General features: G+C 49.1%; 3 protein-coding genes and 1 non-coding gene across 4 annotated transcripts in view; 2 read left to right on the forward strand and 2 right to left on the reverse strand.

Moving 5' to 3' along the window:
• ARK2N (arkadia (RNF111) N-terminal like PKA signaling regulator 2N) overlaps positions 1–14,514 on the reverse strand; it is a 196,356-nt gene extending 181,842 nt beyond the window's left edge. Inside the window, exon 1 of the mRNA XM_060236212.1 lies at positions 14,337–14,514. The gene's annotated coding sequence lies outside the window, so the exon portion shown is untranslated. The remainder of the gene's footprint in view (positions 1–14,336) is intronic.
• Positions 14,515–25,871: 11,357 nt separating this feature from the next.
• On the reverse strand, positions 25,872–47,727 carry HAUS1 (HAUS augmin like complex subunit 1). Its single transcript, XM_060236217.1, is given in 9 exon segments — positions 25,872–26,198; positions 29,118–29,165; positions 30,440–30,511; positions 33,497–33,562; positions 35,758–35,882; positions 37,839–37,984; positions 40,406–40,541; positions 44,359–44,533; positions 47,527–47,727. Coding segments are annotated over 9 exon segments (873 nt in total). The 5' UTR covers positions 47,548–47,727; the 3' UTR covers positions 25,872–26,114.
• Positions 47,728–50,101: 2,374 nt separating this feature from the next.
• Positions 50,102–99,130, forward strand: ATP5F1A (ATP synthase F1 subunit alpha). Its single transcript, XM_060236216.1, has 12 exons — positions 50,102–50,189; positions 68,679–68,757; positions 70,522–70,691; positions 72,789–72,962; positions 73,056–73,222; positions 76,050–76,198; positions 80,962–81,113; positions 81,830–82,054; positions 84,328–84,435; positions 86,252–86,396; positions 93,085–93,235; positions 98,915–99,130. Exons 1-12 carry the CDS (start codon positions 50,121–50,123, stop codon positions 98,994–98,996), a joined length of 1,671 nt encoding a protein of 556 aa, XP_060092199.1. The 5' UTR covers positions 50,102–50,120; the 3' UTR covers positions 98,997–99,130.
• Positions 66,928–67,063, forward strand: LOC132570668 (small nucleolar RNA SNORA2/SNORA34 family). Its single transcript, XR_009555367.1, has one exon. It is a non-coding gene; the product is annotated as a small nucleolar RNA SNORA2/SNORA34 family (small nucleolar RNA).
• Positions 99,131–142,751: the final 43,621 nt, after the last annotated feature.

A 142,751-nucleotide genomic window follows, 5' to 3' on the forward strand; every position in this document is an offset into this window, starting at 1 on the left:
GGATTGGCATTCTCGATGGTGCGGTCTCATTTGGAGTACTGTGTGCAATTCTGGTCACCGCACTTCAAAAAGGATATTATAGCACTGGAAAAAGTTCAGAAAAGGACAACTAGCATGATTAAAGGTTTGGAATACTTTCCCCATGAAGAAATGTTAAAACGCTTGGGGCTCTTTAGCTTGGAGAAACGTCGACTGCAGGGTGACATGATAGAGGTTTACAAGGTTATGCAAGGGATGGAGAAAGCAGAGAAAGAAGTACTTTTCTCCCTTTCTCACAATACAAGAACTCATGGGCATTCAATGAAATTGCTGAGCAGTCAGCGTTAAAACGGATAAAAGGAAGTACTTCTACACCCAAAGGGTGATTAACATGTGGAATTCACTGCCACAGGAGGTGGTGGCGGCTACAATCTTAGCCAGCTTTAAGAGGGGATTGGATAAAAATATGGAACAGAGGTCCATCAGTGGCTATTAGTCACAGTATATATGTGTGTGTGTGTGTGTGTGTGTATACACACACATATATTGGCCACTGTGTGACACAGAGTGCTGGACTGGATGGGCCATTGGCCTGATCCAACATGGCTTCTCTTATGTTCTTATGTTTATTTATTTATTTATTTATTTATTTATTTTATATTAAGATTTATACCCCGCCCTTCTCACCTAAGTGTCTCAGGGCGGCTTACAACATAATAATTCAAACAACTTCAGTTTAAAACATTTAAAAATACAATTAAACCATAAATTAATAAAAACAAGATAGAATAAAACCGGCGGCCTATAGATACATTTTGTTCCATCCAAGATATTTTTCATTGTCAGTTAATGTCATAGGCCTGCCGGAAGAGGACTGTCTTACAGGCCCTGCGGAATTGCCCTAGATCCCGCAGGGCCCGCACCTCTTCCGGCAGCTGGTTCCACCAATGAGGTGCCGTTATTGAGAAGGACCGATCCCTGGTGGATTTTAGACGGGCCTCCTTTGGCCCGGGGACTACCAACAGGTTTTGGTAGTTTGTAGTTTTGTTATGTGACACAGAGTATTGGTTTTGGTAGTTGGTAGTTTTGTTATGTGACACAGAGTATTGGACTGGATGGGCCATTGGCCTGATCCAACATGGCTTCTCTTATGTCCTTATGTGACACAGAGTGCTGGACTGGATGGGCCATTGGACTGATCCAACAGGGCTTCTCTTATGTTCTTATGTGACACAGAGTGCTGGATTGGATGGGCCATTGGCCTGATCCAACAGGGCTTCTCTTATGTCCTTATGTGACACAGAGTGCTAGACTGGATGGGCCATTGGCCTGATCCAACATGGCTTCTCTTATGTTCTTATGTGACACAGAGTGTTGGACTGGATGGGCCATTGGCCTGATCCAACATGGCTTCTCTTATGTTCTTATGTGACACAGAGTGTTGGACTGGATGGGCCATTGGCCTGATCCAACAGGGCTTCTCTTATGTTCTTATGTGACACAGAGTGTTGGACTGGATGGGCCATTGGACTGATCCAACATGGCTTCTCTTATGTTCTTATGTGACACAGAGTGTTGGACTGGATGGGCCATTGGCCTGATCCAACACGGCTTCTCTTATGTTCTTATGTGACACAGAGTGCTGGACTGGATGGGCCACTGGCCTGATCCAACAGGGCTTCTCTTATGTTCTTATGTGACACAGAGTGTTGGACTGGACGGGCCATTGGCCTGATCCAACATGGCTTCTCTTATGTTCTTATGTTCCCAAATGACAGCTGTTAGTATTTACACACACACGAACTTATGCCCTTTCGGGGTTACCACTAAAATTTTATTTTTCATTTCCCTGACTCCCTGACCAACATTTGTCAATTTCCCTGACCACCATTCAAATATAATCGCAAGTTTAAAAAAATGAATAGGTCATGTTGCATCAATGCGGGGCTTAATGGAATGTTCCACTCTACAACTACACAAGTTTTCACTGCAAAAATATTTGTCAAAGTAAGAGATTTAATATCAGCTTCTTTCAACATTAACTGCAGCAACATCTGTTTTGCAATTGCACCAATGATTACACCAAGATACAAACTTCAATTCAAGTAAACTCTGAATGCTGACAAGTAGGAACTTTCTAAAGCTGCGAACCAGAAAGTGTAATGAGCAGATCAGCAGCAAGAAAGGAAATGGAGTTTCTGCAATCTAGAGAAACAGACAACCCTCATTTGCAAACTTTATGCATGGAATAAGTCAGAAGAGCGGATGAGAGGGCTGGTACTGTGTAAACTCAAGGAGGAACAAGCAATCGAGAGTCATGGGGTAAAAGGACAAGTCCTCTTGTGGATCAAAAAATGGCTAATTATTAGGAAACAGAGAGTGAGTATAAACGGGCAATCTTCGCAGTGGAAGACGGTAAGCAGTGGGGTGCCGCAGGGCTCAGTACTGGGTCCCATGCTCTTTAACTTGTTCATAAATGATTTGGAGTTGGGAGTAAGCAGTGAAGTGGCCAAGTTTGCAGATGACACTAAATTGTTCAGGGTGGTGAAAACTAGAGAGGATTGTGAGACACTCCAAAGGGATCTGTTGAGGCTGAGTGAGTGAGTGTCAACATGGCAGATTAGGTTCAACGTGGCCAAGTGCAAAGTAATGCACACTGGGGCCAAGAATCCCAGCTACAAATACAAGTTGATGGGATGTGAACTGGCAGAGACTGACCAAGAGATAGATCTTGGGGTCGTGGTAGATAACTCACTGAAAATGTCAAGACAGTGTGCGACTGCAATAAAAAAGGCCAACGTCATGCTGGGAATTATTAGGAAGGGAATTGAAAACAAATCACCGTTTAAATCGATGGAGTGGCCTCTAGGGCTGCCAAGTCCCCTGCGGCCTCCATAGAGTTTCCCCTCCCAAATTGCCAGAGCGTCCGGGAAAACCATAGTTTCCCCAGAAACGCCTAGAGCGGCAAGTGCGCGGCATTGCTGGTGTGATGATGTCACTTCCAGGTGATGTCATCGCACTGGCAACATCAGGAGAGGTTCCCTCCACCTGCCCAATGTGGGCCGGTGGGTTGGGAATCTCCAGGGCAGGAGAACCCCCGCCCAGCCCGAGGGCTTGACAGTTCTAACAGCCTCATTTGGAGTCCTGTGTACAATTCTGGTCACCCACCTCAAAAAGGATATTAAAGCACAGGGAACATTGCAGAAAAGGGCAACTGGAATTACTAAAGGGTTGGAACACTTTCCCTATGAAGAAAGGTTAAAACGCTTGGGGCTCTTTAGCTTGGAGAAACGTCGACTGCGGGGTGACATGATAGAGGTTTACAAGATTATGCATGGGATGGAGAAAGCAGAGAAAGAAGTCCTTTTCTCCCTTTCTCACAATACCAGAACTCGTGGGCATTCAATGAAATTGCTGAGCAGTCGGGTTAGAATGGATAAAAGGAAGTCCTTCGTCACCCAAAGGGTGATTAACACTTGGAACTCACTGCCACAGGAGGTGGTGGCGGCTACAAGCATAGACAGCTTCAAGAGGGGATTAGATAAGCATACAGAGCAGAGGTCCATCAGTGGCTATTAGCCACAGCACATTGTTGAAACTCTGTCTGGGGCAGTGATGCTCTGTATTCTTGGCACTTGGGGAGGACAACAGTGTGAGAGCTATTCCTGCAATTTATTTCATAACAAACACACAATCCACAGCAACCTGCTCCAATGATGGATCGCCAGTACTCCAATGCCAACATTAATAGCACTAACGATCATTTAAAATCTTACATAACAGCAGAATAACTCCTTTTCTCCCTTTTGAGTTATTTGCAAAAAGAAGTATTCATAATGGCAGTCACAGAGTATCTGTGATTACAGTTTGGTGTGGTGGTGAAGTGTGCGGACTCTTATCTGGGAGAACTGGATTTGATTCCCCACTCCTCCACTTGCAGCTGCTGAAATGGCCTTGTGTCAGCCAGAGCTCTTGTAGGAGTTGTCCTTGAAAGGGCAACTGCTGAAAGAGCTCTCACAACCCCACCTGCCTCATTGCCCCATCTGCCTCACACTGCCTGTTGTGGGGGGGGGGGAGGTAAAGGCGATTGTAAGTCACTCTGAGATTCAGAGTACAGGGCGGGATATACATCCAATATCATCATCTTAAAAATGTGAATATTATTAAAGCAGCAATACTCAGTGACAAGGGGGAACAGTTCTCTGTATTCTTGATGTTTGGGGGGCAACAGCGGGAGGGCTTCTGGAGTCCTGGCACTGCTGGTGGGCCTCCTGATGGCACCTGTTTGTTTGGCCATTGTGTGACACAGAGTGTTGGACTGGATGGTCCGTTGGCCTGATCCAACATGGCTTCTCTTATGTTCTTAGGGAAGGCAGGGGCAAAAATCTCCAACAGAACGCAGACTAGCTGTTCCATCCCTAACAGAAGACGGACACCCGAGGAACTGCCATTAGCCCCAATTAAAGTGAAAATGTGTAACTGAATGTTCAATTACTTTTTCTTTTCTTTGGGACTCCAGCTCTGCACTCAGTGGCAGTGTTCCCTCTAAGCTGAGCTAGTGGGAGCTAGCTCACAGGGTTTTTTTTTTTTTTAGCTTCCAGCTCACACCTTTTTGTCTCAGCTCAGGAAAAATGGCCCCAGAGCAAACGAAGCGATGCAGCAGCTCGCAACTTGAATGCCAGTAGCTCACGAAGTGGAATTTTTGCTCACAAGACTCCGCAGCTTAGAGGAAGCGCCGCTCAGAGGCTAGGATGGAGATGGCTGGGTACTGGGTACAATGTTCTCTGTGTGTACATTCCAGGCCCTGTCTTCCTACTATAGGCCCATGAACCACCACCCCATGAAGCTTAAGAGAATGAGGAAAGGGCTGCTCCTGGAAGCCAAAACATCAGCCACAAATACCCTGTACCAGTCCTTTAAGCTGTGGACTCTTGTGAGCAAAAATTCCACTTTGTGAGCTACTGGCATTCAAGTGGTGAGCTTTGTTGTTGTTCAGTCACACAGTCGGGTCCGACTCTTTGCGACCCCACAGACCAAGTCACGCCAGGCCCTCCTGTCTTCCACCATCCTCCAAAGTATGCTCAAGTTCATGCTTGTTACATCAGTAAAGCTGTCCAGCCATCTCCTCTTTTGCCGTCCCCTTCTTCTTTGGCCTTCTGTCTTTCCCAGCATCAGGGTCTTCTCCAGGGAGTGCTCCCTTCTCATTTGGTGGTCAAAGGATCTGAGCTTCAGCATCTGACCTTCCAGGGAACAGTCAGGGTTGATTTCCCTTAGGACTGACTAATTGGATCTTCTTGCAGTCCAAGGGACTCTTGAGAGTCTTCTCCAGTGAGTGCTCCATTCTCATTGGGTGGCCAAAGGATTTGAGCTTCAGCTTCAGCATCTGACCTTCCAGGGAACAGTCAGGGTTGATTTCCCTTAGGACTGACTAATTGGATCTTCTTGCAGTCCAAGGGACTCTCGAGAGTCTTCTCCAGTGAGTGCTCCCTTCTCATTGGGTGGCCAAAGGATTTCAGCTTCAGCATCTGACCATCCAGGGAACAGTCAGGGTTGATTTCCCTTAGGACTGACTAATTGGATCTTCTTGCAGTCCAAGGGACTCTCGAGAGTCTTCTCCAGTGAGTGCTCCCTTCTCATTGGGTGGCCAAAGGATTTGAGCTTCAGCTTCAGCATCTGACCTTCCAGGGAACAGTCAGGGTTGATTTCCCTTAGGACTGACTAATTAGATCTTCTTGCAGTCCAAGGGACTCTTGAGAGTCTTCTCCAGTGAGTGCTCCCTTCTCATTGGGTGGCCAAAGGATTTGAGCTTCAGCTTCAGCATCTGACCTTCCAGGGAACAGTCTGGGTTGGTTTCCCTGAGGACTGACTGATTTGAACTTCTTGCAGTCCAAGGGACTCTCGAGAGTCTTCTCCAGTGAGTGCTCCCTTCTCATTGGGTGGCCAAAGGATTTGAGCTTCAGCTTCAGCATCTGACCATCCAGGGAACAGTCTGGGTTGGTTTCCCTGAGGACTGACTGATTGGATCTTCTTGCAGTCCAGGGGACTCTCAAGAGTCTCTTGAGAATCTTGAGAGTGGTGAGCTATTGCATCAATTAACTTGCTCAGGGGCCATTTTTCCTGAGCTAAGACAAAAATGTGAGAATCGGAGGCTAAAAAACTGTGAGTTAGTCCCGCTAGCTCAGCTTAGAGGGAACACTGCCCTGTTTGAGTTCAGTGGTGCCCATAAGACCATCAAAGTCAAAGGCAAACCACCCCGAAAAAAGTCTGCTGTGAAAACGTCGTGATGTGGCATCACCCCAGAGTCAGAAAACGACTGGTACTTGCACAGGGGACTACCTTTACCATTAAGCTTGGTAATCCTCTCACTGACGCTGCCCTGCCATGACTGTATTCCTCAAAACCAAGTCTTTACTGGTTCCCTGTCTGGATAAAACTCCTTTGCTCTGAATGACTTGCCAAAGCTGGGGTATGAGCTCATCAACAGTTTTGTATGTTTTGCTCTAAACATCCAAAAAAAGGGACGTCTTCCGTCGTCATGAATGTGCCGGATTCAGGGACCTACAGCAATCGCTGTTCTTGCTCAACGTGCCCGAGAGACTTGTCGAGATAGCTGCTAAACCTACAAATTAAACTTTGTTGAGGCAAGAGTCGAGTAAACAGAAATGCAAAGCAGATATATTTATCACTCCGACTGTCATTAAACCAGCTGAAAGGAATTCTTAACTGGAAAGCCTGGCAGCTATGTTTCAGTTACACCTCTGGCCTATTTCCATCGCCACTAGCACTGGTAGATAAAATATTTAGAAGCAGTGTGGGGGTGAGGAGAGAGAATTCGGCGAGCGTCTAAAACCCTGGCTGACCTGGAGGGAAGAGGTAGCCAGACAGTCTGCATGTTCGTGCCACAGAGGAAAAGGGTACATTCAATCTGCAACAACTTTCAATTGTAGTAGGTGGATTAGAGTGGATTAATAAGAATGTATATGTGAACTTGAATTTGCCCCAGAGAAAAGGCTTTGAGCTCAGGAACAAATAGCCCAGGGGTGTAAAACATGCAGCCTGGGGGCTGAATCAGGCCCCCATAAGGCTCCTATCAGGCCCCCGAGTAAGTGGCCGTCATCTGTTTCCTTTTGCGTCACAGCTTGCTTTGCCAAGCTTGCTCAATTACACAGGGGCTAGAGAGCAAAGCCTCTATTTTCTTCGTTGGCTGAGGTTTCTCCTTTGGAAGGGCGGGGAGAGAGCTTGCTTTGCTAAGCTCTCTCAATATTACAGCAGATCCACTGAGCCAAGCCTCTCTTCCTTCTATTGGCTGAGGCTCCTCCCCCCTCTCGTTCCCTGGGGAAGAAGACAACTGCAGATTTATACCCCACCCTTCTCTCTGAATCAGAGTTTCAGAGTGGCTTACAATCTCCTTTATCTTCTCCCCCACAACAGACACCTTGTGAGGTGGGCGGGGCTAAGAAGGCTCTCACGGCAGCTGCCCTTTCAAGGACAAGTCCTGCAATAGCTATGGCTGACCCAAGGCCATTCCAGCAGCTGCAAGTGGAGGAGTGGGGAATCAAACCCGGTTCTCCCAGATAAGAGTCCACACACTTAACCACTACACCAAACTGGCTCTCTTGCTTTGCTAGACTCTCTCGACATTACAGCAGAGCTACTGAGCCAAGCCTCTCTTCCTTCTACTGGCTGAGGCTCCTCCCTCTTCTGGTTCCCTGGGGAAGGAAGGAAAGAGCCAGAGCTTCCTTTGCCCAGTTCCCTGGATCCCATGGGAGAAATACAAAGAAAGCATCTTTAAGACTAAAGAGTACTAATGTTTTCTTTTAAGTGCTGTTTTTTAAAAAATATATATATTTAATTGTGTTTGTCTGTGTCCTTTATAAAGTTTATATCTCTGCTACCTAATCTTAAATAGGCACACACAAAGCCCGGCTCGACACGGCCCGGCCTGCCAAGGTCTCATTTATGTCTGATCCGGCCCTCATAACAAATGAGTTTGACGCCCCTGAAACTGTCTGTACCAAAGATATGTTCTGCATGATGAACAACCACCCTGTACTTATTAAGACAGCTGAGGTGCCACGTCTCCAGAGTCCTGCTCCTGGCCACTCACAAAGCAAAACAGAATTGAATGGTAAAACTGCATAAGATATCAGCAAGTCATACAAACAAGGCAAAACACAGAACAGCCCCTCCAGGCTGCCGCAGAACTTGAGAATATTTTTTTTAAAAAAAATAAAAGATTGAACCCATCTGTTCAAAACCTTGAGGGCAAAATGAAATATTACAGTCCGGCATTGAAAACAGAAAGGCTGGCACCAGAGGAGCCTGAAAAGGAAGGGTATCCTGCAGGCAAGGAGCCACCACTGAACAAGCCCTGCCATCGGTCGCCACTTTGCAAGCAAGGTCACAGAGGTTACAAAGCCAAGTTACTGACAGCAGAAAGGCTTGGAGAGCACAGAAGAGACGACTGGATTTATACCTTGCCCTTCACTAACCGAAGGAGTCTCAGAACAGCTTACCATCTCCTTTCCCTTCCCCATCCCCACAGCAGACACCCAGTGAGGTTCGTGGCGCTGAGAGAGCTCTGACAGAAACTGCTCTCGAGAGGAACAGCTCTGCGAGAACTTGCGACCGACTCAAGTTCACATCAGCAGATGCACGTGGAGGAATTAACCCCTACACCAAACTGGCTCTCAATAGGAAGAGGAAGCCCTTTAAATGCCCCAGTCCCAAACAATTTCAGGCCTTAAAAAGTAAGAACCAGAGCCAAGAACTGTCTCTGGAAAGAGACGGGCGGTCAATACAGATCTGCCAGAACAGGGGTGATATCGTCCCTGTGTTTACTCTCTCCCGAAACAATAGCCCAACGGGCATATTTTGAAACAAATTAAGTTCATAGAGAGTTTTCAAAATGCAGCCTTAAGTGAGCTGCCTTACAAGATTACAATCTGGGTGCAGTCAGAGCTTCGGTCACTGTGGGCAAACCATGCTTTTCGAGGAATGACCGCAGCTGGAGTTATCAGCTGAAGCTCGATGCCCCAGAGGATAGTCGAGCTTTCAACCGCAGGCCAAGCCGGGCTTCGACATCTCTCCTCTCCCCCCCACCGCAAAAAAAGCTATAAACTTGCTCCTTGGGGAAGAGTGAAACACCCCTCTGGCGCAGGCTGACTCCAAAGCAGCTTAGGGTCCCAGGGGCGTCATTTGTTATGAGGGCTGGAGTTGACCTAAATGAGACCTTGTCGGGCCAAGCTGGGCTGTGTTGGTGCAGACACCCAGTGAGGTTCGTGGCGCTGAGAGAGCTCGGACAGAAACTGCTCTGGAGAGGAACAGCTCTGCGAGAACTCGTGGCCGACTCAAGTTCACATCAGCAGATGCACGTGGAGGAATTAACCCCTACGCCAAACTGGCTCTCAATAGGAGGAAGCCCTTGTGTACCTATTTAATGTGTGTACCTATTTAAGATTAGGGAGCAGAGATATAAAGTTTATAAAGGACACAGACAAACACAACTAAACATGTTTTTTTTTTAAAAAAAACTTAAAATAAAACATGCATAAAACATTAGCACTTGTAAGTCTTAAAAGTGCCTTCTTTGTATTTCTCCCGGGGGGATCCAGGGAGCCGCCCTGAGCCTGCCGTGGCGGGGGAGGGCGGGATACAAATAAAATTTTACTTACTTACTAACTGGGCAAAGGAAGCTCTGGCTCTTTCCCTCCCCCTCTCAGAGGACCAGGAGGCAGAGAAGCCTCAACCAATGGAGAAAATCGAGGCTTTGCTCTGTAGCTCCTGTGCGACTGAGCAAGCTTTGCAAAGCGAGCTGAGATGCAGAAGGAAGCGAGAGAGAGGGAGAAGGAAGCAGACAAGAGCCAGTTGCTCGGGGAGGCTGATAGGAGCCCTCGGGGGGCTTGATTCAGCCCCTGGGCTGTATGTTTGACACCCCTGGCTTAGACACTGGCCAACAGCACCTCAGTCTTGTTTGGAGAGAGCTTCAATTTACTGGCCCCTCATCCATTCCATTATCTCTGGACCAGGGGTGGCCAAAACTTGATTAATGCAAGAGACACGTAGAATAGAAGTCAGATGTTTGAGGGAAGGAGGGAGGAAGGAAATAGATGCGGGAGGGAGAGATAGAAAGAAAGCACCTTTAAATGCATTTTCCAAGTTGCTGGCTGACTTAGCTTAGAGAAGTGATTTAAGGAGAGAAATGCCTTAGGCAAGCCGACCGACAGGGCAGTGGCAGCTTCAAGAGCCACACAACATGTGTTAAAGAACCACATGTGGCTCCCAATCCGCAGTCTGGCCACCCCTGTGCTCAGGGCTTTTTTGTAGCAGAAACTCCTTCGCATATTAGGCCGCAATCCCCTGATGTAGCCAATCCTCCTGGATCTTACGGTAGGCCCTGTAAGAAGAGCCCTGTAAGCTCTTGGAAGATTGGCTACCTCAGAGGTGTGTGGCCTAATATGCAAAGGAGCTCCTGCTACCAAAAAAAAGCCCTACCTGCGTTAGACCATCGTGACACTGTAGCAAAACTCTCAGCAAATTCTAGCTCTCCTCTACCTAGGTACAATCTCTGCTTCCCTTTTCACCCTGGATTGAGAATCCCTAAATTACCCATAGTGGAAAGAAAAGATGACATGCTCCAACCTCCTCTGAATTTCTGGCACCTTGCCTGTCCTTGCAATACCAACCATTCAAGGATATAATGGTGAAACTTAACAAGATGCGAATGCCACTGAGTAGGACTTCTGGGCCAGCGTGCTTAGTATCAGACTGACTGCATATAGCAGGGGAAGAGAGCCAGTCTGGTGTAGTGGTTAAGTGCGCGGACTCTTATCTGGGAGAACCGGGTTTGATTCCCCACTCCTCCACTTGCAGCTGCTGGAATGGCCTCGGGTCAGCCATAGCTCTTGCAGAGGTTGTCCTTGGAAGGGCAGCTTCTGGGAGAGCTCTCTCAGCCCCACCCACCTCACAGGGTGTCTGTTGTGGGGGAAGAGGATGAAGGACGATTGTAAGCTGCTCTGAGTCTCTGTCCTTGAAAGGGCAGCTGCTGTGAGAGCCCTCTCAGCCCCACCCACCTCACAGGGTGTCTGTTGTGGGAGGAGAAGATACCGGAGATTGTGAGCCGCTCTGAGTCTCTGTCCTTGAAAGGGCAGCTGCTGTGAGAGCCCTCTCAGCCTCACCCACCTCACAGGGTGTTGGTTGTGGGGGGAGAAGATATAGGAGATTGTAAGCCACTCTGAGTCTCTGATTCAGAGAGAAGGGCAGGGTATAAATCTGTAGTCGTCATTTTCTTCTACATGACCTCAAATCTAAGGACAAATAAAAGTTCTGGGATGGAACAGAAAGCTATCTCCTCCCCACCATGCCAAATCAAGGAGACCAGTCTCTTACTCTGATGCTGTTAACGTGCCACAAAAACAATGTGAGGGAATGAGAAAAAAGCAAGAGCCCAGTAGCACCTTAAAGACTAACAATATTTACACCAGGGTAAGAGCTTTTGGGAGTCACTGCACACTTCTTCAGAAGTGACTGGGGGAATGAGGGAGAGATGGAGAGACCAACAGGCCTCCCCCGTGAAAGAAGCAACGGAGCCACTTCTAAATATCTTCCCCCTGTGCAAAACAAAACTATTCCAACAGACTGAGTCCAACGCGATATTTCTACATTCAGCAGCACGCAGAACAGACAGAACTTTAGCAGAGGATATGAAGGACATCGAGTTCAGCCTCCTGCTCTGTGCAGGAATACGCGACTACAGCATCCCCAACAGACAGCCGTTCATTCTGCCTCTGATTAAAGACCTCCACGCAAGGAGAGACCTTCCGAGCACCATTCTACCTATTCAAAATCCACCCGTTTTAACAGAGGATGCAGACAAGAGGCCCTCAAGATCAGGGAAGAACCCTCCTTCCATTTTCCTGTCTAGCTCGATAATCTCTTGAACTGTGATGTTATAACCAATGTTCCCTCTAATTTTTGTTTTCTCTATGGAGCAGAGCAGCTCACATCCTCAGCAGAATACAACCGCTGTAATTTTGCAATCGACAGCAGAAGACTCTGTGTGCTTCCAGATGGCTTTTGAGCTGGGCTTTTTGTGTTAATGAGCACCGCTTAGAGCGGGGGTGGCCAAACTGTGGCTTGGGAGCCATATGTGGCGAGTCTTTCACACATATTGCGTGGCTCTCGAAGTTCCCACCGCCCCTTCCGCTGACTTGGAAAAGGCATTTCTCTCTTTTAATCGCTTCTTCAAGTCAAGCCAGCTAGTGGGTTGGAAAAGGCATTTATAATTAAAGTTGCTTCCTTTCCACCTCTCTCTCTCCCCCATCTATTTGCTTTCCTTCCTTGAGGCTCTCAAACATCTGACATTCACATCTCAAACATCTGACCTTTATTCTATGTGGTTCTTACAATTAAGCAAGCTTGGCCACCCCTGGCTTAGAGGAAACACTGATTCATTCTAATTTTCTCCATTTTACCCTCACAACAACCCCCTGAAGTAGGTTAGGCTGAGCAAGGATGCCTGACCCAAGGTCACCCAGCAAGCTTCTATGGCATGATCACGAATTCGAACCTTAGTCTCCCTGGTTAGAGAAAACACCGGTTATAACTCTAAAAATTCTTTTTAAGGCATTATCTGGGGGGTGGGGAGGGGGGGTTAAAAATGGCTCACAGACTTCCAGGAGCCTGAAAACAATGAGGAGCTTGAACCTTGTCTTAAGCAAGCAATAGGCCTGAAGTCTATCCCTGCGAGCTATGCTTCTCTGGGCATAGAGCAGGGATCACTGCGGGGGGGGGGGGGGGGGGCAGTGTTTCCTCTAAACTGAGTTAGTGAGAGCTGTCACACAGTTTTTTAGCCTCTGCGTCACACACTTTTTGGCCTAACTCAGGGAAAATGGCCTAACTCAGGGAAAATTATTCAGTAGCTCACAATTTTATTGGCAGTTGCTCAAAAACAACTTTAATGCCAGTAGCTCACAAAGGAGAAGTTTTGCTTACAAGACTCCACATCTTAGAGGGAACACTGCTGGGGGGTGGAGGCAAAGTAGTTGTGGAGAGGGCTGGACTAGATGACCCCTGAAGGACCCTCGTGGCTCCCCATTTCTGTGCTTCTCTTCCCCCCATCCAACCTCTTCAAGACCCAGGGCATCAGTACCCTTCAGCTGCATCCTCTGTACCTCAGAGAAGGAGTGAGCACAGAAAGGGTAACCAGGAGAGGGGTCTTTTCCTTCCCCACCAGTCTCCTTTTTAGGACTGCCAAGTCCAATTTAAGAAATATCTGGGGAGGTGGAGCCAGGAGACTTTAGGGTGGAGCCAGAAGCAAAGTTGTGACAAACATAACTGAACTGGAAAGGAAGTTCTGGCTGTCACTTTAAAGGAACTACACACTTTAAAACACCTTTCCTCCACTTAAAATAATGAAGGACAAGGGCACCTTCTTTTGGGACTCATAGAATTGGACCCCCTGGTCCCATCTTTTTGAAACTTGGGGGGTATTTTGAGAAGAGTCACCAGATGCTATGCTGAAAATTTGGTGCCTTTACCTCAAAAAACAGGCCTCCCCCCCCACCCCGAGCCCCAGTTCAATTTTCCATTATAGCCTAAGGGAATCTGTCTCCATAGGGATTCATGGAGTGCCCAGCAAGCATTTTCCTCCTTCCTCCACTTTCTGATGACTTAGAAAGTGGAGGGAAGGCCTCCAAACTGGGAGATCCCCTGCCCCCACCTGGGGATTGGCAACCCCACCTCTGCACCTTGGAGAAGCAGGAGCGAATCCAACAAGGGCAACCAGGAGACGGGTTTGCCAAATTCAATTCAAGAAATATCTGGAGACTGGGGGTGGAGCCAGGAAACATTGGGGGTGGATCCAGGAGACATTGGGGGTGGAGCCAAGAGCAAGGGTGGGACAAGCATAATCAAACTCCAAAGGGAGTTCTAGCTATCACGTTTAAAGGGACTGCACGCCTTTTCAATGCCTTCCTTCCATAGGAAATAATGGATTGGGGCACCTTCTTTGGGGGCTCATAGAATTGGACCCCCTGGTTCAACCTTTTTGAAACTTGGAGGCTATTTTGGGGAGAGTCATCAGATGCTATGCTGAAAATTTGGTGCCTCTGCCTCATGAAATAGCCCCCACACAGCGCCAGATACCCATGGATCAATTCTCCATTATACCCTATGGGAACTGGTCTCCATAGGGAATCATGGAGTGCGCAGCAGACATTTCCCTCCCCCATCCCGCCTTCTGATGACCCTGAAGCGGGAGGAGGGCCTCCGAACCGGGGGATCCCCTGCCCCCACCTGGGGATTGGCAACCCTACCTCCCCCTCCCCAGGAAAAAGCGGGGCTGGAGGGTCACTCACCAGCGCCAGAGACGCCGCCTTTCCGGGCCTCGGGCCCAGCGGGGGAGGCCAGAGCGAGCATGGGGGTCCCCCCCACCGACTTCCTCCCTCCCTCCGCCTCACGCCTCCTGGTCTCCGGCCCGGCAGGAGGGAAAATGTCACCACAGGGAGGAGAGGCCGTCGGGCTCGCCTCGGCTTCCGGCTCTCTTTGCGTCACTTCCGGCCGCGGGCGGCGGAAGGGGAGAGAGAGCACGCGAGGGTCGCGGGGAAAGGCCGCGCCGCAGCGCCCCCCGGCGGCTCCCCGAGGACACTGCGCGTCTGAGAGGGAAAAAGGGCGGGGTGAGACCAGGGGGGGAAATCGGGCGTGGAAAAGGGGAGGCGACGCGGACCGAGGCCCCGCCCCCTGCCTCGTTGCCCTCAGAGCGGGAAGGGGAGGGAAAAAAGCCCGCCTTTTTTGCAACGGTTTTTAACGGTCACGTCCAAAGTTCAAGGCGGTCAAGCTGGAGAGAAAGCAGTGGCCCCTTGGAAGCATCGCTGTCCTCACATTAGTTTTCTTTATATTTCAAGTTTTATTTTAAAATCACCAAGCAAAACATTAAAAGATAATAATAATAAATGATAATAATAGCAAGACAAAAAAAAATCAATAAATAGATACAGTAGGGTCATAGGCAATATAGTCAAAAACAAGCAGCGTAGACATAGTAAATCAATAAAAGATAAAGTCTACATATTTCTTCAACAATATGAAGGGGGAAATGTGCTTATTAGGCCGCTGATCAACCTCCTGTCTTAGGGTTGCCAACCTCCAGGGGAGACCTGGGAATCTCCCAGAAACCCAACACATTTTCCAACTATAGATATCGGTGGCCCCGGAAACTGCTTTGGAGAGGGGACTCTGTGGCTTTATACCCTGCTGAGGGCCCTCCTATGGTTGCCAATCCCCAGGTGGGGGCAGGGGATCCCCCGGTTCGGAGGCCCTCCCCCCGCTTCAGGGTCATCAGAAAGCGGGGGGAGGGGAGGGAAATGTCTGCTGGGAACTCTGTTATTCCCTATGGAGATTTATTCCCATAGAAAATCATGGAGAATTGATCTGAGGGTATCTGGGGCTCTAGGGGGGCTGTTTTTTGGGGGTAGAGGCACCAAATCTTCAGTACAGCATCTAGTGCCTCTCCCCAAAATACCCCCCGAGTTTCAAAAAGATTGGACCAGGGGGTCCAATTCTATGAGCCCCCAAAGAAGGTGCCCCTAACCTTCATTGAAAAGTTGTGCCGTCCCTTTAAATGTGATGGCCAGAACTCCCTTTGGTGTTCAATTATGCTTGTCACAGCCTTGATCTTGGCTCCACCCCTAATGTCTCCTGGCTCCACCCACAAAGTCTCCTGGCTCCACCCCCAAAGTCCCCAGATATTTCTTGAATTGCACTTGGCAACCCTAGGCCCTCCCCAGGTGAGACCTGTAAAACTCCAGGAATTTCCAATACCCAGAATTGGCAACCTTGTTTTTGAACTAGCAACTATTCCTGTCTCAAGGTTGCCAGCTCTGGGTTGGGAGGTTTGGGGGCTGGAGCAGATGGAGCCTGCCCTCCAAAGCAACTATTTAGCCCAGGGAAAATTAGGGTTGCCAATCTCCAGCTGGCACCTAGAGATCTCTGACTCTTACAGTTAGGGTTGCCACCAGTCCCCAGGTGGGTAGTTAGTCAAATAGGAAACTGCAGTGTACAGATTAGTAAACAGGGAAAAAAACACCAGGTAACTATATGTTGCAATATGTGTGCAAACACTCTTTACTAGAAGGTTGTTTCTAAAACTGTTTCAAGTGTCTCTTAAAGCAAAATACAGTCTATGGTTCACAGTTTTAGACTGGATATGGTCAGGTACACAATCTGCTGTCAGCATATTATTGGAACTGTCGGGGGCAGTGGTGCTCTATATTCTTGGTGCTTAGGGAGTGGTAAAGTGGAAGGGCTTCTAGCCCCACTTGTGAACCTCCTGATAGCACTTGGGGGGGTTTCTGGCCACTGTGTGACACAAAGTGTTGGACTGGATGGGCCACTGGCCTGATCCAACATGGCTTCTCTTATGTTCTTATGTGACACAGAGTGTTGGACTGGATGGGCCATTGGCCTGATCCAGCGTGGCTTCTCTTATGTTCTTATGTGACTCAGAGTGTTGGACTGGATGGGCCATTGGCCTGATCCAACATGGCTTCTCTTATGTTCTTATGTGACTCAGAGTGTTGGACTGGATGGGCCACTGGCCTGATCCAACAGGGCTTCTCTTATGTTCTTATGTGACTCAGTGTTGGACTGGATGGGCCATTGGCCTGATCCAGCGTGGCTTCTCTTATGTTCTTATGTGACTCAGAGTGTTGGACTGGATGGGCCATTGGCCTGATCCAACATGGCTTCTCTTATGTTCTTATGTGACACAAAGTGTTGGACTGGATGGGCCATTGGCCTGATCCAGCATGGCTTCTCTTATGTTCTTATGTGACACAGAGTGTTGGACTGGATGGGCCATTGGCCTGATCCAACATGGCTTCTCTTATGTTCTTATGTGACACAAAGTGTTGGACTGGATGGGCCATTGGCCTGATCCAGCATGGCTTCTCTTATGTTCTTATGTGACTCAGAGTGTTGGACTGGATGGGCCATTGGCCTGATCCAACATGGCTTCTCTTATGTTCTTATGTGACACAAAGTGTTGGACTGGATGGGCCATTGGCCTGATCCAGCATGGCTTCTCTTATGTTCTTATGTGACACAGAGTGTTGGACTGGATGGGCCACTGGCCTGATCCATTATGGCTTTTCTTATGTTCTTATGTGACACAGAGTGTTGGACTGGATGGGCCATTGGCCTGATCCAGCATGGCTTCTCTTATGTTCTTATGTGACACAAAGTGTTGGACTGGATGGGCCATTGGCCTGATCCAACATGGCTTCTCTTATGTTCTTATGTGACACAGAGTGTTGGACTGGATGGGCCATTGGCCTGATCCAGCGTGGCTTCTCTTATGTTCTTATGTGACTCAGTGTTGGACTGGATGGGCCACTGGCCTGATCCAACATGGCTTCTCTTATGTTCTTATGTGACTCAGTGTTGGACTGGATGGGCCATTGGCCTGATCCAGCGTGGCTTCTCTTATGTTCTTATGTGACTCAGAGTGTTGGACTGGATGGGCCATTGGCCTGATCCAACAGGGCTTCTCTTATGTTCTTATTGCATCCTTCTTGTTGACAGACACAGATCAACCTGGCTGCTCCTTCTTGGGAAGACAGTCATTAATTCAACAGGTGCAGCAGCTACACGAGTCCTAGGTTCAATCCGTGTTTCATTTACACTTCCACTGGCCGCTATCTTTTTATAACCTGGAACGCGTGCTAAGGTGACAGCTCACATAGCTCATTCACACCTCATTAGTATGCACAAACGGTGGAAGTATGAATGAAGCACGGATTGAACGTAGGACAGCCAGGTTGATCTGCGTCTGTCAACAAGAAGGATGTAATGACAGCAGATTGTGTACCTGACGATATCCAAAGTCTAAAACTGAACAGTAGGCTATTTTGCTTTAAGAGACTGGTTGCACCAGTTTTTGTAACAATGTTCTAGTAAAGAGTGTTTGCACACTTATATTGGAACATATACTTAAGCGGTGTTTTTTTCTGTTTACTAAACCCCAGGTGGGGGCAGGGGATCCCCCAGTTTGGGGGCCCTCCCCCCGCTTCAGGGTCATCAGAAAGCGGGAAGTGGGAGGGAAACGTCTGCTGGGAACTCTATTTTTCCCTATAGAGATTTATTCCCATTATTCCCTAATAACGATTCCCTTAGATTTAGGGAACAATGAAGAATCGATCCTCGAGTATCTGGGGCTGGGGGGGGGGGGCTGTTTTTTTCAGGTAGAGGCACCAAATTTACAGCTTAGCATCTGAAGCCTCTCCTCAAAACATCCTCCAAGTTTCAAAAGGATTGGACCAGGTGATCCTATTCTATGAGTCCCAAAAGAAGATGCTCCTAGACTTCATTATTTCCTATGGAAGGAAGGCATTTAAAAGGTGTGCGGTCCCTTTAAATGTGATGGCCAGCACTCCCTTTGGAGCTCAGTTATGCTTGTCACAACCTTGCTGCTGGCTCCACCCCAATGTCTCTGGGCCCCACCCCCAAAATCCCCAGATATTTCTTGAATTGGATTTCACAACCCTGGGTTAGGGTTAGGTTAGGGTTGTCAAGTTCAATTCAAGAAATATCTGGGGACTTTGGGGATGGAGCCAGGAGACATTGGGGGCGGAGCAGGAGCAAGGTTGCACCAAGCATCATTGAACTCCAAAGGGAGTTCTGGCCATCACATTTAAAGGTCTTTTTAAATGCCTTCCTTCCATAGGAAATAATGGATAGAGGCACCATCCTTTGGAGGCTCATAGAATTGGACCCCCTGGTCCAATCATTTTGAAACTTGGAGGGCGCTTTGAGGAGAGGCACTGGATGCTATACTGAAAATTTGGTGCCTCTACCTCAAAACACAGCCCTCCCAGAGCCCCAGATACCCGAGGATCAATTCTCCATTATTTCCTATGGGAATAAGTCTCCATAGGGAATAATGGAGTTCCCAGCAGACATTTCCCTCCCCTCCCCCCGCTTTCTGATGACCCTGAAACGGGGGGGAGGCCCTCCAAACCGGGGGGATCCCCTGCCCCCACCTGGGGATTGGCAACCCTATTTAATATCCGGATGACCAAGATTAGTTTCCCTGGCTGCTTTCGAAGCTATGGTTTTGTACCTTCCCAAGGTCCCCCCTCTTTGCAAACCCAGGCCTTCACAGGCTCCAGCCCCCAAATCTGCAGGTATTTCCCAATCCCAGCCCAGAGCTGAAAACCCTGAGGGGGAAAAGAGATCTGTCATCTGAAGATGAATTGCACTTGGAGGAGGTAGAATTGCCAGGTCTGTGTAGGAAAACACCTGGAGGCTTTGGGGGTGGAGCTGGGAGAGGGCGGGGCCTCAGCATGGTAGAATGAGCCCGCTTCAGTGGGGTAGGGCAGGATATAAATCAAATGAAATAAATAAATAAAAATAAATGAGAATGCCCTACAGCCCACCCTTCAGAGCAGCCATTTTCTCCAGGAGAGCTGATTTCTGCCAGCTGAAGGTCAGTTGTAAAGGCAGGAGATCTCCAGGCCCCACGTGGAGGCTAGGGTTGCCAAGTCCAATTCAAGAAATATCTGGGGACTTTGGGGGTGGAGCCAAGAGACATTAGGGGTGGAGCCAAGATCAAGGCTGTGACAAGCATAATGGAACTCCAAAGGGAGTTCTGGCCATCACATTTAAAGGGACGGCACACCTTTTTAATTCCTTCCTTCCATAGGAAATCATGAAGGATGGGGCACCTTTTTTGGGGCTCATAGAATTGGACCCCCTGGTCCAATCTTTTTGAAACTTGGTAGGTATTTTGGGGAGAGGCACTAGATGCTGTACTGAAAATCTGGTGCCTCTACCCCAAAAAAGAGCCCCCGCAGAGCCCCAGATACCCGCGGATCAATTCTCCATGATTTTCTATGGGAATAAATCTCTGTAGGGAATAACAGAGTTCCCAGCAGACATTTCCCTCCCCTCCCCACGCTTTCTGACGACCCTGAAGCGGGGGGAGGGCCTCCAAACCGGGGGATCCCCTGCCCCCACCTGGGGATTGGCAACCCTGGTGGAGGCTTGCAAATTGTACGCACTCTACTGTTTTAACAGATTCAAGGACTGAACAGGAATAACTAGCTTAGTTTTACATGGTTACCATTTGTTTGGGTTTAATTGGGGGTGGGGACATAGTGAATTGAATAAATATGTCAAAACCAGGACCTTTTTTGAGCAGGAACACTAGGGTTGCCATTCCCCAGGTAGGGAAGCCTAGAGTTCCACAGGACAAAGCGACTTATACAACAACGCAAGAATATGTGGAAAACGACGAATAAATCATGAAAATTACTTAAAAAATCTAATTGATTCATTTTTGAACACCACAACATCACATATTATTGCATATTCTCAAGAATTTGTGAAATACAAGGTATAAAGTGCAGAGAATACACTTTATGTTACTTTAGACCAGGGGTCCTCAACCTACGGCCCGCGGGCCAGATGCGGCCCGCTGAGGACGTTTATGCGGCCCGCCGGGTTATGGCAAAATCAGACCGGAAGTGACGTTCGACCTAAACTCGCGTCAGCAACGCACACTTCCGGCACTGGGCTGAGGTGGCGGAGACAGAGTGTGAGGTGATACCGAGGTGAGGTGAGTTTCCAGGCCAGGGTGTGTGGTGTGGGGAAGGGAGAGAGATGCAGAAGACGGAGAACTAACGGCCCGCGGCCTTGTACAGTAACGGCAGTCCGGCCCTCCAACAGTCTGAGGGACAGTGAACTGGCCCCCTATTTAAAAAGGTTGAGGACCCCTGCTTTAGACTTTCCTCTCCAGAGCTGGTGTCACAGGCATGTGGTGTGCTGGGTGCTGATAAGTGGAAAACGTCTCTCAGATGAAGACGCTTGAAACAGTATTACAGGCTTTACTGTTAGAGGCTGATGATAGGGTTGCCAAGTCCAATGTAAGAAATATCTGGGGACTTTGGGGGTGGAGCCAGGAGACTTTGGGGGTGGAGCCAAGATCAAGGCTGTGACAAGCATAATTGAACTCCAAAGGGAGTTCTGGCCCTCACATTTAAAGGGACGGCACACCTTTTCAATGCCTTCCTTCCATAGGAAATAATGAAGGATAGGGGCACCTTCTTTTGGGGCTCATAGAATTGGACCCCCTGGTTCAATCGTTTTGAAACTTGGGGGATATTTTGGGGAGAGACACTAGATACTGTACTGAAAATTTGGTGCCTCTACCTCAATTCTCCATTATTTTCTATGGGAATAAATCTCCATAGGGAATAACAGAGTTCCCAGCAGACATTTCCCTCCCCTCCCCCCGCTTTCTGACGACCCTGAAGCGGGGGGAGGGCCTCCAAACCGGGGGATCCCCTGCCCCCACCTGGGGATTGGCAACCCTAGCTGATGACTATCCACAATATATCAAACTTCTTTAAAGGATGAAAGTCTAAAGTAACGTCTTAAAATCAAAATTCTGAAAAACAAGAACTATCTGCCTTTGCAACACGGTCGACACTTGCACTTTATCTGTCCCACGGAGACGGGTGAATAGTCTTCAAGCGTCTTAAGTCGGCAATGGACATGATTAACTGCAAGCACTTTTGAAAATTTATTCTCTGCACTTTATACCTTGTATTCATGAATTCTTGATAATATGCAATAATATGTGATGTAGTGTTTAAAAATTAATTAATTAGATTTTTGAAGTAATTTTCATGATTTATTCATTGTTTTTCACAGTTTTTTGTGTTGTTGTATAAATCCCCAGGTAGGGGCAGGGGATCTCCCGGTTTGGAGGCCCTCCCCCCACTTCAGGGTCATCAGAAAGCGGGGAGGGGAGGGAAATGTCCGATAGGCACTCCATTATTCCCTATAGAGACCAATTCCCATCGGGTATAGTGGAGAATTGATCTGCAAGTATCTGGGGCTCTAGGGCAACGGTCCTCAACCTTTTGGGCACCAGGGACTGGTTTTGTGGAAGACAATTTTACCAGACTTGGGTGTGTGTGTGTTGAGCGATGGTTTCGGGATGAAACAACGAATTGTGCACTTTATTTTGGTGTGGTGGTTAAGTGCGCAGACTCTTATGTGGGAGAACCAGGTTTGATTCCCCACTCCTCCACTTGCAGCTGCTGGAATGACCTTGAGTCAGCCATAGCTCTGGCAGAGGTTGTCCTTGAAAGGGCAGCTGCTGGGAGAGCCCTCTCCAGCCCCACCCACCCCACAGGGTGTTTGTTGTGGGGGAGGAAGGGAAAGGAGATTGTGAGCCGCTCTGAGACTCTGTCCTTGAAAGGGCAGCTTCTGGAAGAGTTCTCTCAGCCCCACCCACCTCACAGGGTGTCTGTTGTGGGGCGGGAAAGATAAAGGAGATTGTGAGCCACGCTGAGATTTTGAGTGGAGGGGCAGGATATAAATCCAATGTCTTATTATTACTACTACATTGTAATATATAATGAAATAATTATACAACTCACGGCCTGGTTGCTAACAGGCAACGGATTGGGAGTTGGTGACCCCTGCTTTAGGGGGATTTTTCTTTTCTTTTTTAGGTAGAGTTACCAATTTTTCAGCATAGTATCTGATGCCTCTCCTCAAAACACCCTCCACTTTTCAAAAGGATTGGGCCAGGGGGTTCCCCAAAGAAGGTGCCCCTATCCTTCATTATTTCCAATGGAGGGAAGGCATTTAAAAGGTGTGCGGCCCCTTTAAATGCGACAGCCAGAACTCCCTTGGAGTTGATTTATGCTTGTCACACCCTTGCTCCTGGCTCCACCTCCAAAGTCTCCTGGCTCCACCCCCAAAGCCCCCATATGTTTCTTGAATTGGACCTGGCAACCCTAATGTATTTTGAATATAGTGCGTATACATGCATCATGAACACATTGAGCTAACAAACTGATTGGTCTGGTGGTGTGCAGATAAAAGCACTGGTTTTTCTGGTGCATGCACAGCAAGAATGCATGGAAATGCATTGGCATCTCTGCCAGACAGCCAAGAACACCAATGCAGCCTCTCATTCAGCTTGGTTTATTGGTTACAGTAGCAGCCTCATCTGGAGAACCAGGTTTGATTTCCCACGCCACCTCCACATGCAGCCGGCTGGGTGACCTTGGGCCAGTCACAGCTCTCTCAAAAGTAGAAAAGGAGACTGGATTTATATCCTGCCCCTTCACTTAGAGCGGCTTACAATCCCCTTCTCTTCCTCTCCCCGCAACAATCACCCTGTGAGGTAGGTGGGCCTGAGAGAGCTCTGAGAGAACTGCTCTTGAGAGAACAGCTCTGAGAGAATAGTGACTTGACTCAAGGTCAGCCAGCTGGCTTCATGAGCTCTCTTGGATTTATATCCCGCCTTATACTCTGAATCTCGGAGTCTCAAAGCGATCACGATCTCCTTTACCTTCCCCGCACTACAGAACACCTTGTGAGGTAAGTGGGGTTAAGAGCAATGTTCCCTCCAAGCTGCAGAATCTTGTGGGCAAAAATTCTACTTTGTGAGTTACTGGCATTAAAGTTGTGAGCTGCTGCATACATTATTGTGCTCTGGGGTCAGCCTTCCTGAACTAAGACAAAAATGTGTGAGCTGGAGGCTAAAAATCTGTGAGCTAGCTCACGCTGACTCAGCTTAGAAGGAACACTGGTGGAGAGACCTCTTTCAGCAGCTGCCCTTCCAAAGACAACTCGTACAAGAGTTATGGCTGACCCAAGGCCATTCCAGCAGCTGCAAGTGAGTGGGGAATCAAACCCGGTTCTCCCAGATAAGAGTTCGCACACTTAACCACCGCACCAAATTGGCTTAGAATTTCTTCCACCTCTTCTGCATGTGGGTTTTCAAATGACGGCAGTTTGTGCCGCTTACGTATGAACATGTTTGGCATTGCCCTGTCCTCTTCCAGAAAGTTTTTAGAAGAAGAGTTGTAACAGCCACCCAAAGAGAGCCAGTTTGGTGTAGTGGTAAAGTGTGCGGACTCTTATCTGGGAGAACCGGGCTTGATTCCGCACTCCTCCGCTTGCACCTGCTGGAATGGCCTTGGGTCAGCCGTAGCTCTCATAGGAGTTGTCCTTGAAAGGGCAGCTGCTGGGAGAGTCCTCTCAGCCCCACCCACATCACAGGGTGTCTTGTTGTGGGGGAAGAAGGGAAAGGAGATTGTGACCCTTCTGAGATTCAGAGTATAGGGCGGGATATAAATCCGATTATCTTCTTCTTCTTCTTCAAAACAGGAAGCATGTGAGACAGGGAGCAATCATAAGGAGAGACAAGGTGCCACTGAATTTAAAATTTCTGGAACAGGGGTGGCCCATCTTGCTTACCATAAGAGCCACAGAGAATAAACGTTAGATGTTTGAGAGTCACAACACGTGAGTGTCAGATGCTGGGAGGCAGGAAGGGAGGCAGGAGGAAAATAGATGGGAGGGCAGGGAGAAGAGAGGGAGAGGTGGAAAGAAAGCAACTTTAAATTCTCCAAGCTGCTGGCTGGCTCGGAGAAGCAATTTAAGGAGTGAAATGCCTTCTTCAAGCTGGCTGACGGGGCAGTTGGGGCTTCGAGAGCCACACAATGTGTGTGAAAGAGCCGCATGTGCCTCCTGAGCTAAGGTTGGCCACCTCCATTCTAGAAGATGAACTCTTTGCCTTAAAAAGAGAGAGTGTGGTGTAGTGGTTACGACGGAGAGCCGGGTTCCAATTACCACTCGTGCCATAGAAGCTCACCAAATGGCCCCGGGCCAGTCACACTCTCTTAGCCTAACCTACCTCGCAAGATTGTTGTGAGGATAAACGAGAGGAGAGGTGAATGCTGTAAGCCTCCTTGGCCACTCATGGACCTCTGCTCTTAAGAACATAAGAGAAGCCATGTTGGATCAGGCCAGTGGTCCATCCAGTCCAACACTGAGTCACATAAGGACATAAGAGAAGCCATGTTGGATCAGGCCAATGGCCCATCCAGTCCAACACTCTGTGTCACATAAGAACATAAGAGAAGCCATGTTGGATCAGGCCAATGGCCCCTCCAGTCCAACACTCTGTGTCACATAAGAACATAAGAGAAGTCATGTTGGATCAGGCCAATGGCCCATCCAGTCCAACACTCTGTGTCACATAAGAACATAAGAGAAGCCATGTTGGATCAGGCCAATGGCCCCTCCAGTCCAACACTCTGTGTCACATAAGAACATAAGAGAAGCCATGTTGGATCAGGCCAATGGCCCATCCAGTCCAACACTCTGTGTCACATAAGAACATAAGAGAAGCCCTGTTGGATCAGGCCAATGGCCCATCCAGTCCAACACTCTGTGTCACATAAGAACATAAGAGAAGCCATGTTGGATCAGGCCAATGGCCCATCCAGTCCAACACTCTGTGTCACATAAGAACATAAGAGAAGCCCTGTTGGATCAGGCCAATGGCCCATCCAGTCCAACACTCTGTGTCACATAAGAACATAAGAGAAGCCATGTTGGATCAGGCCAATGGCCCCTCCAGTCCAACACTCTGTGTCACATAAGAACATAAGAGAAGCCCTGTTGGATCAGGCCAGTGGCCCATCCAGTCCAACACTCTGTGTCACATAAGAACATAAGAGAAGCCATGCTGGATCAGGCCAATGGCCCATCCAGTCCAACACTCTGCGTCACATAAGAACATAAGAGAAGCCCTGTTGGATCAGGCCAATGGCCCATCCAGTCCAACACTCTGTGTCACATAAGAGAAGCCACGTTGGATCAGGCCAATGGCCCATCCAGTCCAACACTCTGTGTCACATAAGAGAAGCCACGTTGGATCAGGCCAATGGCCCATCCAGTCCAACACTCTGTGTCACATAAGAACATAAGAGAAGCCCTGTTGGATCAGGCCAATGGCCCATCCAGTCCAACACTCTGTGTCACATAAGAACATAAGAGAAGCCCTGTTGGATCAGGCCAATTGGTACTTTTTCAAAAAGATTGCTTTATTGATCTGGATGAGACTTCTTATAAAATTGCGTATGGTAGATATTAAATAATAGAGGAAGCTATACATTTTTAATAGGGAAAAAATACTTTCCTTGGAAGAAGGAAGATGAGGAAGAGAAGACAATATCAAGGAAAAAGAAGGAAAGCACTCCAGTGCTCAAAACATTAACAAGGAGATACATATTAAACCGGGCCTCTTCCTTTTCATGTCGGTGCCATTACGTAAAGCGACGTTTGATAGATTGAGGCTCCGAAAGTGCTGCTATGTCCACCATCGTAGAAACTTCCGCCTCGAGCGCTTCCTTGGGAGAGAAAGCCAATGCCAGGGCTCAGAACTTGCATTAGAGAGATGCCCGCCCCCCACACACATGGCTTGTATGCAGGGCTTTTTTGGTAGCATGAACTCCTTTGCATATTAGGCCACACACCCCTGATGTAGCCAATCCTCCTGGAGCGTACAGTAGGCCCTGTAATAAAAGCCTTGTAAGCTCTTGGAGGATTGGCTACATCAGGGGTGTGTGGCCTAATATGCAAAGGAGCTCATGCCACAATTCCACCCCTGCTCCTTTGCATATTAGGCCACACACCCCTGATGTAGCCAATCCTCCAAGAGCTTACAAGGCTCTTAGCACAGGGCCTACTGTAAGCTCCAGGGGGATTGGCTACATCAAGAGGTGTGGCCTAATATGCAAAGGAGTCTCTGCGCCAAAAAAAGCCCTGCTTGTATGTACAATAAGTGCACAAAGATGAAAAAACTGCCTTGTGCTGGAAGAAGAAGATGACTGCAGATTTATACTCCGCCCTTCTCTCTGAATCAGAGACTCAGAGCGGCTTACAATCTCCTTTGTTCATCTCCTCTGTTGTGGGGGGAGAAGATATCCCTGTATCTTCTCCCCCCACAACAGAGGAGATGAACAAAGCCACCATAATCATGCCTCCAGTCCAAGGGTTATCACAGCCGTACACCTGCCCGACTCCTACAGGGATCGACTGGAATAGCTGCAAAACAAACAGTGGGAAATTGTGAGTTTCCCGCATTGTGCAGGGGGTTGGACTAGATGACCCTGGAGGCCCCTTCCAACTCTATGATTCTATGAAATAAAAATTTAAGAAGAAGAATTGCAGATTTATACCCCGCCCTTCTCCCTGAATCAGAGACTCAGAGCGGCTTACAATCTCCCATATGTTCTCCCCCCACAACAGACACCCTGTGAGGTGGGTGGGGCTGAGAGGGATCTCACAGCAGCTGCCCTTTCAAGGACAACCTCTGCCAGAGCTATGGCTGACCCAAGGCCATGCTAGAAGGTGCAAGTGGAGGAGTGGGGAATCGAACCCGGTTCTCCCAGATAAGAGAGCTATGGCTGACCCAAGGCCATTCCAGCAGGTGCAAGTGGAGGAGTGGGGCATCAAACCCGGTTCTCCCAGATAAGAGTCCAGCCACTTAACCACTACACCAAACTGGCTCTCTCTCAAAGATGATTTCAAAGATGATCTCAAAGCCAGGGGCGGGGGGAGCTCGTATGGGAAGAGGTGGTCCCGAAGAGGTAAGGTAAGGACCAGCACCTTGAAACTGATCCGGTATTCGATGGGGAGCCAATGCAGTTTGCGCACTACCGGCTGCATTCGTGCCTGTATAGGCCTCAATACTAATAACTGGGCTGCTGCGTTCTGCACCCGTAGAATGCTCCACCCTGGCCGCTCCGATGGGAAGGAAGTGGCCCTTGAGTGTGGGGAGGGGGCGTGAGGGAGGCCACCATGGCTCCTCCTCCAGCAGCTCCCAAGTGTGAGGAAGCAGTGGCGGCAGTGAGCATGAGGCAGCCTGATGGTGAGAGGTCTGGAGACCAAGTCCTATGAGGAAGGGTTGAAGGAGGTAGACATGTTTAGCATGGAGAGGAGACAGCTGAGAGGTGATAGGAGCACCATCTTCTTAGAATCATAGAGTTGGAAGGGACCTCCAGCGTCATCTAGTCCAACCCCCCGCACAATGCAGGAAACTCACAAACACCTCCCCCTGAGTTCACAGGATCAGCATTGCTGTCAGATGGCCATCTAGCCTCTGTTTCAAAACCTCCAAGGAAGGAGAGCTCACCACCTCCCGAGGAAGCCTGTTCCACTGAGGAACTGCTCTAACCAGGGCGGCTGTTTCTCCTCAATGAAGATCTCTGCACTTTTTATGCCTTCTGAAGAGTACATGTTCCTCGACACTTTTTCCCTCTGTGTTTATCTGCTCGAAGCATGTGTCTTCATTTCAGCCAGGAATTTCAGCGCAGTCAAGAGGGCCTTGGGGCGCACACAGGCATATGAAAACAGCAGAGGTAGTCCACTCATACAATTAAGATCGGGGAGCGGGGGGTTGCAGCAGGAACTCCTTTGCATATTAGGCCACACACCCCTGATGTAGCCAGACCTCCTGGAGCTTACAATAGGCCTTGTAAGAAGAGCCCTGTAAGCTCTTGAAGGATTGACTACATCAGGGGTGTGTGGCCTAATATACAAAGGAGCTCATGCCACAATTCCACCCCTGCTCCTTTGCATATTAGGCCACACCCCCTGATGTAGCCAGTCCTCCTGGAGCTTACAGTAAGCCCTGTACGAAGACCCCTGTAAGCTCTTGGAAGATTGGCTGCATCGGGGGGGTGTGGCTGTCAAGCATTGATATTGCTCAATAATCAAGCTTTTGTTCTTTAATCAAAAGTTGCTTTATTGTTAAAACTCCATAGCTTGCCCAAGGACGGACTCCTTGGAAGTAATGACCTACATAGCATTGCATAGTAACTTATAGGCATGCTTCAAAGGGAATGGTTACAGATAACTTCAAAAGGATAACTTAAAGATGCAAATTGAGTTGAGGGTTCACTAGTATCCCTTTATGACTAAGGAATGTCAGCTAATAAAAACCTCTCCCTTTCTCACACATTCTCTGGGAACCAATAAGACCTGGCTGTGTGAATCTGGGGGAGAGGCACTCTACACCGTTAGCACAAGGTTACTCTAAACATCCAGGGTCCAGATGGATTTATTATGCACCCTTTGGTTAGGAGGAGAAAACAGGGGAGGGGGGAGAGCATAAAGAGTGTTCTGCTTTGTATCTGGCTTGTCTGCCGAACACCATTACAAGTAGCATATAGAAATGGCATGCTTGACAGTGGCCTAATATGCAAAAGAGTTCCTGCTACAAGAAAAGCCCTGATTAAGATTGAATATTGGGGATATTCACGTACCAGCTCTCTCTTGGCTTCTTCAATCTTCACTCGAGCAAGAGAAGGACTCTGAAAGAGAACAGAGCACGGCTGTTTCAGAAGGTGCCGAATTCCCACCCTACTTCCCAAGTTTTATGTCCAAACCGATCGTGTTTGGCCAGCACACTAATAATGAAGAGCTAAACTAATCCACTGTGTTTATCGTGCCTGCTTCAGTACCAGCAGAACAGGGCCACGGCTCTTCTTCACATAGAGGATGTCCCAGGTTCAACGTCGGGCCATTTGCAGTTAGATAACCTGAGATACCATCGCTTGGAAAGAAGTCAGACTCAAGCGCAGCTTCCGGTCAGATTCTGTTACCTAGTTCTGGGCCAAATGACTTAACCGTCTCACTCGGTCTACGGCAGTTTCCTATGTCCTCTGTCAAATCTTTCTACGAACAATATCACAACAGAAAAGGACGACCGACGACGACAACACGGAGCAAAATGTTTTCTAAGTCGGGCGCACAAAAATGTGGAATTTGCTTTCAGAGGGTATAATGATGGCCACAGGGATAGACAACTTTGGAAAGGTTACATATAACTCTAACAGTAACTCTTCAACATTTCAGGCGAAGAGGTAGGTGGGGCTGAGAGAGCTCGGACAGAAACTGCTCGAGAGGAACAGCTTTGCAAGAACTTGTGACTGACTCAAGGTCACCATCAGCAGGTGCAGGCGGAGGAGTGGGGAATCAAACCTGGCTCTCCCAGATATGAATCCGTGCACTTAACCACTACACCAAACTGGCTCTCAAATTGGTCCCAATACACTTCTGCCCTCTTGCTTGCCTCCTCTGTTCCACTTAGAAGTGTTTCCAATCATAGAGTTGGAAAGGACCTCCAGGGTCATCTAGTCCAACCCCCCCCTGCACAAAGCAGGAAATTCACAAATACCTCCTCCTAAATTCACAGGATTCGCATTGCGGTCAGATGGCCATCTAGCCTCTGTTTGAAAACCTCCAAAGGAGGAGAGCCCACCACTTCCTGAGGAAGTCTGTTCCACTGAGGAACTGCTCTGTCAGGAAGTTCTTCCTAATGTTGTGTAAAACTACACTCTTGATCACACATGGCTTCCTTTCAGCCACGCAGCACCGTGGTGGCAGCCGCCGCCAAACCCATTTCATTGGCAAAGCTAGTCAGATCTCCAGCGGCCAATCAAAAGCACTGCTGGGCAAAAGTCCCACCTGGCCCCACCCACTTCCTAAAAAACACTCAGAGAGCCCGAGGAAGGGTAGAATGTTGGGGAGCCTGTTTTAAATGTAGCCACATTATAGATGCAAGAATAAGAGAAAAATAGATTACAGGCGTGAGGTCCAAATATGAGTCCAATTTCTTCTTCAGAGGTGCGACTTGCTTCTTTAGTTCTGCAAGTTTCTGTGGGCAGAATACAAAACGTTATACCAAACTGGGTCCAGAACCAAAACGTAATTAAATCTGGCTTCTAGTTATCTATCTAGACCAGGGGTGTCAAACTGGGGGCCGAATTAGGCCCCCAGAGGGCTCCTGTCAAGCCCGAGCAACTGGCTGTCATCTGTTTCCTTCTCCCTCTCTTTTGCTTCCTTCTACGTCACAGCTTGCTTTGCCAGGCTTGCTCAATCGCACAGGAGCAACAGAGCAAAGCCTCTATTTTCTCCATTGGCTGCGGCTCCTCCCTTGGGGAGGAAGGATAGCTTGCTTTGCCGGGCTCTCAATCGCACAGCAGAGCCAGGCTCTCAATCGCACAGCAGAGCCGAGCCTCTCTTCCTTCTGTTGACTGATGCTCCCCCCCCCTCCTGTTCGCCTGGGGAAGGAAGGAAAGAGCCAGAGCTTCCCTTGCCCAGTTCCCTGGATTGCACAGGAGAGATACAAAGAAAGCACCTTTAAGACCAACAAAAGCTAATGTTTTCTTATGGGTTTTTTTTATAACTTTAATTGCCTTTGTCTGTGTGCTTTATAAAGTTTATATCTCTGCTACATTTTATGACACAAATGGCCCGGCCCAAGAAGAAGAAGAAGAAGATGATATTGGATTTATATCCTGCCCTCCACTCCGAAGAGTCTCAGAGTGGCTCACAATCTCCTTTACCTTCCTCCCCCACAACAGACACCCTGTGAGGTGGGTGGGGCTGGAGAGGGCTCTCACAGAAGCTGCCCTTTCAAGGACAACCTCTGCCAGAGCTATGGCTGACCCAAGGCCATTCCAGCAGGTGCAAGTAGAGGAGTGGGGAATCAAACCCGGTTCTCCCAGATAAGAGTCCGCACACTTAACCACTATACCAAACCGGCTCTCCACCAAACCGGCCCAGCAAGACCTCATTTATGTCCGATCCAGCCGTCATAACAAATAATTCTGACACCTCTGATCTAGAAACTTTTCAGTCGCGTTCTCTAGCACACAGGTCATCTGAAGCAATATTTAAAATAATTAGATTATGAGTTAGTTCTCGTGGTCTTTTCTTACAAGCTCAGGGAAATGCTGTTCACCACTTCGGGGTCAGGCCATAATTTTTCTCCAGACCAGTTTGGCCAGGGATCCTGGAGGGGTTTTTGGCAGGAGGCATCTTCGAGACATGGAGCAGATATCACTGGGTGTGTGTGTTTGGGGGGGGGGAGTATCTGTGAATTTCCTGCATTGTGCAAAGGGTTGGAGTAGATGACCCCAGAGGTCCCTTCCAAATCTAATTCTATGAGTTATTTAAATCGCAACTTCCCACAATTTCGCCCTGAATTTGAATGCAAAAATTAAAAAAAAAATCAAGAAAACATATTCGCATTTGGTTCTTGTCACTTATTAAAGGTCAAGGTAGTCCCCTGTGCAAGCACCAGTCGTTTTCGACTCTTGAGGTGATGTTGCTTTCACAACGTTTTCATGGCAGGCTTTTTACGGGGTGGTTTGCCATTACCTTCCCCAGTCATCTACACTTCCCCCCCAGCAGGCTGGGTACTCAATTTACTGACCTCGGAAGGATGGAAGGCTGAGTCAACCTCAAGCCGGCTACCTGAACCCAGCTTCCGCTGGGATCAAACTCAGGTCGTGAGCAGAGCTTAGGACTGCAGTACTGCAGCTTTACCACTCTGCACCACGGGGCTCTTGTTAGATACCTTCTATCCACCCACGCTTTACTCCCTCACTGTATTTTGAGGAGAACTAGGGACCTACCCATTAGATATAAGAACAGAAGAGAAGCCATGTTGGATCAGGCCAGTGGCCCATCCAGTCCAACACTCTGCGTCACATAAGAACATAAGAGAAGCCATGTTGGATCAGGCCAATGGGCCATCCAGTCCAACACTCTGTTTCACATAAGAACATAAGAGAAGCCATGTTGGATCAGGCCAATGGGCCATCCAGTCCAACACTCTGTGTCACATAAGAACATAAGAGAAGTCATGTTGGATCAGGCCAGTGGCCCATCCAGTCCAACACTCTGTGTCACATAAGAACATAAGAGAAGCCATGTTGGATCAGGCCAGTGGCCCATCCAGTCCAACACTCTGTGTCACATAAGAACATAAGAGAAGCCCTGTTGGATCAGGCCAATGGCCCATCCAGTCCAACACTCTGTGTCACATAAGAACATAAGAGAAGCCATGTTGGATCAGGCCAATGGGCCATCCAGTCCAACACTCTGTGTCACACAGGGGCCAAAAAACCCAGGTGCCATCAGGAGGTCCATCAGTAGAGCCAGCACACTAGAAGCCCTCCCACTGTGCCCCCCCAGGTGCTAAGAATACAGGGCATCACTACCCCGGACAGAGAGTTCCAACAATACACTGTGGCTAATAGCCACTGAGGGACCTCTGCTCCATATGCTTATCCAATCCTTGCTTGAAGCTGGCTATCTTTGTGGATCCCTTTGCATTCCGAAATACCAACGACCAGAATCACCTAATATGTACAAATGAATTTGCTGGACAAGAGTATTTGAGTAAACATCATACTTCCAACCCATCAGTTAGAGCAGGGGTGGCCAAACTATGGCTCGGGAGCCACATGCGGCTCTTCCACATGTATCGTGTGGCTCTTGAAGTCCCCGCTGCCTTGACAGCCAGTTTGGAGAAGGAATTTCTCTGTTTAAATCACTTCTCCAAGCCAAGCCGGTCAGTAGCTTGGAGAACACATATAAAGTTAAAGCTGTTTTCTTTCCACCTGTCCTTCCCTTCCCCATCTATTTTTTTTCCTTCCTTCCTTCCTTCCTTCCTTCCTTCCTTCCTTCCTTCCTTCCTTCCTTCCTTCCTTCCTTCCTTCCTTCCTTCCTCCCTCCCTCCCTCCCCTCAAACATCTGACATTTATTCTGTGTGGCTCTTAAGCAAGCGCAGCCACCACTGAGTCAGAGTTTCATTTGCAAATACCGTCAACATTCGTAGCAGAACACCCACCTCTGAGAGACTCACTAGAGACTCATGCGTCAAGGAAGCCTCCATCCCACTAGCGGAGAGTTGTTCCTGGAAAAGGTGAGGTGGGGGGAGAAAAAGAACAGGCAAAGGCAGTGACTACAACTCCACAGCTAAATAATCAGGCAGAACAAAATTACTCAGAAGGAAAAGCGTTCAGGGAAACAGAGGTCTGCAGAGATCCTAACTGCTTTCACGATCATAAACATCTGCCCAATACTCAAACTACTGTTCCATCTAATCCAGTAAAGAACAGGTCCCCAACACCCGGTTCATGGACCGGTACCAGTCCGTGGCTTGTTAGCAACTGGGCCATAAGTTGTATAATTATTTCATTATATATTACAATGTAGTAGTAATAACAACAACAAAAATAACAACAATACTACATAGGATTTATATCCTGCCCTCCACTCAAAATCTCAGAGTGGCTCATAAGAACATCAGAGAAGCCCTGTTGGATCAGGCCAATGGCCCATCCAGTCCAACACTCTGTGTCACATAAGAACATAAGAGAAGCCCTGTTGGATCAGGCCAATGGCCCCTCCAGTCAAACACTCTGTGTCACATAAGAACATAAGAGAAGCCACGTTGGATCAGCCCAATGGCCCATCTAGTCCAACACTCTGTGTCACATAAGAGAAGCCACGTTGGATCAGCCCAATGGCCCATCCAGTCCAACACTCTGTGTCACATAAGAACATAAGAGAAGCCATGTTGGATCAGGCCAATGGCCCATCCAGTCCAACACTCTGTGTCACATAAGAACATAAGAGAAGCCACGTTGGATCAGCTCAATGGCCCATCCAGTCCAACACTCTGTGTCACATAAGAACATAAGAGAAGCCACGTTGGATCAGGCCAATGGCCCATCCAGTCCAACACTCTGTGTCACATAAGAACATAAGAGAAGCCACGTTGGATCAGCCCAATGGCCCATCCAGTCCAACACTCTGTGTCACATAAGAACATAAGAGAAGCCACGTTGGATCAGCCCAATGGCCCATCCAGTCCAACACTCTGTGTCACATAAGAACATAAGAGAAGCCACGCTGGATCAGGCCAATGGCCCCTCCAGTCCAACACTCTGTGTCACACAGTGGCCAATACACACACACACTGTGGATAACAGCCACTTCGGGACCTCTGCTCCATATTATTATCCCCTCTTGAAGCTGGCTATGCTTGTAGCCGCCACCACCGCCTGCGGCAGTGAATTCCACATGTTAATCACCCTTTGGGTGAAGAAGGACTTCACAATCTCCTTTATCTCCCCCCCCCCCCACAACAGACACCCTGTGAGGTGGGTGAGGCTGAGCGAGCTCTCCGCAGAAGCTGCCTTTTCAAGAACTACCCCTGAGAGAGCTATGGCTGACCCAAGGCCATTCCAGCAGCTGCAAGTGGAAGAGTGGGAAATCAAACCCGGTTCTCCCAGATAAGAGTCTGCACACTTGACCACCACACCAAAATAAAGTGCAAAATTGTATCATCCCAAAATTATTGCCCCCCACCACCCTGGTCCGTAGAAAAATTGCCTTCCACAAAACCGGTCCCTGGTGACGAAAAGGTTTGGGACAGCTGCAGTAGAGTCTTAACATTGTCTGCTCGACCACTTCTCAGCAGAACTGGAAAAGACTTGCACCCACTGGATCCACCGTGACCTCTTTTCCGTAAGTGCTGGTCACTATTCTCTCCCTATCATTAAAAATGAAGAAACTCCTGGGCTTCCATTCGGATTGAAAATGGGGCTGACTAAAAATGTACTTAAACCCTGTGAGCTCAGACAGAAGAAGAAGAAGATGATGATATTGGATTTATATCCCGCCCTCCACTCCGAAGAGTCTCGGAGCGGCTCACAATCTCCTTTACCTTCCTCCCCCACAACAGACACCCTGTGAGATGGGTGGGGCTGGAGAGGGCTCTCACAGCAGCTGCCCTTTCAAGGACAACCTCTGCCAGAGTTATGGCTGACCCAAGGCCATGCTAGCAGGTGCAAGTGGAGGAGTGGGGAATCAAACAAGTTCTCCCACTACACCAAACTGGCTCTCCCAGCTAACTCTTTTGAGCAGGAGTCCATCTTTGTCATCATCCCACTCTGGAAAAATGCACATGCATTGACCCCCCCCCCGACACACACGCACCATTTTATTTAAAAAGGAGCAGCAGCTCTAAAATTTTTCATCCCATTCCCAAGACCCAAGTCTTCCCGGTAGTAACCAGGGCAGCAGAAGGCTTTCCGAGCTCACCTCCGCTGCCTTGATTCGGAATTTGAAGTTTTCAGATTTGTCCTTCAAGAACTTCATGTTCTGAGTTCGGCCATCAGCTTTGGCTTTTTCCACCGCCAGAAGCTCTTCCGTTTTTTTTAAGGTCGCTAAAATGAAAGGGGGGGGGGGGGGAAACAACAGAAAAAACTCATACTAAATGCTGTAAGGCAGGGGTGGGGAATCTTTATTCTAACATATGGATATTTATAACACATGGGCCATATGGATATTTATAACATCATTCGCGGGCCATAAAAATTATCAACTTAAAAAACAGTGCTCCGCCGAGGGAGAATGATTCAGGCCAGCAAAATTAATGCAAATAATTGTTTTTCTATTTGAAGTCATGTGGGGAGAGCCTAATCTGGCACACACACACACACACACGGCCCGCCGCCCTAGGCAAATGCATAGATCCAGGGCTTTTTTTAGAAAAAGTCCAGCAGGGACTCAGTAGCATATTAGACCACATCCCCTAATATTAGCATATTTGATCACACACTCATTAGCATATTAGGCCACACCCTCTGGGATAATCAAGTGCAAACTGAACTGTGACGGTAACTTTTCCAGGCCCTGCAGCAATTCTGGCCGGCCAGCCAGGCCCCAGGGAGGCTGCCGCACAGTACATCTGGGCCCTGCGATCCCTGCCTAGCCCTGGGGAGGCTGCTGCACAGCACAGCTGGGCCCCACGATCCTCGCTGGCCAGCCAGGCCCCAGGGAGGCTGCCACATGGCAATCTATGTATCTGTCCAGCAATCCCCGAGGGCCACACCAAGTGACCTTGAGGGCCACTGATGGACCTCTGCTCCATATTTTTATCCAATCCCCTCTTGAAGCTGGCTATGCTTGTAGCCGCCACCACCTCCTGTGGCAGTGAATTCCACATGTTAATCACCCTTTGGGTGAAGAAGGACTTCCTTTTATCCGTTTTAACCCGACTGCTCAGCAATTTCATCGAATGCCCACGAGTTCTTGTATTGTGAGAAAGGGAAAAAAGAACTTCTTTCTCTACCTTCTCCATCCCAGGCATAATCTTGTAAACCTCTATCGTGTCACCCTGCAGTCGACGTCCCCACCCCTGCTGTAAGGAATGGAAGCCAGTCTGCATGGGATGGTTGGGTGTGATTGGCTTCAGCTGCAGGACTCTCCCTTGAACGACGGGAGTGGCTGCAGCTTTAAAAGATTTGTTTTTCCTCCCAAGTGGCAGCTCTCCGAGTCGGAAACAGACACTTTTCCAAAGAAGACTGCTGATAAGACCATCACGGCTCCCAGCCCTTTCTTCGACGCTTCAAGTTTGTACAACCTGATTAGTTTGTTTCGTTGCCTGCCTGCTTGCTTGATGATGCTGAACAAGTATTTTATCGCTTTTGTACAAATTTGGACTGGGGTGTTTATCTGTGTTTACACACTGTGAACAGTTGTCTCTTTTTAATTCAATTAAAAGTGAAAAATCCCTTTTACGCTGGTCAGAGTTCTTTGCCAAACACCTCTTCACACAAACCCAGAGGTCCTTCAGACCTGATAAATGCATACAGCGTTAAGGCAGAAACTGCCCCCAAATAATTCAAGTGTACATATACCAGAACTCTGTGCCACAGGAAATGGTGCCGCATGTCTCCAAATCTGTCCACCGCAAAGTCTTACTAAGAAATTGCGCCTTCGTAACAGCATGTGCCTGACATGTAGACAGTATGGCTGGGGTGTCAAATATGTGGCCCAGAGGCCAAATCAGGCCCCCAGAGGGCGATGAGACCCCTGAGCAACTGCCTGTCATCTGCTTCCTTCTCCATCTCTCTTGCTTCCTTCTGCATAAACAGCTTGCTTTCCCAGGCTTGCTCAATTGTACAGGAGCTATAGAACAAAACCTCAATTTTCTCCATTAGCTGAGCCATCTATGCTTGTAGCCACTGCCACCTCTTGTGGAAGTGAATACCATGTGTTAATCACCCTTTGGGGGAAAAAGTACTTCTTTTTATCCTTCTAGCCTAACTGAAGAAAGAGACTGAATTAAGAGAGAGAGAGAGAGAGAGAGACAGACAGACAGACACAGAGACATCCACTCAGTACTTACTCCTGTAGACGCTTTTCCAGTACCAGTGTCGAAGTGAGCTTTTGTCTCAGGTTGGTCAACTCACATTCCAAGTCTTTGTTTTTTGATTGTGTTGCATGCAGATCTGAAGTCAAGCCATTGATGGCAGGAATGAAACTAAAGACAAAAAGAGAGAGAGAGAGAGAGCAGTAAGTGGATCAAGCTTTTTAATTATTATTTTTTAAAAATATATTTTTAATTATTATAAGTCAGACTAGCAGATTGATGTCTATGCAATGCAGGAAATTCACCAATCCCTCCCCCTAAATTCACAGGATCTTCATCGCTGTCAGATGGCCATCTAGCCTCTGTTTAAAAACCTCCAAAGGAGAGCCCACCAACTCCCGAGGAAGCCTGTTCCACTGAGGAACCGCTCTAACGATCAGGAAGTTCTTCTTAACGTTGAGCCAGAAACTCTTTTGATTTAATTTCAATCCATTGGTTCTGGTCCTACCTTTTGGGGCCACAGAAAAGAATTCCACGCCATCCTCTAGATGACAGCCCTTCAGGTACTGGAAGATGGCGATCATATCACCTCTCAGCCACCTCCTTTCCAGGCTAAACACGCCCAGCTCCTTCAACCTTTCTTCATAGGACTATTCTGACATATTGTCCCTTTGTTGATGCAGCCCCGTTAACATAAACTAACAATCACCAGACCCCAAATTGTGCTTTTTTTTAATCTGCTAACAAACATCTCCATGATTTTGCATACTAACTCGCTGCCCACTTTCTCTACATTTAGGACTGTTTGCCATTCCAGCCTATTGTCTGATGAAGTCTGCTCCCAGCACGCGAAAGCTTCCATTCTGAATAAAACTTGGTTGGTCTTAAAGGTGACACTTGACTCCTGCTTTGTTCTACTGCTTCAGACCAACCCGTCTGCCCACCTGGATCTGTCAACAAGGAAAACGAATATTTGGAGAAATCGCGCGTGGGTATTCCAGAAGAGTATCGCTCTTTAAAGAGGAGAAGAACAGAACCTACAGTGAGAAGAGTGACATGAACAAGCCATTCCAGAATTGTTTCGGAGGGCAGCCCTCTTCGTCTTCAGTAGAAGAGCAAGATTTGAGTCCCGGAGTGCCTGAGAGACCAAAAAAGAGTTTGGGGGTTTGAGCTCCTGAGAGTCAAAACTCCCTGAAAGATTTGATGATCTCTGAGGTGTTACTGGTCTTGAATCCACCTATTCCAGGATTTTCATTTTCTTCCCAGTGGAGACCCAGAGCGACTGACATCGCTCTCCTCGCCTCCATTTTATCCTCACAGCAACCCTCCGAGGTAGGTTAAGCGGAGAGGATGTGACTCGTCCAAGGTCGCCCAGCAAACTTCCACAGCACAAGTGGAGATTCAAATCTGGGTCTCCAAGATCCTAGGCCAATGCTCTTAACCACTACACAGGTGTAGTACTTGCTCCTCTTTGAAAGAACAGTCATCCTGCAGGTTCGCTTTTTCTCAGCAAAAACCGATATAAGCCACAGAAGTTCGAGAAATGGCTCTCGCTGTTCTCATCAGATTTTTTTTGTAGCAGGAACTCCTTTGCATATTAGGCCACACCCCCACGAGCTTACAGGGCTCTTCATACAGGGCCTACTGTAAGCTCCAGGAGGATTGGCTGCATCAGGGGGTGTGGCCTAATAGGCAAAGGAGGTCCTGCTAGAATTCCTTACAGGGCTCTTCTCACAGGGCCTGCTGTAAGCTCCAGGGGGATTGGCTGCATCAGGGGTGTGTGGCCTGATAGGCAAAGGAGGTCCTGCTAGAATTCCTTACAGGGCTCTTCTCACAGGGCCTGCTGGAAGCTCCAGGAGGACTGGCTACATCAGGGTGTGTGGCCTAATATGCAAAGGAGGTCCTGCTAGAATTCCTTACAGGGCTCTTCTCACAGGGCCTACTGTAAGCTCCAGGAGGATTGACTACATCAGGGGTGTGTGGCCTAATATGCAAAGGAGGTCCTGCTAGAATTCCTTACAGGGCTCTTCTCACAGGGCCTGCTGTAAGCTCCAGGAGGATTGGCTACATCAAGGGGTGTGGCCTAATAGGCAAAGGCGGTCCTGCTAGAATTCCTTACAGGGCTCTTCTCACAGGGCCTACTGTAAGCTCCAGGAGGATTGGCTACATCAGGGGTGTGTGGCCTAATAGGCAAAGGCGGTCCTGCTAGAATTCCTTACAGGGCTCTTCTCACAGGGCCTACTGTAAGCTCCAGGAGGATTGGCTGCATCAGGGGCTATGGCCTAATAGGCAAAGGAGGTCCTGCTAGAATTCCTTACAGGGCTCTTCTCACAGGGCCTGCTGTAAGCTCCAGGAGGATTGGCTACATCAGGGGTGTGTGGCCTAATAGGCAAAGGAGGTCCTGCTAGAATTCTTTACAGGGCTCTTCTCACAGGGCCTGCTGTAAGCTCCAGGAGGATTGGCTACATCATGGGGCGGGGAGTGTCACCTAATAGGCAAAGGAGTTCCTGATACAAAATAAGCCCTGGTCCTCATTAACCGTGGCATTTCGAACAAACTTCTACCAGTGAGAAAGCCAAAGGCAGATTCTACCTTGCTAGGGAAGTGTCCTTTGTTTCCAGGGCTACGGCTGAGTCCACTAGGGTGTTCAGGTAGCTGGTGCTGGCATTTGAGAGGCCGGCGAGAGAAATATTTAAACTTTCAGCCAGAAGGCCCTGTAGATAGCTGCCTGAGGGAAACAAAAACACAAAAGCCAGACCTTTTTTAAAAAAAATTATTGTACAAACGACTGAGAAGAATTTTAGCCAGCACAAGCGTAGCAACAGCATTTGCAATCTAAAACAACGGAATAAAGAGGGAGTCTCTAAAGGCTGTTTAGAAACAGCTTCTTAAAATTGAAGTCACCTCCAGACTAGACTATTGTAACGCTCTCTATGTGGGGCTACCCTTTTTCCCGCTCCGGAAACTCCAGCGGGCGCAGAACGTAGCAGCACTGTTGTTGACACTGAGGCCTGTACAGGTGCGGATGCATCCAGTGCTGCACTGGCTACCTCGTGAGTACCAGATCCATTTCAAGGTGTTGGTCCTTATCTTTAAGGTCCTTCATGGGCAGGGGCCTGCATAGCTTCGGCACCGCCTCTTCCCATATGAGCCCCGCCCCCGGGCTTTGAGGTTCGCTGCACATCTGGAAAAAGTCCAGAAAACGGCAACTAGAATGATTAAAGGGTTGGAACACTTTCCCTATGAAGAAAGGTAGAAACGTTTGAGGCTCTTTAGCTTGGAGAAACGTTGACTGAGGGATGACATGATAGAGGTTTACAAGGTTATGCATGGGATGGAGAAAGTAGAGAAAGAAGTCCTTTTCTCCCTTTCTCACAATACGAGAACTCGTGGGCATTCGATGAAGTTGCTGAGCAGTCGGGTTAGAACAGATCAAAGGAAGTCCTTCTTCACCCAAAGGGTGGTGAACACGTGCAATTAACTGCCACAGGTGGTGGTGGCGGCCACAAGCATAGCCAGCTTCAAGAGGGGGTTAGATAAAATGTGGAGCAGAGGTCCATCAGTGGCTATTAGCCACAGCATATTGTTGGAACTGTCTGGGGCAGTGATGCATTGTATTCTTGGTGTTGGGGGGGGGCAAAGTGGAAGGGCTTCTAGCCCCACTGGTGGACCTCCTGATGACACTTGGGTTTTGTTTTGGCCACTGTGTGACACAGACTGTTGGAATGGATGGGCCATTGGCCTGACCCAACAGGGCTTCTCTTATGTTCTTATGTGACACAGAGTGTTGGACTGGATGGGCCACTGGCCTGATCCAACATGGCTTCTCTTATGTTCTTATGAGACAAAGAGTGTTGGACTGGATGGGCCGTTGGCCTGACCCAACAGGGCTTCTCTTATGTTCTTATGTGACACAGAGTGTTGGACTGGATGGGCCATTGGCCTGATCCAACAGGGCTTCTCTTATGTTCTTATGAGACACAGAGTGTTGGACTGGATGGGCCATTGGCCTGATCCAACAGGGCTTCTTTTATGTTCTTATGTGACACAGAGTGTTGGACTGGATGGGCCATTGGCCTGATCCAACAGGGCTTCTCTTATGTTCTTATGAGACACAGAGTGTTGGACTGGATGGGCCATTGGCCTGATCCAACAGGGCTTCTCTTATGTTCTTATGTGACACAGAGTGTTGGACTGGATGGGCCATTGGCCTGATCCAACAGGGCTTCTCTTATGTTCTTATGTTACACAGAGTGTTGGACTGGATGGGCCATTAACCTGATCCAACATGGCTTTTCTTATGTTCTTGTGGTCCCTGGTCCTAAGGACGCCCAACTGGCCTCAACTAGAGCCAGGGCCTTTTCGGTCCGGGTCCCTACCAGGTGGAACAAGCTCCCGCTAGATCCGGGCCCTGTGGGATGGAGCTCTTCTGCCAGGCTTTCTTTTTTAAAATTGGTCTTTATAGTTTATTGAATTTATGCAACGTACAAAAAAAACCCTCACCAATTCAAAAAACATACACCATGTATACATAAAACAGAGATCAAAGGTAGTTCTACAATGCTCACATTTTACAACCACTAGTTCATAACGATTTGAACATGTTTTATTTCACTTACCTAATAGTTTTTTACTTCCGGTTTCCTGGATCCACCTACATAATCTATCCTGTTTATCTATTGCTAATTGCCACGATTTTCCATTCAAAAGGGCTGTCAAGATATCTAATTCCGCTACATTCAAAGTTTTCTCTAATAACTTCTCCATATTTGATACCTTTTTCTGTCTCCAACTTCTAGTGTATAGGATTCTTGCTGCTGTTATAACAGGTATCACTAAATGGATATTTCCTTTATCCGCATCCTTCTGTATTATACTTAATAAAAATATTTCCGGTTTAAAAGGTATTGCTATTTTCAAAATCCCTTGTAGCATTTAATGCACTTTTGCGCAGTAAGATTTGGACTTTTTACATAGCTACCAAAGATGATAAAAAGTACCTGGGTGATCCTCACACTTCCAGCATGTTAAAGAGATTTAGGGGTATATCCTAGCTAACTTAACCAGTGTTATATACCACTGTGAAACATTTTGAATACGTTTTCCTTAAAATCTACAGATCTTGCGATCTTGCAATTTACCCTCCACAACTTCATCCATTGCTCTAACTCAGGGATGGGAAACCTCCGTCTCGAGAGCTCTATGCGACCCTTGAGGTCACTTGTGTGGCCCTCAGGGATTGCTGGGCCAAACTGAGCCATGTGGCAGCCTCCCCGGGGCCTGGCTGGCCAGCGAGGATCATGGGGCCCAGCTGTGCTGTGCAGCAGCCTCCCCAGGGCCAGGCAGGGATCACAGGGCCCAGATGTACTGTGTGGCAGCCTCCCTGGAGCCTGGCTGGCCGTCCAGAATTGCTGCAGGGCCTGGAAAAGTTACCGTCACAGTTCAGTTTGCACTTGAACATCCCAGAGGGTGTGGCCTAATATGCTAATGAGTGTGTGACCTAATATGCTAATATTAGGGGATGTGGTCTAATATGCTACTGAGTTCCTGCTGGGCTTTTTCTACAAAAAAAGCCCCGGACCTATGCATTTTCCTAGGGCGGTGGGCCGTGTGTGTGTGTGTGCCAGATTAGGATCTCCCCACATGACTTCAAATAGAAAAACAATCATTTGCATTAATTTTGCTGGCCAGAATCAGAGCAGTTTTTTAAGTTGATAATTTTTATGGCCCGCGAATGATGTTATAAATATCCATACGGCCCTTGGCAGAAAAAAGGTTCCCCATCCCTGCTCTAACTCAATACTATATCCCAGATTTTGTGACCATTTTACCATCACTTCCATAACTGTTTCCTCCTCCATCTTCATTTGTAAAAGATAGTTATTTTTGATAAGTTTTCCGCCAGGCTTTTCATGGATCCAGAGGGCGTCCCATTATCCTCACTGGTTCGCCAGCATCCCACCATTATGGTCACTGTGTTGTTCGATAGTCATCAGCCTCCTTGTTATTGTGTGGTTCTGCTGCCTGTGTTTGAGATGGACATATGAAGCTGCCTTATACTGAATCAGACCCTCGGTCCATCAAAGTCAGTCTTGTCTGCTCAGACTGGCAGCGCCTCCCCAGGGTCCCAAGCTGAGGTTTTTCACACCTATTTGCCTGGACCCTTTTTGGAGATGCCGGGGATTGAAACCTGGGACCTTCTGCTTCCCAAGCAGATGCTCTACCACTGAGCCACCGTCCCTCCCCTTGAACAGCTGAGGTTTTTCATGCCTACTTGCCTGGACCTTTTTTAGTTGGAGATGCCGGAGATTGAACCTGGGACCTTCTGCTTCCCAAGCAGATGCTCTACCACTGAGCCACCGTCCCTCCCTAGTGTATTGCCTTCAATTTTACATTATCTGTTTTTATGGCATTAATTTTTTAATCTGTAACATGTTTTGAAATTGTTGCTGTAAAGCTGCCCTGAGCCCGCTTGCGAGAGAGAGCGGGATATAAGTAGAAAGATTTAAATTAAATTAAATTAAAAAGCCAACCCCCAACCTCACCATCTGATTCATACTCCTCTGTCTTCTGCTTCATGTCGTCAATTATCAGAATGACGTCCCCATCTCTGGACTCATTGCATTCTGCCAACTCAAACAAAATATCCACTGCTCGAGCATCTGCCTCATATGGGGGGATAGGCTGATCCCCAAAAGTCTTTTTCAACCACAAAGCAACCTGCCAGGGAGAGAAAAGAGGGAAAAAAGAATATGATCTTTATATGATTTTTAAAACAACATTTATTTATTATAGTTACATATCCTTTTACTTTATAGCATGCTCAGCACGGCTTTTCTGAGCAGGAACGCACAGGAACGCAGTTCCGGCTGGTTTGGTATAATATGCAACTGAATTCCTGCTAGGTTTTTTTCTACAAAAAAGCCCTATGTGAAACAATGATGACATTAGGGGGTGTGGCTTAAAATGCAAACGAGTTCCTGCTGGGCTTTTTCTTCAAAAAAGCCCCATGTGAAACAATGGTGACATCAGGGGGTGTGGCTTAAAATGCAAATGAGTTCCTGCTGGACTTTTTCTCCAAAAATTCCTATGTGAAACAATCTTGCCATCAGGGGGTGTGGCTTAACGTGCAAATGAATTCCTGCTGGACTTTTTCTAGAAAAAAGCTCTCTGTGAAACAATGGCGCCATCAGGGGGTGTGGCTTAAAATGCAAATGAGTTCCTGCTGGAGGTTTTTTCTAAAGCCCTCTGTGAAACAATGGTGACATCAAGGGGTGTGGCTTAACGTGCAAATGAATTCCTGCAGGACTTTTTCTAGAAAAAAGCCCTCTGTGAAACAATGGCACCATCAGGGGGTGTGGCTTAAAATGCAAATGAGTTCCTGCTGGAGTTTTTTTTTAAAGCCCTATGTGAAACAATGGTGCCATCAGGGGGTGTGGCTTAACGTGCAAATGAATTCCTGCTGGACTTTTTCTAGAAAAAAGCCCTTTGCGAAACAATGGCGCCATCAGGGGGTGTGGCTTAAAATGCAAATGAATTCCTGCTGGACTTTTTCTAGAAAAAAGCCCTTTGCGAAACAATGGCGCCACCAGGGGTGTGGCTTAAAATGCAAATGAGTCCCTGCTGGAGTCTTTCTTTTTTAAAAAAAAGCCCTATGTGAAACAATGGTGACATCAAGGGGTGTGGCTTAAACACAAATGAGTTCCTGCTGGGCTTTTTCTACCAAAAAAGCCCTGATGCTCAGGATAGAAGAAGAAGATATTGGATTTATATCCCGCCCTCCACTCCGAAGAGTCTCAGAGCGGCTCACAATCTCCTTTACCTTCCTCCCCCACAACAGACACCCTGTGAGGTAGATGAAGATATTGGATTTATATCCCGCCCTCCACTCCGAAGAGTCTCAGAGCGGCTCACAATCTCCTTTACCTTCCTCCCCCACAACAGACACCCTGTGAGGTGGGTAGGGCTGAGAGGGCTCTCACGGCAGCTGCCCTTTCAAGGACAACCTCTGCCAGAGCTATGGCTGACCCAAGGCCATTCCAGCAGGTGCAAGTGAAGGAGTGGGGAATCAAACCCGGTTCTCCCAGATAAGAGTCCGCACACTTAACCACTACACCAAACTGGATAGATACAAAATAGTTCAGGATTCTCAGGATAGTATAGGAAGCCATAATGCATACAAGGGCTGGGAGCTATAGAATCCTGTGCCCTCTCTGCTGCAGGCTACAGAAGGGATGCTGGATGAGGGGCACACTTCTTGGTAGCAGTGCATGTGAACAAGATCTTGGGCTACAGGTGGACATTAAGTTAAATATGAGCAGCCAGTGTGATGCAGTGATCTATCGGGCATCCTCTGAAACCTTCCCCCAGCACTTTACTATCCAAGTGCTTGAGTTGGGTCAAGGGTCTGAGTTAACAACCTTAAGTAGTGTCGATGACCTGAAGCTGTGCTATGTGGTGTTAACTAGCTGATGTCGTACCAACGGCTGAACTGTGGCCTCTGGCTGTAATACTGTTGGGAGTTATGACCCTCTATTTACGTATTACGTTTATGAGATGTTTTAAATTTGTGGTTTAATTGGATGTGTCTTATTTATTGTTATTGGAATGTTTTAATGTTGTAAGCCGCCCTGAGCCCGCCTTGCGGGATAGAGCGGGGTATAAATCGCAAATTAAATTAAATTATATTAAAAGGCCAATGCACGTTAAGCCACACCCCCTGATGGCACCATTGTTTCACATAGGGCAATGGGGTGTATAAACAGATGTATAACACCCAAATCACAAGAGGACATAGTCCTGCTGTACACTGCATTGGTCAGGCCGCACCTGGAGTCTTGTGTGCACTTCTGGAGGCCTTACTTCAAGAAAGATGTGGACAGAACAGAGCAGGTGCAGAAGAGAGCGACGAGGATGATTGGGGGGGGGGGGGGAGACCAAGCCCATCGAGGGAAATGGAGGGGTATTCTGTCTTCACCAGTCTCCATTATTTTATGGAAGAGGGCTATGCTTCCAATACGAACTACTGAATTTAAAGTGGACGTTGACACAACATTGAGGAACTCGTCGGATCGCTGTTGCGATTTTTCACAAGCCAAGTTTTTGTTTGCTGTATGCATTAACTAGCGTGCGCTACACCTTCCGAACATTTGATTGCTGTTTTGCTGGATTCATTTGTATTAGCTTGATTCTGCTGTTGAATATATAGAATTATTTTGCCGGTAATCCCAGCTGTGTGTTTTTCTATTGTTTACCAGTTCTCTCAATTGCACAGCAGAGCTACAGAGCCAAGCCTCTCTTCTTTCAACCCCACCGAGGAATGTCGTTAAAACCTCGACTGCATTTTTATTTCAGTTGTGAGAAGCACACAACGTAAATGTTGCTTTGTTTTTACAGAAGCACATGACTTCCCCAACGCCCACGCTTGAAGAAATGGCTTAAGCTGCAATCACAAATAGTAGAAACCCCATAAACATTTCTTCCTTTAATACATTTGCATTATAATTTCAAACCAATACTGCCTCCCAAAATGATTCAGTTGCAGTTATGTTTCAGTAACCCTTGACAGGACTGGGTGAAATGTAGATACAACAAGTTCTCTACCTAGCATGGCTATAAATTCAGGTGCTAGGAGTTTATTCCAGATCAGTCACTGCAGTTTACAAAATGAAACCTCAACCTCGGCCCCCTTGTAAATGCTACGGCTCACTTACTTTATTCAGCTTCTCCTCCATGCCTGTAAAACGATTTTGTATCGCAAAGCTCCCGCTTCCCTCCCTTGGCGGCTTTTTAATGACGCCACATGACGCGAACTGATGACCTCATCGCGAAGTGATTCCTGGGGGTTGTAGTCCTTCGGCAGTTCGGCGACTCCATGCCTCGCAGCTAGATCCCGGTAGGCAGCGGCGTTAGGTCTGAAGCAATAGGTAGACAAGTGCACCTTTAAAAGTTTTTTGAGCAGCAGTTCCAGGTGGCTTGATGCCAGGGGGTGTGGCCTAATATGCAAATGAATCCCTGCTGGGCTTTTTCTACAAAAAGCCCTATGTGGAATAATAGTCTCATCAGGGGTGTGGACTAATATGCAAATGAGTTCTTGCTAGGCTCTTTCTACAAAGGAAGCCCTGCTGTAAAACCAGCTACGTTTTATTTAGAATGTAAGCTTTTGTATGCTCTTTAGCAGACTTCATCAGACAAAAAAAGATTTTTTAAAAGCTTAAAAGAAAACATGCTTGAAACATTAGCACTCGTTAGTCTTAAAGGTTCTTTCTTTGTATCTCTCCCATGCGAGCCAGTGAACTGCGCAAAAGAAGCTCTGGCCCTTTCTTTCCGTCCCCTGGGGACCAGGAGGGGATCTTTTTTGTCTGATAAAGTCAGTTTGGTGTAGTGGTGAAGTGTGCGGACTCTTATCTGGGAGAACCGGGTTTGATTCCCCACTCCTCCACTTGTAGCTGCTAGCATGGCCTTGGGTCAGCCATAGCTCTTGCAGAGGTTGTCCTTGAAAGGGCAGCTGCTGGGAGAGCCCTCTCCAGCCCCACCCACCTCACAGGGTGTCTGTTGTGGGGGAGGAAGGGAAACGAGATTGTGAGCTGCTCTGAGACTCTTTGGAGCGGAGGGCGGGATATAAATCCAATATCTTCATCTACCTCACAGGGTGTCTGTTGTGGGGGAGGAAGGGAAAGGCGATTGTGAGCCGCTCTGAGCCTCTTCGGAGTGGAGGGCGGGATATAAATCCAATATCTTCTTCTTCTTGATGTAGTCTGCTTAAGAGCATATGAAAGCTTACATTCTAAATAAAACTTAAGTTGGTCTTAAAGGTGTACCTGTCTACTGCTTTGTTCGATGCCTTGCAGTTGGAATCCAGCGGCACCTTGATGTAATGCGTTACAGCTAATCGTGAGAACCAAACAATGCGGCACCCTTAAGACCAATAAAGTTTAAATCTGGGTCTAAGTGTCCATGTGCATACTCAGAAATAAACACTGTTGGTCTTAAACCGGCGTGGCCAAACTAGCTTAACAGAAGAGCCATAGAGAATAAACGTCAAATGTTTGAGAGCTGCCAGACATTAACATCAGATGTTTGAGAGCCACAAGACAAGAAGGCAGGCAGGCAGGCAAGCAAAGAGATGTGGGGAGCGAGGCAGAAGTGAAAGGAAAGCAACTTTAACTTAAAACGCATTCTCAGAGCCTCCGGCTGGCTTGGCTGGGAGAAGTGATTTAAAGAGAGAAAAGCCTTTTCCAACTCGCTGGAGGCTTCGAGAGCCACACAGTGTATGTGCGAAACGTGGCTTCTGAGCCACAGTTTGGCCACTCCTGCTCTTATGAGTCAAACTTAATTCAGAAGTGAGTTGATGGCATTTAATACACACGCCTTGTGGCATGAACTCCTACCGATATGTAGCTTGCGGCTGGTTTGACAGACTTCAAGGGATGGCCTTAGAACCTTATAGAAACGAAGGATGGGTAGGCAGGTAAATTAGATAGATAGATGATAGATAGATAGATCCAAGTGAGCAGCCGTGTTGGTCTGAAGCAGTAGAGCAAACCAGGAGTCCAGTTGCACCTTTAAGACCAACCAATTTTTATTGTATTTTTATCACAATACCTGATCCCCTGGTCTGATGAAGTGTGCTTAAGAGAGCACACGAAAGCTTACATTCTGAATAAAAATTGGTTGGTGTTAAAAGCGCCACTTGACTCCTGCTTTGTTCTAGAATTTCCCCATGCTAAGCTCCCTGGATCTGACCAAACCGGCAGTAGAACAGAGTAGGAATCAAGTAGCGCCTTTACAACCAACAAAGTTGCTACTTGACTCCTACCCACTCCGTCCTACTGCGTCACACCAACACGACCGTCCACTTCATACAGCAGCTGGCAGTGGCTGCAATGGGCTACGGCAAGCCACGTGGCCCTGCTCTCGTGCTGCTCGGCGGGGGGCGTGGCTTATGCAGACCGCGCCCCCGTGCGGCTCTGAGGGGCGTGGCCCGGCACGCGACCATTCTTTCCCAAATATTTTCTAATTTCCCATACTCTTCGCATCTATCCCAGAAACCGCTATGGTGGAACAGAGAGCGAGTCGACGGGAAAAAAAAACCTCAAACCGCGGGAGGAGGCGGGGCTTGACAGAGGCGCTTCCGGTGCGAAGCCGGAAGCGCCCTCCCGCGGCTCTCTGAGAGGGAAAGCGGGGGGGGCGGGACTTCTCCTGCCCTCTTCCGGCGGAAGGAGCAGCGCGGCCATTTTGTCTGCACTGGGCCGCTGCAGCACCGGTGCCCTCGGCTCGTCCTCCGCTCCTCCCGAAGCGCCTCGCCATGATGCTCACCGCGCGCGTCGCCGCCGCCGCCGCCCTCGCCCGCTCCCTGCCCCGGCAGGCCGGCCTGGTGAGCTGCGGGAGAGAGTGAGGCTGGCCTCGCCGCCTCCGCCATCTTGGGGCCCTGCCTGGGGGTGACATTGACGGGGCCGGGAGAAAGGTGGGCCTCGAAGGGGACCTGCGGCGGCTCGCGGGCCTGCCTGTCGCCTTCCTCCTGGCCCTGCCTCCTCCTGGCCTCCCCCCGTCTTCCTGGCTGCAGGGCCGCCTTTGGGAAGGTCATGCTCAGGTCGTGCATTGGCAGGCGGGGGTTCTGTATTACCCACAGGCCTCTGGGCGGGAGTTTGGGTGGGTGCAGCTGGCTATGCATTGGCAGGCAGGGGTTCTGTATTACCCACAGATCTCTGGGTGGGAGTTTGGGTGGGTGCAGCTGGCTATGCATTGGCAGGCAGGGGTTCTGCATCGCCCACAGGCCTCTGGGTGGGAGTTTGGGTGGGTGCAGCTGGCTATGCATTGGCAGGCAGGGGTTCTGTATTACCCACAGATCTCTGGGTGGGAGTTTGGGTGGGTGCAGCTGGCTATGCATTGGCAGGCAGGGGTTCTGCATCGCCCACAGGCCTCTGGGTGGGAGTTTGGGTGGGTGCAGCTGGCTATGCATTGGCAGGCAGGGGTTCTGCATCGCCCACAGGCCTCTGGGCGGGAGTTTGGGTGGTTGAAGTTGGCTATGCATTGGCAGGCAGGGGTTCTGCATCGCGCACAGGCCTCTGGGCGGGAGTTTGGGTGGGTGCAGCTGGCTATGCATTGGCAGGCAGGGGTTCTGCATCGCCCACAGGCCTCTGGGTGGGAGTTTGGGTGGGTGAAGTTGGCTATGCATTGACAGGCAGGGGTTCTGCATCGCCCACAGGCCTCTCTGGTGGGAGTTTGGGTGGGTGCAGCTGGCTATGCATTGGCAGGCAGGGGTTCTGCATCGCCCACAGGCCTCTGGGTGGGAGTTTGGGTGGGTGAAGTTGGCTATGCATTGGCAGGCAGGGGTTCTGCATCGCCCACAGGCCTCTCTGGTGGGAGTTTGGGTGGGTGCAGCTGGCTATGCATTGGCAGGCAGGGGTTCTGCATCGCCCACAGGCCTCTGGGTGGGAGTTTGGGTGGGTGAAGTTGGCTATGCATTGACAGGCAGGGGTTCTGCATCGCCCACAGGCCTCTCTGGTGGGAGTTTGGGTGGGTGCAGCTGGCTATGCATTGGCAGGCAGGGGTTCTGCATCGCCCACAGGCCTCTGGGTGGGAGTTTGGGTGGGTGAAGTTGGCTATGCATTGACAGGCAGGGGTTCTGCATCGCCCACAGGCCTCTCTGGTGGGAGTTTGGGTGGGTGCAGCTGGCTATGCATTGGCAGGCAGGGGTTCTGCATCGCCCACAGGCCTCTCTGGTGGGAGTTTGGGTGGGTGCAGCTGGCTATGCATTGGCAGGCAGGGGTTCTGCATCGCCCACAGGCCTCTCTGGTGGGAGTTTGGGTGGGTGCAGCTGGCTATGCATTGGCAGGCAGGGGTTCTGCATCGCCCACAGGCCTCTGGGTGGGAGTTTGGGTGGGTGAAGTTGGCTATGCATTGGCAGGCAGGGGTTCTGCATCGCCCACAGGCCTCTCTGGTGGGAGTTTGGGTGGGTGCAGCTGGCTATGCATTGGCAGGCAGGGGTTCTGCATCGCCCACAGGCCTCTGGGTGGGAGTTTGGGTGGGTGAAGTTGGCTATGCATTGGCAGGCAGGGGTTCTGCATCGCCCACAGGCCTCTCTGGTGGGAGTTTGGGTGGGTGCAGCTGGCTATGCATTGGCAGGCAGGGGTTCTGCATCGCCCACAGGCCTCTGGGTGGGAGTTTGGGTGGGTGAAGTTGGCTATGCATTGGCAGGCAGGGGTTCTGCATCGCCCACAGGCCTCTCTGGTGGGAGTTTGGGTGGGTGCAGCTGGCTATGCATTGGCAGGCAGGGGTTCTGCATCGCCCACAGGCCTCTCTGGTGGGAGTTTGGGTGGGTGCAGCTGGCTATGCATTGGCAGGCAGGGGTTCTGCATCGCCCACAGGCCTCTCTGGTGGGAGTTTGGGTGGGTGCAGCTGGCTATGCATTGGCAGGCAGGGGTTCTGCATCGCCCACAGGCCTCTGGGTGGGAGTTTGGGTGGGTGAAGTTGGCTATGCATTGACAGGCAGGGGTTCTGCATCGCCCACAGGCCTCTCTGGTGGGAGTTTGGGTGGGTGCAGCTGGCTATGCATTGGCAGGCAGGGGTTCTGCATCGCCCACAGGCCTCTGGGTGGGAGTTTGGGTGGGTGAAGTTGGCTATGCATTGGCAGGCAGGGGTTCTGCATCGCCCACAGGCCTCTCTGGTGGGAGTTTGGGTGGGTGCAGCTGGCTATGCATTGGCAGGCAGGGGTTCTGCATCGCCCACAGGCCTCTGGGTGGGAGTTTGGGTGGGTGAAGTTGGCTATGCATTGACAGGCAGGGGTTCTGCATCGCCCACAGGCCTCTCTGGTGGGAGTTTGGGTGGGTGCAGCTGGCTATGCATTGGCAGGCAGGGGTTCTGCATCGCCCACAGGCCTCTGGGTGGGAGTTTGGGTGGGTGAAGTTGGCTATGCATTGGCAGGCAGGGGTTCTGCATCGCCCACAGGCCTCTCTGGTGGGAGTTTGGGTGGGTGCAGCTGGCTATGCATTGGCAGGCAGGGGTTCTGCATCGCCCACAGGCCTCTGGGTGGGAGTTTGGGTGGGTGAAGTTGGCTATGCATTGGCAGGCAGGGGTTCTGCATCGCCCACAGGCCTCTCTGGTGGGAGTTTGGGTGGGTGCAGCTGGCTATGCATTGGCAGGCAGGGGTTCTGCATCGCCCACAGGCCTCTGGGTGGGAGTTTGGGTGGGTGAAGTTGGCTATGCATTGACAGGCAGGGGTTCTGCATCGCCCACAGGCCTCTCTGGTGAAAGTTTGGGTGGGTGCAGCTGGCTATGCATTGGCAGGCAGGGGTTCTGCATCGCCCACAGGCCTCTGGGTGGGAGTTTGGGTGGGTGAAGTTGGCTATGCATTGGCAGGCAGGGGTTCTGCATCGCCCACAGGCCTCTCTGGTGGGAGTTTGGGTGGGTGCAGCTGGCTATGCATTGGCAGGCAGGGGTTCTGCATCGCCCACAGGCCTCTGGGTGGGAGTTTGGGTGGGTGAAGTTGGCTATGCATTGGCAGGCAGGGGTTCTGCATCGCCCACAGGCCTCTCTGGTGGGAGTTTGGGTGGGTGCAGCTGGCTATGCATTGGCAGGCAGGGGTTCTGCATCGCCCACAGGCCTCTGGGTGGGAGTTTGGGTGGGTGAAGTTGGCTATGCATTGACAGGCAGGGGTTCTGCATCGCCCACAGGCCTCTCTGGTGGGAGTTTGGGTGGGTGCAGCTGGCTATGCATTGGCAGGCAGGGGTTCTGCATCGCCCACAGGCCTCTGGGTGGGAGTTTGGGTGGGTGAAGTTGGCTATGCATTGGCAGGCAGGGGTTCTGCATCGCCCACAGGCCTCTCTGGTGGGAGTTTGGGTGGGTGCAGCTGGCTATGCATTGGCAGGCAGGGGTTCTGCATCGCCCACAGGCGTTTGGGTGGGTGAAGTTGGCTATGCATTGGCAGCCAGGGGTTCTGCATCGCCCACAGGCCTCTGGGTGGGAGTTTGGGTGGGTGAAGTTGGCTATGCATTGGCAGGCAGGGGTTCTGCATCGCCCACAGGCCTCTCTGGTGGGAGTTTGGGTGGGTGCAGCTGGCTATGCATTGACAGGCAGGGGTTCTGCATCGCGCACAGGCCTCTGGGTGGGAGTTTGGGTGGGTGAAGTTGGCTATGCATTGACAGGCAGGGGTTCTGCATCGCCCACAGGCCTCTCTGGTGGGAGTTTGGGTGGGTGCAGCTGGCTATGCATTGGCAGGCAGGGGTTCTGCATCGCCCACAGGCCTCTGGGTGGGAGTTTGGGTGGGTGAAGTTGGCTATGCATTGGCAGGCAGGGGTTCTGCATCGCCCACAGGCCTCTCTGGTGGGAGTTTGGGTGGGTGCAGCTGGCTATGCATTGGCAGGCAGGGGTTCTGCATCGCCCACAGGCGTTTGGGTGGGTGAAGTTGGCTATGCATTGGCAGGCAGGGGTTCTGCATCGCCCACAGGCCTCTGGGTGGGAGTTTGGGTGGGTGAAGTTGGCTATGCATTGCCAGGCAGGGGTTCTGCATCGCCCACAGGCCTCTGGGTGGGAGTTTGGGTGGGTGCAGCTGGCTATGCATTGGCAGGCAGGGGTTCTGCATCGCCCACAGGCCTCTGGGTGGGAGTTTGGGTGGGTGAAGTTGGCTATGCATTGACAGGCAGGGGTTCTGCATCGCCCACAGGCCTCTCTGGTGGGAGTTTGGGTGGGTGCAGCTGGCTATGCATTGGCAGGCAGGGGTTCTGCATCGCCCACAGGCCTCTGGGTGGGAGTTTGGGTGGGTGAAGTTGGCTATGCATTGGCAGGCAGGGGTTCTGCATCGCCCACAGGCCTCTGGGTGGGAGTTTGGGTGGGTGAAGTTGGCTATGCATTGGCAGGCAGGGGTTCTGCATCGCCCACAGGCCTCTCTGCTGGGAGTTTGGGTGGGTGCAGCTGGCTATGCATTGACAGGCAGGGGTTCTGCATCGCCCACAGGCCTCTCTGGTGGGAGTTTGGGTTGGTGCAGCTGGCTATGCATTGGCAGGCAGGGGTTCTGCATCGCCCACAGGCGTTTGGGTGGGTGAAGTTGGCTATGCATTGGCAGGCAGGGGTTCTGCATCGCCCACAGGCCTCTGGGTGGGAGTTTGGGTGGGTGAAGTTGGCTATGCATTGGCAGGCAGGGGTTCTGCATCGCCCACAGGCCTCTGGGTGGGAGTTTGGGTGGGTGAAGTTGGCTATGCATTGGCAGGCAGGGGTTCTGCATCGCCCACAGGCCTCTGGGTGGGAGTTTGGGTGGGTGAAGTTGGCTATGCATTGGCAGGCAGGGGTTCTGCATCGCCCACAGGCCTCTGGGTGGGAGTTTGGGTGGGTGAAGTTGGCTATGCATTGGCAGGCAGGGGTTCTGCATCGCCCACAGGCCTCTGGGTGGGAGTTTGGGTGGGTGAAGTTGGCTATGCATTGGCAGGCAGGGGTTCTGCATCGCCCACAGGCGTTTGGGTGGGTGAAGTTGGCTATGCATTGGCAGGCAGGGGTTCTGCATCGCCCACAGGCCTCTCTGGTGGGAGTTTGGGTGGGTGCAACTGGCTATGCATTGGCAGGCAGGGGTTCTGCGTCGCCCACAGGCGTTTGGGTGGGTGAAGTTTTCTATTCATTGGCAGGCAGGGGTTCTGCATCGCCCACAGGCCTCTCTGGTGGGAGTTTGGGTGGGTGCAGCTGGCTATGCATTGGCAGGCAGGGGTTCTGCATTGCCCACAGGCGTTTGGGTGGGTGAAGTTGGCTATGCATTGGCAGGCAGGGGTTCTGCATCGCCCACAGGCCTCTCTGCTGGGAGTTTGGGTGGGTGCAACTGGCTATGCATTGGCAGGCAGGGGTTCTGCGTCGCCCACAGGCTTCTTTGGTTTGGTGCAGCTGGCTAGATCGCTCTTGGTGGTTTTGTTGAATGCTGATGTCGAACTGAGCTTAGCTACAGTGGCAGGCAGACATCTAGAGTCGGAAGGAGGCGCCCCGGGTCATCTAATCCAACCCAACAGAGTGGGGAACTAGATGGGAAAAGATGAGACAAACGTACCAGTGTTGGGTACCACCTAGCTAACATTTTATATTCCTGTAACTTAATGTTCCTTCTATGTTGCTTAAATGGGAACCTCTTTCGAAAAGGGATTTCGGTTCCTGCCTTCACACTTCAGCGTTACCACAAGATGAATATCTTTCATTAATAACCTCGCATTGATTGTTTTCATAAATGAAGTCTTGAATGTTATGTATGTATCTATTTGTGTGTGTGTATTGTATTTGAGTTTATTGTAACGTCCTCATCAATTTATCTATTAAGTTTAGATTTGCAAAGTACCTTCGGTAGTGGAGTGCAGTATTATTATTATTAGTAATATTTTTGGTAGTATTGTATTTATTGCAGTGTACTGTTTAGGCCTATATTCAACCTTGTATCGTGACAGCCTAAGCTCAGGATTGCAATCTTCTCATTGTTTCTGTTTTGCTTACCATTACTGATCGTCATTCAGTTTTATATTGTGCTTGCTTATGAAAGTTTCAATAAAATCCCTTTTAAAATGTAAAAAAAAAAAATCCAATCCAATCCCCTGCACGATGCAGGGAATTCACAAGCTTTCTGCGTCTAACTGTGCACCTGTGCTTTCAAGTAGATGCTTTCGAGTTGTGGTGCTGGAGAAGACTCTTGAGAGTCCTTTGGCCGGCAAGAAGATCGAATCAGTCAGTCCTCAGGGAAATCAACCCTGACTGTTCCCTGGAAGGTCAGAAGCTGAAGCTCAGATACTTTGGCCCCCAAATGCAAAGGGAGCACTCATTGGAGAAGACCTTGATGCTGGGAAAAACAGAAGGCAAAAGAAAAAAAGGGGACAGCAAAAGATGAGATGGCTAGACAGCGTTAACTGATGTAACTAACATAAATTTGAGCAGACTGGAGGATGGTGGAAGACAGGACGGCCTGGCTTGACTCGGTCCATGGGGTTGCAAAGAGTCGGAGTTGACTGCATGACTGAGTAACGTCAGCTTGCTAGGCGGTGGCTGTGGGAGGAATGAATCCTTCCTGCCCAGCTTCTTAATTCTGGGGAGCTGTTGCAATAGGCAAGGGAGAGATTGCCCGTGGGTGTTTTGTAGTTTCACAGCTTAGGTACAGCGGCAGGCAGACATCTAGAATCACAGAGTTGAAAGGGGCCCTCAGGGTCATCCAATCCAACCCTCTGCACAATGCAGGACATTCAAAGGTTTCCTGCATCTCACTGGGCATCTGCTTTGCATGCCGAAGGCCCCACTTTCAGTTGATTTCGTTTCTAATTAAGAGTTGTAGAAGCTGTCTTGAGACTCTGGAGAGCTGCTGTCGGTCAACGTTGGGCAACCTAACTTTAGAAAAGAGCAAGAGTGCAGCAGCACCTTGAGGCCTAATAAGGGTTAACAAAATGTGCGGCAGGGGATGAGTTCTCTGAAGAAGTGAGCAATAAAGGTAAAGGAAGTCCCCTGTGCAAGCACCGGTCGTTTCTGACTCTGGAGTGACATTGCACCATGATGTTTTCACGACAGACTTTTGTTACAGGGTGGTTTGCCATTGCCTTCTCCAGTCATCTGCACTCCCCACCCCCCGCCAGCAAGCTGGGTACTCATTTTAAGGACCTCGGAAAGATGGAAGGCCGAGCCAACCTTGAGCCAGCTACCTGAACCCAGCTTCTGCTGGGATCGAACTTAGGTCATGAGCAGAGCTTAGGACTGCAGTACTGCAGCTTCACCACTCTGCACCACGGGGCTGCCGAAGAAGTGAGCAGTGTCTCGTGAAAGCTCCTACTGAAGAAGTGAGCAGTGTCTCGTGAAAGCTCCTGCTCCGCCGCAAATTTTTGAGTCTTTAAGATGCTGCCGGGCTCTTGCTCTTTTCTATTGAAGAAGCGAGCAGCGACTCAGGAAAACTCCTACCCTGCCGCAAACTGTGTTAGCCTTTTGGAGTCGCTGGATTCCTGCTCTTTTCTGCTGCTGCAGGCAGACTAACACGGCTGCCCATCTAAAGCCAGCTTTGATAGACTGGGGGGAGGGGGAGGGGAACAGTTTGGCCAAGTGTCACTTTCATTGTGGGCAGTGTTGCAGCAGTTCTATTTCAGCCTGTTATGCAGCCGCTGTAGTCTCTGCAGAAGCCCTGTCGTGGGCAGGGGGAAGAGTGAGGGGTAACTGTCATAGGAGCGGGCCTCACAGTGGGACTTCACAGGAGCACAGCTCCTGAACCTTTCTGAGAGCTCCCCCTCCTCCTTCTAAGAGTTCCACCTCCTTTTCCTTTGAATAGTAGGTGCAGCTGCATAACAATCCCTGGATGAGTTCCGCTACCTTTTTTTCCCTACAAAACGACCTCTGGCCACAGTAATAAACAGCTTGAAAAGGGTATTGGATAGATTTATGGGGGAGACATCTCTATCGATGGCTACTAGCCATGGCGACCGAGGGGAACCTTCACATTCAGAGGCACTAATCCCAGATTCAGTGGGAGCTCACAGGAGCACAGCTCCTGAATCTTTCTGAGAGGTCCTTCTCCTGAGAGTTCCACCTCCTTGTCCTTTGAATAGTAGGTGCAGCTGCATAACAATCCCTGGATGAGCTCCACCACCTGTTTTTCTACAAAATGACCCCTGCATGGGAGTAAAGCAAAATAGTCTTCTGCAACGTAAAGGCTAGCAAGGTTTATTCACAAGAATCTGCTTCTTCTGTATGATTAAATGAGCCTCTGGAGTACAAAAGGCACAACTAAATCTGCCCGCCTTTAAAGCTGCTCTGAGATTCTTTTTTTCTCGCTGCAGCAGATTAACGGGGCTGCCTGTTGTAGGACTATTTGTCATGCCTTGTGGGGGTATGGAAAAATATGGAGCAGAGGTCCATCAATGGCTACTAGGCACAGTGTATATTAGCCACAGTGTGTGTGTGTGTGTGTGTGTGTTTTGGCCACTGTGTGACACAAAGTGTTGGACTGGATGGGCCATTGGCCTGATCCAACATGGCTTCTCTTTTGTTCTTATGTGACACAGAGTGTTGGACTGGATAGGCCATTGGCCTGATCCAACATGGCTTCTCTTGTGTTCTTATGTGACACAGGGTGTTGGACTGGACGGGCCACTGGCCTGATCCAGCAGGGCTTCTCTTATGTTCTTATGTGACACAGAGTGTTGGACTGGATGGGCCATTGGCCTGATCCAACAGGGCTTCTCTTTTGTTCTTATGTGACACAAGAGTGTTGGACTGGATGGGCCATTGGCCTGATCCAACATGGCTTCTCTTGTGTTCTTATGTGACACAGAGTGTTGGACTGGATGGGCCATTGGCCTGATCCAACATGGCTTCTCTTATATTCTTATGTGACACAGAGTGTTGGACTGGATGGGCCATTGGCCTGATCCAACATGGCTTCTCTTGTGTTCTTATGTGACACAGGGTGTTGGACTGCATGGGCCACTGGCCTGATCCAACATGGCTTCTCTTATGTTCTTATGTGACACAGAGTGTTGGACTGCATGGGCCATTGGCCTGATCCAACATGGCTTCTCCTATGTTCTTATTCATTTGAGAGGAAGGATTTCTCGTTGTCTTGACCTTGTGTCACCTGCAGGTACCTTGTGACCTTGGGGCTACTTGTAATCTGGAAATGGGCCCTTTGCTGCTGCCCAGTTGTTTCTTGCACAATTTTTACTTTATTGCACCCAAGTGAAAACTACATCAAAACAAAGAACATAGACTACGAATACAACACATAAATAGAAATATCACAATCACATCATCAAATTCAAACTCCCTCCACCATCCAAACATCCTCTCTTGCATCCCGGGAGCAGACAGAAAATAATTTTACATATTTCTGCTAATCCAGCACTATACCTTTACTTTTAACCCAACGAAATATCGGTTCCCAACTCTCCTCACATTTTTGTATATTGCCATCCCGTAACCTTGTAGTTAATAAATCAAGTTCCGCAGCTTCTATAAGTTTTACAATAAACTCTTCCCTGGAAGGTATGTTTGGTAGCTTCCAGTATTTTGCATATAATACTCTTGCCACTGTAACTATATACATTAACACCTTAATTGTATTAGACGGAAAGTTCTCTCTACAAACATTTAAGAGGAATAATTCTGGAGAGTGGTGCAGTGTAATTTTCAAAATTTTTTGAGTCCATGTACTAATTAATGCCCAATATTTTTTCGCGTGTTCACAATTCCACCAAACATGAAATATTGACCCCTTTGTCCTTTTGCACTTCCAGCATTTGTCAGAGTAACTGGGATAAGTTTTAGCCAATCGGTCTGGTGTTAGATACCAGCGATAGATCATTTTATAAAGATTTTCTTTATACTGAGCTGGCTTTATAAGCTTTACATTCCTTTTCCATAACTTCTCCCATTCTTCTAAAGGGATAGTGTAGCCAAAGTCTCTCAGCCATTTGATCCAAGATTCTTTTACCACTTCTCCTTGCATGTTCTCCTTAAGTAGCCAGTCATAAATTTTCGAGATTAGTTTCTGGTCTGTCTGAATAATTTGGTCGAGTTCATTTAAATGCTTAGAAAAGCCAAATTCTTTATCTTTTTGGTGTCTTGACTTTATTTGGCATTTCAGCCACCAATCCATTTGGTCCATTTCTTCTGTTCGTAAATTATTTTGTCTATCTAGTAGATTCTGGTAGCTTAAATTAGTCCAATTAAAGAGATTTGGATGAGAGTAAGCCTCTACCGGCGAAAGCCACCTTGGCGTGTATGGATAAAACTTCTTAATCTCCATCCAAGCTCTGTACAGCGATCTTCTTACCTCATGTCTCCAAAAAGAACTATTTTTGGAGGGGTTTTGATACCAGAGGTACCCATGCAATCCTCTCTCTAGGCCAGCTCCTTCTAACACCAATGTTCTTTTGTTTTTTAATACAAACCAGTCTGTTAGCCAAACTATTCGACAAGCCATATGATACAAATTCCATTCCGGTAGGGTGAGGCCACCTCTAAGTTTACTATCTTGGAGTACCTTAAGTCTGATTCTAGGCTTTTTATTCTGCCAAATAAACGCTGATATTATTTTGTTAATCTGTTGAAAGAAGAGTTTTGGGAGCAGAATAGGGATCATCTGGAAAAAGAATAATATTCTTGGCAACACATTCATTTTTATGGTTGCAATCCGGCCCAGAAGAGATATATGCAAATCTTTCCATCTGGATAAATCTTGTTGAATATCTTTTACTAATCTCTCATAATTATTTCGATATAAGTCTTTCAAATCATTAGTCATTTGGACTCCTAGGTATCTTATTTTTTTCCCATATACAAATTCCGACTGGATTTCAAATTGGCTGACTTGTTGTTCATCCATATTTTTAGTAAAAAATTTCGTCTTCTGGACATTAATCTTGAGCCCTGCTACTTGACCATATTGTTTAAATGTTTCTCTCAAATGAACAATAGATGTATTAGGATCTTCCAAGGCGCAAAGTAGATCATCTGCAAAGGCTTGGACTTTCAGTTCCTCTCCCTTAACTTTAATGCCTCTTATTTTCTCATCGTCTCTTATTCTTTGCAACAAAGGTTCTAAGGTTAGAACAAACAAGAGGGGAGATAAGGGACATCCTTGTCTTGTGCCTTGTGCTATTTTAATCATATCCGAATTGGTATTATTGAAGTTAACCTTGGCATTTTGTTCCGTATATATGGTTCTCACCATGTTCCAGAAATTTTCTCCACAGCCCACTGCTTTCAATGATTTCAGAATAAAATTCCAGTTCACATTGTCGAAGGCTTTCTCCGCATCGACAAATATAAACGCCACCTGTTTCTCTGGATGCTCTTTGTAAAATTCAATGGCGTTTAATAAAAATCTTAAATTTTGCCTCATTTGTCTGCCAGGGATGAAACCTGTTTGGTCTTCGTGAACAATTGTGCCAATAACTTTTTTCAGTCTATTTGCCAATACAGTGGCAAAAATCTTGTAATCAACATTTAGCAAGGAGATAGGTCTGTAATTTTTCACTTCTGTTGGATCTGAGCCTTCCTTGTGTATTAGTGAGATTAGTGCCTCCTTCCAAGATGCTGGGACTCTGTGGTACTTTTGCATGTCTTCTATTACATTTTTATACGGAATGAGCAGTTCTTCACCACATACTTTATAAAGTTCAATTGGTAATCCATCAGGCCCTGGTGTTTTATTTGTTTTCTGCTGATTTATCGCCTCCACAATCTCATGCATAGTAATTGACGCTTCCAATTTTCCTTTTGCTCTTTTGATAACTGTCTCAGTTTCGTCTTCATTATATAGTCATCTTGATGTTGGTTATCTGTATCTTGGCCTTTGTATAGTTCTTGGTAAAATTTTTGAATTAACATTTTCATCTGATTAGTTTGTGTGAATTCATTTCCTTCTTCATCTTTAAGTAATTTTATGATTTTTTTATTTCTTTCTTTCTTGAGTTTGTATGCCAGCCACCTACTAATTTTATTCGCGCTTTCAAAATGGGTTTGTTTCATCCACTTCAGCTTCTTTTCTACCTCCTCCATTAGTAGTAGATTAATCTGATGTTGAATGGCCGAGATCTTTAATCTTATCTCTTCTGTGTTTCTTTTCTTTAGCTGCTTCTCTTGTTCACCTAGTTTAATAACCAATTCATTATAGCCCTTCAGTCGCTCCCTTTTCCTTCCCGCTGCATATCTTATTACAATTCCCCGAAAAAAGGCTTTGAATGCCTCCCAAATGATATGCATACTGGTATCTTTCACTAAATTATGCTGAAAAAATTCTTTAATTTCTTTCTTAGCTGTTTCCAAAAATTTGTCTTCTTTCAATATCTGCAAGTTAAGGGTCCAACGAGACTTTTTCAAAGTTTCTACCAAATTTATTTGTATAGGATTGTGATCAGCATAGGTTCTTGGTAGGATGTCTGCCTGCTGAAGAGACAACGTTAAATCTGCCGAAAGCCAGCACATATCAATCCTTGACCAGGATCTATACACCGGTGAGTAAAATGTATAGTCTTTAGTTGAGGGGTTTTTCGTTCTCCATGCATCTAATAGGTTGAATTCATCCACTAGTTTAAAAAAGGCTTTTGGCAAGATGCTCCGTATCTTTCTCTTTTTTTGTTCCTCAAATTTTTTGTCTTTTTCTATATCCAGGACCGCATTATAATCACCAATAATGCAACAGTTCTTTGGTTCCAATTCTATCAGCTTCCTATGTAGAGTTTGGTAGAATTTCTCTAAATTTTCATTAGGAGCATAGATGTTGGCTAGCATCACTTTATTGCCATTAAGGTCTATCTCTATTATCACTATTCTTCCCTTGTTGTCCATATAAAGACATTTGGAGTGGATGGATCTAGATACGTATATAGCTACTCCCCTCTTTTTTTTCTCTGGGTCAGATGAGTGATATAGAATCCCCAATTTGTCATTTTGTAGATACTTTATATCTTTTTCTCGAATATGCGTCTCTTGTAAACAGATTATTGAGGAGGAGGTCTTCTTTAGTTGTTGGAAAATTCTTCGTCTTTTTCGTGGGTCATTAAGACCATTCACATTCACTGATGTTATTTGAATTCCGAGGTTAGGTCTCATTTTGGCAAATCTATACTATCAGGTATTAGTTTTTGAGCTTTTTTGGCCTTATACTTTGTCTTGGTTTTTTCTCTCTGCGCCTTCTGCACGATTTGTTCCTCAGGGTTACTTTGGCAGTCTTCTTCTTCTTCTTCTTGTTCGTCTCCTGTTTCCGATTCTCGACTACTCAAATCTACATATTGCTCCCAAAATTCTTCTAATTTTTCCATTGAATTTATGTTATGTCTTCTGGATTGGAATGTGAAAAAAATCCCTTCTGGGATTAACCATCTAAATTGTATTGAGTGACTAATCAGCCATGTTGACAGCTTACGATATTTCGTTCTACGCTGTCGGACTTCCCAAGGTACGTCCTTCAACACTTTGATTTTGACATCTTTCCATTTCAGCTCCTGCTCTTTAGCTTTCCTCTGAATTTTTTCACATGTTGTGAGATGTACAAATTTAACTTGAACCTCTCTTGGCAAGTTATGTCGTCGCGTATAATTGGAGGAGACTCTTCTAGCCCACTCAATATCTCTCCTTCCCCCCTCCAAACATTCTTCGTCTTCAAAAGTTAACATCTCCACAATTTTCTCTATTATATTTTCATTCTTTTCCTCTGGAATATCTTGAAAGCGTAGTATGTACGCCGCTTTTTCCGCCTCTAGCCTTATTACTCTATCTTCTAGTTGGGCTATCCTTGCTGCATTATCTTGAACTTTATTGGACCTCTCTTTTCCCTTTTCTTCCATCTTGTCCACTTTGGCAGTCAAACTGTGAATCTGTTGGGTGTTCCCCAACAATTGTTTCTGGAATTCTGCAACCTGTTTGTTAGTTTTTATTATCTGTCCCATTAAGTCTGTTTTCATTTCCTCTAGAGCTTCCTGATTTTGTTTAAAGCCAGCCATCACTATGTTTTGTAGTTTCTCAATGGCATCTTGATTTGCTGTCTCAGACACTAGTTTTCCTCCTCCCCCAGGAGTGGGTGGGGGGGTGGCTTGTCCTATTTTTTTGGGCCCCATCTCTGTTTCTTATAAAACTTTCTTCACCTCTAAATTAAATATTAATGTTAGTTTAGCTTCTTAACGTCACTATTCTACGTCAGCTTACCCAGAAGGTTTCCTTATTAGTTAGATTTAGTTAGATTAATACAGTTAAATTGTTCAGCCCATATATAACTACCAACAGTTCAGTTCAGTTCAGTTCAAGTTCATTCAGTCCAACACTTCTAATTATGCTGATAACAATAGCAATAAACATTCATTAAGTTCCTTATCTCAATTTCTATTTTACATAGAATGCAGCTACCTTAACACCAAAATATATCACTGAGCACTTAAATTACTTCTCCTAATCCAGCAACTATACAATTAATTTTTCCCCCCAACATAGGAAAACCATTTTTTGAGGCATATAGCTCTCAGTTCTCCAATATTATTGTACCTTCTGTTATATATCTTCAATTATATTCCTCTTTTATTGTTATGTCTATTTGTCTTTCTTCTGTTCTTCTTCTGCCACCCTCTAATGCTTTTTGTTCTTGTTGTCTATGTTCACAAAGTTTATTTCAAATTATTCCAAACGATTTTCCAGCAGTCAAAACCCCATCTTCGGTGGAGAGACAGCCGCAGGAATTCACTGCTAAAAACCGTCTCCCCACCCTTTATCCCGTCTAAATCTTCCAAGTTCTGTGCACAATCTCTTTAACTCAGTTCTTCTAAAAGCCAGCACCAATCCTAGACATTCTCAGTCAGCAAAATAAACGCCATTCCTTTCCCACCTCATGGTTTCACTTTCCAGCACATGGATGTCGCCATTGCATTGACTTACACCCATACTTTCAAACAGTCCTCCTTTCCCTTTCCGTCTCCTGCACTTTCTTTATCCTTCCGACTCTAATACTTTACAGTTTATTTTCACTTACATTTCTCTGTCCGTCTTTCAACCATCAATTACTTACTCAGTCCCTCAATCTCTCCGGCAGTCGCTTTTCTTCCCGAGTCCAGCCGCGTCTGCCCGCCGTCCGCTTGTCACCCCGATCAGCTCCACTTCACCCACCCGTTTTAGACTTGCTGAATGTCTGGGTCTCTTTCTTTCTTCCTGTTGTTTATTAGTTCCCAATAATTCTGACTCCTTTCTATTCTCTTCCTTTGTACTGTTACTTCAATCTTCAAACCGTTTCATTTACCGTTTGTCCGTCTCGTCTCTCTCACCTCTCTTCTCTCCGCCCCGTTTCTCCGCTCCTTCAGCTTCTTTCCACGTTCTGCGTCTCTCAAACAAGGAGTCTCTCCACAACACCTTTGCCGATCCGATGGTTACTTTTTGGGAATATAGTTCCAGCTTGAAAAGTCTTGATGTTGATTTAAGCAGCGGATGAGAAATGCTGCCTCCGTCTGCTCCCTTATCCGGTGGCCCGGTTCGTCACATAGGTGTTGCTGGGCATCGGCTACAGGGATTAAAAGGAGCTGAATGGAGAGCCTCCGCACCCCATCCAGTCTCCTAAAAGCACCCCAGACTGCGATGCGTCTTCTGACGCTTCTTAGGGGGTACTTCCAGACAGAAAGCCCCCCCAAATGCCAGCAAACAGAGCTTCTCCCGGAGCTCGGGAAAATGCTCAGCGACACCACGCCATTACACGGAAGTCAGTTGTTATCAGTAATTTGGAATGGAGAATTGGCCAGCGATTTAGGCTTCAGCTCTTGAACCTGGCTCCAGAAATCACCTTCAGGGTGGAATTCAGCGAGTTTGCAGTTGGAGCATTGTTAACCAACCTTTATCTGTAAAGATTATGATGATGATGATATTGGATTTCTATCCCGCCCTCCACTCCGAAGAGTGTCAGAGCGGCTCACAATCTCCTTTACCTCCCCCCCCCCCGCAACAACAGACACCCTGTGAGGTAGATGAAGATATTGGATTTATATCCCGCCCTCCACTCCAAAGAGTCTCATAGGGGCTCACAAACTCTTTTACCTTCTCCCCCCACGACAGACACCCTGTGAGGTGGGTGCGACTGAGAGGACTCTCACAGCAGCTGCCCTCTCAAGGACATCTCCTGCAAGAGCTATGGCTGACCCAAGGCCATTCCAGCAGCTGCAAGCGGAGGAGTGGAGAATCAAACCCGCTTCTCCCAGATGAGATTCCACACACTTAACCACTACACCAAACTGACTCTCTCTAAAGGTGTACTGTTTCTTCAAGATCTGTTGATATAATGAGGAAGAGGCATCTCAGAGTTTGTATTCCTCACTGTTGAAAATTAGGTGTAGTAGTTAACGAACATTCTTTCCAGGTATGGACGTCAAATCTTTTATGAATGCTTGTTCTGAGACAGCCTCAAGGGCAAACCTTGATCTCTGTACCCATCCCTCCCCTAGGGCTTGTGTGCACCTGGTGTCCCACCATGGCAGGCTGGGAAGGGGCTGTGGTTCACTGGCAGAGCATCTGCTTTGCGTGCAGAAGGTCCCTAGTTCAATCCCTGGCGTCTCCAGTTAAAATGACCGGGTAGGAGGTGATGTGAAAGACCTCAGCCTGAGACTCTGGAGAGCCGCTGCCGGTCTGAGCGGACAATACTGAGCTTGGTTTTCTTGGCCCTGAATCAAGGCTGGCGGCTTGCCGTAGCCGCTAGTTTCAAACAGGAGCCCACATCAATGCCTTCCTATGGTCTGTTGGCTGTTCTGTAGTTTCCAGATGGCGCAGTCAATTCAGTTGGAAGCAACAACGCGGCCTCAAAAGTTTAGCTCTGTCAGCCTTTTTGAGCTTTCAAGGGGCTTGCAAGCTTGCGAGAGCCAGTTTGGTGTAGTAGTTCAGTGTGGGGACTCTTATCTGCGAGAACCGGGTTTGATTCCCCGCTCCTCCACTTGCAGCTGCTGGAATGGCCTTGGGTCAGCCGTAGCTCTCTTATCTGGGAGAACCAGGTTTGATTCCCCACTCCTCCACTTGCAGCTGCTGGAATGGCCTTGGGTCAGCCCTCATAGGAGTTGTCCTTGAAAGGGCAGCTTCTGGGAGAGCTCTCTCAGCCCCAGCCACCTCATAGGGTGTCTGTTGTGGGGGGAGAAGATATAGGAGATTGTCAGCCGCTCTGTGTCTCTGATTCAGAGAGAAGGGCAGTCGTTGTCTTGCTCAGGGAGGCCTTCTCATCTTGTTCCCTTGGAACTTACCCATCCATTAAGTTTGTAATATTTTATTATTTCTGAACATCCAATATTGGATTTTTTATACTATCTCTTAATACCTTATATGTTATGGATATTTATATAGAATTGTTATATCATCGTAATCTGCTCTGGAACTTCAGGAAAGGACAGAATAGAAATCTAATAAGAAAACAACCACATCTGATGCTGCAATTCTGTGTGTGCTTACACGGAAAAAGACCTAACAAATATACTTGAGCTTGGTTATAGTTCGGTATAGTGGTTAAATGCACGGATTCTTACTAGGGAGAACTGGATTTGATTCCCCACTCCTCCACTTGCAGGTGCTGGAATGGCCTTGGGTCAGCCATCGCTCTCGCAGAGCTGTCCTTGAAAGGGCAGCTTCTGGGAGAGCTCTCTCAGCCCCACCTGCCTCACAGAGTGTCTGTTGTGAGGGAGGGAGGAAGGGAAAGGAGATTGTAGGCCGCTCTGAGACTCTGTCCTCGAAAGGGCAGCTTCTGGGAGAGGTCTCTCAGCCCCACCTGCCTCACAGAGTGCCTGTTGTGAGGGAGGAAGGGAAAGGAGATTGTGAGCCGCTCTGAGACTCTTTGGAGTGGAGGGCGGGATATAAATCCGATATCTTCTTCTTCTTCATACAAGATGAGCAGGGATAGACCCAGCTTAAATGATGGTAGTGATAGCAGGATAGCACTGAAGTAAGACACAGCGTTGCCACAAGGGAGGCCAGCTGATGGAATAATAGCTGGAACAGGATGCCCACTGTCTCAAGCAAAAGCCCGGCGGAATAGCTCCGTCTTGCAGGCCCTACGAAACGGCAGTAGCTCAGATCTCCATAGGGAGCCGATTCCACCAGGCAGGGGCCAAGGCTGAAAAGGCCCTGGCAAGTTGGACGTCCTTTGGGCCAGGGGTGGTCAGGAGGACGCCTGCTGTAATAATATCAATGAAATCAGTAATCATAAGTGTTACTCTGGAAAAAGTAAAAACCTGAAATGCTGACTCTGCTATTAAATCGTCTTATTGCATTGGCCGGCTGTATTATTACGCAGGTGGCAGTGTTTCAGTGGAATATGGGGAAACCACTGGTCAAGTGGCAGCGGCAGTGCCTATCTTAATGGAAGACCAAGATTTTGTAACCAGCAGTGGTCCTGAATAGAACCCTTAATCATCTTTCTTTGCCCTAGGTGTCCCGAAATGCATTGGGTGCCTCGTTCGTTGCGACAAGGAACCTCCACGGCTCCAGGGCGAGTCTGCAGAAAACCGGTGAGTCTGAACGATTGCGAGCGAGTAAAGGAGTAAGCGCTGGTGATGGCCTCGGATCATGGCCCTACTAGCGGCCGATACGCCCTCTTAAGCTGTGAAGTCGCATGAGCAAAAATTCTACTTTGTGAGCTGCCGGCACGGAAGATGCGAGCTAGTGCCTAAACCAGTTTGCTCGGGGGCCATTTTTCCGAGTGAAGACAAAAACGTGTGAGCCAGAGGCTAAGAAACCAGGATAGCTCACACTAACTCAGCTTAGAGGGAACACTGCTGGTGGCTGCGGTCAGAATGCTTGAGCTTGACCTTTTGACTTTCTAACTGGTGTTGCCTGGCTGGTGCCAGCTGTTTCTCCGGCAACAGCGACGTTTGCTTGAAGCATTAAAGGCGAAAGTGGATCGTGATTCCTCTCCCCAAAACGTACGAGTGACAGACCTTGATTTAAGTTAATTGACGGAGCAGTACTTAAAGTTAATCTGCCTGACCCAGGGGAACACGGCAGAATGGAGTTCTGGAGCCTCTTTGTGGGAACAGAATCCTCAAAAAATACTTAAAAGTTTGTGAGGGACACCTGTGGGTGTCTCCTTTGTTTCCCTCTGGAGAGTTCCAGTATCTCTTTTTCCTGAAGAAAAGGCATGGTGGCTTCCATTTTGTGCCTGCACCCATCATGCTTTGTCAGAACTCCAGAGGCGCCTGCAAGCTCAAAAAGGTTGCAGACCCCCTGCCTTACTTCCTAGGAAGCCTACACTGTATTTTCACACACACACACACCCCGCACCTAGCATAAGAACATAAGAGAAGCCATGTTGGATCAGGCCAATGGCCGATCCAGTCCAACACTGTATGTCACATAAGAACATAAGAGAAGCCATGTTGGATCACGCCAATGGCCCATCCAGTGCAACACTCTCTGTCGTATAAGAACATAAGAGAAGCCATGTTGCATCAGGCCAATGGCCCATCCAGTCCAACACTCTGTGTCACATAAGAGAAGCCATGTTGGATCACGCCAATGGCCCATCCAGTGCAACACTCTCTGTCGCATAAGAACATAAGAGAAGCCATGTTGGATCAGGCCAATGGCCCATCCAGTCCAACACTCTGTGTCACATAAGAACATAAGAGAAGCCCTGTTGGATCAGGCCAATGGCCCATCCAGTCCAACATTCTGTGTCACATAAGAACATAAGAAGCCCTGTTGGATCAGGCCAATGGCCCATCCAGTCCAACACTCTGTGTCACACGCACATATATACTATACACACACACACACTGTGGCTAATAGCCACTGATGGACCTCTGCTCCATATTTTTATCCAATCCCCTCTTAAAGTTGGCTATGCTTGTAGCTGCCACCATCTCCTGTGGCAGTGAATTTTGCGTGTTAATCACCCTTTGGGTGAAGAAGGGTTATCTGTTCTAACCTGCCGCGTTCTGCTTGTTTAGACAGTGTGCGTACTGCCTCTCTGAAGACCCTGGGAAGTTGGAGGAGTCAGTAGGGCAGGGGTGGCCAACGGTAGCTCTCCAGAAGTTTTTTTTTTGCCTACAACTCCCATCAGTCCCAGCCATTGGCCATGCTGGCTGGGGCTGATGGGAGTTGTAGGCAAAAAAAAAACATCTGGAGAGCTACCGTTGGCCACCCCTGCAGTAGGGCATGAAGTACTTTTGGCTTTCCCTAGAGTTGTGTACACATCTTAACATGGCCCCAGAGCCTCGATCCGCAGTGTAAGAAACGACCGGACTTAATTGTCCTAACGTAAATTTTCTCAGGCACTGCTGAAGTTTCCTCTATCCTCGAGGAACGCATTCTTGGGGCCGACACCTCTGCCGAACTGGAGGAAACGGGGCGCGTCCTCTCAATCGGTGACGGCATCGCCCGCGTGTACGGCCTGCGGAATGTTCAGGCCGAAGAAATGGTCGAGTTTTCCTCCGGGCTGAAGGCAAGTTCTTTCTTCTCTGCAGGCACGTTTGTAGCAAATACAGTTGTCTCGGGTTCGAGAGTTCCCCTTGCTCGTTAGATGAAGCACGTCCTAAATACAAAGGGTGAAAGGCATGGAGCGGAAGTCTCAGAAAATAGGGTTTAAGAACAGTGGCGGGGAGGTCCTCTGCTCGACGAAGCCATTAGACCTCCAGCCTAATGTCAGAAGCTGCGGTATATCTAAAATCATAGAGTTTGGAAAGGGCCAGAGAGGCCATCTAGTCCAGCTCTCTTGCCCAGTGCAGGTTCAGCCGAAAGCAGCCCTGATAAATATTTGTCCAGCTGCTGCTAGCAAGGGGAAGCTCGCCATTCCACTGCTGAACGACGCTTACAGTGGAAAAAAAGCAACTAATATTCAGCCAGCACATTTCCACATGTAATTGAAGCCCATCGTTGCGAGTCCTCTCCTCTGCTGCCCTTGCCCTCTCCTTCAACAGCCCTTCAAATGCTTCAAGAGAGCAATTCTGTCCCCCCTCATCCTCCTTTTTTCCAGGCTGAATATGCCCAAGTCCCTCAGCCTTTCCTCGTAGGTCTCCAGGCCCCTGGTCATCCTCATCGCTCTCTTCTGCACCCGTTCTAGGCCAGTGTTGTACGCCGACGGTCACGATTCTTCACCATGTTTCCCAGAACTCTTATCAGCGGAGAACATGCTTGCTGTTTGCAAATGGCTTGGCAGCCTTCACCTGTTGTATTTAGGGATTTGAAGGCCCAGAGCAGGCGTGGCCAGACTTGCTTAACGTAATATGCCAAATAGCGTTTTCTATGCCGGTTAAGTTATAAACAGCGCTTATACATTAAATCACTGAAAGAAATTTAAGTTCAGTAGGGAGGTTTAAGGAAGTACTTACTGAGTCCAGTTCAATTCCTCTCCCCCCCCCCCCTAGATTCTGTTTCCTCTCCTAAAAGGGAGGAAATGTCTCCCCCCCCCCCTCCCCTTCCAGCTTCCAGCCAGTTTGGTTAGTGGTTAAGTGTGTGGACTCTTATCTGGGAGAACCGGGTTTGATTCCCCACTCCTCCACTTGCAGCTCCTGGAATGGCCTGGGGTCAGCCACAGCTCTGTTATCTGGGAGAACCGGGTTTGATTCCCCACTCCTCCACTTGCAGCTTCTGGAATGGCCTGGGGTCAGCCACAGCTCTCTTATCTGGGAGAACCAGGTTTGATTCCCCACTCCTCCACTTTCAGCTGCTGGAATGGGCCTGGGTCAGCAACATCTCTCTTATCTGGGATAACCGGGTTTGATTCCCCACTCCTCCACTTGCAGCTGCTGGAATGGCCTTGGGTCAGCCATAGCTTCTTGCAAGAGTTCTCCTTGAAAGGGCAGCTGCTGCGAGAGCCCTTTCAGCCCCACTCACCTCACAGGGTGTCTGTTGTGGGGGGAGAAAATATAGGAGATTGTAAGCCACTCTGAGTCTGTGGAGAGCCAGTTTGGTGTAGTGGTTAAGTGTGCAGACTCTTATCTGGGAGAATAGGGTTTGATTCCCCACTCCTCCACTTGCACCTGCTGGAATGGCCTTGGGTTAGCCATAGCTATCGCAGAGGTTGTCCTTGAAAAGGCAGCTGCTGTGACAGCCCTCTCAGCCCTACCCACCTCACAGGGTGAGGGGGAAGAAGATATAGGAGATTGTAAGCCACTCTGAGTCTCTGGAGAGCCAGTTTGGTGTAGTGGTTAAGTGTGCGGACTCTTATCTGGGAGAACGGGGTTTGATTCCCCACTCCTCCACTTGCACCTGCTGGAATGGCCTTGGGTTAGCCATAGCTATCGCAGAGGTTGTCCTTGAAAGGGCAGCTGCTGGGAGAGCCCTCTCAGCCCCACTCACCTCACAGGGTGTCTGTTGGGGGAGAAGATATAGGAGATTGTAAACCGCTCTGAGTCTCTGATTCAGAGAGAAGGGCGTGGTATAAATCTGCAGTCGTCTTCAAAATTTGCAGAAATATTACATCTCTGTGTATGTCTACCAGTGCTCAGCTAGAAAGTCTACCAGTGCTCAGCTAGAAAATCTACTTGCTACTTTTATGCTTGCTAAAATGTGTAGACGCTTTTTTTTTTTCTCTCCCTAGGGTATGTCCCTGAACTTGGAGCCTGACAACGTTGGCGTTGTCGTATTTGGTAACGACAGACTAATTAAGGAAGGGGACATTGTGAAGAGGACAGGAGCCATTGTGGACGTCCCAGTGGGCGAAGAGCTCTTGGGTCGCGTGGTAGACGCTCTGGGCAATACCATCGACGGAAAGGTAGCGTGGCAGTTGTATGTACTGGGGCTGCAGTTTAGCTGTTAGGGCCCGACTGTATTTTGAAAGAAATGACAATGTTGTCTTGCCTCAAAGGGCCCCATCGGTTCCAAGACACGGAGGAGGGTTGGTCTTAAGGCCCCCGGGATCATTCCGAGAATCTCCGTGCGCGAGCCCATGCAGACGGGCATCAAGGCCGTGGACAGTTTGGTACCCATTGGCCGTGGCCAGCGTGAGCTCATCATTGGAGACAGGCAGACCGGGTAAGAAGCAGATGTTGACTGCTGAAAAGGCTTTATTTTGATTGCTGGGGGGGCAGGATTGCTGTCGAGGAGGATTTCCAGTCGGACACCCTGGGAACTGAGAGGGGAAGAGCGTTTCTTTTTCTAATCCTCCGTCTTCAAAGAACGTTGTTTTGACTGGGGATTTGCGCATTTGAGATGCACACAGGCCAGGGGTCCAATGCTCCCTCTAAGCCAGGGGTGTCAAATATGCGACCCGTGGGCCGAGTCATGCCCTTGGAGGGCTCCTATCAGACCCCCGAGCAACTGGCTGTCGTCTGCTTCTTTCTCCTTCTAGCTTGCTTCCTTCTACATCACGGCTTGCTTTGCCAGGCTTGCTCAATCACACAGGAGCTACAGAGCAAATCCTATATTTTCTCCATTGAGGGGGGGAGGAGAGGCAGAGCTTGTTTTCCACGCTCTCTCAGTTGCTCAGCAGAGCTACTGAGCCAAGCCTCTCTTCCTTCTATTGGCTGAGGCTCCTTCCCCTGCCAGTCTCCTGGGGAAGGAAGGAAACAGCCGGAGCTTTCTTTGCCCAGTTCCTTGGATCCCATGGGAGAAATACAAAGAAAGCGCCTTTAGGACCAACGAGTGCTAATGTTTTAAGTTTTAAAAACATATATATTTAATTGTGTTTGTCTGTGTCCTTTATAATGTTTTATATCTCTGCTACATAATCTTAAATAGGGACACACAGAGCCCGGCCCAACAAGGTCTCGTTTATGTCAGATCCGGCCCCCATAACAAATGAGTTTGACACTAAGCTGTGGAGTCTTGTGAGCAAAAACTCTCCTTTGTGAGCTGTATCAATTAGCATGCTCCGGGGCCATTTTGCCGCCACTCCGAAGAGTCTCACAATCTCCTTTCCCTTCCTCCCCCACAACAGATGCCCTTGAGGTAGATGAAGATATTGGATTTATATCCCGCCCTCCACTCCGAAGAGTCTCAGAGCGGCTCACAATCTCCTTTCCCTTCCTCCCCCACAACAGACACCCTGTGAGGTAGATGAAGATATTGGGTTTATATCCCGCCCTCCACTCCGAAGAGTCTCAGAGCGGCTCACAATCTCCTTTCCCTTCCTCCCCCACAACAGACGCCCTGTGAGGTAGATGAAGATATTGGATTTATATCCCGCCCTCCACTCCGAAGAGTCTCAGAGCGGTTCACAATCTCCTTTCCCTTCCTCCCCCACAACAGACACCCTGTGAGGTAGATGAAGATATTGGATTTATATCCCGCCCTCCACTCCGAAGAGTCTCAGAGCGGCTCACAATCTCCTTTACCTTCCTCCCCCACAACAGACGCCCTGTGAGGTAGATGAAGATATTGGATTTATATCCCGCCCTCCACTCCGAAGAGTCTCAGAGCGGCTCACAATCTCCTTTCCCTTCCTCCCCCACAACAGACACCCTGTGAGGTAGATGAAGATATTGGGTTTATATCCCGCCCTCCACTCCGAAGAGTCTCAGAGCGGCTCACAATCTCCTTTCCCTTCCTCCCCCACAACAGACGCCCTGTGAGGTAGATGAAGATATTGGATTTATATCCCGCCCTCCACTCCGAAGAGTCTCAGAGCGGCTCACAATCTCCTTTACCTTCCTCCCCCACAACAGACACCCTGTGAGGTAGATGAAGATATTGGATTTATATCCCGCCCTCCACTCCGAAGAGTCTCAGAGCGGCTCACAATCTTTCCCTTCCTCCCCCACAACAGACACCCTGTGAGGTAGATGAAGATATTGGGTTTATATCCCGCCCTCCACTCCGAAGAGTCTCAGAGCGACTCACAATCTCATTTACCTTCCTCCCCCACAACAGACACCCTGTGAGGTAGATGAAGATATTGGATTTATATCCCGCCCTGCACTCCGAAGAGTCTCAGAGCGGCTCACAATCTCCTTTCCCTTCCTCCCCCACAACAGACACCCTGTGAGGTAGATGAAGATATTGGATTTATATCCCGCCCTCCACTCCGAAGAGTCTCAGAGCGGCTCACAATCTCCTTTCCCTTCCTCCCCCATAACAGACAACCTGTGAGGTAGATGAAGATATTGGATTTATATCCCGCGCTCCACTCCGAAGAGTCTCAGAGTGGCTCACAATCTCTTTTCCCTTCTTCCCCCACAACAGACACTTTGTGAGGTGGGTGGGGCTGAGAGGGCTCTCACAGCAGCTGCCCTTTCAAGGACAAATTCTGCTGGGGCTGTGGCTGACCCAAGGCCATGCTAGCAGGTGCAAGTGGAGGTGTGGGGAATCAGACCCGGTTCTCCTGTGAGGTAGATGAAGATATTGGATAAGAGTCCACACTCCTAACCACTACACCAGACTGGCTGCTGGGGAGTGGCGGGGGGGGGGGGGGAGGACCCAGCTACAAAATGGCCACCACGGCTTACCTGCAGTTGCCCAGTGAAGATCCTTGTGCTGTGGCAGCAACTGCTGCCAGAGCGACATATTTAAAAATCTGCAGAGCCAATCCGAAGGCTTGCTGGGAAAAGCCCAATATCGCCGCTTCCGCTTTCTAAAATAATCTCGAAGGGCACTGCGTTAGCGACCCTGACGTGGAGCATTGCCTGTGTTCAGGCATTGCCGCTCCCTGTTCGATTGTTACCGCATCCCATAATGCACTGTGAGAGATCAGTAGCGGCAGACAGGCTGCCGAGGATAACGCTCCGCCACGGCTCCTCCTCTTTTCATGGAGAAGCCGCGATGAGCGCCGAAGGAATCCCCGAACGGAACTTCCAAAGGGCTTGTCACTCCAAGCAGCTTGCAGCGCTGCAGGATCCTGACCGCTTCTCTTACCTCCCTGCAGCAAAACTTCGATCGCCATCGATACCATCATCAACCAGAAGCGGTTCAACGACGGGGCCGACGAGAAGAAGAAACTGTACTGCATCTACGTTGCCATCGGCCAGAAGAGATCAACGGTGGCCCAGCTGGTCAAGAGGCTGAGCGATGCAGGTATTTCGTTTGCCGTGGCTTTTCCGCCGGGGGGAAAAAAACGCTGCTGTTTTCTAAACAGGCCCGGTTGGTATGTGATTTCGGACTGATCAAAGCAGCAGCTCGGATTACTAGGAGCAAAAAAGCCCAACCGAGTTAGCGGATTGCGGCATCATGCTTAAAGAGGTACTTAGGTAAAACAGAGTTATATAAAAGAGAGCCCCATGGCGCAGAACGGTAAAGCTGCAGTCAGTGCTCCCTGCTCACGACTTGAGTTCAATCCCAGCGGAAGCTGGTTCAGGTATCCGGCTTCAGGTTGACTCAGGCTTCCATCCTTCCGAGGTCGGTCAAATGAGCACCCAGCTTGCTGGGGGGGGGGGGGGGAAGTGTAGATGACTGGGGAAGGCAATGGCAAACCACCCCGTAAAAAGTCTGCTGTAAAAATGTTGTGAAAGCAACGTCACCCCAGAGTCGGAAACGACTGGTGCTTGAACAGGGGACTACCTTTACCTTTTACTTTAGAACAGCTGTGCTGTTGTTGTCAGGGGTGGAATTCTATCAGGAGCTCCTTTGCATATTAGGTCACACGCCCCTGATGTAGCCAATCCTCCAAGAGCTTACAAGGCTTCTTTTTGTAGACTCCAGGAGGATTGGCTACATCAGGGGCGTGTGGCCTAATATGCAAAGGAGCTCCTGATAGAATTCCACCCTATTATATTACAGGGGTGGCCAGTGGTAGCCTTCCAGATGTTTTTTTTTTTTTGCCTACAACTCCCATCAGCCCCAGCCAGCATGGCAGCATAGGAGTTGTAGGCAAAAAAAAAAATCTGGAGAGCTACTGTTGGCCACCCCTGTTGTATTATATTATATTTAAAGTTGTGAATAACCTCATCCCTGCCAATGCCAGGTTCTAGCTGATGTACAGCAAGAAATACACATACACAAAACCAGCAATTTAAAACAGTTGCAACCCAATGAACATTATGAAGTGCTGTAATTCTGCTTTCTGGGCATTGGGAGCAGTTCTCCCCTTAAGTGGAGGGAGAAGGGGGGTGCCAGCCCGGCAACCATCACTGTCCTCAAGCAAAAGCCTGGCGGAACATCTCTGCTTTGTAGGCCCTGCGGAATTGTAAAAGATCCCGCAGGGCCCTGGTATCTTCCAGCAGAGAGTTCCACCAGGTCGGGGCCAGGACCGAAAAAGTCCTGGCCCTCGATGGGGCTGGGGGTCACCAGTAGATTTCAACCAGCAGAGCATAGCAGAGGAGGCAGTCCCGTAGATACGTCGGTCCCGGACCGCGCAAGGCCTTAAAAGGTCATAACCAGGGCTTTTTTTGTAGTAGGAACTCCTTTGCATATTAGGCCACACACCCCTGATGTAGCCAATCCTCCAAGAGTTTACAGTAGGCCCTGTGAGAAGAGCCCTGTAAGGAATTCTAGCAGGACCTCCTTTGCCCATTAGGCCACACACCCCTGATGTAGCCAATCCTCCTGGAGCTTACAGCAGGCCCTGTGAGAAGAGCCCTGCAAGGAATTCTAGCAGGACCTCCTTTGCCTATTAGGCCACACCCCTGATGTAGCCAATCCTCCTGGAGCTTACAGCAGGCCCTGTAAGGAATTCTAGCAGGACCTCCTTTGCCTATTAGGCCACACCCCCCTGATGTAGCCAATCCTCCTGGAGCTTACAGCAGGCCCTGTGAGAAGAGCCCTGTAAGGAATTCTAGCAGGACCTCCTTTGCCTATTAGACCACACCCCTCTGATGTAGCCAATCCTCCTGGAGCTTACAGTAGGCCCTGTGAGAAGAGCCCTATAAGGAATTCTAGCAGGACCTCCTTTGCCTATTAGGCCACACCCCCCTGATGTAGCCAATCCTCTTGGAGCTTACAGCAGGCCCTGTGAGAAGAGCCCTGTAAGGAATTCTAGCAGAACCTCCTTTGCCTATTAGGCCACACACCCCTGATGTAGCCAATCCTCTTGGAGCTTACAGCAGGCCCTGTGAGAAGAGCCCTGTAAGGAATTCTAGCAGGACCTCCTTTGCCTATTAGGCTACACACCCCTGATGTAGCCAATTCTCCTGGAGCTTCAGTAGGCCCTGTGAGAAGAGCCCTGTAAGGAATTCTAGCAGGACCTCCTTTGCCTATTAGGCCACACACCCCTGATGTAGCCAATCCTCCTGGAGCTTACAGCAGGCCCTGTGAGAAGAGCCCTGTAAGGAATTCTAGCAGGACCTCCTTTGCCTATTAGGCCACACACCCCTGATGCAGCCAGTCCTCCTGGAGCTTACAGCAAGCCCTGTGAGAAGAGCCCTGTAAGGAATTCTAGCAGGACCTCCTTTGCATATTAGGCCACACCCCCTGATGTAGCCAATCCTCCTGGTGCTTCCAGTAGGCCCTGTACTATGAACCCTGTAAGCTCCAGGAGGATTGGCTACATCAAGGGGGTGTGGCCTAATATGCAAAGGAATTCTTGTTCCAAAAAAAGTTCTGGTCATAACCATTTGAGAATTCTGTAGCTTTAGAAACCGACAAGATTTCTGGAAAACAAGCCTTTCAAGAGTCAAAGCTTCCATTTCCTAAAAACTCTTGACTGGTTCCAGAAAAGATATTGAGTAGTGCTCATGAGCACCCTGATGGAGATCCCTGTTTTTGGTGATAAGGCAAGCGTCCCTCCTTAGAGACAAATAAGGTTATGAACTGGCAGACATTGTCGCCTTGCTCTTAACCAGGGGCCTTTGCATTCAAAGGCACTAAGCCTCTGAATCCCAGAGCCAGGAGGCAAAATCAGGGGAAGGTCTCCGTTTCTGTGCCCTATTGTTGGCCCTCCAGAGGAACTGGTTGGCCACTGTGAGGCAGGATGCTGGACTAGATGGACCACTGGTCTGATCCAAAAGGGCTCCTCTTATGTTCTTATGAAGGCCGTGGCCTCTGTGCCCTGTTGTTGGCTGCCCAGATGAACTGGCTGGCCATTGTGTGGAACAGGTTGCTGGATTAGATGAACCAATGGTCTAATCCAGCAGGGATGTTCTGATGTTCTTATGGAGGCCTCCATACCCTGTTGTTCACCCTGCAGAGGAACTGGTTGGCCTCTGTGTGAGACAGGAAGCTGGACTAGATGGACTCTCACTGGTCTGATCCAGCAGGGCTCTTTTGATGTGCTTGTGGAGACCTCAGCCTCTATGCCCTGTTGCTGGCCCTCCAGAGGAACTGGTTGGCCATTCTGTGAGATAGGATGTAGGACTAGATGGACCACTGGTCTGATCCAGGAGGGCTCTTCTGATGTTCTTATGAAGGTCTCAGCCTCTATGTCCTGTTGCTGGCCCTCCAGAGGAACTGGTTGGCCATTCTGTGAGATAGGATGTAGGACTAGATGGACCACTGGTCTGATCCAGGAGGGCTCTTCTGATGTTCTAATGAAGGTCTCAGCCTCTATGCCCTATTGTTGGCCCTCTAGAGGAACTGGTTGGCCATTCTGTGAGTTAGGATGTAGGACTAGATGGACCACTGGTCTGATCCAGCAGGGCTCTTCTGACGTTCTAATGAAGGTCTCAGCCTCTATGCCCTATTGTTGGCCCTCTAGAGGAACTGGTTGGCCATTCTGTGAGTTAGGATGTAGGACTAGATGGACCACTGATCTGACCCTGCAGGGCTCTTCTGATGTTCTTATGAAGGCTTTAGCCTCTCTGTCCTGTTGTTGTCACTCCAGAGGAACTGGTTGGCCATTGTGTGAGGCAGGAGGCTGGACCAGATGGACCATTGCTCTGATCCAGTGGCAGCCTTCTTTGGTTCTTAACTACGAATGCTGTGTGCTTCTGTGGGAGCTGAGAGGAGAACCCCGCCGAAAGCAAATTTTCCAGCACCTGTGATTACAAAGAGGCTTTGGTCTGGGCCAAGCACAGACTAGTTACCTATCACATACACAGTATTCGGTCATACAACTGGGCATCGTGACATGGATTAAACCCTGTGGCGGCCCCAAGCAGTTGAAATCTTGTGTGGGGGGGGGCGCCCCTCACAAATTATCTCAGAGTCTGAGCACCCTCCGCACTGCCCACCATCCTTGCTGCAGCCATGTTCTCAAAAGCCCCTTCGACAAAGCAGCGGGGGAGAGGCAGAAAGAGGCAAACTTGGTGACGATGTCAGCAAGTCATGCAAAGAGCAGCTCAGTTGCTGGCTGGAAGGGCTGCAAGCAGGGGGGAAACTGGAATAAGGGGGGGGGAGCCAGCCTGTGGCCCCTAAAGGTGTGGGGGCCTACAGGCCAGTCCCTACTTGGCCTAATTGTTAATCTGGCTCTGACAATGTCCCCCCCCCCCAACAACCCTGTGATGTAAGTTAGACCAAGAGGGGTGCGAACGGTTCAGGGTCACCCAGCCAGCTTCCGTGACTGTGTGGATTTGAACCTGGGTTTTCCAGACGTGAGGCCAGCCCTCACCAAGCTGGGAAGTATTGCTAGCCGGGCAGATCTCCTAGCGCAGGGGTGGCCCAACTTGCTTCATGTAAGAGCCGCATCGAATAAACGTCAGATTTTGAGAGCCACAAGACAGGAACGTCAGATGTTTGAGAGCAGGGAGGGAGGGAGGAGAGATGGAAAGAAAGCAACTTTAACCATAAATGCCTTCTCCAAGCCAGCCAACTAGGCAGTGGGGGCTTCGAGAGCCACACAATATGTGTGAAAGAGCCATATGTGGCTTCCGAGCCACAGTTTGGCCACCCCTGTCCTCGCCGTTGGACGAGAAGCAGCCGGAAGATTGATGAAGGAACTCTGCTGACGCGTCGGTTGTCTCTTCCAGATGCCATGAAGTACACTATTGTGGTCTCCGCCACAGCCTCAGATGCTGCCCCTCTCCAGTACCTGGCTCCTTATTCCGGCTGCTCCATGGGGGAATACTTCCGAGACAACGGCAAACACGCCCTCATTATCTACGATGATTTATCCAAGCAGGTTTGGACTCAAGATTGTGACCTTTTAACCCAGAGGTGTCAAACATGAGGCCCGGGGACCAAATCAGGCCCCAGAGGGCTTCTGTCAGGCCCCAAAGAAGCTGGCTGTCATCTGCTTCCTTCTCCCTATATCTTGCTTCCTTCTGCATAACAGCTTGCTTTGCGAGGCCTGCTCAATCACATAGGAGCTACGGAACAAAGTATCTGTTTTCTCCATTGGCTGAGACTCCTTCCTTAGGGAGGAAAGGCGAAGGGAGAGCTTGCTTTGCTAGGCTCTCTCAATCGCACAGCAGAGCTACTGAGCCAAGCCTCTCTTTCTTCTATTGGCTCGGGCTTCTCCCCCTCCTGGTCCCCTGAGGAAGGAAGGAAAGAGCCAGAGCTTCCTTTGCCCAGTTCCCTGGATCCCTTGAGAGAAATATAAAGAAAGCACCTTTAAGACCAATGAGTGCTAATGTTTTAAGCTTTTTTTATTTTAAGTTTTTCTTCTCAAAGACCTTTAATTGTGTTTGTGTCCTTTATAAAGTGTATATCTCTGCTACCTAATCTTAAATAGAAGTACACATAACCTGGCCAGACAAAGTCTCATTTATGTCAGATCTGGTCCTTGTAACAAATTAGTTCAACGCTCTTGATTTAACCCAAACTACCCCTCTCAAGAATAACTCTTTGGGCTCAGCAAAGCCCCTGTTAACTGACCCATTTATTTTGCCTCCTCAGGCTGTTGCCTACCGCCAGATGTCCTTGCTGCTGCGTCGACCCCCCGGCCGAGAGGCCTACCCCGGTGACGTGTTCTACCTCCACTCCCGTCTTCTGGAGCGTGCAGCCAAAATGAACGATTCCTTTGGTGGCGGCTCTCTGACTGCTCTTCCTGTCATCGAGACTCAAGCTGGTGACGTGTCGGCCTACATTCCGACGAATGTCATTTCTATCACCGATGGGCAGGTAGGATTCAGTGAAGCTGTGGATGGGAAGACAGGCATCTGTGAGTGAAGCAGGGAGGTGGCATCCAGGTGTGTCCCTAAAGAGCGGAACTCTGGAAACAGTTGCCAAGTGTCCTGTTTGAATCATGGTGTTACCGAAAATACCGAGGCTGATAAAAGAGTCAGCGCGGTTGTAGTGGCTAAGCAGCAGGCTCTAATCTGGAGGACCAGGTCTAATTCCCCACTCCTCCTCCACCGGAAGCCTGCTGGGTGACCTTGGGCCAGTCACAGTTCTCTTAGAGCTCTCTCAGCCCCACCTGCCTCACAAGGTGTTTGTTGTGGGGAGGGAAGGCAGTTGTATTTTGGTTCTCATTGAAAATGTGCGCAGGCTTTTTTTTTTTAGCAGGAACACAGTTCTGGCTGGCTTGGCATTGGGGATGTGGCCTAATATGCAAATGAGTTCCTGCTGGGCTTTTTCTATCCAAAAAGCCCGGTGCGTAACTGTTATTGTAAGCTACCTTGAACAATGAGGAAAGGCAAAATCTAAGCCAGGGGTGTCAAAAATGAGGCCCCCGAGCAACTGGCTGTCATCTCCTTCCTTCTCCCTCTCTCTTGCTTCCTTCTGCATCGCAGCTTGCTTTGCAAGGCTTGCTCGATCACACAGGAGCCATAGAGCAAAACCTGTCTTTTCTCCATTGACTGAGGCGTCTCCCTTGGGAAGGAAGGGTGGGGGAGGCAGAGCTTGTTTTTCCAGGCTGTCTCAATCGCACAGCAGGGCTACTGAGCCAAGCCCCTCTTCCTTAAATTTGCTGAGGCTCCTCCTCCACCAGTCCCCTGGGGAGGGAAGGAAAGAGCCAGAGCTTCCTTTGCCCAGTTCCCTGGAGCCCATGGGAGAAATACAAAGAAAGCACCTTTAAGACCAAGGAGTGCTGACGTTTTGAGCATGCTTTAAGTTTTTTAAAAAATATATATATATAATTGTGTTTCTCTGTGTCCTTTATAAAGTTTATATCTCTGCTACCTAATCTTAAATAGGTACGCCCAGCATGGCCCGGGCCAACACGACATGGCTGTGCCCAACAAAGTCTCATTTATGTCAGATCCAGCCCTCATAACCAATGAGTTTGACGCCCCTGCTCTAAGCATTAAAGATAAAAATAGATAAATGATGTGTTCAGGCTGCTTAGTCCTCCGTTCCGCTCCCTCTTCTGCCACGTCTTGTCCTTTCTGCTGTCCATAATCTGAAACGGTACCGTGTGACCCTCACATCAAATCAAAAGGGTTGAGGTGAGCTGGAAATGGAGCCGAGGGGGAGGGCGACAGAAGCCGACACAGCGTAAGTTTGTCACGGCGCCGTGTGTCAGTGTCCTATCACTTTAAGGTGAATTGGAACTGCCAAAAGATTGTGTCATCCTTGAGTACAGGTGCTATATGTCACGGCTGGGGCCCGGTCAGGCAAAGTCCAGGGGCAGTCTGAGGTCTGTAGCCAGTAAGCAGGAGGGTCCGAGGCACCAAATCCGAATCACTGTACAAGTATCGCAGGTCCGAGGTCCAGAAGCCGAGGTCAGGGAGTCCAGAAGTCACAAGCCAAAGTCAGGGAGTCCAGAAACCAAAGTCAAGCCGGAGTGGATGCTAGAACGTCAGGGAGATGACTAGTTGCTTCCACAAAGCCTCCTCCCAAAGCCTACAGCTATATAGCCCTCTGCTGGCTGTTGCCCATTTGGGCTAATTGCTGGCTCAGGGAGGCAGCTAGGATCCTGTTGCAACTCAAGCATCCTTGCTCTTAGAAGGGCCAGAATCCTCTTAAAACTCAGGGCTCAGGGAGCGTCTTGCTTGTGAGCGTGCCGCCCTCCTCCGATCCCTGAGGTCCTGACGGAGGCGGTCACGCACACGCGCCACCCGAGAGGGCGAGGCAGGGGGGCTTGGATCTTCTCCAGCAGGAGGCAGGGGCACTGGTGCAGGTGGCAGGGGCACAGTTTCTTCTGCAGGGCCCCCAGCACCCATGACAGTAAGTGTATGACTATTGGACTGCTTCTTGACACTGATACACGCCTGAACCCGATGCAGTTTGTTGAACCGGCTGTCTGTGAGTGTCTTCCTTAGAACTGCAACTGAGACTGGTCTGACCAGAGTTACCCAGTGGGCGCTTCTGCTACAACTCTGTCGCCGTGTTTGCGAGAGAAAAACTACACAAGGAGTGGATTTGCAGAGCGAAAAGACCCTGCTGGTTCCAGCTGTGCTTCTTGCGATACCAAAGGGGTTATCGGGTTAACAGAGCTTTTCTGTCTCCTCCAGATCTTCTTGGAAACCGAACTGTTCTATAAAGGTATCCGCCCAGCCATCAACGTCGGTCTCTCCGTGTCGCGTGTCGGTTCTGCTGCCCAGACAAGGGCCATGAAACAGGTAGGCAGTAGTCGACAGATCCTCTAAAAATACTATAACCATCCTCTTCGGTTCAATAAGTGCAGGGGCCCCACTTGGCCTGGCCTGACACAGCCCAGCCTGGCCCGACAAGGTCCCCCACTCCTCCGCTTGCACCTGCTGGAATGGCCTTGGGTCAGCCATTACTCTGGCAGAGGTTGTCCTTGAAAGGGCAGCTGCTGGGAGAGCTCTCTCCAGCCCCACCCACCTCACAGGGTGTCTATTGTGGGGGAGGAAGATAAAGGAGATTGTGAGCCGTTCTGACACTCTTCGGAGTGGAGGGTGGGATAGAAATCCAGTATCTTCATCTACCTCACAGGGTGTCTGTTGTGGGGGAGGAAGGGAAAGGAGATTGTGAGCCACTCTGAGACTCTTCGGAGTGGAGGGCGGGATATAAATCCAGTATCTTCATCTACCTCACAGGGTGTCTGTTGTGGGGGAGGAAGGGAAAGGAGATTGTGAGCCGCTCTGAGACTCTTCGGAGTGGAGGGCGGGATATAAATCCAATATCTTCATCTATCTCACAGGGTGTCTGTTGTGGGGGAGGAAGGGAAAGGAGATTGTGAGCCGCTCTGAGACTCTTCGGAGTGGAGGGCGGGATATAAATCCAATATCTTCATCTACCTCACAGGGTGTCTGTTGTGGGGGAGGAAGGGAAAGGAGATTGTGAGCCGCTCTGAGACTCGTCGGAGTGGAGGGCGGGATATAAATCCAATATCTTCATCTACCTCACAGGGTGTCTGTTGTGGGGGAGGAAGGGAAAGGAGATTGTGAGCCGCTCTGAGACTCTTCGGAGTGGAGGGCGGGATATAAATCCAATATCTTCATCTACCTCACAGGGTGTCTGTTGTGGGGGAGGAAGGGAAAGGAGATTGTGAGGAGCTCTGAGACTCTTCGGACTGGAGGGCGGGATATAAATCCAATATCATCTTCTTCTTATGTCAGATCCGGCCCTCATAACAAAGGAGTTCGACACCCCTGGTGTAGACATTTATATCCTGCTCTCCTCTCCCCCGGGAGCCCCAGAGTGGCTTCCGCTGTTCTCTCCTCCTCACTTTTCAGCCTCACGAAGACCACCCTTGGCAGTAGGTTAGGCTAACCAGGTGTGATGTTAAATCTCCTGCCGGTCAGAGCAGGCAACAGTGAGGCTAGTGGTCTTACAATAAGGCAGCTTCCTGTGCCATCCAACTAGGCCATGTGCACTACTCAGGTTTGCTTGACTGGAAGCTGGGAAGTAATTCTCCCCGCCCCCCGGTGCCCTGTCTTGGTGCAGTGGTTAAGTGTGCAGACTCTTATCTGGGAGACCCGGTTTGATTCCCCACTCCTCCACTTGCAGCTGCTGCAATGGCCTTGGGTTAGCCATAGCTCTCGTTGGAGTTGTCCTTGAAAGGGCAGCTTGGTGTAGTGGTTAAGTATGCAGACTCTTATCTGGGAAAACCAGGTTTGATTCTCCACTCCTCCACTTGCACCTGCTGGAACGTCCTTGGGTCAGCCGTAGCTCTCGTACTTGTTGTCCTTGAAAGGGCAGCTGTTGTGAAACCTCTCTCAGCCCCACCCACCTCACAGGGTGTTTGTTGTGGGTGGGGGGAAGGTAAAGGAGACGGTGACCGCTCTGAGATTCAGAATTCAGGGCGGGATAGAGAGCCAGTTTGGTGTAGTGGTTAACTGTGTGGACTCTTATCTGGGAGAACCAGGTTTGATTCCCCCACTTGATAAAGGAGGTTGTAAGGACCCGCTCGGAGTCTCTGATTCAGAGAGAAGGGCGGGGTATAACTCTGTTCCTCTTCTTTTTCTTCAGGTGGCCGGAACCATGAAGCTAGAATTGGCCCAGTACCGAGAAGTGGCCGCTTTTGCGCAGTTCGGCTCCGATCTGGACGCCGCCACTCAGCAGCTGCTCAACCGCGGGGTGCGTCTGACGGAGCTCCTCAAGCAAGGGCAGTACGGTAAGGGATCGGGCTGCCTTAACCCGGAAGGCCACTTGACTCTTTGCAGCTTATACAACCGCGCAAACATTAAAGCATGCATTGCGGATTCCCTAGGTTAGCCTGAACTCATGAAATCTCAGAAGCTAAGCAGCATCAGCCCCGGTTAGTATTTGGTGGGAGGCGGCCACGGAAATCCAGGGTCGCTGTTCAGTGGGGCAGGCAAGGGCAAACCCCTTCTGTCCACCTCATGCCTTGAGAACTCTGGGGTTGCCGTCAGTTGTCTTAGACTTGATGGCTTTTTTTCGCCACCGTATGTCGTGGGTTGTAGTTCTTGGGATGGGTTACCTGCATCTAGCCATGTAATCAGGGCCTTTTTTTGTAGCAGGAGTTCCTTTGCGTATTAGGCCACACACCCCTGATGTAGGCAGTCCTCCAAGAGCTTACAGGGCTCTTAGTACAGGGGCTAGAAGGGGCGGAATTCTAGCAGAAGCTCCTTTGCATATTAGACCACACCCCTCTCATGTAGCCAGTCCTCCAAGAGCTTACAGGGCTCTTAGTACAGGGGCTAGGAGGGGCAGAATTCTAGCAGAAGCTCCTTTGCATATTAGACCACACCCCTCTCACATAGCCAATCCTCCAAGAGCTTCCAGGGCTCTTAGTACAGGGCCTACTGGAAGCTCCAGGAGGAATGGCTACATCAGGGTGTGTGTGGCCTAATAGGCAAAGGAGTTCCTGCTACAGAAAAGAGCCCTGCATGTAATTATAACTTGTCGACTGCTGCTTAAAGTTTGAAGATGAGAGAAAATGTGTTAAAACATGTATGCCCCTCTCCCCAAGCAGCTCTTCAGAGTTCCTGATCCCTGTCGTGAAGGCCCATCCCAGTATCCTCTTCTCTGTTTTGCGGTTTCGTGATGGTTAAGTTTAGTGACCTGCTGATTCTAAACAAAGCTTATCTCAGATTTGTAAGCAGCTCGGAGATTCAAAGTGAAGGGCAAGTTTTAAATCCAGTGTCGTCATCTTAGAATCATAAGAGTTGGAAGGGACCTCCAGAGTCATCTAGTCCAACCCGCTGCACAATGCAGGAGACTCACAAACACCTCCCCCTAAGTTCACAGGATCAGCATTGCTGTCAGATGGCCATCTAGCCTCTGTTCAGAAACCTCCAGGGAAGGAGAGCCCACCACCTCTCGAAGAAGCCTTTTCCACCAAGGAACCGCTCTAACGGTCAGGAAGTTCTTCCTAATGTTGATCCGGAAACTCTTCTGATTTGATTTCAACCCGTTGGTTCTGGTCCTGCCTTCCGGGGCCACAGAAAACGATTCTTGTTGGGAAAGCCTAGTTGCACCTCATTAGACCAAATAGTATATCTCCCCATCTTACGGTCCTGATCTGTATTAGGCCTGCGTATCGCTGGGATGGATTTCCCTGTGTGCAACTAAACCTGGGAACCTGGAGAAAACACTAATTAGGCCCTTTTTCCTTTTCAGTTGTTGGAGGCAGGGCTTTTGTGGCAGGAACTCCTTTGCATGTTAGGCCACACACACACCCCTGATGTAGCCAATCCCCCTGCACATATGAACATATGAAGCTGCCTTCTACTGAATCAGACCCCCGTCCATCAAAGTCAGCATTGTCTACTCAGACTGGCAGCGGCTCTCCAGGGTCTCAAGCTGAGGTTTTTCATGCCTATTTGCCTGGATCCTTTTTAGTTGGAGATGGCAGGGATTGAACCTGGAACCTTCTGTTTTCCAAGCAGATACTCTACTACTGAACCACCGTCCCTCCCTGTACCAAGAGCCCTGTAAGTCCAGGAGGATTGGCTACATCAGGGGTGTGTGGCCTAATATGCAAAGGAGGTCCTGCTAGAATTCCTTACAGGGCTCTTCTCACAGGGCCTGCTGTAAGCTCCAGGAGGATTGGCTGCATCAGGGGGGTGTGGCCTAATAGGCAAAGGAGGTCCTGCTAGAATTCCTTACAGGGCTCTTCTCACAGGGCCTGCTGTAAGCTCCAGGAGGACTGGCTACATCAGGGGTGTGTGGCCTAATAGGCAAAGGAGGTCCTGCTAGAATTCCTTACAGGGCTCTTCGTACAGGGCCTGCTGTAAGCTCCAGGAGGACTGGCTACATCAGGGGTGTATGGCCTAATAGGCAAAGGAGGTCCTGCTAGAATTCCTTACAGGGCTCTTCTCACAGGGCCTGCTATAAGCTCCAGGAGGATTGGCTGCATCAGGGGGGTGTGGCCTAATAGGCAAAGGAGGTCCTGCTAGAATTCCTTACAGGGCTGTTCTCACAGGGCCTGCTGTAAGCTCCAGGAGGATTGGCTGCATCAGGGGGGTGTGGCCTAATAGGCAAAGGAGGTCCTGCTAGAATTCCTTACAGGGCTCTTCTCACAGGGCCTGCTGTAAGCTCCAGGGGGATTGGCTACATCAGGAGGGTGTGGCCTAATAGGCAAAGGAGGTCCTGCTAGAATTCCTTACAGGGCTCTTCTCACAGGGCCTGCTGTAAGCTCCAGGAGGACTGGCTACATCAGGGGTGTGTGGCCTAATAGGCAAAGGAGGTCCTGCTAGAATTCCTTACAGGGCTCTTCGTACAGGGCCTGCTGTAAGCTCCAGGAGGACTGGCTACATCAGGGGTGTATGGCCTAATAGGCAAAGGAGGTCCTGCTAGAATTCCTTACAGGGCTCTTCTCACAGGGCCTGCTGTAAGCTCCAGGAGGACTGGCTACATCAGGGGTGTATGGCCTAATAGGCAAAGGAGGTCCTGCTAGAATTCCTTACAGGGCTCTTCTCACAGGGCCTGCTGTAAGCTCCAGGAGGATTGGCTGCATCAGGGGGGTGTGGCCTAATAGGCAAAGGAGGTCCTGCTAGAATTCCTTACAGGGCTCTTCTCACAGGGCCTGCTGTAAGCTCCAGGGGGATTGGCTACATCAGGAGGGTGTGGCCTAATAGGCAAAGGAGGTCCTGCTAGAATTCCTTACAGGGCTCTTCTCACAGGGCCTGCTGTAATCTCCAGGAGGACTGGCTACATCAGGGGTGTGTGGCCTAATAGGCAAAGGAGGTCCTGCTAGAATTCCTTACAGGGCTCTTCGTACAGGGCCTGCTGTAAGCTCCAGGAGGATTGGCTACATCAGGGGTGTGTGGCCTAACAGGCAAAGGAGGTCCTGCTAGAATTCCTTACAGGGCTCTTCTCACAGGGCCTGCTGTAAGCTCCAGGAGGACTGGCTACATCAGGGGTGTGTGGCCTAACAGGCAAAGGAGGTCCTGCTAGAATTCCTTACAGGGCTCTTCTCACAGGGCCTGCTGTAAGCTCCAGGAGGATTGGCTACATCAGGGGTGTGTGGCCTAATATGCAAAGGAGGTCCTGCTAGAATTCCTTACAGGGCTCTTCTCACAGGGCCTACTGTAAGCTCCAGGAGGATTGGCTACATCAGGGGTGTGTGACCTAATATGCAAAGGAAGTCCTGCTAGAATTCCTTACAGGGCTCTTCTCACAGGGCCTGCTGTAAGCTCCAGGAGGATTGGCTACATCAGGAGTGTGTGGCCTAATATGCAAAGGAGGTCCTGCTAGAATTCCTTACAGGGCTCTTCGTACAGGGCCTACTGGAAGCTCCAGGAGGATTGGCTACATCAGGGGTGTGTGACCTAATATGCAAAGGAGGTCCTGCTAGAATTCCTTACAGGGCTCTTCGTACAGGGCCTACTGGAAGCTCCAGGAGGATTGGCTACATCAGGGATGTGTGCCCTAATATGCAAAGGAAGTCCTGCTAGAATTCCTTACAGGGCTCTTCTCACAGGGCCTGCTGTAAGCTCCAGGAGGATTGGCTACATCAGGGGGTGTGGCCTAACAGGCAAAGGAGGTCCTGCTAGAATTCCTTACAGGGCTCTTCTCACAGGGCCTGCTGTAATCTCCAGGAGGATTGGCTACATCAGGGGTGTGTGGCCTAACAGGCAAAGGAGGTCCTGCTAGAATTCCTTACAGGGCTCTTCTCACAGGGCCCGCTGTAAGCTCCAGGAGGATTGGCTACATCAGGGGGTGTGGCCTAATATGCAAAGGAGGTCCTGCTAGAATTCCTTACAGGGCTCTTCTCACAGGGCCTGCTGTAAGCTCCAGGAGGATTGGCTACATCAGGGGTGTGTGGCCTAACAGGCAAAGGAGGTCCTGCTAGAATTCCTTACAGGGCTCTTCTCAGAGGGCCCGCTGTAAGCTCCAGGAGGATTGGCTACATCAGGGGGTGTGGCCTAATATGCAAAGGAGGTCCTGCTAGAATTCCTTACAGGGCTCTTCTCACAGGGCCTGCTGTGAGCTCCAGGAGGGCTGGCTACATCAGGGGTGTGTGACCTAATATGCAAAGGAGGTCCTGCTAGAATTCCTTACAGGGCTCTTCGTACAGGGCCTACTGGAAGCTCCAGGAGGATTGGCTACATCAGGGGTGTGTGACCTAATATGCAAAGGAAGTCCTGCTAGAATTCCTTACAGGGCTCTTCTCACAGGGCCTGCTGTAAGCTCCAGGAGGATTGGCTACATCAGGGGGTGTGGCCTAACAGGCAAAGGAGGTCCTGCTAGAATTCCTTACAGGGCTCTTCTCACAGGGCCTGCTGTAATCTCCAGGAGGATTGGCTACATCAGGGGTGTGTGGCCTAACAGGCAAAGGAGGTCCTGCTAGAATTCCTTACAGGGCTCTTCTCACAGGGCCCGCTGTAAGCTCCAGGAGGATTGGCTACATCAGGGGGTGTGGCCTAATATGCAAAGGAGGTCCTGCTAGAATTCCTTACAGGGCTCTTCTCACAGGGCCTGCTGTAAGCTCCAGGAGGATTGGCTACATCAGGGGGTGTGGCCTAATATGCAAAGGAGGTCCTGCTAGAATTCCTTACAGGGCTCTTCTCACAGGGCCTGCTGTAAGCTCCAGGAGGATTGGCTACATCAGGGGTGTGTGGCCTAACAGGCAAAGGAGGTCCTGCTAGAATTCCTTCCAGGGCTCTTCTCACAGGGCCCGCTGTAAGCTCCAGGAGGATTGGCTACATCAGGGGGTGTGGCCTAATATGCAAAGGAGGTCCTGCTAGAATTCCTTACAGGGCTCTTCTCACAGGGCCTGCTGTAAGCTCCAGGAGGATTGGCTACATCAGGGGTGTGTGGCCTAACAGGCAAAGGAGGTCCTGCTAGAATTCCTTACAGGGCTCTTCTCACAGGGCCCGCTGTAAGCTCCAGGAGGATTGGCTACATCAGGGGGTGTGGCCTAATATGCAAAGGAGGTCCTGCTAGAATTCCTTACAGGGCTCTTCTCACAGGGCCTACTGTGAGCTCCAGGAGGATTGGCTACATCAGGGGGTGTGGCCTAATAGGCAAAGGAGGTCCTGCTAGAATTCCTTACAGGGCTCTTCTCACAGGGCCTGCTGTAAGCTCCAGGAGGATTGGCTACATCAGGGGGGTGTGGCCTAATAGGCAAAGGAGGTCCTGCTAGAATTCCTTACAGGGCTCTTCTCACAGGGCCTTCTGTAAGCTCTTGGAGGATTGGCTACATCAGGGGGTGTGGCCTAATAGGCAAAGGAGGTCCTGCTAGAATTCCTTTCAGGGCTCTTCTCACAGGGCCTGCTGTGAGCTCCAGGAGGATTGGCTACATCAGGGGTGTGTGGCCTAACAGGCAAAGGAGGTCCTGCTAGAATTCCTTACAGGGCTCTTCTCACAGGGCCCGCTGTAAGCTCCAGGAGGATTGGCTACATCAGGGGGTGTGGCCTAATATGCAAAGGAGGTCCTGCTAGAATTCCTTACAGGGCTCTTCTCACAGGGCCTACTGTGAGCTCCAGGAGGATTGGCTACATCAGGGGGTGTGGCCTAATAGGCAAAGGAGGTCCTGCTAGAATTCCTTACAGGGCTCTTCTCACAGGGCCCGCTGTAAGCTCCAGGAGGATTGGCTACATCAGGGGGGTGTGGCCTAATAGGCAAAGGAGGTCCTGCTAGAATTCCTTACAGGGCTCTTCTCACAGGGCCTGCTGTAAGCTCCAGGAGGATTGGCTACATCAGGGGGTGTGGCCTAATAGGCAAAGGAGGTCCTGCTAGAATTCCTTACAGGGCTCTTCTCACAGGGCCTTCTGTAAGCTCTTGGAGGATTGGCTACATCAGGGGGTGTGGCCTAATAGGCAAAGGAGGTCCTGCTAGAATTCCTCACAGGGCTCTTCTCACAGGGCCTGCTGTGAGCTCCAGGAGGGCTGGCTACATCAGGGGGTGTGGCCTAATAGGCAAAGGAGGTCCTGCTAGAATTCCTTACAGGGCTCTTCTCACAGGGCCTACTGGAAGCTCCAGGAGGACTGGCTACATCAGGGGGGTGTGGCCTAATAGGCAAAGGAGGTCCTGCTAGAATTCCTTACAGGGCTCTTCTCACAGGGCCTACTGGAAGCTCCAGGGGACTGGCTACATCAGGGGTGTGTGGCCTAATACGCAAAGGAGCACCTGCAACAGAAAAAAGCCCTGGTTGCAGGACTCAGTTCTGAGAAGCACCTTGCTGCTGTAGCTTGGGCCTCTGAGATAAGGAGAAGGCGGGGTGGTCCCTGCAAGGGTTGGAGCGAGGGAAAGAGATGAGAGACAATCTGCAGTTTCCTTGGAAGCTTTTGGCTAACTCTTCGCGTAGAGTTGCAGTTCATCTATAACTCGGTCGCAGCTTTGCCGTCTCTTCAATGCCCGAGTTGTTTCACTTAGCGGCTTTCTCTCCCCAGTTCCCATGGCTATTGAGGAACAAGTCGCCGTCATTTACGCTGGAGTGAGAGGTCACCTGGACAAGCTGGAGCCCAGCAAGATCACCAAGTTTGAGAGCGCTTTCCTCGCCCACATTCTGAGCCAACATCAGGCCCTCCTCTCCACGATCAGGTATCGATGTCGTTTTGCGCCGGGCGTGAACCTCCAGGACCAGAGGCAGTAGGCGTCCTCATATGAACACATGAAGCTGCCTTCTACTGAAACAGACCCTCCTGGGTCCATCAAACTCAGTATTGTCTACTCAGACTGGCAGCGGCTCTCCAGGGTCTCAAGCTGAGGTTTTTCACACCTATTTGTCTGGACCCTTTCTAGTTGGAGATGCCGGGGAGAACCTAGGACCTTCTGCTTACCAAGCAGATGCTCTACCACTGAGCCACCGTCCCTGCCCTTAGACATATGAACATATGAAGCTGCCTTCTACTGAATCAGACCCTCCTGGGTCCATCAAAGTCAGTATTGTCTACTCAGACTGGTAGCGGCTCTCCAGGGTCTCAAACTGAGGTTTTTCATACCTATTTGCCTGGACCCTTTTTAGTTGGGGATGCCGGGGATTGAGCCTGGGACCTTCTGCTTACCAAGCAGATGCTCTACCACTGAGCCACCATCCCTCCCCAATCAGATCGGTGTCTGGGGACCACAGGCAGAATGATGCTGTTGTGCTCATTCTCCATGTGGGCTTCACTGTCGCAGGAAGCGGTGGCGGCTGCAAGCATAGACCCATTTTCAAGAGGGGACGGGATAAAATGTATGGAGCAGAGGTCCATCTGGCTATTAGCCACAAAGTGTAGGTGGAACACTGTCTGGGGTAGTGATACTCTGTATTCTTGGTGCTTAGGGGGGGCAACAGTGGGAGGGCTTCTAGTTTCCTGGCCGCACTGGTGGACCTCCTGATGGCACCTCTTCTTTTATTTTTGCCACTGTGTGACAGAGTGTAGGATTGGATGGGCTATTGACCTGACCCAACGTGGCTTCTATTATCTTCTTGAGTAGAGGTCCACCAGTGGCTGCTAGCCACAAGGTATAGATGGAACATTCTGTCTGGATCAGGGATGCTCTGTATTCTTGGTGCTTGAGGGGCAACAGTGGGAGGTCTTCTGGAGTTCTGGCCCTACTGGTGGACATCCTGACGGCACCTGGGTTTGGGCCACTATGTGCCACAGAGTGTTGGACTGGATGACCCACTGGTCCGATCCAACTTTTTGTGTTCTTAAGAGCAGAGGTCCATGACTGGCTATTAGCCTCAAGTTATAGATGGAACACTGTGTCTGGGGCAGTGATGCTCTGTATCCTCAGTGCTTGACGGGCACCAGTGGGAGGACTTCTGGAGGTCTGGCCCTGCTGGTGAACCTCCTGACGGCACCTGGGGTTTTGGCCACTGAGACAGAGGGTTAGACCTAATGGGCCATTGGGCAGATCCAGTATGGCTTCTGTTATGTTCTTCCCAAAGGCCACTGTGTGAACAGAATGCTGGGCTTTATGGGGCCTTGTTTTGATCCAGGAGGGCTCTTTGGTCTTATCCAGCGGGGGGTCCCCAACCTTTTTGAACCTGTGGGCACCTTTGAATTCTGACACGGGGTGTTGGGTGCAGCCACAAAATGGCGGCCACCCAGAACAGAGCTAACTACAAACTGTCAAAGAGTGAAGATACACATAACTGGAGACCAAGTCCTATGAAGAAAGGTTGAAGGAGCTGGGCTTGTTTAGCCTGGAGAGGAGGCGGCTGAGAGGTGATAGGATCACCATCTTCAAGTCCTTGAAGGGCTGTCCTATATAGGATGGGGTGGAATTGTTTTCTGTGATCCCAGAAGTTAGGACCAGAACCAATGGGTTGAAATTAAATCAAAAGAGTTTCTGGCTGAACATTAGGAAGAGAGCCAGTTTGGTGTAGCGGTTAAGTGTGCGGACTCTTATCTGGGAGAACCGGGTTTGATTCCCCACACCTCCACTTGCACCTGCTGGAATGGCCTTGTGTTAGCCAGAGCTCTCACAGGAGTTGTCCTTGAAAGAACAGCTGCTGTGAGAGCCCTCTCAGCCCCACTGACCTCACAGAGCGTCTGTTGTGGGGGAAGGAGATAAAGGAGATTGTAAGCCGCTCTGATTCAGAAAGAAGGGTAGGGTATAAATCTGCAATTCTTCTTCTTCCTGACAGAGCGGTTCCTCAGTGGAACAGGCTTCCTCGGGAGGTGGTGGGCTCTCCTTCCCCGGAGGTTTTTCAGCAGAGGCTAGATGGCCATCTGACAGCAATGCGGATCCTGTGAACTTAGGGGGAGGTATTTGTGAAGTTCCTGCATTGTGCAGGGCATTGGACTAGATGACCCTGGAGGTCCCTTCCAACTATGATTCTAACTTAATAGTAAGAACATAAGAGAAGCCATGCTGGATCAGGCCAATGGCCCATCCAGTCCAACACTCTGTGTCACACAGTTGCCAATATATATGTTTGTGTGTGTGTGTGTGTATACACACACACACACTGTGGCTAATAGCCACTGATGAACCTCTGCTCCATATGTTTTTCCAATCCCCTCTTTAAGAGATCCTCAAGACGCAAGCAGGGGAGGGACGATGGCTCAGTGGTAGAGCATCTGCTTGGGAAGCAGAAGGTCCCAGGTTCAATCCCCAGCATCTCCAAAAAGGGTCCAGGCAAATAGGTGTGAAAAACCTCAGCTTGAGACCCTGGAGAGCCGCTGCCAGTCTGAGAAGACAATACTGACTTTGATGGACTAAGGATCTGATTCAGTATAAGGCAGCTTCATATGTATGTTCATATGAGCTCTGTTCAACAGGATGCCGTTTCATCTGCCCAGCCAATCAGAAGCCCTACTGGGCAAAAGCCCCACCTGCCCCCCATTCACTTGGTGGGTGCCACGGAGAGCCAGTTTGGTGTAGTGGTTAAGTGTGCGGACTCTTATCTGGGAGAACCGGGTTTGATTCCCCGCTCCTCCACTTGCACCTGCTGGAATGGCCATGGGTCAGCCATAGCTCTGGCAGAGGTTGTCCTTGAAAGGGCAGCTGCTGTGAGAGCCCTCTCAGCCCCACCCACCTCACAGGGTGTCTGTTGTGGGGGAGGAAGGTAAAGGAGATTGTGAGCCGCTCTGAGACTCTTCGGAGTGGAGGGCGGGATATAAATCCAATATCTTCTTCTAATCACTGGCACCATGTTGAAGACCCCAGCTTAGACTTAAGGTTGGAAAGGGACCCCCAAATTGGCTATGAACCAGAAGCCCTGAGAATAGCTGTGGTCTAGTTTTCTATGTGTGGGCCTCACCATACTTCTCAGAGCTTTATTTTTAAAGGGCTCTTTGTACAGGGTCTACCGTAAGCTCCAGGAGGACTGGCTACATCAGGGGTGTGTGGCCTAATAGGCAAAGGAGGCCTGCTAGAATTCCTTACAGGGCTCTTCTCACAGGACCTGCTGTAAGCTCCAGGGGGATTGGCTACATCAGGGGTGTGTGGCCTAATATGCAAAGGAGGTCCTGCTAGAATTCCTTACAGGGCTCTTCTCACAGGACCTGCTGTAAGCTCCAGGAGGATTGGCTACATCAGGGGGGTGTGGCCTAATAGGCAAAGGAGGCCTGCTAGAATTCCTTACAGGGCTCTTCTCACAGGACCTGCTGTAAGCTCCAGGAGGACTGGCTACATCAGGGGGGTGTGGCCTAATATGCAAAGGAGGTCCTGCTAGAATTCCTTACAGGGCTCTTCTCACAGGACCTGCTGTAAGCTCCAGGAGGATTGGCTACATCAGGGGTGTGTGGCCTTATATGCAAAGGAGGTCCTGCTAGAATTCCTTACAGGGCTCTTCTCACAGGGCCTACTGTAAGCTCCAGGAGGATTGGCTACATCAGGGGTGTGTGGCCTAATAGGCAAAGGAGGCCTGCTAGAATTCCTTACAGGGCTCTTCTCACAGGACCTGCTGTAAGCTCCAGGAGGACTGGCTACATCAGGGGGGTGTGGCCTAATATGCAAAGGAGGTCCTGCTAGAATTCCTTACAGGACTCTTCTCACAGGGCCTGCTATAAGCTCCAGGAGGATTGGCTACATCAGGGGTGTGTGGCCTAACAGGCAAAGGAGGTCCTGCTAGAATTCCTTACAGGGCTCTTCTCACAGGGCCTACTGGAAGCTCCAGGAGGATTGGCTACATCAGGGGTGTGTGGCCTAATAGGCAAAGGAGGTCCTGCTAGAATTCCTTACAGGGCTCTTCTCACAGGACCTGCTGTAAGCTCCAGGAGGACTGGCTACATCAGGGGGGTGTGGCCTAATATGCAAAGGAGGTCCTGCTAGAATTCCTTACAGGACTCTTCTCACAGGGCCTGCTATAAGCTCCAGGAGGATTGGCTACATCAGGGGTGTGTGGCCTAACAGGCAAAGGAGGTCCTGCTAGAATTCCTTACAGGGCTCTTCTCACAGGGCCTACTGGAAGCTCCAGGAGGATTGGCTACATCAAGGGTGTGTGGCTTAATAGGCAAAGGAGGTCCTGCTAGAATTCCTTACAGGGCTCTTCTCACAGGGCCTACTGTAAGCTCCAGGAGGATTGGCTACATCAAGGGTGTGTGGCTTAATAGGCAAAGGAGGTCCTGCTAGAATTCCTTACAGGCTCTTCTCACAGGGCCTGCTGTAAGCTCCAGGAGGATTGGCTACATCAGGGGTGTGTGGCCTAATAGGCAAAGGAGGTCCTGCTAGAATTCCTTACAGGGCTCTTCTCACAGGGCCTGCTGTAAGCTCCAGGAGGATTGGCTACATCAGGGGTGTGTGGCCTAATACGCAAAGGAGTTCCTGCTACAAAAAAGGCCCTGATTAATTCATAGGGTCACCATAGGTTAGAAGCCTCTTTATGGCACTTAACACACTCACATCAGCAGCTATACTGGAATGTGCTGGCATAGAGACAGAGCAGTCCTCGAAACAGGAAAGAGAAGCACTTGTAAAAGGGGACCGCCAAACCCTCTCTCTGCCCAACTGCCGCCAACTGGCTTTAACTGATTCTTCTCAGCCTGAGAACGTTCGAATTTCTACCAATCCACGGGGGTTTTTTGTAGCAAGAACTCCTTTGCATATTAGGCCACACACCCCTGATGTAGCCAATCCTCCAAGAGCTTACAGGGCTTGTCGTACAGGCCCCTACCGTAAGCTCCATGAGGATTGGCTACATCAGGGGTGTGTGGCCTAATATGCAAAGGAGTTCCTGCTACAAAAAAAAGCCCTTGTACTTCTACAAACAAACGTTGGAGCAATGATAGATCTTCATATAAAAACCCCATGTGAAGCTTTTCTAGGCTTCAGAACTGGATTTCACTGATAGCATCTGGCCTTGTAGGTTTGAGCTAAAAAATAAAGGCTGTTTTCGCACTGACCTTCTAGTGGCGCGACCACCCTCTTCACACCGGAGGATCTGCCCGGATTTCGCACAAGAAGCGCCGGCGCACCCAAAAGAGCCGGCTACTTCCGTCGCGAAACCCGCTCAAACGTTTTCCTGCTTCTTGGCGGTTTCCGTTTGAGCGGGTTTCGCGACGGAAGTAGCCGGCTCTTTTGGGTGCGCTGGCGCTTCTTGTGCGAAATCCGGGCAGATCCTCCGGTGTGAAGAGGGTGGTCGCGCCAGTAAAAGGTCAGTGCGAAAACGCTCAAAGTGTTTCTTTAGGCGGGTGCGAGATGAAGTGAAAAGCTTCTGCCATCAGATTTATTTCTGGTTTTAGATGGATGGGTCAGGGAGTGCGGGAGGTGAGAAGGCCGTAGTGAATCGCCTACCTTTTGCTGGGAGCGAATTGAGATTCGTTTGTGGTTTCGCCCTAACAGAACCGATGGGAAGATCTCTGAACAAACAGAAGCCAAGCTGAAGGAGATCGTGTTGAGCTTCCTGTCTACCTTCGAAGGATAAAACTCTTCACCAGGCCGTCTTCGTCCGTGACTGCTGATAGCCCTCTGGTCCCATTCTTCCCCCAGAGACTTAAAAAAAAAAAATGTGTGAGTTGACTGTACAGATCTTGAAAATTAAAGTTCTACATACAGAAATCTTTGTGATTGTGGTCTTCACTTTAGTTGTGGGCTCGTGTGTGCCTCTTCCTCATTCTCATTGCTTGCATGTCCCCGTTGCTTTGACTTCTTTCTTTCCCACGTGTTGTGTTCCCTCTAATAGTCAGTTGTATCATAATGCCCCTGTATAAATCGATGGTGCGGCCTCATTTGGAATACTGTGTACAATTCTGGTCACCGCACCTCAAAAAAGGATATTATAGCATTGGAAAAAGTCCAGAAAAAGGCAACTAGAATGATTAAAGGTTTGGAACACTTTCCCTATGAAGAAAGGTTAAAACGCTTGGGGCTCGATAGCTTGGAGGAACGTCGACTGAGGGGTGACATGATCGAGGTTTACAAGATAATGCATGGGATGGAGAAGGTTGAGAAAGAAGCCCTTTTCTCCCTTTCTCATAATGCGAGAACTCGTGGACACGCAATGAAATTGCTGAGCAGTTGGGTTAGAACTGATAAAAGGAAGTCCTCCTTCACCCAAAGGGTGATTAACATGAGGAATTCACTGCCACAGGAGGTGGCGGCGGCTACAAGCGTAGACAGCTACAAGAGGGGGTTGAATAAGCATATGGAGCAGAGGATGCTCTGTATTCTTGGTGCTTGGTGGGGCACAGTGGGAGGGCTTCTAGTATCCTTGCCCCACTGGTGGATCTCTTGATGGCACTTGGGGTTTTTGGCCACCGTGTGACACAGAGCGTTGGACTGGATGGGCCATTGGCCTGATCCAACATGGCTTCTCTTATGTTCTGATGTGTATTACATCGCAGTACATCTGGCACCAAAAGCTGCAGTCTAAATCTTCAGGGAGATGCTCTGGACATAAAGGTAAAGGTAGTCCCCTGTGCAAGCACCAGTCGTTTCCGAATCTGGGGTGACGTTGCTTTCACAATGTTTTCACGACAGACTTTTTCACAGGGTGGTTTGCCTTCCGCAGTCATTTACACTTTACCCTCAGCAAGGCTGGGTACTCACTTTACCAACCTTGGAAGGATGGAAGGCTAAGTCAACCTTGAGCCAGCTACCTGAACACAGCTTCCGCCGGGATCGAACTCAAGTCGTGAGCAGAGCTTGGGTTTACCACTACGCCACGGGGCTCTGAACATATTGCGATGTAATATTTGATCGGCCACTAGAGGGAGCAACACGTGGGAAAGCCGAAAGCATGAGCAACAAAAATGAGATTGCTCAAAAGCCCATAGCAATTAAAATCTAGGAATTCCATACTGACTAAGACCTCTCAACAAATTTGAACACGGCTCCTGCAAACTGGCATGGATTTTGAAAAACCAGTTGTCTCTTACTTGCATTGCATGGAACTCGAGAAGCAAAATTGTTTGCTTTAAAGCAAATTAAACCATACGCAAGACTCTCAGACCACGTGGGACTTGAGCGCTTGCCTTGTCGTACCATTTTTCCGTTATGCAGAATGAGCACTTCAAGGGCCAGAATTTGGGAGGTGGGAAGTGGAGGGACGATGGAGGAACGTGAAGCCAATTTGCAGCCTCGGTTATAGTGGCCTCAATTGTCGCTGAGTCCCCTTTGCGGTAAGATCCTATGAGAAATGGATGTTACTCCTGTTTCCAGAATACAGCGATAGATCAACTGATGCACACCTCCCAGAAATGAATTTTATTGAGATTATATTGGATCTATACCCTGCTCTTTACTCTGAATTTCAGTCTCAGAGCAGCTTACAATCTCCTTCCACCGCCCCCCCCCCCCCCGCTCCACAACAGACACCCTGTTGAATTCAGCACAGCTCCTGAACCTTTCTGACAGCTCCTCCCCATCTACCTTGTCCATTGAACAGGAGGTGCAGCTGAATAACAATCCCTGGATTAGGAGAGCAGCCAGCCACCGGGGGGGGGGGGGTGACCTAGGAGAGCCCCTGGTGAGTGAGGCCTGCTTGGGCTGGCTGGATCTCTAGCCGGCCCAAGCAAGCCTTGCTTGCCCGGGGATCTCCTTTCTTGTATCTGGTTGCTTTTGGCTGGGTGGTGGTGGCGGCAAATGTTAATGAGCTTCACCTATTTTTCTGCAAAATGACCCCTGTTTACAACAACCCTATGAGGTAGGTCCGGTCTCCAGTCTCACTGCTTAAAATCACTCAGCAAGCTTCCTAGGCAGAATGGCGATTCGAACCTTGGCCTCCCAGGTCCAATGGTCTAAAACAGCCAGTTTGGTGTAGAAGACGACGATGATATTGGATTTATATCCCAGTTTATACTCTGAATCTCAGAGCGGTCACAATCTCCTTTACATTTAACCCCACAACAGACACCCTGTGAGGTGGGTGGGGCTGAGAGAGCTCTCCCAGAAGCTGCCCTTTCAAGGACAACTGCGAGAGCTACGGCTGGCCCAAGGCCATTCCAGCAGCTGCAAGTGAAGGAGTGGGGAATCAAACCTGGTTCTCCCAGATAAGAGAGCTACGGCTGACCCAAGGCCATTCCAGCAGCTGCAAGTGGAGGAGTGGGGAATCAAACCTGGTTCTTCCAGATAAGAGAGCTACGGCTGACCCAATGCCATTCCAGCAGCTGCAAGTGGAGGAGTGGGGGATCAAACCTGGTTCTCCTAGATAAGAGAGCTACGGCTGACCCAAGGCCATTCCAGCAGCTGCAAGTAGAGGAGTGGGGAATCCAACCCAGTTCTCCCAGATAAGAGTCCGCACACTTAACCGTGTCTCAAGATTCTCGTCAGTATAGATACTTAAACTGGCAGGCACCAGCGTCAGAATATTATTATGCTGCCAGATTAATTTAACTCAAACTGTGAATTTAAAAATTTTTTTAATTATTAATGGGTTTTTATAATGTTTAGATGTTTTTACCGTTAACTACCGTATTTTTCGTTCCATAAGACGCACCTGAGCATAAGACGCACCTAGTTTTTAGAGCTGTTTGTGTGAATTTAGAGGCATTTGTGTGAATTTTTTGCAGTATTCGCTCCTTAAGACGCACACACTTTTCCCTCCACTTTTTTTGGGGGGGAAAGTGAGTCTTATGGTGCAAAAAATACTATTATCTATTACCTATTGTTGTACATGTATAGATGTTGTTAGCCGCCCTGAGCCGCCTTGGCGGGGAGGGCGGGATACAAATAAAATTTATTATATTATTATTATTATTATTAACCACTACACCAAACTGGCTCTCCAGTAGTGGTTAAGAGCAGCGGACTCTAATGTAAAGAACCAAAGTGTGATTCCCCATTCCTGGGTGACCTTGGGTCAGTTCCGATTCTCTCAGAGCTTTCTCAGCCCCACCCACCTCACAGGATGTCTGTTGTGTGGAGAGGAAGGGAAAGGAAATTGTAAGGTGCTCCAGGTTGTGATGGGCTGGGTATAAAAACCAACTTCTCCACTGCCTGTTGTGTAGGGTTGCCAGCGCTAACTGGAGAAATATTTGGGGGTGGAGCCAGGAGGAAGGGTGAGAGAAGCACAACTGAACTCCAAAGGGAGTTGCGGCCATCACATTTAAAGGGACCGCACACCTTTTAAATCCTCTTCCTCCATTGGCACCTTCTTCTGGGGCTCATGGAATTGGACTCCCTGGTCCAATCTTTTTCAAACTTAGGGTGTGTTTTGAGGAGAGACACTGAATGCTATGCTGAAAATTTGATGCCTCTAACAAAAAACAGCCCCCCCCAAGAGCCCCAGATACCTACAGATCAAGTCTCCATTAGGGAGATTCTATGGAGAATCAGTTTCCATAGGGAATAATGGAGTGCCCAGCTGACATTTCCCTTCCCCCTCTTGCTTTCTGATGACCCTGAAGCGGGGGAGGACCTCCAAACTGGGGGATCCCCCGCCCCCACCTGGGGATTGGCAACCATACCATTGTGTCTATCCAACTTTCATATAGGGAATTTAGGGAGGGGTTGGGGAACTTTGTTCTCCCCTCCTTCCTTTGAGTCTCACAACGACCTTGTGGAGTAGGTTAGGCTGAGCAGAAGCAGCAGCTGACCCCAGGTTGCTCAGTGAATTTGATTGCAAAGTAGATGGATTGGAACCCGGGTCTCTTGGTCATGCAGACACACGAAGCTACCTTCTGCTGAGTCAGACCATTGGCCTATCAAGCTCAGCATTGTCCACTCTGGCTGGCAGTGGCTCTCCAGAGTCTCACGCAGAGGTCTTCCATATTCCCTGTTTCCCTTTTCCCTGGAGATGCCCGAGATTAAACCTGGGACTTGAGTGCAAAGCAGATGGTCTGCCCCAGCCGTTCTCTTCGTCCACCACCATCTCCACCACCAGGAGGTGATGGCAGCTTCAAGCATAGACAACTTCGAGAGGGGATTAGAGCAGAGACCCATCAGTGGCTATTAGCCACAAGGTATAAATGGAACTCTCTGTCTGGGGCAAGTGATGTTCTGTATTCTTGGTGCTTGGGGAGCACAGTGGGAGGGCTTCTAGTGTCCTGGCCCCACTGCCGGACCTCCTGATGACACCTGAGTTTTTGGCCACTATGACACAGAATGTTGGACTGGATGGGCCATTGGCTTGATTCAACATGGCTTCTGTTATGTTCTTATTGGACACAGAGTGTTGGACTGGATGGCCATTGGCCTGATCCAACATGGCTTCTCTTATGTTCTTATGCGACACAGAGTGTTGGACTGGATGGGCCACTAGCCTGATCCAACATGACTTCTCTTATGTTCTTATGTGACAGAGTGTTGGACTGGATGGGCCACTAGCCTGATCCAACAGGGCTTCTCTTATGTTCTTATGTGACACAGAGTGTTGGACTGGATGGGCCATTGGCCTGATCCAACAGGGCTTCTCTTATGTTCTTATGTGACACAGAGTGTTGGACAGGATGGGCCATTGGCCTGATCCAACGTTGCTTCTCTTATGTGACACAGAGTGTTGGACTGGATGGGCCATTGGCTTGATCCAACATGGCTTCTCTCATGTTCTTATCCAACCTTCATTTTTTCTAAACACGAATCCGATTTGGAAGCCAAAATTATGATCTGAGGATCTTCGCTGGCGCAGCCTGTGAGATGATCAAGTGATGCGTTAAGAGGCACAAGACCAGAACAGTCAGAGATGGAAAAGTCTTGGAGTTCACTCACCCCACAAAAAGAATTCGCCCGTCCATTCCAGTTACTGGCAGTCAAAGTTTCCTTCCCCTCTTCAGGTTTCAGCATTTTGATGACAAATCTTAGCGATGACAGCGGAGAATGCAAAGGTTCCTTTTTCACCTGGGCAAGGCCACTGGTGCCATTGTTTCTGCCACCTTTTAAAGTGACCTGTGGAACAAGAAACCCCTGGAAATTTGGGGACAAAACCTGGAGGGTGTGGGGGGGGGGGTGGAACAAGGACCTCAATAGGGTACAATGCCACACAGTCCACCCTCCAAAGCAGCTGTTTCCCTCATTTTTTCTTCGCTCGTGAAAAATGGCCCCAGAGTAGGGTTGCCAAGTCGAATTCAAGAAGAAGAAGAAGAAGAAGATATTGGATTTATATCCCGCCCTCCACTCCGAAGAGTCTCAGAGCAGCTCACAATCTCCTTTCTCTTCCTCCCCCACAACAGACACCCTGTGAGGTAGATGAAGATATTGGATTTATATCCCGCCCTCCACTCCGAAGAGTCTCAGAGCGGCTCACAATCTCCTTTACCTCCCTCCCCCACAACAGACACCCTGTGAGGTAGATGAAGATATTGGATTTATATCCCGCCCTCCACTCCGAAGAGTCTCAGGGCGGCTCACAATCTCCTTTCCCTTCCTCCCCCACAACAGACACCCTGTGAGGTAGATGAAGATACTGGATTTATATCCCCCCCCCTCCACTCCGAAGAGTCTCAGAGCGGCTCACAATCTCCTTTCCCTTCCTCCCCCACAACAGACACCCTGTGAGGCAGATGAAGATATTGGATTTATATCCCGCCCTCCACTCCGAAGAGTCTCAGAGCGGCTCACAATCTCCTTTACCTTCCTCCCCCACAACAGACACCCTGTGAGGTAGATGAAGATATTGGATTTATATCCCGCCCTCCACTCCGAAGAGTCTCAGAGCGGCTCACAATCTCCTTTATCTCCCTCCCCTACAACAGACACCCTGTGAGGTGGGTGGGGCTGAGAGGGCTCTCACAATAGCTGTCCTTTCAAGGACAACCTCTGCCAGAGCTATGGCTGACCCAAGGCCATTTCAGCAGGTGCAACTGGAGGAGTGGGGAATCAAACCCGGTTCTCCCAGATAAGAGTCCGCACACTTAACCACTACACCAAACTGGCTCTCCGAAATATTTGGGGACTTTATGGGTGGAGCCAGGAGGCTTTGGGGGTGGAGACAGGGGACATTGGGGTGGGGCCAGGAGCAAGGGTGTGACAAACATAACTGAACTCCAAAGGGAGTTCTGACATAACATTTAAAGGGACCACACACCTTTTAAATGCCTTCCCTTCGCTGGAAATAATGAAGGATGGGGCACCTTCTTTTGGGGCTCAGAGAATTGGACCCCCTGGTCCAATCTTTTTGAAACTTGGGGGGGGGGGAGTTGAGGAGAGGCACCAGATGCTATGCTGAAAATTTGGTGCCTCTACCTCAAAAAAACAGCCCCCCTCGAGCCCCAGATATCCATGGATCAAATTCTCCATTATTCCCTATGGGAATCAATCTCCATAGGGAATAATGGAGTGCCCAGGAGACATTTTCCCACCCCCCACCCCACTGAAGCAGGGGGAGGGCCTCTAAACCGGGGGATCCCCTCCCTCCACCTGGGGATTGAGCATCCGAAAAAGAGCTACGCGGATAATGGAGCAGGGAAATTGGGGAAAAACCCTCTGCGAAAACCAGCCTCACAATAGTAAACAAATTCTGTGTTTCATTAATACTTTTGAAAATATAAAATCGCAGATTTACGAACATGATAAGGACAGTGCATAAGGAACAAAGACCAACCCTCCCCCCCCCCCCCCAAATTCTGGGGAATTAACAGTGTAGATTTAAATGCTGTATCTTTAAGGAACGTAATATATTGCAGGCACCTGTGGCTATTTAAGTGAATTGCCTTCCAAAAGTGATTTAGAATGATTTATTCATACCTACCAGCATTTTTGTAAGCATCAGCGTCGTACGAGATTGTAACGATTCCTCTTGAAAGGTGTGTTCGTTTGTAAATGCTTCTTTCGGTACCTGCTTAAGAGTTATTCTTTTAGGTTTGTTTTATATGTATAATGATTTATTTTGTACGTACAGCTCGTAGAAGCAAAAGCGAAACACTGGCTAAAGTACTGCCGCATTGCGATCTACCATCTGTACCTTGCTGTACAGAAGACGGATTTTATAGAGCATAGGTCTCCTCGAAAGACTGCCTTTCACAAGTATCACTCTTTGGAGCGTGGTTCTCTTCACAGAATTTTTTCAATTGGAATTGTTGCCAACACCCCCTTTTGGAAAAATATCGGACAGCTATTGCCTGTGAAATGACTTTGGGGGTTGGTCTTTGTTCCTTATGCACTGTCCTTATCATGTTTGTAAATCTGTGATTTTGTATTTTCAAAAGTATTAATGAAACGCAGGATTTGTTTACTATTGTGAGGCTGGTTTTTCCATTTCCCTGCCCCGCCTGGAGATTGGCAACTCTACCCTAGAGCAAATTTAACTTATGCATTTGCTCACAACTTAATGCCAGTAGCTCACGAAGTAGAATATTTGCTCACAATGGTCTGAGCTCACATTTTGATCCTTTGCTTCCTCAGATATTCTGGATTTCAGAAAGGTACGTGTTTCCTCACACACTGATCAATTATTTCTAAACTTTAAAAAGTCACCTTACAATTTTTGTTTTACTACTTGGTGTTTTTTCCAGAGATAACATTATCTTTAGCTTGGAGAAACATCCACTGATGGGGTGACACGATAGAGGTTTACAAGATGATGCATGGGATAGAGAAGGTAGAGAAAGAAGTACTTTTCTCCCTTTCTCACAATATGAGAACTCGTGGACATTCAATGGAATTGCTGAACAGTTGGGTTAGAATGGATAAAAGGAAGTCCTTCTTCACCCAAAGGGTGATTAACACGTGGAATTCACTGCCACAGGAGGTGGCGGCGGCTACAAGCATAGACAGCTTCAAGAGGGGATTGGATAAACATATGGAGCAGAGGTCCATTAGTGGCTATTAGCCGCTGGGTATTGTCGGAACTCTCTCTGTCTGTGGCAGTGATGCTCTGTATCCTTGATGCTTGGGGTGGGGGTGGGGGCAACAGTGGGAGGGCTTCTAGTGTCCTGGCCCCACTGATGGACCTCCTGATGGCACCTGGGTTTTTTTGGCCACTTTGTAACACAAGTGTGTTGGACTGGATGGGTCATTGACCTGATTCAACATGGCTTCTCTTATGTTCTTACTGGGCATTCTTGTTTTGTTGCACAGAATCTTCCTACCATAGCCAGTTCCTTCTTGTCCTGAGGAAGTCTGTAAGGGTGAAACAAAAGGTGAACTCTGAGGGCATTAACTGCCTCCATTCACCTGCCTGCTGCCATCTTGAAATGACGGGAGAATGGTTGTGGGCCTTTCACAATCCTCCCCATGACAGGCACAGAACAGGTGGGGTATCCACTTTCTGTAAGTGGATTTCCCTGCCTGTTTTTCCAGGTTTCTCTCAGTTTCAAACAGGACATTAGAGTGGGGCAGGTGTGTTTTAGGATGCTCCAGGCTGCTTATATCAATAGCAGACCCAGGAACGTGGAGAAATCATGTATCAGTTCAGAAAACCATTTTAGTTCACCCTGAACGGTTTTCTGGTCAGAATTCTGCTGTAGCTTTCACTCAAAATTGAATGAACTTCCTGGTCGAGGCGAGATTCAAACCCTGGTGAATCACGCAGCCTCTTTGTTACCACACAATGCCCTCTTTCCTTGGCACCGTTTCCTCCTTTCCCTGGGCTCCTCCTTGGTTCAATTTTGATTTTTCCTTACTCCGCTCGCTTACAAAGGTTTCCTAATATCCATGACTGGCGTCATAAGAAATTCTAAGTGTTAATTTCTCAACATCCCGAGGCAAGGTCGACCTTGGGTTCCAGCTGAATGGAAAATGGCTGGCCGCTCTCTTGGACAGCAAGAGATAAGGCTTAGTGGTGTGCGGGGCTTTTTTTTGTAGCAGGAACTCCTTTGCATATTAGGCCGCACCCCCCTGATGTAGCCAATCCTCCAAGAGCTTACAGGGCTTTTCGTACAGGGCCCTACCGTAAGCTCCAAGAGGATTGGCTACATCAAATGAGTTCCTGCTGGGCTTTTTCTACAAAAAGTTCTGTGTGAAACAATGGTGATGTCAGAGGGTGTGGCTTAATATGGAAATGAGCTCCTGCTGGGCTTTTTCTACAAAAAAAGGCCCTGATAAGAACCAAAGAGACTGCAAAACAAAAGATTTAGCCATTAAAATTCCCATTTAATTTAAAATCCCCCTTCTAGATATTTTTTTTAAAACTAAAAACCCTGCTTCCACAGAAATAGATTGTATCCTAAATTACATTTCTTTACATTGTCATGAGAATGTGCTAGGTTCATTTCTTGTGGGTTGTGTTGTATGATTGTTCCATAATGATTGTCCCAAATTTAATTCCAGAAGGAGGGGCCCTTCTGTATCCTGTAACCAGGCCTCATTTTGGGTAGGAGTTCACAGGAGTGGAACTCTGGAGCCTCTAAACTTTATTGTGCTTTTTCTTCTCCCCCCCCCCCCTCGAATACTTGCTTCTGGACTCCATTTTTCAAACCCTCTGTAAGAATTTGACTGAACTCTAAGATTTGACAAACTTTCTAAGCTTTTCCCCCTCAATGGGGAAATAACCAAAACATATAAAGCAGACAGATGGAAATCTTTCTCATGCCACTGTGGCCCCAGAGGAGAAAGTAATTTTAAAAGTGTTAATGGGAGCAGTATTCCCTCTAAGCTGAGTTAGCGTGACCTAGCTCACAGATTTTAAGCTTCCAGCTCACACATTTTTGTCTTAGCTCAGGATGGATGACCTCACAGCAGTGTTCCCTCTAGATTGGGACAATGTTGTGGAAAGATTAGGCTTTTCCGAAAAGATGAGGCCGCCCAAATCACAGGTTGCCAGCCCCCAGGTGGGGCCTATGAGTTGTGCTAATAAGCTCTGGCACCTCAGCCAGTTTGGTGTAGTGGTTAAGTGTGCAGACTCTTATCTGGGAGAACCGGGTTGGATTCCCCACTCCTCCACCTGCAGCTGCTGGAATGGCCTTGGGTCAGCCATAGCTCTGGCAGAGGTTGTCCTAGAAAGGACAGCTGATGTGAGAGCCCTCTCAGCCCCACCCATCTCACAGGATGACTGTTGTGGGAGGGAGAAGATATAGGAGATTGTAAGCTGCTCTGAGTCTCTGTCCTTGAAAGGGCATCCGCTGTGAGAGCCCTCTCGGCCCCACCCACGTCACAGGGTGTGTGTTGTGGGGGAGGAAGATAAAGGAGATTGTAAACCGCTCTAAGACTCTGATTCAGAGAGAAGGACGGGATATAAATCTACAGTCTTCTTTTTCTTCTTCAAAATGACCCCTGCCTGTAACATTTTGGGTATTCATCTGCAGGTTAGTTTGGAGTGCTTGCTACTTCTTTGATCCTGTATTGTGCCATTCTGGGGATTCGGGAAGAAGCTCCCCAGAGGTGTTCGTGTCTCTAGGTGACATTTCCTCGTGCTTTCCCCACCTCCGGTTTTGCTCCGTAGCAGATAAATCCTTCCCGGACTCAGGTCTCGGCCTGTTCTTCGCGCTCCTGACAAAAATCAAAAGCTACAACAAAGGAGGGGAAGCAGAAGGCAAATGGAAGCGCTGAGGAACACCTTTTCTTCTGTGGAACACCTTTTTGTCTTCCAAGAAACACCCTCCCTGTGGCAGGTAAGAAATCTGAGCTAGGAAGACCCACACAGATTATCTCTGGCGGGGGGGGGGGGGAACCAGTTAATCTTTGTTGCCAGACTAGGTTGGGGAGTTCCTGGAGATTTGGGGGTAGGGTTGCCAATCCCCAGGTGGGGGCAGGGGATCCCCCGTTTTGGAGGCCCTCCCCCCGCTTCAGGGTCGTCAGAAAGCGGGGGGAGGGGAGGGAAATGTCTGCTGGGAACTCTGTTATTCCCTATGGAGATTTATTCCCATAGAAAATCATGGAGAATTGATCCGCGGGTATCTGGGGCTCTGGAGGGGCTGTTTTTGGGGGTAGATGCACCAAATTTTCAGTATAGCATCTAGTGCCTTCCCCCAAAATACCCACCAAGTTTCAAAAAGATTGGACCAGGGGGTCCAATTCTATGAGCCCCAAAAGAAGGTGCCCCTATCCTTCATTATTTCTTATGGAAGGAAGGAATTGAAAAGGTGGGCCGTCCTTTTAAATGTGATGGCCAGAACTCCCTTTGGAGTCCCATTATGCTTGTCACAGCCTTGATCTTGGCTCCACCCCTCCTAATGTCTCCTGGCTCCACCCCCAAAGTCTCCTGGCTCCACCCCCAAAGTCCCCAGATATTTCTTGAATTGGACTTGGCAACCCTATCTCTTGATGGCACTTGGGTTTGGGTTTTTTTGGCCACTGTGTGACACAGATTGTTGGACTGGATGGGCCATTGGCCTGATTCAACATGGCTTCTCTTACGTTCTTAATTCCGAATCTTCTATGACGTTTTTAATGACAGAAAACGTTCAGGAGTCGCACAGAAGAATTGACTTTTGCTATAAGGGGCACTGTGCTTGTATGTTTTGTACTGATATTACTGATGCTATTTCTGTGACTGTACACTGTGAAGAAAAATTTGTGATCTTTTCACTGAAATTGTGTGGAAAGTTTTTTTTCAGGCCCAGTTATTTTGTTACTTCGGTCTTTTACTGTGCCCCCACGGCTCTCTTGTTTGTATATTCTCCAGGGGACCTGATCTCTGTGGTCTGGAGATGATCTGTTGTAATTTCAGTAGATCTCCAAGCCTAGGGTTTCTGGTTGGGAAATTCCTGGGGATTTGGGGGGGGGGGGGGTGGAGTCTGAGAACGGCAGGATTTGGGGGGGAGACTTCCATGGGATATAATGCCACAGAGTCCACCTTTGAAAGCGGCCATTTCCCCCTCAGGTGAACTGATCTCAGTCCCCTGGAGAGCAGTTATTATAGGGGGAGATATCCAGCCACCGCCTTGAGGTTGGCAACCCTATCCAGGTCCCACCTGGAGGATGGCAGTCCTAGTCTGTAATGTGCGTGTTCTTTAATTGATTTCAGATCAATGCAGTTTGCAAACAGAAAGCAGGTTTTATTCAGTAATTCAAAAACAGAAAGCAGTTTTATACTCAAAGGTAAACTAAACTCAAAGTTGCAACATGAACAGAGATACTTCCCAAGTAGGGTTGCCAACCCCCAGGTGGGGGCAGGGGATCCCCTGGTTTAGAGAGCCTCGCCCCGCTTCAGGGTCATCAGAAAGCGGGAGGGGGGAGGGAAATGTCTGCTGGGAACTCTGTTATTTCCTATAGAAACTTCTTCCCATAGGAAATAATGGAGAATTGATCTGCGAGTATCTGGGGCTCTGTGGGGGCTGTTCTTTGAACTAGAGGCACCAAATTTTCAGCATAGCATCCAGTGCCTATCCCCAAAATACCCACCAAGTTCCAAAACGATTGGACCACGGTGTGGTCCAAGGTGCCCCTATCCTTCATTATTTCCTATGGAAGGAAGGCATTTTAAAAGGTGATGGCCAGAACTCCCTTTGGAGGTCCATTATACTTGCCACACCCTTGCTCCTGGCTCCACCCCCAGTGTCTCCTGGCTCCACCCCCAAAGTCCTCAGATATTTCTTGAATTGGACTTGGCAACCCTATTCCCAAGAAGGCTTGTTGCTGTGGCTGGGGACTCTGTCTTCACCACAACTGTCTGTTCATCAAACATCTTCTTTGGCTGTTCCGCAGAGCAGAACAGCTAACTACCTAGCTCACTTAAAAAGGTAAAGGTAGTCCCCTATGCAAACACCAGTTGTTTCCGACTCTGGTGCGACGTTGCTTTCCCAACATTTTCACGGCAGACTTTTTTATGGGGTGGTTTGCCATTGCCTTCCCCAGTCTTTTACACTTCCCCCCCAGCAAGCAGGGTACTCATTTTATCGACCTCAGAGAAAGATGGAAGGCTGAGTCAACCTCTAGCCGGCTACCTGAACCAGCTTCCGCTGGGATCAAACTCAGGTCGTGAGCAGAGGGCTCCTACTGCAGTGCTGCAGCTTTAGCACTCTGCGCCACGGGGCTCTTACCTAGCTCACTTACGCTTAATTTAAACATAACCCTACCCTATTCAATTATCAGCCTCAGCTGGGACTGATTTACAGGGCTTTGCAGCAGTTATAGCAAACATAATTCCTCTATTAAGGGCATTAATCCTTTTGTAGCTTAAGGCTGCCATACACCGGTTTGGAATGAGTAGATCGCCAACCCTATCTCCTCGAGATACAAAGGTCTTCTGCATGTTCCATTACATAGACATAGTTGTATCTCCCCAGTTTGGTGTAGTGGTTAAGTGTACGGACTCTTATCTGGGAGAACCGGGTTTGATTCCCCACTCCTCCACCTGCAGCTGCTGGAATGGCCTTGGGTCAGCCATAGCTCTGGCAGAGGCTGTCCTTGAAAGGGCAGCTGCTGTGAGAGCCCTCTCCAGCCCCACCCACCTCACAGGATGTCTGTTGTGGGGGAGGAAGGGAAAGGAGATTGTGAGCCACTCTGAGACTCTTCGGAGTGGAGGGCGGGATATAAATCCAATATCTTCATCAACCTCACAGGGTGTCTTTTGTGGGGGAGGAAGGTAAAGGAGATTGTGAGCCGCTCTGAGACTCTTCGGAGTGGAGGGCGGGATATAAATCCAATATCTTCATCTACCTCACAGGGTGTCTGTTGTGGGGGAGGAAGGAAAAGGAGATTGTGAGCCACTCTGAGAGTCTTCGGAGTGGAGGGCAGGATATAAATCCAATATCTTCATCTACCTCACAGGGTGTCTGTTGTGGGGGAGGAAGGGAAAGGAGATTGTGAGCCGCTCTGAGACTCTTTGGAGTGGAGGGCGGGATATAAATCCAATATCTTCATCTACCTCACAGGGTGTCTGTTGTGGGGAAGGAAGGGAAAGGAGATTGTGAGCCGCTCTGAGACTCTTTGGAGTGGAGGGCGGGATATAAATCCAATATCTTCATCTACCTCACAGGGTGTCTGTTGTGGGGGAGGAAGCGAAAGGAGATTGTGAGCCGCTCTGAGACTCTTAGGAGTGGAGGGTGGGATATAAATCCAATATCTTCATCTACCTCACAGGGTGTCTGTTGTGGGGGGGGGGGAGGAAGAAAAAGGAGATTGTGAGTCGCTCTTCGGAGTGGAGGGTGGGATATAAATCCAATATCTTCATCTACCTCACAGGGTGTCTGTTGTGGGGGAGGAAGGGAAAGGAGATTGTGAGCCGCTCTGAGACGCTTCGGAGTGGGGGGCAGGATATAAATCCAATATCTTCATCTACCTCACAGGATGTCTGTTGTGGGGGAGGAAGGTAAAGGAGATTGTGAGCCGCTCTGACACTCTTCGGAGTGGAGGGCGGGATATAAATCCAATATCTTCATCTATCTCACAGGGTGTCTGTTGTGAGGGAGGAAGGTAAAGGGGATTGTGAGCCGCTCTGAGACTCTTCAGAGTGTAGGGCGGGATATAAATCCAATATCACCTTCTTCTTCTTCACCCACCCACCCCTGGCTTCACCTCAGATGGGTTTGCAGGGTGCGACCAGGTAGAAGTATCTCTTTTTATTTTTGTTATGTTTTGTATTTTTATGTGCATGTCTGCATGTGTGTAGGGGCGTGCGTGTGCAACTGGAACTCATGGCAACCTCTGGTGACCGATGTTCCCTCTAAGCTGCAGGGTCTTGTGAGCAAAAATTCTACATTGTGAGCTGCTGCATCAATTAGTGTGCTCTGGGGTCCTTCTTCCTGAGCTAAGACAAAAATGTGTGAGCTAGAGGCTAAAAGTGAACTAACTCACGCTAACTCAGCTTAGAGGGAACCCTGCTGGTGACTGACCCCTACTGGTGGCCTGGAGGATATTCAGAGAGGTGGCTAAATAAAGCCTGCCTCTGCCCTCCTGACTGGGTATTCCAAGAAGGTCTCCCATCCAAGTACTTGCCAGAGTTGGCCCTGTTTAGCTTCTGGGATCTGATGAGATCGGGCTTGCCTGGGCTATCCAGGTAGAAGTATCTCTTCCCCAAGGCCAAGGACGCTGTGCCTTTCCCTGTTTGCCGGTCAGATTCTTTTCCACTCCTCGGTTTAATTGCTCACAGTTCCTTTTCCAGGGTCCCGAGTTCAGCTCGACAAATAACCATGAGTGTTTCCAGTCCTTGACTCGACAAGGAAACGCAGGCCTTCCAGGAATGAAGAGGGGAAGATTGGTTGTTTTCCTCCTCCCAAGATCTCTGCTTGCAGAGGGAGAAGAGGCAGATGTACCTTTTAATAATGAATCTAGCGGCTTCACATTTTACTTAACAGCAAGGTGCAGGTCATACTTTGTGCCCAGCTGTGCAATTGAAGATAGGAGCATCGTTCTCCGTGGAGAACTGCGTCGTTGGAATCGTGACCCGCACCTTGCTGTTAAGAAATTATGGACAGGGACTTGCACATTAAATGACTGTGGGTGGGGTCATCGATGTTCCTTTGTTTGCGCTCTGTGTTGGACTGGATGGGCCATTGGCCTGATCCAACGTGGTTTCTCTTATGTTCTTATGTGACACAGAGTGTTGGACTGGAGGGGCCACTGGCCTGATCCAACATGGCTTCTCTTATGTTCTTATGTGACACAGAGTGTTGGACTGGATGGGCCATTGGCCTGATCCAACATGGCTTCTCTTATGTTCTTATGTGACACAGAGTGTTGGACTGGAGGGGCCATTGGCCTGATCCAACATGGCTTCTCTTATGTTCTTATGTGACACAGAGTGTTGGACTGGATGGGCCATTGGCCTGATCCAACGTGGTTTCTCTTATGTTCTTATGTGACACAGAGTGTTGGACTGGAGGGGCCATTGGCCTGATCCAACGTGGTTTCTCTTATGTTCTTATGTGACACAGAGTGTTGGACTGGAGGGGCCATTGGCCTGATCCAACATGGCTTCTCTTATGTTCTTATGTGACACAGAGTGTTGGACTGGAGGGGCCATTGGCCTGATCCAACATGGCTTCTCTTATGTTCTTATGTGACACAGAGTGTTGGACTGGATGGGCCATTGGCCTGATCCAACATGGCTTCTCTTATGTTCTTATGTGGCACAGAGTGTTGGACTGGAGGGGCCACTGGCCTGATCCAACGTGGCTTCTCTTATGTTCTTATGTGACACAGAGTGTTGGACTGGATGGGCCATTGGCCTGATCCAACGTGGCTTCTCTTATGTGACACAGAGTGTTGGACTAGAGGGGCCATTGGCCTGATCCAACATGACTTCTCTTATGTTCTTATGTGACACAGAGTGTTGGACTGGAGGGGCCACTGGCCTGATCCAACATGGCTTCTCTTATGTTCTTGTGTGACACAGAGTGTTGGACTGGAGGGGCCACTGGCCTGATCCAACATGGCTTCTCTTATGTTCTTATGTGACACAGAGTGTTGGACTGGATGGGCCATTGGCCTGATCCAACGTGGCTTCTCTTATGTGACACAGAGTGTTGGACTAGAGGGGCCATTGGCCTGATCCAACATGACTTCTCTTATGTTCTTGTGTGACACAGAGTGTTGGACTGGAGGAGCCACTGGCCTGATCCAACATGGCTTCTCTTATGTTCTTGTGTGACACAGAGTGTTGGACTGGAGGGGCCACTGGCCTGATCCAACATGGCTTCTCTTATGTTCTTATGTGACACAGAGTGTTGGACTGGATGGGCCATTGGCCTGATCCAACGTGGCTTCTCTTATGTGACACAGAGTGTTGGACTAGAGGGGCCATTGGCCTGATCCAACATGACTTCTCTTATGTTCTTGTGTGACACAGAGTGTTGGACTGGAGGAGCCACTGGCCTGATCCAACATGGCTTCTCTTATGTTCTTGTGTGACACAGAGTGTTGGACTGGAGGGGCCACTGGCCTGATCCAACATGGCTTCTCTTATGTTCTTATGTGACACAGAGTGTTGGACTGGATGGGCCATTGGCCTGATCCAACGTGGCTTCTCTTATGTGACACAGAGTGTTGGACTAGAGGGGCCATTGGCCTGATCCAACATGACTTCTCTTATGTTCTTATGTGACACAGAGTGTTGGACTGGATGGGCCATTGGCCTGATCCAACATGGCTTCTCTTATGTTCTTGTGTGACACAGAGTGTTGGACTGGATGGGCCATTGGCCTGATCCAACGTGGCTTCTCTTATGTTCTTATGTGACACAGAGTGTTGGACTGGATGGGCCACTGGCCTGATCCAACATGGCTTCTCTTATGTTCTTATGTGACACAGAGTGTTGGACTGGATGGGCCATTGGCCTGATCCAATGTGGCTTCTCTTATGTTCTTATGTGACACAAAGTGTTGGACTGGATGGGCCACTGGCCTGATCCAACGTGGCTTCTCTTATGTTCTTATGTGACACAGAGTGTTGGACTGGATGGGCCATTGGCCTGATCCAACGTGGCTTCCCTTATGTTCTTATGTGACACAGAGTGTTGGACTGGATGGGCCACTGGCCTGATCCAACATGGCTTCTCTTATGTTCTTATGTGACACAGAGTGTTGGACTGGATGGGCCACTGGCCTGATTGAACGTGGCTTCTCTTATGTTCTTATGTGACACAGAGTGTTGGACTGGATGGGCCATTGGCCTGATCCAACGTGGCTTCTCTTATGTGACACAGGGTGTTGGACTGAATGGGCCATTGGCCTGATCCAACGTGGCTTCTCTTATGTTCTTATGTGACACAGGGTGTTGGACTGAATGGGCCATTGGCCTGATCCAACGTGGCTTCTCTTATGTGACGCAGAGTGTTGGACTAGAGGGCCCATTGGCCTGATCCAACATGACTTCTCTTATGTTCTTATGTGACACAGAGTGTTGGACTGGATGGGCCATTGGCCTGATCCAACATGGCTTCTCTTATGTTCTTATGTGACAAAGAGTGTTGGACTAGAGGGGCCATTGGCCTGATCCAACATGACTTCTCTTATGTTCTTATGTGACACAGAGTGTTGGACTGCATGGGCCATTGGCCTGATCCAACGTGGCTTCTCTTATGTTCTTATGTGACAAAGAGTGTTGGACTAGAGGGGCCATTGGCCTGATCCAACATGACTTCTCTTATGTTCTTATTTGACACAGAGTGTTGGACTGGATGGGCGATTGGCCTGATCCAACGTGGCTTCTCTTATGTTCTTATGTGACACAGAGTATTGGACTGGATGGGCCATTGGCCTGATCCAACGTGGCTTCTCTTATGTTCTTATGTGACAAAGAGTGTTCGACTGAATGGGCCATTGGCCTGATCCAACGTGGCTTCTCTTATGTTCTTATGTGACAAAGAGTGTTGGACTAGAGGGGCCATTGGCCTGATCCAACATGACTTCTCTTATGTTCTTATGTGACACAGAGTGTTGGACTGCATGGGCCATTGGCCTGATCCAACGTGGCTTCTCTTATGTTCTTATGTGACAAAGAGTGTTGGACTAGAGGGGCCATTGGCCTTATCCAACATGACTTCTCTTATGTTCTTATTTGACACAGAGTGTTGGACTGGATGGGCGATTGGCCTGATCCAACGTGGCTTCTCTTATGTTCTTATGTGACACAGAGTATTGGTCTGGATGGGCCATTGGCCTGATCCAACGTGGCTTCTCTTATGTTCTTATGTGACACAGAGTGTTCGACTGAATGGGCCATTGGCCTGATCCAACGTGGCTTCTCTTATGTTCTTATGTGACAAAGTGTGTTGGACTAGAGGGGCCACTGGCCTGATTCAACATGGCTTCTCTTATGTTCTTATGTGACACAGAGTGTTGGACTGGATGGGCCATTGGCCTGATCCAACATGACTTCTCTTATGTTCTTATGTGACACAGAGTGTTGGACTGGATGGGCCATTGGCCTGATCCAACGTGGCTTCTCTTATGTGACACAGAGTGTTGGACTAGAGGGGCCACTGGCCTGATTCAACATGGCTTCTCTTATGTTCTTATGTGACACAGAGTGTTGGACTGGATGGGCCATTGGCCTGATCCAACATGGCTTCTCTTATGTTCTTATGTGACACAGAGTGTTGGACTGGATGGGCCATTGGCCTGATCCAACGTGGCTTCTCTTATGTGACACAGAGTGTTGGACTAGAGGGGCCATTGGCCTGATCCAACGTGGCTTCTCTTATGTTCTTATATTCTTATTTAATGATGCCTATTTGGAAGTAAATTCATATTTTGTACGTGACAGAAGGCTGCTCTTCGTGGAGGTTTTTGCCAATTTTTCCTGCCCCACCTGGGGATTGGTAACTCTAGATGTCTCCCAAGTTGGCAGAAAAATCTGTTTCGTGCAATCAGGGCCCTAGTCTGTGGATTTAGGTATCCGCAGGGGTGTGGGGGGGCAAGTACACTTGGGAAATTGTACATAGAGGTAGAAAAAAAAAAGCAAACGGCAAGGAATGCAGGAAATGCAGGGTGAAATGTAATTATGTTAAAACCAAACATCACCAAGAAAAGTGTGGACAACAGCTGGGACTGGTGAAAACTGAATCCCACCAGCTTTGTTGGTATGCCAAGCAAGCTAACACCTGTAATAGTTACAGAAATTCCAGGTTTTTGTTCAGTCCTTGGGAGATGGTGTCAAACTACTTGATGGGTTCTCATTTTATAGGAAGATGCTGGAATCTCCCTTTGAAGTTCTTCTGCTGGAAAATGAGTAAATTTTTTTTCTTCAAGGTTGTTATACACCCAACCGCTCAGAGTTTGCCTCTTATTAATAGTTCCCCTCCTCCACGCCTGGTGTTAAAGCCCCAAACAGTCTTCTACTAACAATCCTCTCCTTTGCTGTGAAGTGGAACATTAGACAAGATTCTCTGGGCGGTTTGTTTGTACAGGCAACTTGAAAATGGTTTTTAATTATCGCCTGCACCATTTCGCTGATGCCGCCGACGCTTTAGCTGACTTCTTGTGAGATTTTGTTTACAGTGAGACTTCTATCTTGGTTCAAGGCTGTGGGGCTGGGAGTTACCCCATTGGTCAGGTGGGTTCTTTCAGCCTTTTAGCGTATGCATGGGGCAGAAATATCACCGGTTTAGCCTTCTCTGGCCTGTAGATGGAGGGGGAAAAACCCCTTCCTGGTTGGCATATTAAGAAAGGTAACAATCCTTCCGAACCCCATGATTTCTCAAAAGCAGACTGCATTGATTCCAGCGTGGATTACCCCCAGGGCTTTTTTTTGAGCAGAAACGCATAGGAGCGAAGTTCCAGCTGGCTTGGCACCAGGGGTGTGTGGCCTAATATGCAAATGAGCTCTGAGCTGGGCTTTCGACAAAAAGCCTGTGCGAAACACGTGGTGGCAATGGGGGTGTGGCCCTATATGCAGATGAGTTTCTGCCGTGTGAAACAATGGTGACACTAGGGGCTTAATCCACCAATGAGATCCTGCTGGACTTTACCGACAAAAAAAGCCTCCGTTTATCCATTCAATTAGGTAAATTAGAGAAGTTATTTTTGGATCAATCAGATAATATCTATTAGGTAATATAACCCATAGAGAAATAGATTCATCATCTATTAAATATATTTCAATGCCTATACAGGGGAGGCCCAAACTTGCTTAACATAAGAGCCACATAGAATAAACATCAGATATTTGAGAGCCGCAAGACATGAATGTCAGGTGTTTGAGAGCTGCAAGACAGGAAGGGAGGGAGGGAGGCAGGCAAATAGATGGGGAGGGGAGAGGTGGAAAGAAACCAACTTTAACTTTAAATGCATTCTCCACGCTGTGAGCCAACAGGGCAGTGGGGGCTTCAAGAGCCACACGATGTGTGTGGAAAGAGCCACATGTAAAAAGAGCCACAGGTGAAAGAGCCCTGACCTATAACATATGAATAGCATAGGAAATACTGCTTGCTTATTAAGAGAAATTAACACAGGAAGCATAGGAAAATATGCTTTATTAAGTGAATCAACATCAGTGCAGGAACATATATGAACATATGAAGCTGCCTTCTACTGAATCAGACCCACGGTCCATCAAAGACAGTATTGTCTTCTCAGACTGGCAGGGCCTCTCCAGAGTCTCAAGCTGAGTTTTTTTCACACCTATTTGCCTGGACCCTTTTTTGGAGATGCCAGGGACTGAACCTGGGACCTTCTGCTTCCCAAGCAGATGTCTACCACTGAGCCACCCGCCCCTCCCCAAGAGGGTGCCCCCCCACTCTTGTGCCTGCAAAAGGTGGAGGACGCCCCCTCTTTCACACATGTCGGCGATCCCCCGCAGCTCTGGGAAGTCCCTCTCTTCGCCGCACGCGTGGCCGAGGGAGGGCCTTCAAGAAAAGGAAATTAAGTTTTTCCCCCATCCGCAAAAAGTCGGCTAGGACCCCGTGGCAGCGGCGCGGAGAAATGTGTGAACTCCTGGCCCCGGAGTCTCCGCCCGCAGTTCTGGGCACCTGGGCTGGAGCGCCGGCGGACGGCAGCATGCGGGAGGACCCTCTTCACCCTCTTCAAGACAACTTGGGTGAGCCGCCTGCGGGGCTGGTGGGGTGGAGACCATCAGGGAGGTGCTGAGGGTCAAATCAGACCCAGCAAGGGGGCTTTTAGGTCGGGGGGGGCAGGGAAAGGGGTAGGGTTGCCAAGTCCAGTTCCAAGAAATAGCTGGGGATCTGGGGGGGTGGGGGGTGGGTGGAGCAGGAGAACTTTGGGGATGGAGTCCGGGAGCAATGTTGGGACGAGCGCGAGGGAACTCCAAAGGGAGTTCTGGACACCACATTTCAAGAACTGCAATACCTTTTAAATGCTTCCTTCCTCTGGAAATAATGAAGGAAGAGGCACCTTCTTTGGGGGCTTACAGAATGGGTACCCCCGGCCCAATCCTTTTGAAACCTGGAGGGTATTTTGGGTAGAGGCACTGGATGCTATGCTGCAGATTGCGCTGCTCTTCCTACCTCCAAAAAAACAGCCCCTCCAGAGCCCAGATACCCACGATCAATTACTCTATATAACCCCATGGAATCGGTCTCCATAGAGAATAACAGACATTTCTCTCCCTCCTCACCCACTTCTGATGACCTGAGCGGGGGGAGGGCCTGCAAACGGGGGGGATCCCCTGCCCCCACCTGGATATTGGCAACCCTAGATAGGGGACCCTAGCACGTGGGGATGCCAGCCTCCTGGTGGGACCTGGGGATCTCCCGGAATTAGAGCTCATCTCCAAACGACAGAGAATAGTTCCCCTGGAGAAAGTGGATTCTTTGGAGGGTGGTTTTTTCTGGCATTGCACCCCATGGAGGGCCCTGATGTCTCCAGGCTCCACCAACAAATCTCCAGAAATTTCCTAGCCTGGAGTTGGCAACCGTGTCCCCCCATCCCCCCTTCCGCCAGGGGGTGGGGAGCTGCAACCCTAAAAGGTACAGGGAGGGACATTCCTTCTCTCTGTTCTCAGAGACGTAGCCAGGATTTGGAAGATGGGGGGGGGCACTGATGCCCCCCCCAGCGCCCCACAGGACCTTCCCTCTAGTTGTTCTCCCTCTCTGACACCCTCCCAAGGAAGGGAGGGTGGCGATGAGAGTGACAGGCAGGAGAAGGGGCTACGATCAGGGCTGGGAGGGAGGGGAAGAGGCCAGGAGAAGCCGGATCGGGGCTGGGACTGGGAGGGAGGGGAAGGAGGCGGGGAGAAGGCGGTGATCGGGGCTTGGAAGGGAGGGAGGGAAAGAGGCCAGGAGAAGCCCCCCACCTCCCCGCCAGTTAAAGGGCCTGATGATGAGCTGTTTGGCGGGCCCTTTAACTAGCAGGGGGACTGGGGTTGCTTCTGCCTCCAGCCCCGCAGTGCTATTTTAATGGCAGGGAAGGAAGGGAGGGTGGTGGCAAGGGGCAGGCAGGCAAGGAAGAGCTGCCCTTCCCTCCTCTCCTCTCCCTTCTGCTTTCCCTGCCACCACCCTGCTTTCCTTCCCCACCATTAAAATAGTGCGCAGGGCTGGAGGCAGAAGTAGCCCCTGCCCCTGTACTGGTTAAAGGGCCCGCGAAACAGCTGATCGGGGGGCCCTTTAATGCCAGCCAGAGGCTGGAACTGCTTCTGCCCTCGCCTGCCAAATGCTCACGGGGCTGCCGGGGGCTGGTTGGGGCCTCCAGTCAGGGAGCCTCGCCCAGAAGTCAGGGCTGTGCCCCCACAGGCCTGCTCGTAGCTACCTTCTCTCTCTTCTTAAAGAGTGCAGCGTCGGGGTGGGAATTCTCTTCTTCCTTGCCTTTTCTCAACCCACTGGGGAAGGGAGGGTATACAAAGTCGTGCCAGGGAGCAAGTGGTGTAGTGGTTAAGCGTGCGGACTCTTATCTGGGAGAACCGGGTTTGATTCCCCACACCTCCACTTGCACCTGCTAGCATGGCCTTGGGTCAGCCGTAGCTCTGGCAGAGGTTGTCCTTGAAAGGGCAGCTGCTGGGAGAGCCCTCTCAGCCCCACCCACCTCACAGGGTGTCTGTTGTGGGGGAGGAAGGTAAAGGAGATGGTGAGCCGCTCTGAGACTCTTCGGAGTGGAGGGCGGGATATAAATCCAATATCTTCATCTACCTCACAGGGTGTCTGTTGTGGGGGAGGAAGGGAAAGGCGATTGTGAGCCGCTCTGAGACTCTTCGGAGTGGAGGGCGGGATATAAATCCAATACTTTCATCTACCTCACAGGGCATCTGTTGTGGGGGGAGGAAGGTAAAGGAGATCGTGAGCCGCTCTGAGACTCTTCGGAGTGGATGACGGGATATAAATCCAATATCTTCATCTACCTCACAGGGTGTCTGTTGTGGGGGAGGAAGGGAAAGGAGATTGTGAGCCGCTCTGAGACTCTTCGGAGTAGAGGGCGGGATATAAATCCAATATCTTCATCTACCTCACAGGGTGTCTGTTGTGGGGGAGGAAGGGAAAGGAGATTGTGAGCCGTTCTGAGACTCTTCGGAGTGGTGGGTGGGATATCAAAACAATTTCTTCTTCTTCTTCTTGTGTTATACTCTATTGGCTGTTTTTAAAGGTACAAAAGATAGTGCTGTCTAGTGGTTAGAGTATTCTGAGAGGGCTGGGTTTGAGTCCTCCGTTCTGGAACTTCAGCGGGTGACCTTGGGCCAGTTGTCCTCTTGCGGCCTAACCTACCTCACAGGGGGGTTGTTAGGATGAAACGGAGGAGAGGAGAATATATTTATTGACTTGATTTCTACTCTCCCCTACCTTATACTGGCTGGGAACCCAGTACTGTTTACATTGCTCTCCTCTCCTCTGTTTTATACTCACAACGACCTGGTGAGGTAGGTGAGGCCAGTGCAGGTGCTTGAGCTGCATTTCCCAGAGCCTAACTTGATGATGATGTAGGTAGCTGTTTTGGTCCTGTTCTCCCCACCCTCCCACACACCCGAGGGAAAACTGTGGTCTAAATATTGAAAGGAAATGAACAAACGAAAGAAGAGCTCTAGCTGGGTCCGGTTGAGCTCCGATTCTTGCTAGTTGGGCCTAGGCTGTATTTTTCTTCTGTGAAAAGGACTGGTCTACGTTAAGGCGAATTTCCTTGTTCGTTTTTTCCTTCTTGTGGGTGACGGCTAAGAGTCACTGAGCTGGGAAATCTGTGATTTGGGCAGCTTTTCAGAAGAGCCTCACCTTTCTGTAAGTTGGGGGAATGCTGGTCCCCCTTGCAGGACCGTTGTGATAAAATACACAAACACTGACAGCATAATACAAATGCGAAAGATTCGTTGAAATCCTGGCTGAGCAGTCCGAGGTTCTGTTCTGAGATACTTTGGCTTGGGAGGGGCTGTGTCTTATGGAAGAGCCTCTGCTTGGTCCCAGGTTCAAGCCCCTGGCACCTCCAGTTAAAAGGACCAGGCGGTGGTGATGGGAAAGACCTCTGCCTGAGACCCTGGAAAGCGGCTGCCAGTCCGAGTAGACAATACTGACCTTCATGGACTAAGGGTCTGTGGCTGATTCGTGTGTGTTCATGGGAGAGTGTTCCCAGTCAGGAAAATGCTTCTGACCATGTGCAGAGTTCTTTGCTTCGACTGGTAAATAACGACAGATAGGCATACTTCTGGGATTCATCTAATCGTAGCGTTGGAAGGGACCCCCCCAGCGTCATCTAGTCCAACCCCCTGCACAGTGCAGGAACTTCAGAAGCACGTCCCCCCCTCCCCAAATCCACAGGATCTGCGGTGCAGAATCTAGTTTCTGTTGAAAACCCTCCAAGGAAGGAGAGCCCACCGCCTCCGGAGGAAGTTAGTTCCACTGAGGAACCGTTCTTAACTGTCAGGGCTCCTTCTTTTTTTTGTTTTTAAAAGTCAAGACGCTCTTTTTTTTGTTTTCGGTTTTAAACGTCAGCCTTTTTGCTCCTCTTTTCACACTTGCATGAGTCAGGACAGGATACTGCTTTCCTGATATGGTGGCCAAATCTTCGACTAAGAAAATGAGTAGAAGATTGGGAAGCGTCTCTCTCTCTCCCCTCCCCCCATACCTTCAGAGTTTGCCGTGGAAATGCATGGTCTTTGGAAAGTTGCTGTTTCCCCAAGAGCTAAGGTTGACAAATTGGGGTTGAGTCAATGTTCCCTCTAAGCTGCAGAGTCTTGTGAGCAAAAACTCTACATTGTGAGCTACTGGGATTAACTTGAGCTGCTGCATAAATGAGTGTGCTCTGGGGTCATCCTTCCTGAGCTAAGACAAAAATCTGTGCGCTGGAGGCTAAAAATCTGAGCTAGCTCATGCTCACTCAGCTTAGAGGGAACACTGGTTGAGATATTCCTGGAGGTTCAAGGATGGAGCCAGAAGAGGGCGGGGTTTGGGGAGGGGAGGGGCCTCAGTGTGGGGTACAAGGCCCAAGAGTCCACCCTCCGAGGCAGCCATTTTCTCCAGGGGAACTGATCTCCGTCTGGAGAGCAGTTCTAAGTCTGGGAGATCTCCAGGCCCCACCTGGGGGCTGGCAACCTGTGATTTGGGCGGCCTCATCTTTTCGGGAAAGCCTAATCTTTCCACAACGTTGTCCCAATCTGCAGTAAGGAGTAATAACACCCCTCACTGTGATGACTGAGATGGCCTTAAATATTCACAAAATTTTGCAGTAGTGGCAAGTTTCATTGAAACACACCGGGATTTCGAAACTCTCGGTCAGCATTTTGGGAACCAGGTTTTTGCAATAGTTTGCATTTTTTTTGGTCACTTCTTGTGTGTGTTTTTGGGCTTCTTGGGGAAACCTGTACGTTGGAAATTAGTTTTTTTTTTTTTTAAATGTATGCTGCCAATTTCTGAGCGTTCCTAAGACAGAGCTCCAGTGTTGTGTTGTCTTTAGATGGGAGACAAATGGTTTCTTTATATCTGCTTTATTTAGAAATGTGTTGACCCAGGGTCATTTTTGAGCAGGGACGCAGTTCCGACTGGCTCGGCATCAGGGTGCGTGACCTTATATGCAAACGAGTTCCTGCTGGGCTTTTTCTACAAAAAAAGCCCTGTGTTGACCAATTAGAAGAGCCCTGTGGTGCAGAGTGTTAAAGCTGCGGTCCTGGAATCCTAAGCTCTGCTCATGACCTGAGTTCGATCCCCGGCAGAAGCTGGGTTTTTCAGGTAGCCGGCTCAAGGTTGACTCAGTCTTCCATCTTTCCGAGGTCGGTCAAATGAGTCCCCAGCTTGCTGGGGGGAAAGTGTAGATGACTGAGGAAGGCAATGGCAAACCACCCCGTAAAAAGTCTGCCGTGAAAACGCTGTGAAAGCAACATCACCCCAGAGTCGGAAACGACTGGTGCTTGCACAGGGGACCTTTCCTTTTCCTGACCAGTTAGAATCATAGAATCACAGAGTTGGGAGGGACCTCCAGGGTCATCTAGTCCAACCCCCTGCGCAATGCAGGGAACTCACAAAGACCTCCCCCTAAATTCACAGGATCTTCATTGCTGTGAATTTAGGGGGAGGTGTTTGTGAGTTTCCTGCATTGTGCAGGGGGTTGGACTAGATGACCCTGGAGGTCCTTCCCAACTCTGTGATTCTATGATTCTAATTAGTCAACACAGAGCTTTTTTTGTAGAAAAAGCTCAACAGGAACTCATTTGCATATTAAGCCACACCCCCTTATGCCAAGCCAGCCGGAACTGCATCCCTGCTCAAAAAAGGGCCTGGGTTGAGGGCAGGGGTCATCAACCTGATGCCCAGGGGTACCATGCTACCCACTGACAGCTTTCCTGGCTGTTGCCATACATTTGCAAAAGTGGGCTGAGCCGGGGTGGGGGCTTTAACCCCCCCCCCCCTATAAGGCAGGGGCGTCAAACTCATTTGTTATGAGGGACGAATCTGACATAAATGACACCTTGTCGAGCCAGGCTGAGTTGGGCCAGGCCACGTGTGTACCTATTCAAGATCAGGTAGCAGAGATATAAACTTTATAAAGGACACAGAAAAACATGATTAAAGATTTTTTTTTTTTTTAAACTTAAAATATGATCAAAATGTTAACACTCGTTGGCCTTAAAGGTGCTTTCTTTGCATTTCTCCCATGAGACCCAGGGAACTGGGCAAAGGAAGCTCTGGCTCTTTCCTTCCTTCCCCAGGGGACCAGGAGGGGGAGGAGCCTCAGCCAATGGAGAAAATTGAGGTTTCGCTCTGTAGCTCCTGTGCAAAGCACGGTAAGCCTGGCAAAGCAAGCCGAGATGCAGAAGGAAGCAAGAGAGAGGGAGAAGGAAGCACATAAGAACATAACAGAAGCCCTGTCGGATCAGGCCAGTGGCCCCTCCAGTCCAACACTCTGTGTCACATAAGAACATAAGAGAAGCCATGTTGGATCAGGCCAATGGCCCATCCAGTCCAACACTCTGTGTCACATAAGAGAAGCCCTGTTGGATCAGGCCAATGGCCCATCCAGTCCATCACTTTGTGTCACATAAGAACATAAGAGAAGCCCTGCTGGATCAGGCCAATGGTCCATCCAGTCCAACACTCTGTGTCACATAAGAACATAAGAGAAGCCATGTTGGATCAGGCGAGTGGCCCATCCAGCCCAACATTCTGTGTCACATAAGAACATAAGAGAAGCCATGTTGGATAAGGCCAGTGGCCCATCCAGTCCAACACTCTGTGTCACATAAGAACATAAGAGAAGCCATGTTGGATCAGGCCAATGGCCCATCCAGTCCAACACTCTGTGTCACATAAGAACATAAGAGAAGCCATGTTGGATCAGGCCAATGGCCCATCTAGTCCAACACTCTGTGTCACATAAGAACATAAGAGAAGCCATGTTGGATCAGGCCAATGGCCCATCCAGTCCAACACTCTGTGTCACATAAGAACATAAGAGAAGCCATGTTGGATCAGGCCAGTGGCCCATCCAGTCCAACACTCTGTGTCACATAAGAACATAAGAGAAGCCATGTTGGATCAGGCCAATGGCCCATCCAGTCCAACACTCTGTGTCACATAAGAACATAAGAGAAGCCATGTTGGATCAGGCCAATGGCCCATCCAGTCCAACACTCTGTGTCACATAAGAACATAAGAGAAGCCATGTTGGATCAGGCCAATGGCCCATCTAGTCCAAAACTCTGTGTCACACCGGGGCCAAAAAACCCCAGGTGCCATCAGGGGGTCCATCAGCGGGGCCAGGACATAAGACTATAAGAGAAGCCATGTTGGATCAGGCCAATGGCCCATCCAGTCCAACACACTGTGTCACACAGTGGCCAGTGTGTGTGTGTGTGTGTATATATATATATATATGTATATATATATATATATATATATATATATATATATATATATATATATATATATATATATATACATATACATCTCTCTCTCTCTCGGCTTGACTTCGCGAATGAAGATTTAAGAAGGGTGCAGTAGTCCACGTCTGCTGCAGGCTCGCTGCTGGCTGACAAGACCAATGCGGGACAGGCATATCCGGCCACAGTGGCTGCAGGGAAAAGTCTGATTTGGGGTTGGTGCTGTAGCAGTGCGATTCTTCCTCAATCTCCTTTTGTCCTCAAGACCAGCTATGCGTGCGTTCTCAAAGGAAGAGACAGCCTGGTGGATGGTGTGCCTCCATGCTTTGCGATCTGAGGCTATGTCAGACCACTGGTGATGGTTGATGCGACAGGTGCCAAGGGATTTCTTCAAGGAGTCCTTGTACCTCTTCTTTGGTGCCCCTCTATTTCGATGGCTGGTGGAAAGTTCGCCATACAGAGCAATCTTGGGAAGGCGGTGGTTTTCCATCCTGGAAATATGCCCTGACCGGCGCAGCTGCGTCTTCAACAGCAGTGCCTCGATGCTTGTAACCTCCGCCCTCTTGAGGACTTCAGTGTCATGCACACACACATATATATACACATATATATATACACACTGTGGCTAATAGCCACTTCTCGGAAGTGCTACCTGTTCCACGTGCAGGGCAGGAGAGACAGGCACAAATTAGAAGTCTCAATGTGTGGATGAGACGATGGTGTAAGGAGGAAGGGTTTAAGTTTGTTAGGCACTGGGATGCTTTCTGGAACAAGCGGGAGCTGTACAAAAGAGACGGTCTCCACTTGTCCCCGGATGGAACCAGGCTGCTGGCGCTTAAAATCAAAAAGGTGGCAGAGCAGTTTTTAAACTAAATCTTGGGGGAAAGCCGACAGGAGATGAAATGTCTCTGGTTCGGGAGGACTCGTCTCAAAGAGATGAAGGGTTAGCTGCTATTTTTCTACCGGGTAACGGACCGGAGTTGTCCACTGTGAAGGTGACAAACAATATGGACTGTCTGCCAGTGTCTCGAGGCGGCAGGAGGAAGGTGGCGGGCCTAGCTCGCCTGGGAAATTATAGATGTTTGTATGCAAATGCTAGAAGTGTTCAAAGTAAAATTGGTGAATTGGAATGTTTAGTGCTGGGAGAAAACATAGACATTGTGGGAATTTCAGAAACTTGGTGGAATGAGGAGAATCAGTGGGACACGGTGATTCCTGGATATAAGCTATATCGGAAGGATAGGGAGGGAAGGGTTGGAGGTGGGGTGGCTCTGTATGTCAGAGAGGATATACGGTCCAGTAAGGCTGAGATCAGAGAATTAGATTCACTTTTAGAAATGCTTTGGGTTGAAATAGAGGGCCCAAAAGGAAATTTAACTATGGGAGTTTGTTATCGCCCACCAAATCAAAAGAGAGAGGACGATTATAATATGATGGAAGGCTTAAAGATAGCGGCTAAACGTAAAAACTGTGTTGTAATAGGTGATTTTAACTACCCGCAGATTGATTGGGTCAATATGTGTTCTGGTCGAGAGAAAGAGATTGAGTTTCTTGATGCTCTCAATGACTGTGCTATGGAGCAGATGGTCTCAGAACCTACCAGGGGTGGGGCGATCCTGGATTTGGTCCTAAGTAATGCCCAAGACTTGGTGAGAGATGTAAAAGTGATTGCGCCGCTTGGGAGCAGTGACCATAATGTTATTGATTTCACCGTTTGTATAAATAGGGAGTTGTCCAAAAAGACCACCACAACCACGTTTAACTTTAAAAGGGGTAAATACACTGAGATGAGGAGGCATGTGAGGAAGAAACTGAAAGGAAAGGTACATACGGTCAAAACCCTTGAGAAAGCTTGGACGCTATTTAAAACTATAATCCTAGAAGCTCAGATAAAATACATACCACAAGTTAGGAAAGGCACAAACAGGCATAAGAAAAGGCCTGCGTGGTTAACAAACAAAGTAATGGAAGCTGTAAAAGGTAAGAAGGACTCCTTTAAGCGGTGGAAAACCAGTCCAAGTGAGATTAGTAAAAGGGAACACAGGCTGTGGCAAATCAAATGCAAGACTGTGATCAGGCAGGCAAAAAGGGACTATGAGGAGCATATTGCAAAAAACATAAAGACCAACAATAAAACTTTCTTCAAATATATTAGAAGTAGGAAACCAGCCAGGGAGGCAGTGGGGCCCTTGGATGACCATGGGGTAAAAGGATTACTGAAGGAGGATAGGGAAATGGCTGAAAAGCTAAATGAATTTTTTGCCTCCGTCTTCACTGTAGAAGACGAGAACTTTTTGCCCGCCCCAGAACCACTAATTTTGGAAGGGGTGTTGAAAGACCTGAGTCAGATTGAGGTGACAAATGAGGAGGTCCTACAACTGATAGACAAATTAAAAACTAATAAGTCACCGGGTCCGGATGGCATACATCCGAGAGTTCTGAAGGAACTCAAAGTTGAACTTGTGGATCTTCTAACAAAAATCTGTAATCTTTCATTGAAATCTGCCTCCATTCCTGAGGACTGGAAGGTAGCAAATGTCACCCCCATCTTTAAAAAAGGTTCCAGAGGAGATCCGGGAAACTACAGGCCAGTCAGTCTGACTTCAATACCGGGAAAGTTGGTAGAAACCATTATCAAGGACAGAATGAGTAGGCACATTGATGAACACGGGTTATTGAGGAAGACTCAGCATGGGTTCTGCAAGGGAAGATCTTGCCTCACTAACCTGTTGCATTTCTTTGAGGGGGTGAACAAACATGTGGACAAAGGAGACCCGATAGATGTTGTTTACCTTGACTTCCAGAAAGCTTTTGATAAAGTTCCTCATCAAAGGCTCCTTAGAAAGCTTGAGAATCATGGAGTAAAAGGACAGGTCCTCTTGTGGATCAAAAACTGGCTGAGTGATAGGAAGCAGAGAGTGAGTATAAATGGGCAGTCTTCGCAGTGGAGGACGGTAAGCAGTGGGGTGCCGCAGGGCTCGGTACTGGGTCCCATGCTTTTTAACTTGTTCATAAATGATTTAGAGTTCGGAGTGAGCAGTGAAGTGGCCAAGTTTGCGGATGACACTAAATTGTTCAGGGTGGTGAGAACCAGAGAGGATTGTGAGGAACTCCAAAGGGATCTGTTGAGGCTGGGTGAGTGGGCGTCAACGTGGCAGATGCGGTTCAATGTGGCCAAGTGCAAAGTAATGCACATTGGGGCTAAGAATCCCAGCTACAAATACAAGTTGATGGGGTGTGAACTGGCAGAGACTGATCAAGAGAGAGATCTTGGGGTCATGATAGATAACTCACTGAAAGTGTCAAGACAGTGTGCGTTTGCAATAAAAAAGGCCAATGCCATGCTGGGAATTATTAGGAAGGGAATTGAAAACAAATCAGCCAGTATCATAATGCCCCTGTATAAATCGATGGTGCGGTCTCATTTGGAGTACTGTGTGCAGTTCTGGTCGCCGCACCTCAAAAAGGATATTATAGCTTTAGAGAAGGTGCAGAGAAGGGCAACTAGAATGATTAAAGGGCTGGAGCACTTTCCCTATGAAGAAAGGTTGAAACGCTTGGGACTCTTTAGCTTGGAGAAACGTCGACTGCGGGGTGACATGATAGAGGTTTACAAGATAATGCATGGAATGGAGAAAGTAGAGAAAGAAGTACTTTTCTCCCTTTCTCACAATACAAGAACTTGTGGGCATTCGATGAAATTGCTGAGCAGACAGGTTAAGACGGATAAAAGGAAGTACTTCTTCACCCAAAGAGTGATTAACATGTGGAATTCACTGCCACAGGAGGTGGTGGCGGCCACAAGTATAGCCACCTTCAAGAGGGGTTTAGATAAAAATATGGAGCACAGGTCCATCAGTGGCTATTAGCCACAGTGTATGGAGCACAGGTCCATCAGTGGCTATTAGCCACAGTGTATGTGTGTATATAACATTTTTTGCCACTGTGTGACACAGAGTGTTGGACTTGATGGGCCGTTGGCCTGATCCAACATGGCTTCTCTTATGTTCTTATGTTCTTATGACCTCTGCTCCATATTTTTATCCAATCCCCTCTTGAAGCTGGCTATGCTTGTAGCCGCCACCACCTCCTGTGGGCAGGCTGTGTTCAACCACCTCCCTGAATATCCTCTAGGCCCCAGTAAGGGTCAGTCACCAGAGGTCACCATGACTTCCAGGTACACACAAACACACTCTCTCTCCCACACACACATGCACATACACAGGGCTTTTTTTTTGGTATCAGGAACTCCTTTGCCTATTAGGCCACACACCCCTGATGTAGCCAATCCTCCTGGAGCTTACAGTAGGCCTTGTAAGAAGAACCCTCTAAGCCCTTGGAGGATTGGCTACATCAGGGGGGTTGTGACCTAATATGCAAAAGAGTTCCTGCTACAAAAATACAAATCCCAAAGGGGAAGAAGAAGACTGCAGAGCTGCTAATCCTGTGCCAGATCCCCAGGGAGAGCGAAGTGTTCCCCACGGCTTTAGCCGGCTTGCCACCTTTTCCCTTCCTTCCCAAATTTATCTGCTTCAAATGGACCTCTCTCTGTAGGTGGATGAGCGTCATTATAATATAGTGGGTTCAGTGCAATGAGGAGACGTGGTTGTTGTGACCATAGCTCTCTTTATTTAGTTACAACATGGGAATGCTGCACTGGAAGAAGACTGCTTTACTGGGCCAACTATATACAGTACAAGGTTCCTGTGCTAGAAGAAGATGATGATGATATTGGATTTATATCCCGCCCTCCACTCCGAAGAGTCTCAGAGCGGCTCACAATCTCCTTTCCCTTCCTCCCCCACAACAGACACCCTGTGAGGTAGATGAAGATATTGGATTTATATCTCGCCCTCCACTCCGAAGAGTCTCAGAGTGGCTCACAATCTCCTTTACCTTCCTCCCCCACAACAGACACCCTGTGAGGTAGATGAAGATATTGGATTTATATCCCGCCCTCCACTCCGAAGAGTCTCAGAGCGGCTCACAATCTCCTTTCCCTTCCTCCCCCACAACAGACACTCTGTGAGGTGGGTGGGGCTGGAGAGGGCTCTCACAGCAGCTGCCCTTTCAAGGACAACCTCTGCCAGAGCTATGGCTGACCCAAGGCCATTCCAGCAGGTGCAAGTGGAGGAGTGGGGAATCCAACCTGGTTCTCCCAGATAAGAGTCCGCACACTTAACCACTACACCAAACTGGCTCTGAGACTCTGTGACCGCTCTGAGACTCTGAGATTCAGAGTGTAGGGTGGGATATAAATCCAGTATCTTTTTCTTCCCTCATGATCTGGCTAAGGTCACTGGAGATCAGTTGTAATTGAGGGAGAATGTCAGGGCCCACCTGGAGGCTGGCAACTCTATATCCAACTCTCACAACTATGCGTAAGAATAAACGCCCTGCTTTGTGACTGAGAGGCTCATACGCTTGAATCTACATGCCCTCTGCCATTTGGCCCTTAGATTTCTCTCCAGCTTGCTGAAGCGGGTAGCGTCTCACGCTGGCAGTCATTCCAGATGTGTGTGAGGTGTTTCTGTGGCTTGTTAGCCTGCCGGTAAGCTCAGGGGAAAATGACTATATTGTCTGCTTCTGTTATTGTGTAAATAGACACCGTACAAGCGGCAGGAGATATTTAGGCCCAATCTTGAGGCCTTCCGTTTCCATAAATGCCTCCAGGAGGTTATCGTATCCTGCTTCTTTGTTTGCCAATGTGTGGTGTAGCATTTAAAACGGGGGGGGGGGGGGGGGAGAGACCTCAAGGGTGAGCCAAGGAGCGAATCAAAAGGAAACTGGGTGATTCCACACTGGGAATACCATTAATAGCATGCCTTTTGTCGGGACCAGCCCTGTTGGGCGAGCTGGTATGTTAAGCCCGATTCCTTGCTAAAGTTAGTAGCGTGCGCTAGGCTCAGAGGAATGCAGAAGAACTCCTTCGAACAGCGTAAACTCGCAAGACCCACAGAGCCGCTTGTCAGTTGAAATGGAAATAAGGACTGATTTATTTAGGACAGGGATGGCCAAATGGTGGCTCGGGAACCACAGAGGCAATTTGGTGTAGTGGTTAAGTGTGCGGACTCTTATCTGGGAGAACCGAGTTTGATTCCCCACTCCTCCACTTGCAGCTGCTGGAATGGCCTCGGGTCAGCCATAGCTCTGGCAGAGGTTGTCCTTGAAAGGGCAGTTTATGGGAGAGCTCTCTCAGCCCCACCCACCTCGCAGGGTGTCTGTTATGGGGGAGGAAGATAAATGAGATTGTGAGCTGCTCTGAGACTCTGGGATTCGGAGTGGAAGGTGGGATATAAATCTAACATCTTTCTTCTTCTTTCACACACATCGTGTAGCTCTCAAAGTCCCCACCACCCTGTTTACCGGCTTGGAGATGGACTTTCTCCCTTTAAATCACTTATCCAATCCAAGCCAGCCAGCGGCTTGGAGCATGCATTTAAAGTTGATTTCTTTCTACCTCTCTCTCCCCACCTATTTTCCTTCCTTCCTTCCTTCCTTCCTTCCTTCCTTCCTTCCTTCCTTCCTTCCTTCCTTCCTTCCTTCCTTCCTTCCTTCCTTCCTTCCTTCCTTCCTGTTTGGAAGCCAGTTGGGTGTAGTGGTTAAGTGAGCAGACTCTTATCTGGGAGAACCAGGTTTGATTCCCCACTCCTCCACTTACAGTTGCTGGAATGACCTTGGGTCAGCCGTAGCTTTCCTAGGAGTTATTTTTGAAAGGGCAGCTTGAAAGAGTTATCCTTGGAAGGGCAGCCAAAATGGTCTGGTCTAGGGATCCACCACCACTACACCATCTGACAGACATAGCGTCAAACAATAATGATTACTGCCAGACTTAATAGTGTTAGATTTAGAAATGTTTTAATTAATTATTGATTGGTTTTAATGTGATTTTAATGTCTTATTATTGTATTGTTCACTTTTAAACGTTGTTAGCCGCCCTGAGCCTGCTTCGGCGGGGGAGGGCGGGATACAAATAAAATTTTACCTTACCTTACCTTACCTTACCTGTGAGAGCCCTCTCAGCCCCACCCACCTCACAGGGTGTCTGTTGTAGGGCAAGAAGATAAAAGAGATTGTAAGCTGCTCTGAGTTTCTGATTCAGAGAGAAAGGCGGGGTATAAATCTGCAACCTTCCTACCTTCCTTCCTTCCTTCCTTCCTTCCTTCCTTCCTTCCTTCCTTCCTTCCTTCCTTCCTTCCTTCCTTCCTTCCTTCCTTCCTTCCTTCCTTCCTTCCTTCCTCTGACATTTGTGCTTTGCAGGTCTCAAACACCTGGCATTTATTCTATGTGGCTCTTACATTATGCAAGTTTGGCCAGCCCTTCTCTAGCCTGATCCTGCGCTGAGCAGAGGGTTGGACTAGATGGCCTGTAGGGTTTTCAAGGCAAGAGATGCACAGAGGTGGTTTGCCATTGCTTGCCTTAGACAAAGAGCCAAACTAGAAGGCAGCTTCGAATGTAAGAGCTGGGAACGGCCAGGTTGGTTTGCGGGAGCTGCGTTTCCTTCTGCTTTTGCTTTTGGCCTCTCGGCTTCTCCAAACGGCTTTCTGGTCGCTTCCTCCTCTTTCCCACTTCTCCCTCTCCTGCTTTGCTTTGCAAAGAAGTACAGTCTGATGGCTCTTTGTTCCGTGCAGCTTCTTCCGGAAAACGAGGACGGAATTGCGGGTGGGTGGCAGTTTCCGCACTGTGACCACATGGGAGGAAGAGTGTTTACAGGAGACAGGGTCATGTTTCTGTGGGTCAAAGCAACAGACTGGGGTGCTGCTTGCAGAGATCCTCCTGGAGTTTGCATCTGTCTCTAGAAGGAGGGTTTGGGACTTGAGTGCAAAGAGCTGACTTGGGTTGCCAATCCCCAGGCGGAGCAGGGAAAATAGGTAAACACCTCCGCGAAGACCAGCCTCCTATCTTACACAGAGTGTGAATTTTTACTTACAAAAAACCAGTATCATTCAAACATACAAAGTCATAAATGCAAACAGCTTAACTCCAGAATGGTCAATTTCCCATACTGGAGTTGAAATCGACCATACTGGAGTTAAGCTGTTTGAAGTATCAGCGTTGCATCGGTGAATGGAACTGCTGAAATATTGTGGAAAAGCTTGGAGAAGCAAACAGCGAAACGTGGGAGAGAGTACTACCCCGTCGCGTATCGTTTTATGCCTAGCTGTGCATTTGAGGTCAGGAGCATCGGTCTCCGTGGATAACGGCTATGTTGGAATTAGGACCCACACCTTATTGTTGAAGCACTGTGGACATGGCTTTCCAAATTAAATGACTGTGGGTGGGGTCACATATGTTCCTTTGTTTGCATTTATGGCTTTGTATGTTTGAAAGATACTGTTTTTGTAAATAAAAATTTACACGTGGAGGTTGAAACGCTTGGGGCTCTTTAGCTTGGAGAAACGTCGACTGCGGGGTGACATGATAGAGGTTTACAAGATTATGGATGGGATGGGGAAAGTAGAGAAAGAAGTCCTTTTCTCCCTTTCTCACAATACAAGAACTTGCGGGCATTCGATGAAATTGCTGAGCAGTCGGGTTCAAACGGATAAAAGGAAGTCCTTCTTCACCCAAAGGGTGATTAACATGTGGAATTCACTGCCACAGGAGGCGGCGGCGGCTACAAGCATAGCCAGCTTCAAGAGGGGATTGGATAAAAATATGGAGCAGAGGTCCATTAGTGGCTATTAGCCACAGTGTATATATATATATATATGTGTGTGTGTGTGTATACACACATATATTGGCCACTGTGTGACACAGAGTGTTGGACTGGATGGGCCATTGGCCTGATCCAACATGGCTTCTCTTATGTTCTTATATGACACAGAATGTTGGACTGGATGGGCCACTGGCCTGATCCAACATGGCTTCTCTTATGTTCTTATGTGACACAGAGTGTTGGACTGGATGGGCCATTGGCCTGATCCAACAGGGCTTCTCTTATGTTCTTATGTGACACAGAGTGTTGGACTGGATGGGCCATTGGCCTGATCCAGCATGGCTTCTCTTATGTTCTTATGTGACACAGAGTGTTGGACTGGATGGGCCATTGGCCTGATCCAACAGGGCTTCTCTTATGTTCTTATGTGACACAGAGTGTTGGACTGGATGGGCCACTGGCCTGATCCAACTTGGCTTCTGTTATGTTCTTATGTGACACAGAGTGTTGTACTGGATGGGCCATTGGCCTGATCCAACAGGGCTTCTCTTATGTTCTTATGTGACACAGAGTGTTGGACTGGATGGGCCATTGGCCTGATCCAGCATGGCTTCTCTTATGTTCTTATGTGACACAGAGTGTTGGACTGGATGGGCCATTGGCCTGATCCAACAGGGCTTCTCTTATGTTCTTATGTGACACAGAGTGTTGGACTGGATGGGCCATTGGCCTGATCCAGCAGGGCTTCTCTTATGTTCTTATGTGACACAGAGTGTTGGACTGGATGGGCCACTGGCCTGATCCAACAGGGCTTCTCTTATGTTCTTATGTGACACAGAGTGTTGGACTGGATGGGCCATTGGCCTGATCCAGCAGGGCTTCTCTTATGTTCTTATGTGACACAGAGTGTTGGACAGGATGGGCCACTGGCCTGATCCAACGTGGCTTCTCTTATGTTCTTATGTGACACAGAGTGTTGGACTGGATGGGCCATTGGCCTGATCCAGCATGGCTTCTCTTATGTTCTTATGTGACACAGAGTGTTGGACTGGATGGGCCATTGGCCTGATCCAACAGGGCTTCTCTTATGTTCTTATGTGACACAGAGTGTTGGACTGGATGGGCCATTGGCCTGATCCAACAGGGCTTCTCTTATGTTCTTATGTGACACAGAGTGTTGGACTGGATGGGCCATTGGCCTGATCCAACAGGGCTTCTCTTATGTTCTTATGTGACACAGAGTATTGGACTGGATGGGCCACTGGCCTGATCCAACATGGCTTCTCTTCTGTTCTTATGTGACACAGAGTGTTGGACTGGATGGGCCATTGGCCTGATCCAACATGGCTTCTCTTATGTTCTTATGTGACACAGAGTGTTGGACTGGATGGGCCACTGGCCTGATCCAACGTGGCTTCTCTTATGTTCTTATGTGACACAGAGTGTTGGACTGGATGGGCCATTGGCCTGATCCAACATGGCTTCTCTTATGTTCTTATGTGACACAGAGTGTTGGACTGGATGGGCCACTGGCCTGATCCAACGTGGCTTCTCTTATGTTCTTATGTGACACAGAGTGTTGGACTGGATGGGCCATTGGCCTGATCCAACGTGGCTTCTCTTATGTTCTTATGTGACACAGAGCGTTGGACTGGATGGGCCATTGGCCTGATCCAACATGGCTTCTCTTCTGTTCTTATGTGACACAGAGCGTTGGACTGGATGGGCCATTGGCCTGATCCAACATGGCTTCTCTTATGTTCTTATGTGACACAGAGTGTTGGACTGGATGGGCCACTGGCCTGATCCAACGTGGCTTCTCTTATGTTCTTATGTGACACAGAGTGTTGGACTGGATGGGCCATTGGCCTGATCCAACAGGGCTTCTCTTATGTTCTTATGTGACACAGAGTATTGGACTGGATGGGCCACTGTCCTGATCCAACGTGGCTTCTCTTATGTTCTTATGTGACACAGAGTGTGGGACTGGATGGGCCATTGGCCTGATCCAACGTGGCTTCTCTTATGTTCTTATGTGACACGGAGTGTTGGACTGGATGGGCCACTGGCCTGATCCAACGTGGCTTCTCTTATGTTCTTATGTGACACAGAGTATTGGACTGGATGGGCCACTGGCCTGATCCAACGTGGCTTCTCTTATGTTCTTATGTGACACAGAGTGTTGGACTGGATGGGCCACTGGCCTGATCCAACGTGGCTTCTCTTATGTTCTTATGTGACACAGAGTGTGGGACTGGATGGGCCATTGGCCTGATCCAACATGACTTCTCTTATGTTCTTATTTGACACAGAGTGTGGGACTGGATGGGCCATTGGCCTGATCCAACATGACTTCTCTTATGTTCTTATGTGACACAGAGTATTGGACTGGATGGGCCACTGGCCTGATCCAACGTGGCTTCTCTTCTGTTCTTATGTGACACAGAGTGTTGGACTGGATGGGCCATTGGCCTGATCCAACATGGCTTCTCTTATGTTCTTATGTGACACAGAGTGTTGGACTGGATGGGCCACTGGCCTGATCCAACGTGGCTTCTCTTATGTTCTTATGTGACACAGAGTGTTGGACTGGATGGGCCATTGGCCTGATCCAACATGGCTTCTCTTATGTTCTTATGTGACACAGAGTGTTGGACTGGATGGGCCACTGGCCTGATCCAACGTGGCTTCTCTTATGTTCTTATGTGACACAGAGTGTTGGACTGGATGGGCCATTGGCCTGATCCAACGTGGCTTCTCTTATGTTCTTATGTGACACAGAGCGTTGGACTGGATGGGCCATTGGCCTGATCCAACATGGCTTCTCTTCTGTTCTTATGTGACACAGAGCGTTGGACTGGATGGGCCATTGGCCTGATCCAACATGGCTTCTCTTATGTTCTTATGTGACACAGAGTGTTGGACTGGATGGGCCACTGGCCTGATCCAACGTGGCTTCTCTTATGTTCTTATGTGACACAGAGTGTTGGACTGGATGGGCCATTGGCCTGATCCAACAGGGCTTCTCTTATGTTCTTATGTGACACAGAGTATTGGACTGGATGGGCCACTGTCCTGATCCAACGTGGCTTCTCTTATGTTCTTATGTGACACAGAGTGTGGGACTGGATGGGCCATTGGCCTGATCCAACGTGGCTTCTCTTATGTTCTTATGTGACACGGAGTGTTGGACTGGATGGGCCACTGGCCTGATCCAACGTGGCTTCTCTTATGTTCTTATGTGACACAGAGTATTGGACTGGATGGGCCACTGGCCTGATCCAACGTGGCTTCTCTTATGTTCTTATGTGACACAGAGTGTTGGACTGGATGGGCCACTGGCCTGATCCAACGTGGCTTCTCTTATGTTCTTATGTGACACAGAGTGTGGGACTGGATGGGCCATTGGCCTGATCCAACATGACTTCTCTTATGTTCTTATTTGACACAGAGTGTGGGACTGGATGGGCCATTGGCCTGATCCAACATGACTTCTCTTATGTTCTTATGTGACACAGAGTATTGGACTGGATGGGCCACTGGCCTGATCCAACGTGGCTTCTCTTATGTTCTTATGTGACACAGAGTGTTGGACTGGATGGGCCATTGGCCTGATCCAACATGACTTCTCTTATGTTCTTATTTGACACAGAGTGTGGGACTGGATGGGCCATTGGCCTGATCCAACATGACTTCTCTTATGTTCTTATGTGACACAGAGTATTGGACTGGATGGGCCACTGGCCTGATCCAACGTGGCTTCTCTTATGTTCTTATGTGACACAGAGTGTTGGACTGGATGGGCCACTGGCCTGATCCAACAGGGCTTCTCTTATGTTCTTATGAGGTATTTACCTGTTTTCCCTGCTCTGCTCTCCGCATTGCTCTTTGTTTGTTACACAATCCCCAGGTGGGGCAGGGGATCCTCCGGTTTGGAGTCCCTCCCCCTGCTTCAGGGTCATCATAAAGCGGCGGGGGAGGGGAGGGTAATGTCTGCTGGGAACTCTCTTATTTGATATGGAGGCTTATTCCCATAGGGTATAATCAGGGCTTTTTTTGCCAGAAAAGCCCAACAGGAACTCATTGGTGCGTTAAGCCGCAACCCCTGGTGTCACCGTTGTTTCACACAGCAGGAACTCTTCTGCATATTAGGCCACCCCCCCCCAATGCCACCCCTGTTTCACGCGGGCTTTTTGTCGAAAGCCCAGCAGGAACTCATTTGCATACCAGGCCACACCCCCTGATGCCAAGCCAGCCGGAACGGCGTTCCTGTGGGTTCCTGTTTTTTTTTAAAAAGCCCTGGGTATAATGAAGAATTGATCTGTGGGTATCTGGGGCTCTGGGGGGGGTGCTGTTTTCTGAGGCAGAGGCATCAAATTTTCAGTACAGCATCCAGTGCCTATCCCCAATATACCTCCCAAGTATCAAAAAAATTGGACTAAGGAGTCCAGTTTTATGGGCCCCCAAAGAAGGTGCCCCTATCCTTCATTATTTCCTATAGAAGGAAGGCATTTAAAAAGGTGTGCCGTCTCTTTAAATGTGATGGCCAGGCCTCCCTTTGGAGTTCGGTTATGCTTGTCACACCCTTGCTCCCGGCTCCACCCCCAATGTCTCCTGGCTCCACCCCCAAAGCTCCCAGATATTTCTTGAATTGGATTTGGCAACCCTAGAGCTGACGAAGAGAATTTTTGCCTCCCTCTCACCCTCTGTTTGTGACTGACAAACGGAGGATTGAAATGTAGAATCCCAGAGTTGGAAGGGGTTAACCAGGCCAAACCCTTGCTCAATACAGGACCATCTGGATCGAGGCGGTTCAGCGATACTGATGTTGTTGGACCTGTTGGCGGCGATACTGATGTTGGTGGACTCTTCTCTGGGAGAACCGGGTTCGATTCCCCACTCCTCCACTTGCACCTGCTGGAATGGCCTTGGGTCAGCCATAGTTATCGCAGGAGTTGTCCATGAAAGGGCAGCTGCTGTGAGAACCCTCTCAGCCCCACCCCCTCACAGGGTGTCTGTTGTGGGGGAGGAAGATATGAGAGATTGTAAGCTGCTCTCTGATTCAGAGAGAAGAGTGGGGTATAAATCTGCATTCTTATTCTTCTCCTCCCTGGATTTGGACAATTGATTGTATCCAGCAGGTGCCTGATGTAGACAGAAACATTCTCAATGCAAGACCGAAGGACTCCTTGTGGGCTAGAGAGAATTTTATATGCTTTTTTAGAGGATTGGACTAGGCGACCCTGGAGTTTCCTTCCAACTTTATGATTCTGTGATTCATTTATACTCTGTCTGTCTCCCTAATGAAGAAGAAGACTGCAGATTTACACCCCACCCTTCTCTCTGAATCAGAGACTCAGAGTGGCTCACAATCTCCTACCTTCCTCCCCCACAACAGACACCCTGTGAGGTGGGTGGGGCTGAGAGGGCTCTCACAGCAGCTGCCCTTTCAAGGATAGCCTCTGCCAGAGCTATGGCTAACCCAAGGCCATTCCAGCAGGTGCATGTGGAAGAGTGGGGATTCAAACCCGGTTCTCCCAGATAAGAGTCTGCGCACTTAACCAGCACACTTAACCACCACACCAAACTGGCTCTACAATGGAGACCCAAAGTTGCTTTGGTCATCCTCCTCTATTTTATCTTCACAACAACCCTGCAAGGTAGGTTAGGCTGTGTGTGTGTGCGACTGGCCCACAGCCACCCAGCGGGCTTCCAGGGCAGAGCAGAGATTGGAACCCGGGTTTCCCTGTCTCATTTGGTGGCTGGCTGTTGTTTGTGCCTGGGGCAATTCATTCTCTGTTTAGACAAAAACATTCTTATGCAAAGATCTGTCCAAGGACTAGAGAGAACTCCCCCCCCACCCCAGCAACAAGCATATTGTTATCTTACTAGGACATGGTAGTGGTGAAGAAAAGCCTTTGCTTTGTTGGCTGGGCTTATCTGGTGCCAATTTAGGGTTGCCAACTTCCAGGCGAGGCTGGTTTTTCGTAGAGGTGTATACCTTGTTCCCTGCTCCATTTTTCCGCGAGTCTCTGTTGGTTGCCTAACTTCCAGGTGAGGCCTGGATTTCTCCTGGAATGACCG

Source organism: Heteronotia binoei, chromosome 4, assembly GCF_032191835.1.
Source record: "Heteronotia binoei isolate CCM8104 ecotype False Entrance Well chromosome 4, APGP_CSIRO_Hbin_v1, whole genome shotgun sequence".
In the NCBI taxonomy this organism is placed as follows: domain Eukaryota; kingdom Metazoa; phylum Chordata; class Lepidosauria; order Squamata; family Gekkonidae; genus Heteronotia; species Heteronotia binoei.

What these genes read in the sequence shown, in the direction of transcription:
- ATP5F1A (XM_060236216.1), top strand. Translation starts at nt 50,121, where the DNA reads ATGATGCTCACCGCGCGCGTCGCCGCCGCCGCCGCCCTCGCCCGCTCC. An exon ending in GCAATACCATCGACGGAAAG is followed by an intron (nt 72,963 to 73,055) that starts GTAGCGTGGCAG and finishes CTTGCCTCAAAG; the next exon opens with GGCCCCATCGGTTCCAAGAC. An exon ending in ATTGGAGACAGGCAGACCGG is followed by an intron (nt 73,223 to 76,049) that starts GTAAGAAGCAGA and finishes ACCTCCCTGCAG; the next exon opens with CAAAACTTCGATCGCCATCG.